The following is a 101,211-nucleotide window of genomic DNA, read 5'->3' on the forward strand; positions in this document are numbered from 1 at the left end:
TGTTCCATTGAACTGGGCTAAATCCGGCTTCTTTCGGTTCTTGGGCTGAACTGGGCACGGTTCGTCTGAACTCGGTCCTATTCGGTTCTTCGTCTCGACTCGGCTATTTTCGGCTAACCGCGGGGGGCTGCAGTGCCGCGCTCTGCCCACAAGGCGGCAAAAAAAGCAAAAAAAAAGTAAACAAAGAACGACCCAACCCTTTCTTCTCAACAATATTTAAATCTATTTTATTTTCAATTTTTTACCGTTTATATCCAAATTTCTATTTAAAATGCATATTGATGCACAAATCAGTGCTGTAACAGAGCCACCATTTACACTTCTGCTGCAGAGACAAATGGTGCCTCACCTGCTCGGGGGAGCCCCCTCACCCGGGATGGGGCGCTCTGGCACAGATTTAATCCATCTGAATCTGAGAAAAAAATTAGGACAATAGTCAAACAGTTGCAGGATAACTTAAGAGCTCCAGACATCTTGTGTCCATCTACAAATCCCATCTAGAGTCCAACTACATCCCACATTACAAACTTCAAGGCCCCGGGACTTCTCCTATTGAACCGGGCTATGCGGCAGGGCAGAGCGGCTCCGGCACAAATGCGTGCGGACACCCGTGACACAGGACAGACAGGACGTGACAAAGGGGACGCAACATGGACAGAAATCTCTTGGCAAGGAAAATGACTGTGAGGACCGAGAGAATGCAAAATGAGGTGACCGAGGTGAGACCGATGGAGAGCTGATGAGGCTCAGAGAATCCTGCAGGAAAAAGATGCTAACTGAATGATTTATTCCAAGAACTGTGCCTCATGTCCAATGCTTGCTTGCATTATCAATTATTTTAATTATTTTAAAAGGTGACAGAACCAGAGTTGTACAACACCTCAACATTTAGTTCAGTTATTTTTTTTTTTTTTGTGTTCCATTGGAACATTAAGTTTTGACCTCTCAAAGTGCAATTAAAATCAGTGAAATAAACCTGGGACATTATATACAGAATATAGTCTCAGGATTCTCAGGTGAGCTGCTAAAATTGATGGGAGACTATTTTGCATTGATCACTCTGAAAATGAGATTATATTTCATTTCACAAGTGCAATGTGAAGAGATGCCTTGTGCCTTAACACACATGCTTTAAGGCAAAAACTAATCCTTCATGTGTTTCGGTGGTATTTTGTAATTAGACAGAAAATTGAGGCGTTTGAGTGATTAGTTATTGAGTTAAAAATAAAAACAATTTAAGCGTAATTTCTTAATTAGATAGTTTAACCTTAAAAGACCTTGTAGAGAAAAAAAATTAGCTATTTTATAACTCATTAGTAGAATACTAGAGTACTCACTACTTGCAAGACTCTTACATAAATTAAAAAAAAAAAAAAATAAGCCTGAACAAAAAATACCATCTCAAGTACCTTCAATGCCTACCTCAACAGGATAAAAAAGGGACAGACCCCAACATTTAGCGGTTTCCTCGTTATTTAATTGTTGTCATTCCCTCCCCTAACGCCGCTCCGACCGCGACATGCGACCCCGCGTCACCGGCGCCGCGCGCCGTCTCCACAGCGACGGGGCCGTAAAGCGCGGCCGCGCGGGTGTCGCGGCTGTTCGGCGGGCAGTGCGGCGCGGCCCAGCGGGCCGGGAACCGGCGGCCATGGAGATGCCGCTGCCGCCCGACGGTGAGGGGCGATCGGGGGCTTCGGGGGGGACGGGGGCGACCGCGGGAATGGGGGGGAGAGCGGGGGATGACGGCGCTGCTTCCCCACAGACCAGGAGCTGCGGAATGTCATCGACAAGCTGGCGCAGTTTGTGGCGCGGAACGGGCCCGAGTTCGAGAAGATGACGATGGAGAAGCAGAAGGAGAACCCCAAATTCTCCTTCCTCTTCGGGGGAGACTTCTACGGCTACTACAAGTACAAGCTGGCCCTGGAGCAGCAGCAGCGTGAGTGGGGCCTGCGGCTCGGGCAGGGCCGGCTCGGGGCTCCCTCCCTCGCCGGCCGCGGGGTGTCGGGGTCGGCCGGCGGAGACACTTTTGTCTCTTCTGGTCTCGTCCTGCTCCGCCGGGACCGGTTTGCAGCCTCTTCATGCGCTCGGGGTTCCCGGTAGTTGGCTCAGCGCTGCCCGCGGCTCCTCACGGCCCCCGTTGTGGGTTTAGGGACGGGCAGCGTGGTGAGACGGAGCTCGGCACCTGGAGAGCCGGAACTCACTCGGCTTGTCCTGGAGTTGTCCCTCTGGAAGTGCACAGGGAGTTGCTGACTCTCCTCTTTGGCACCATCCACCTGTGATTTTGCGCTAACCGTAGAATCATAAAATACTGAATTGAAAGGGACCCATCAGGATCATCGAGTCCAACTTCTGGCCCTGCACAGGACACCCCAAGAATCCCACCAAGTGTCAGAGCATTGTCCAAGCAGCTCTGGAGACCCCTCTCACCCCCTCAGAGTGAGGGTCTATTTGGAACTGGTGCCATTTTCACCCCGTGGGCTGGTGGTAGCAGGTTTCTCTGGGAGGTTTACTTTCAAAGTTTACTTTGTCTGATAGTGTTGTGCAAGCAAAGCCAAGATATCGAGGCTTCCGCACAGCTCCAGCCCCTGCCACAGCCATCGCTCCCACCCGCTGCACCCATCCCAACCCCTCAGGGCACCCCGTCTGTGGAGGAGCTCATCCAGCAGAGTCAATGGAACCTGCAGCAGCAGGAGCAGCATCTCCTCGCTATGAGACAGGTTGGTTTGAGATGAGCACTCATCTGGTGTATCCTGGCCTGTCAGTGGCTGTAGGAATTAGGAGTGAAGGGGGAAAGGATGGTTTGCTGCTAAGCAGAGCTGGAGGTGAGGAGAAGGGATGTTGCTTTCCTTACTTTTGTTGTGTGGCAAATGCCATTGTTCCCCTAGAATGGATGTATCTGATTTGTAGGTTGGGTTATGATTGCATGTGGGTTATATTATTATGGGATGAGTGATCTATTATTAAAACCTTCTATTTGCTCTTTGAAAAATCTCGTTAGTTTTGGAGTGGAATAAATTGTGCCTGCTTTAACCTTGGTTTGATGCTGCAGATTGCTGGGAACTGCAAGATGTTCCAGTTTGTAGTATTCCAACTTAGATTGGAGGGGAACTGTGTGCTATCAACTAGCTGATTTTTGCAGGAGATGTTCAACTGTTAGAGCTGCTGAAAACCAAACTGAAGAGTTCCTCGTGCCTTGGTTATGTTCCTTACGTTTAAGAGCTTCTTGCAGTTATTTTTTATTACGTGATAGATTTTAGAAGTAGAAGTAAACTGGACTGCTCCAGAAAAATATGAAGAGTCTTTTTGTTTCTGAACCAAAGAATTGAAACATTTTCATGAAGTCACGGTGCTTGTAAAAGATTTTGGTCCTTGAGATTGCCACTTAGGTCCAAGAGGTTAAAGATACAGCAGCTTCATTCTTTAAAGGAATATTGGCTATAATGTAGTTCTTTCTCTTTTTTTTTTCCTTTTTTTTTTGGTTTTTTTTTTGTTTTGTTTTGTTTTTTTTAATCAGGAACAAGTCACATCAGCAGTAGCCCTTGCAATCGAGCAGCAAATGCAGAAAGTTTTGGAGGAAACCCAGTTAGATATGAATGAATTTGACAACTTGTTGCAGCCAATAATTGACACTTGCACAAAAGATGCAATTTCTGTAAGTGATCTGAATCTGCACAGGGATTTGGTGGCACTGTGGGTTCATTTGAATTTTGAGATTCTCTGTACGTTAACAATGGCTTTATATATATGTTGTGTGGCAGGTAAGATGAAAGCTGTTACCTGAAAACTCCCCTTCCTGCAGTTTTTTCAGAACTATAGAAAGCCAGTATCATGGGAACACATTAGACTGAGTAAAAATACTTTAAAATTTGCTTTCCTAAGGCTGGCAAGAACTGGATGTTTAGTAATGCCAAGTCTCCTGCGCACTGTGAGTTGATGGCCGGGCACCTGCGGAACCGGATAACTGCGGAAGGAGCTCACTTTGAGCTGCGCCTGCACCTCATCTACTTAATCAATGATGTTTTGCATCACTGGTAAGGATGCAGTTCTCGGTTTCAGTGTGCTGTTTTGGTTAATTGGATGACATTTCCCTCCTAGATACAGTGTTCGTTAGACTAGTCACTTCATACTTTAACGTATTGTTTTTAGCAGCTGTCCTTATATGTCCATAGATTTGATCTAGTGCTTTAGTAATCAAATTTAGGTAAAACCATTCTTCCTACTTCGTGTATTTTTCCTCTAGACAAGATTTTACAATAAAGTCATTAGGGACAGAACTCTCTGTTTCATGATTCCACTACTTTTAGTATAGCAGAAGTTGAGATTAATCGACTATTCCAGTGCACTTAGCGTTATAGTGGAAAAGATAACTCTTCCCATTCCTTTCTTGAAGCCAGAGGAAGCAAGCACGAGATCTTCTGGCTGCTTTACAGAAGGTGGTTGTGCCTATTTATTGTACCAGTTTTCTAGCAGTGGAGGAGGATAAGCAACAGAAAATTGCCAGAGTGAGTATCTGGTTTTGGTTTAACTGTGACTTTTGCTTTGTTGGTGCTATGGTGCTATGTAAATTCACAAAGAGGCAGGTGCAAGAACGTGACTGAGATTTTTCTAGTCTGATTGTCTTCATAAGGTCTATTGTAGGAGGTGCTTTAGTACACATTTAAAATACAACTTCAAAGTCCTTGGGCTTTATTTAAGAGCTATCACAATGATGAATGCATCTGAATCTTTAGTCATTCCAGGTCCTATGAAAAGGTAAAGACACAAAAATGCTGTGGCTCAGTTTTTCTTTGTTCATAATTTCTAAAATCCTTTCGCTCTTATTCCTGCAGCTTCTTCAGCTATGGGAGAAAAATGGGTACTTTGATGAGTCCATTATTCAGCAGTTACAAAGCCCAGCTCTTGGACTTGGCCAGTACCAGGTTAGCCACAAAAATGTCAGTTTTCTTATTTATGCAAATATTTTGAAAATTATTTTCCTTTTCAAACTATAATGTTAATTTTTGTCTCCCCTCCCCGCCCTTGAAGTTGCTTACAAGGGATTACAAAAAATAATGTAAAATATAACCTTGTTATTTCAAACATTCAATAATCCAACTGATTATAATGGTCCTGGATACAGGATACAGACTGATTCGGTCCTGTACATATTTGACAGTGTCCTGTATAGCAGGGAGTGTTTGGTTAAAAGGAAACAAGCAAACATGGCTTTAAATTGGATACATTGAATATAAAAATTGTAGTGGCAGCAAGAACTTTTCCTTTTCATTATTAATAATCAATGCTGTTGATTTGAGCTGTATTGGAAAGGCAGTACTAAAGATGGTGGTTTTCAGGCTGCGGAGAATATTTTGGAAGTTTCCACAAAGGTTCGTAATGACACTGGGTGGTTCTGCCACCACTATCCTGCATCCTCAGGCATTTTTTGGGAGAGAGGATGAAAGGCAATACAGGGACTTTGGAACAAGTGGATAAGGTAGGTATTATAGGTTCAGTGTTCACTTGTTCTTCTTCATTTCTTTTATCAGGCAAATTTGATCACTGAGTATGCAACGGTTGTCCAGCCTGTGCAAGTGGCTTTCCAACAGCAGATTCAGAACCTGAAAACTCAACATGAGGAGTTTGTGAACAGTTTAACACAGCAGCAGCAGCAGCAGCAGATCCAAATACCCCCACTAGAGAATGAGGTGAAATCAACACCCCCACCTCAAGCCCCCACAGCAGCCCCAGCCTCAGCACCACCATCTGTTCCGGTCACACAAGCAGGTACTGAGCTGACCTGAGACCTGTGCAAAAATCACTGGGTGACAATGTTATGACTTTTGTGTTTTTCTCCTTCTTTTTTAATAATGAGGCACAATGCATTGCTGGTTTGGTTCAGGCAAAAGCTTGAATCCATTCAGAACCTTGCGGCAGGTCTGGCTGGATGCTTGAGTATAAAAAGAACCAAAGAGATGAGTGTTAAATGGATCAGAAATCCTGTCTCCCAGTAATTAGATTTCTGCAGAAGGAATTAATCTGGAGCCTGGTGTGCTGATTAATTATTTATTAACTGCAAGTGACTTTGATGCTGACAGTAGTCTCTGAATTGTTACAGATGATGGTAAATCTCAGCTGCCTCTGGCTGGTTCTACAGAGTATGACACAACCGGGTCTGGAGTGCAGGATCCTGCCTCAGGTGGACCACGTGGGCCTGGATCTCATGATCAGATTCCCCCAAATAAACCACCCTGGTTTGACCAACCTCACCCTGTTGCGCCGTGGGGTCAGCAACAGGTAAGAAACAGTTCTAAAAACCGGTGTGGAGGTTTAGAATTGCTGTCTTGGTTGTGGAGGTTGGGAATGACCACCTTGGTTGTGGAAGTGCAGAGAAAAGCTAGAAAGTTAGAAGCTGTGAAAGTTAGAAATCCAGATTTCAGGATTTGTCAAGCTTTGTCATTCTGAGTGCAGTTAAAGGCAAAATGTTAATCCTATTTCAGTAGCCATCATGCTACTCCTATGAACAAGAGCTGTTTGGTTCAGTAACAGTTTGGTCTTTGCTCATCTTTTTTCTGAAGTTGCAGTCATTCAGACTCGTATTTGAAATGTTCTTTCAGCTGTGCATGGACAGTATTTCCTTAAGAAGGTATATTGTTGTGCTCTTCATTCTTGTAACCTAATGACCAGGCTTCTGTACTTCGCATCCAGGGACCACCTCACTGTCCTCCCTGGAATAACAACCACGAAGGAATGTGGAACGAACAGAGAGATCAAGGCTGGAACAATCAGCGAGAGACACCTTGGAACAACCAGCCTGATCCTTCATGGAACAACCAGTTTGAAGCACCGTGGAACAACCAGCATGAACAGCCTCCATGGGGTGGGGGTCAGAGGGAACCTCCATTTCGAATGCAGCGGCCACCTCACTTCAGAGGCCCATTTCCTCCACATCAGCAACATCCCCAATTCAACCAGCCCCCGCATCCGCATAATTTCAACCGCTTTCCACCTCGCTTCATGCAGGATGATTTTCCACCTCGCCATCCCTTTGAAAGGCCTCCTTATCCTCATCGTTTTGATTACCCCCAGGGGGATTTTCCTCAAGGTAAAGTGTGTACCAGGCCAGGTTTTCTTATGTTGTAATGCTGATTGCCATTACAAAATAATGTAGTGATTTGGGATGACAGTTTATCCTTGGTTATGATTTTCCTAAGAAATGCTTAGTTTGGGGGTTTGGGAAGCTACTGCTAAGAACTCAGTAGGAAACAGATACAGAGTTGGATGCTTCCTTCCTTTTTGAGTCTTCCCTAACAAATAAGAAATTATAGTCCAAATTCAAGTCAGCATCTCTACAGGCACCTCTTTTGCAACTACTTTGCTTTAAAAGTAGTAAGTTCAAAGGTGAAAAGCTGCATTTCCTTGTAAATTTAATCACCTGCACATCAGCCCATAGGTGAGGGCTGATGAGAGCTGTGACCTGTGTAGATGGAGGAAGTTAAGAGTTCCGGGCGTACGCTCATTTGTTCTTTCTTTTTATTTTGACTGCCAGGCTCTCTAGTTTTCTGCATTTAATGTTGTGTGGCTTGGTAGTGTGTGGTGAAACAATCCTTACCTCCGGTTCTTCCTCCCTCATTTGGTTTGTTCTCTTGTTGGAACATGGGAATGGGTGGGAGTGTAACCTGGTGCGGCTTGCCTGGCCAGAGGCAGTCAAGTTTCCATTTTACCTGCAGGAGTTACTGTTACTTGGAGTGATCCTTGTCAGTGTGAAGGCCTAAGATCATCCTGGTTCTGTGTGACAAGTCAATTAGGAAATAGATCATGTTTCTGTGTAGGAGTTGCTACGTTAATCCTAAAAGTTTCTCAATTTTCCAAGTCCAAAAATGGTTGAAACCCAATGGATTTGAGCACAGTATATCCCAAAGGAAGCAGTGGCTTGGGGCTGAACTATCCTGTTGTCTAGAGAGTGGTTGCTGTGGCCAGGGAGGTAAGTGCACTGCAGGGTGTTCCTGAGTGTCGACCTGTAGCCAGCTTCTGGTCCTTCAGTTCTGGTGCTTTGCTGGACCTGCTGAGGTTGGGTTTTAGGATAAATGCAGTAATTGAAGCACATCTCTGATTGCCTTCTTTCTTTGATAGCTAAATAAAACATTTTAATCCTCCCACTCTGCAGAAATTGGACCTCCTCATCATCATCCTGGTCACAGATTGCCTCATCCTGGTATCAGCGAGCATCCTCCTTGGGGAGGGCCACAGCATCCTGATTTTGGACCTCCCCCACATGGATTTAACGGGCAGCCCCCTCACATGCGGCGCCAAGGGCCCCCTCACATGAACCATGATGATCCCAGCCTGGTGCCAAATGTTCCGTACTTCGATCTTCCTGCTGGTCTGATGGCTCCACTTGTCAAAGTAAGTGCTTGCTATGGGACTGATTCAAACCAAGACTGGTGGGATTAAAAGATCCAAAACTTGTTGTTGTTATTAGGGACAGTTCAACATCAATGTGTATGATTTCAAATCCTTCCATCCCACAACCAGTTGTCTAGGGTATAAGAGCAGGAGTAGTTTGGGGGACTAGGTAGTGGAAATGGTGAGAATTTTCATGTTTTGTGGGCTAGAGGAAGCTGGTTGAACTCAGAGTGTGAAAGAGTAATTTATACTTGAAAGTCTGACCCCTCTTTGTAGGAAATGGAAATCCGCAGTGATTTCCAGATGGGCAGAGAAACCTCACATCTGATCTGATGGGGGCCACTGTGCTAGTTCTTCATAATCAGAATTCTCTTGAAGATGTTTTACAATATCAACGTTATGTGTATGAAGAAGGATAGAGAACAGGAAACGCACCTGTATCGGCATCTTCAGGGATATTTAGATTTATGTATTCTGCATTTGAGATGAACAAATAAGCCTCTTCCATCTCTTTGTGTTATTCTCGTACACCGCTTTGTGCCAGGCTTCCATCCAGACACATTAGCACAAAGGTGGATGAGATCTGCATTTCATCTACCTGGTGACCCACTTAATACTTCAACATGTGCAATGCAGGCTTTTCTCAGAGAAGTCACAGTAGTGATAGCACGAGGAAGCGTTGGTTCGTCTGCAGAATCCTTATTTCTTGATCATTTTTTATTCCGTATTGAAATTTGAGATTTTGACACAGCTAAATCTGTATTTAACTCTTGAGGTAGCTACCCCATGACACATGCCACAAATGTAATTTGTTTTGTTTCCGGCAGCTTGAAGATCATGAGTATAAACCTTTAGATCCTAAAGATATACGTCTTCCACCTCCAATGCCCCCCAGTGAGAGACTTCTGGCTGCAGTTGAGGCATTTTATAGTCCACCATCTCATGACAGGCCTAGAAACAGGTAAGAGTCGGTTTAGCCAATAAAATGGTACGGAAAACACTCTAGGAAGGTGCCTCAAATCACAAAGTGCCTCCCTCTCTTTTGCCTGTGTCTTGGTTCTCCTAATGCTCTTTGTTGTATTGCAGCTGCACTTGCTGTCTGATCTTATACTGAGATTTGTGAGACAGTTTTTCCCAGACCCTTTTTTCTGTACAAAATCCTGTGAAAATCCTTAAGGTCACAACTGAAGTGGAATTTACACCTGTGGGTTCTGTGTGGTTGATTTGTTGCAGTGAAGGGTGGGAGCAAAATGGACTGTACGAGTTCTTCAGAGCTAAAATGAGAGCAAGGCGGAGGAAAGGTCAAGAAAAGAGAAATAGGTGAGAGTTCCTGTGTGCCACTGTCTGCTCTGCGCTGTTTGTCTGGAAGGTGCTTGGGCTAAATGCAGAGGGAAAGACTGTTCAGCAATGTGCTGATGGAATAATGAGTTTCAGTGTGCTGGAATTTCTGTCTAATCTGCAGAAAATGGACCCGGCACAGGTTGCCCAGAGCAGCTGTGGGTGCCCCATCTCTGGAAGTGCCCCAAGGCCGGGTAAAACAGGGCTTGGAGCAACCTGGTTTTGAGGAGGGTGTCCCTGCCCAATGGCAGGGGTTGGAACTGGATGACCTTTAAGGTCTGTTCCAACCCAAACCTCTTTGTGATTCTGTGGAAGAGTTTTTCACACTCAAGCTTTCGCTTTCACTGCAGAAGTAATGCTTGTGTGTAATTTGAATTTGATCAGGAGTAGATTTGTGTTTCTGGTGCTTCTCCATGGAATCTCACTGGAGTTTCTCTGCTCATTTGTGCAGTGGGCCCTCTCGGTCTCGCAGTCGGTCTAAAAGCCGAGGTCGTTCATCTTCTCGGTCTCACTCACGATCTTCCAAATCATCTGGCTCCTACTCGAGATCACGCTCTCGCTCTTGCTCTCGATCGCGATCCTATTCTCGCTCACAGTCCAGGTAGGGCACAGGGGGCTGAACCTTGGGAACTGGGGAAGTGGGAAAACCCCGACCCTGGAGGCTGATAGAGGGATCCACGGGGGTTGCTCTGGTAACTTGTGTGCTCTCCCTTTCAGAAGCCGGAGCAGGTCCCGCTCCTCACACAGCCGATCGCGGTCTCGGTCACGGTCTCGTTCCAAATCGTACTCCCCAGGGAGGCGGCGCCGGTCGCGCTCTCGCAGCCCCACTCCTCCGTAAGCTCTGCTTTGGTCCTGTCTCCTTTTACCTGGGCTGTTTGAACAGAGCACCTGCAGGGGCACTGCCTCGTAACCAGGGGATAATTAGCATTTCATCAAAGAGCAGAAAAGATGATGGAGAGCAGATCTAGAAACAATTTATCTGCTATGTGGGCTTGTAGAGAGAATATTACTCTATTGTGGTGGCTTTTTATTTTAACAAAACTGCATGTGGAAGTGAAAGCTGCGAAACTCTGAAGTCTATGTATGCCTTCCTTGGGAGCAGGAGTAATTCTCTGTGTGCTCCATTGGGAAGGGCACAGTGTTTGATTTCCCTTGTGCTGAGAAGCAGGTGATGTATTTCTGGCACCTCAATAACTGCATAATATGATGGCTGTAGTAAAGAATAGCTTAGTAGAGTGGATAGAATTGTGTTGGATGTTAATGCTTAACAGAATAGAAACAGAATAGAACTGACCATGTTTTGTGTCAGAATAGTATCACTGGTTCTAAATTTGTTGTTCGTATTTTCTTAGTTCTTCTGCTGGTTTGGGCTCCAGTTCTGGGCCTTCTATACCGGAATCGAGACTTGGAGAAGAAAATAAAGGCCATCAAATGCTAGTGAAAATGGGTAAGATGCTGTTCTAGAGTCTTAGACAAGCAAGGAAACAAAATTAGACACCAAAGTCTTAGATGTAATTAATTAATGCATGTTTGTAAGGAATTATTCCTTGGCATTCCAAGGTCAGCATAAGAATATTCAGAGATGCAAGTATATGGAGCAATGATAGTTGTCTTTCTGAGAAAGATACAGAAGACAAGGATGTGAGTTTGGCATCAGATAGAACTGACCCTACCTGAAGTATTTAGTCTCCCTGCAGTGCAGGTCAGCAGGGTTGACTGGTCAGATTGGACTTGCACTGCCTTTCTTCTTACCCTCCTAACAGTTTTTAGAGATACTGCTGCTGTCAGCTCCTAGAATCTCTGTATATTAATGCTTGTGAAATAAATGGAACAGTTCATGTGTTGTTTCAGGTTGTCTGTTCCCATCCTGCTTTATCAAATTGATGCTGTCTTTGGTTGTTTCCAAAACAACCGTGTTTGTCTTCACAATTGTAGTCATAAAACAGACAGTGAAAGGATTGCAATGTTGTGTGCTTGCTGCAGGATGGAGTGGATCTGGTGGATTGGGAGCCAAGGAGCAAGGAATTCAAGATCCAATTAAAGGAGGCGATATCCGAGACAAATGGGATCAGTACAAAGGAGTGGGAGTTGCATTGGACGACCCTTACGAAAACTACAGAAGAAATAAAAGTTACTCGTTTATCGCACGCATGAAGGCCAGGGATGAATGTAAGTGAAAGTTTCTCAGCAATTTAGAAACCTCTATGGACTTGAAAGTGATTTTTGTAAGCCCAAATCAAAATAGCAGTAGCTCCTAATTTTTTCTAATGTAACTGATACAGTAAAACAACAGGTAAGTGGATGTGTACTCTGATTAACCCAGCAAGTTTTCCTTTTTAGGCACTGTGTTGCGTTTTAATTTCTGAAATGTTAATTAATAAACGTGTTCTGTGTAAGTCACTTCCTGCCTGCAATATTGAGCACCTGCATCTTTGAATGTTGCCCCACAAAACCTTGGAGCGGTCTCAAAGTTAGCGGAGGGGGAGCTGTGCCACACGAGGGGCAACTGCCACAGCAGGGGGGTCGTTGTGGTTGGATCCAAGTTATGCCACGCTTACTGTTTACCCCTGCCCTTGTCAGAGTTTCCTGCCATTAGTATCACATTCTGCCAAAGCCAGAATTTGTAATAAATTCCCTGTAGTGCAGGAAGGGTTCAGAAAAAGACAATTACCCAAATGATGGATTTTTGCAGAGAGTCTGTGATACATTGAACATTGGCACTTGCCAACAGCTAAAAGAAAAAAGCTGGCATGCTCAATGAAATGTCACTTCTGCCTCTAGATTGGTGCAATTAAATGGGTTCAAATAAAGCCCATAAGGAAAAATTCCGTATTAATGGAACCCTCATTCCACCAAACACTTCAGACAGCTTAGGTAACTGCAGAATGTGTAAGAACTCTTCTCCCTATTGTTTCAGTGAAGCGTGAAACACAAGACCCTTCACCACCCGAGTAGGACTCTCTGAAGAAAGATGTCTTGCATCTTCTGCAAAACATTAGGCTTTTAGAAATTCTGTTTAAAGTCTGGACAAAGTGACAAATTAATTACTTTTAAAACTATGGTGAAAAATTGAAAGCTATGACATGTACTTCAATACTTGTCAATTAGTGCTTAAAAAAGGCCAGTTGTTACTATGACATGTCTAGCAAGTTTAAAAATTCCCATTTATCTTGCAAAACCTTCTAATTAGTTCCCCATTTTATAGTAGATTTAAATCCCACGCAAGCTGTTCCTGGTGCATGACTGTGCCTCATTAATTCCTGTGGAAAACAGGCACTATTTGATGTGGTTTTATGTTCTCTAGTTCCATAATGTATGTTTATTTCTCTCAAAAGGTTAATTCTGTTTGAAGTGGAGGGGTGCTGCCTTGGGATCAAGTCAGACTGATGCTGAGCAGTGTATCCTAATGTCTAAATGGGGAATGAAGCATCTAGTTCCAGTGCAGGTGACCTCTGAGCACTGTGCAAGCTTTTAGAACCTTCCACTCACCTCCAGGCCCGGCCCAGCAGCTGCTGCAGCCGCCACTCGGGGCAGGACACAAGGGTCAGTTCTCTGGTAGCTTTCCCAGCACGCTGAGGGATGGGCGATGCTTTGTAATGGAACACAATCTTTGAGCTTTTTATATTTTTGTATATACCCTTTAATAAAAGCTAATTAGTTCAATAGAAGAGAATCCATTTTCTCTGCTCTACATGTTTCTATGAATGAGATGTTCTTGGAAACTTGCTGTAATCCAAATGAAAAAAGAAACCTTTTGTAACTGTTTCCAGAGACCACCAGCTAGAGCTGTTAGGCCCTTACACTGCACTTCCACTCCCCAGGTCTGTGTGGCGGTTCCCTTTTCCAGTTGTTTGTTTGTAGAGCAAAAACCCTCTTAAAACCATTCAGTTAATATGGTGGAATATCAGTTTGTTCTAGATCTACTGTAGTTGTGGAACTGTACCTTTCAGTGAATCAGCATACAACACCTGTATGTTACCAACTTGTGAATGTTGTCGTTTTGCCTTCCAATAAACAATTTTTTTAAAATAAAAATGCAGCTGAGATTTCCTGAAGCTTGACTATAAGCCTTCCTTGTTTTGAATTTATCTTAATAAACACACCCAAGCGTGTGTTTGGGTTTGTTGTAATCTGACAAGGCTGATTATACAGAAATGCTGTTTGGATAATGGCACTGAAGTCAGGATATAGTAATTTTCTGCTGTGGTTGTATTTCTCAGGGGCTGTAGTATAGACTTTCACTTCTACCATCACCATCATAGATGAGATCACAGATCTCACAATTCACTGGATAAATGTATGCACTGTGATGACTTATCACAGTCCCATTAGACAGAAGTGTTATCTTGATCTCTTTTGCTGACACAGGTTGGCTGAAGGTTCCTGTGTATCCCTGTATTGTGTACACAAGTAAAACATTCAGGTATAGAAAAGTAAAATATATATAATTAGCAGCTTTTACTAACTAATTTATACTAACGTAGCAGTTTGTATGAATTCTTTCAATACAGTTTATAACCTTTCATCTGTGCAACTTGGAAGGTTTCTTGTTTCAGCCTTAAAGAATATAAATGTCACTTGAAGTTCAATAACTGTCCAAACAGTTAATTTCTCCTGGGCTCTCTCTGAACTTCTTCAAGCGCTTGCTGAATTGTTAGAGGTGGGGATTTGTGATTCTTGATGTACTGCAAAAAAAAAAAAAAAAAAGAAGTTAATAAGCTAATGTCTTAATTATGTAGATTATTATTTATTAAATACTAGAAAGCAACTAATCTTCATGAAAAGATACCTGCTTGTTTCTGTACTAGCAACAGAAAGTGACCCTTCTCTTGCATCATGTGAATGACCCCTGCTCATTTGAGGACAGCTAAATGCTACAGCAGAAACCTTAATCTTTAAAAACTATGGCCTCCAGCAGGACTTCAGTCTATTTTTTTTCCTTTTAAACTTTTTAATTATTTGTATGCAGAGAAACTAGGTTTGCTGTAAATACCACAAGCATTTGGAAAGGAATACATACTCGGACTCTGGTTTGTTATAAATACCTCTTTAGCCTCTTCCAGAGTATGATAATGGAACTTCTCATGCTCTAATGACTCCACCAGGGCTGTGTGAAGGTGGTGAACGTTCTTGACAAACTGCTGGGTTAGCATCAGGTGCTGCTTGCACATGGCGTGTAAGACAAGAACCGAGGGACTGTACGCAGTCAGGGCTGCGAGAAAGGGACAGGGTGCACTGCGGTGAGGCACAGCTGGCAGCAAGGGCTGAGCAAACCAAGCTGGGCTCAGGTGCAGAAAACAGTGAAAAAGAAGAATAAATGTGCTTTTGATACCTTCTACTGCATCCGTGCTGATCACGTGACTGGCAATTGGCACTGGATCAATGTAGGTGGTTCCGACAGGTGGGCCGAGCACTGCGGCGGGATTTGCTGTGCATAGGATAGCATCAGAATTACTGGGTGGGGAGAGGAGAAAGGTTTAGTGCTACTGCTTGGTTCTTCTGCAGTTTCTTGGGACAGCAGCTGCCCTAAAACCACAGTACAGCCTAACAGGAGAATTCTGTCAGCCAAAAATATGTTTACATAGTTATACAATTTCCACAGTTCCTTTACTCTTAGGCTCGCTACACCATTGCAGAAGGCACCTTTTCTAATCCTAGACAGAGTAAAAATAAAGACTTTTGTACTCAATGCTTCTGTTCTCAAGCATGCTCAAGTTTCTCCTTTCTCCTTGAGTGTGGCAAGGAATGGTGGCTCTTAGCACCTTTTCCTTTTAGTAAAGAGATGTAGGCAGGGAGCTGCCTCTCAGGATGTGAAAGCTCGTATCTGATCCTGTCGTGGGGCTATAATGCTTTCCCAAGAGAGAAGTACAATGCAAAAGAATTCTATGAATGAGCAATCACTTTAGTAACACTACTAATACCAACACTAATAATGCAATTATTTAAATAGTAAAGGTACCAGAATATTAAATTTCATTTGAGAGTACTACTTGTGCTATTGTAAGCTCTGTCGCTAACACTTGCTCATCCAGCCTCAGGTTCTATGGGGAGTATTTTTAAACAAAAAAACATTCCTTCTTATGATTTCAATCCCAGTCTTTTCTGTAGACAACAAGTAAGAGCCTTGGGCTTTAGAAAATTTTTTATTCAGCACCAGTAAGGGGAAGCTGTCACTGAAGTAAAGAAGTGTTACTGTTTAGTAAGAAACTATATAAAGTCCTCAAAAGGTTCAGTGGTATATAGTGCTCATTTATCTCAGACTGCTCCTTTTTATTCACTGTTCCAATACAGGTGGACTTGACTGGTTATTTAGTTCTGACTGGCTAATTAAGAAGATGCCCTTTCATAAACAATCTTTGAGAATAACAAGAAAACAGACAATAGGAAAAACACCACCTGTAGGTTGTTTTTAATAATTGGTTATCATTCTTTATTTCCAGCTCCCTAAAGTCTCCCAGGCTAATTCTGGGAAAACTTATCTAGCTTTCTCGCTCTCTGACCAGGCTGTCACATCTACAAAGAAGTCTCTCAAGGCTGACTGGGCTGGCATATATGAAAGTGTAAAACTTGCCTGAGTAGGGCAGTAAGTGCTGAACTCACCCTTTGCCCAGCAGTAGGAGAAGGGAGGCTCTGCTGTCTGCACTGCAGTTTCTGTGACGGCCACTTGGTGCCCCCGCCTGTGCTGCTCTGGGGTGACCAACGGGGATGACCCTGAAGATGGGTGTGCTCCAGAACACCTGCAGCTCTCAGAATGTCCCTCTACAGATTCCCTGTCTGTTGCAGACAGAGACCTTTCAAAGTCTTCAGAATATTCTGAATTAAGAGTACTCTCATTCTGATTAAGATAATCCTGTTTGTGTAGAGGGAAATCTGAGGAAACTCCACTTAAATGTTCAGAGATTTCAGCTTCAGAGACACATTTTTCAACTTCCTCTTCAGAAAAATCACTCACAGTTATTGCACTGGTCATTTTTAGAGCAGCCTGGTCCTCTTCCACCAGCAATGCATCTTTTTTCACATATTTGTTTGATTCTTGAGTAAACTGAATGTCTTTTCCCTGTAAAAGTATTTCTTTTAGAACCTCCACACTCCACCAAAGGCAGACTGGGAATATGTGCTAGTGGGGAATTTCTACTTACTTTCTGCTGTAATTCTGCTGCCTTACTGGTAGTATCTGGTGCCAAATCATCAAGGCTCATGATATTTAGTCCAAAGTCTGGAAACAAATGACACCTACGTATGAGAATTTGCATGAAAATTACAGTACACCTTTCCTGTAAGTGAGAAAAGTGGGGGGGGGGGGGGGAGAATCAGAGCTACCTTCCTAGTTCAGTACTAAAAAGTAATAGCAATCAGTCACTGATTCTTTAACTTCACAGAAACTCCTAAAATTTCCTCCTTTGATCAGCTGACATTCCTGAAGTTCAAGAGATTTTTGCTGCCCCTCATTTCCAGCTGTTCTCACTCTGAACCATTGTGCCACTGATACATGTTAATGTTAACAGGATAAATGTTCTAATTGTTTTGACATCATAATGTCACCCAAGGCAGCATCATTAATATGAACCCATTAAGTCAAAAGCTAAGAAAAATACAAACCTATTACACTGGAAAAAAATTAACAGATCAAGATAATTATTTTGATCAGGCCTTGGTTTGTGTAAAATTTCACCAGTGAATCCTTTCAAAGTGACTATTTGCCCATGTTTATTAAGATAATTTATCAGAAGGTTATCAGAACAATTGATACTGAGTCTACTGAGAAATTATTTTAGAAAACTTACATTTCAAACTGCTGCTAGATGGATCTTCTGCATCAGCTCCTTCAGAAAATAATTCATCTAAAGACTTTATTTCACTTCTGTCACTTTCAAGGGATTCTTGGATTTGCTTGGTGTAGCCTGCTTTAGGCAGAGTGCGCTTTACAGTGTTGTCTTTCGTGGAAGATGACAGCAGTCGAGAGCTTGTGGTATGTCCTGACAGGTTTCTGCTGGTGGGTGAAGGTGCTGGTGAATTAACTCTACTAAACACACTTTCCTCTGAGTCTTTGTTGTGAGAAGATGCTTTAGATAACTCTGCCGATGAAACTTCCTTACGAGGTGAAGGACCCTTTCCTGATGGAACTGGAGTCTTACTCTTTTTGAAGAACACGAAAAAGAGATGCATTTGTTACTTCACTGTTACGTGTAGATTGCTAAAGGGAGAACAAATCATTGTGCGTAAAATAGAGTAATTTTAAAATGTTAAGATGTGAACCTGAATCCTATCATGAGCAAGACACAAATGCAAATTTAAAATTTAGTTGCTAGTGTTATCTACATAAAAAACAACCAACCAATTTAAGCAATTATGAAAGCATTAATAAAAATACATAATCCAGCAAAGTTTGTATTTACCTTTCTACCTTACTGAACATCACTTACCAGAACCTTCTGATTCCCACTTCCACTGGAAAACGCCAAAGAGCTCTGCATCACTTCTCTCATTTCCTCTTCATCACTATCCAGATCAAGCTGTTGTTTAACCGTAATACTCCTTTTAGGGCTTTGCATGCTTTCCTCTTCCCCAGAACAGGCATCCCTGCAGGTCCCATTCTCACTGGTGGTGCCATAATTCTTCCAGTACCTCCTGCCCCTGGCACTACCTTCATGCCCAGAGGCAGATGAGGTGCACTCCTCAGCCAAAGGCTTCACGCCCGAGTCAGTGTTCTGCAATTCCAGGTGCTTTTTTTGACCCATGATTTTGCTTTCTAGTTGCGCCACTTTATTCAGGACTGAGCTTAGCCGCGTGTGGGCGGCGCTGCCCGGAGCGCTCACGGCTGCACGGCTGCTCCGTGCCCGCACGGTGCTTCCCGGCCTCGGGCACCGCTGCATCCCACCAGCGTCTCCATCGCACACCTTCAGGAACCTGCCGTGGTGGGACGGAGTTCTTCCAGCGTTCTCCAGCTCTGTGTCCACCATCGTTAGGTCACCACGGGTGCTGGTCCTGCGGGGTACATGGCTGTGGCCCTGCCAAGAATCACAGAGTTACTGACCTTAGGAAAGACCTGACAACAGCGAGTCCAACTTGTGACTGATCCTGATCCCCACGTTGTTAACCAGACCAAAGCACTAGGTGCTTTAGCCACCTAAAACACCCCTGTCACAGCTGAAGACTGTCCCCTCGTCCTGTCGCTGGTTCCCTGGAGCAGAGCTGGTGACTACCTGGCTGCATCCTCCTGTAGGGAGCTATAGGAAGGAGCTATAGCCCTCCCCACACAAGACGCAAACACCGGCCTTCGCCGAGGCTGCCTAGGTACAGACTGAGACAAGGCGCCGGTGCCTCACCTGCCCTCGGCCCGCGGGTGCCCGAAAGATCGCGGCCATCCGGGACGGGACTAGAGGGGAACGGCGCAGGACGGACGGCACGGGACGGAACAGCGTCGGAGAGAAGGCCGTCGGGTCCGCCCAGCGTGAGGCGACCGGGGCTTCTCTGGCCCGGGCCAGGGCGGGCGGCGCGCGGCCGGCTCCTGGAGTCCGCCACTCCCCAATATCCCGCCCACTCATTGGCTCCGCGCAGCGATTCGGCGCCGCCAGCTAATCACAAGCAGGTTTACAGCGGCCGGCAGCCTGCGCCCCGACTACAAGCCCCAGCATGCATCGGGGTCAATACATGGGAATTTTTACAAATCCGCGGTTTGCTAATTATTGGAGAGAGTTAGGAATTAATCCAGTTGTTCCGCAGGATTTGCGTTAAGACCCCTCACTGAAACAACATATTGCAGGTTATTACCTGCCCTTTGTACTTGCGTGTCATTTCCAAGGTCTTGGTGAAACTTTTGCTCTGCGTGTCATAGTGAAATTTGGCATAAGGTATCTAAAATCATTATATACTTGTAATACCAGTTTTTATTTTGCCAAGTTTTTTGTTTTTCTGGGTTAGTTTTATTGTACTTTCTAGTGATATCATTCTGCTGTAAGCTAGTTCCTAAGATTTGAGTTTAATGTTCTTAAAAACTTTCCATTGCTCTCTCTAAAACCCTGGCTGGCAGATATATACAGCTATATATACTACAATTATATATTTTGATTAACATTCCAGATCAGACTTATGAAATAAAAATAGATTTAAAAATGCATCTGGCAACGCACAAGATTATTTAGATTGTTTACCACTGAGGAAAATTAATGATCAAAGAAGCCCACAGACTGGGATGACTGAATACAAATTTATGATCTGAATGACCAAACTGATGATCTAAATTAGACCTGAGGTAAATTGCTCTCCTTATTCTGTGTTAGTGGATGATTTAATTTCTTTTTAATATTGTTGAACTGTGCACTGGTTTTGATTTCTTAATTTTCCTGTGTCTTTTAAAGGATTTGGATGAACCTGACCCCATGGCGGATCTAGTGCTGAGGATCTGAATTTTGGGATGAAGAATCATAAAAATGCAGAATGGTATTATATTGTAGTCGAGATTCCTCTATACAGTTTATAAATAATTTCCTTCTCCTAGCTAGGGGAACACCATGAGTCCCTTTCTTTGCCTGACTGGATTCCAAATATGTAGTTCATCCTAGGGGAAATGGAAACCAAATTGGAAGGGTAATCCAAGGGCTCTGAAGAAAACAGACTTCCTGGTTTGGTTTTTTTTCTGTTTTCCTTCCAAAGTGAAGGAGGAAGGCACAATTTTTTTTACAATTCCTCGACAACAGATGCTGAGGTTTATGCAAAAGATTTTGGAGATGGAACATGGGGAGAAATGAACGCGAAATTCCCATGGGTGTTTTCATTCTTTATTTCCATATTTTAAAGATTCCTTGTCTAATCTGATCGATAAACTATTGATGCATACAAATGAAATTAGAATCCCATGGTCCTGAAAAGGAAATGAATGTAAAGTAGGCTGAGGAATAGCAGGAGAGAGAAAGGACTGTGGAGGAAAAATACTTTGAGCAATAGCCGAAGAAAAAAAATTTAAAAGCAAAGACGACTCAGGAGGGGTCAGAGCAATGAGGAATGATACTTATATGTTATAGAGAGGAACCCTGTCTGTCAAGTGTCTGCAGGGAAAGGTCCGAGCATGGACCAGGGGGCCCAGCAATGGGACAAGAAGCGGCAGGCAGAAACTGATGACAAGAAGTTCCACCTGAATAGAGAAAAAGCCTTTGCTGTGCAGTGACGGAGCACTGGAACAGACTGCAATCCCTCACTGGAGATATTCCAGAACTGTGTGGACAAAATCCTGTGCCACGTGCTCTGGGATGGCCCTGCCGGAGCAGCGACGTGGGATTCGGCGGCCCACTGTGCTCCATTCAAACCTCGCTCGTTTTGGGGTTACGTGGCTGCCGAGGGAGCTGGGCAGGGTGGTGGTGAAGTCCCCGTCCCTGGAGGTATCTAAGGAGCGACAGGACGTGCTCTGATCTGTTTGACAAGGTGGTGATCTGTCAAAGGTTGGAGTCACTAACCTGAGAAGTCTCTTCCGAATGACTGGATGGCTCCGTGGAGCGCTGCGGACAGCGGTAACTGCCGCCGAGGAGCGCCTGCCGGGCCCCTGGCCGAGGCCGCTGGCCGGCGGGTCTCGAGCACCTCCTCAGCCACCGCCTCCTCGGGCCCGCCCGGCCGCCGCCTCCCGCCCCTCGCTCCGCCCCGGCCGCGGCCCGACCCAGCGGGAGGAAGATGGCGGCGCTCATCCCCCTCAGCCAGCAGGTACCGGGCTGCCGGGGACGCGCGGCCCTCCGCACCGGCGGCCGGGGCGGGCGCGGGGAGGGGCAGCGGGGCTGCATCGTAGCCGGGTGCAGCCGGGCTGGAATTGGCGCCGGGTCCAGGCCCTGTGCCGGGAGGGGCACGGCCCTCGGAGAATAAGGGTCGGGGCGCGGCGGGGAGCGGGACCCGGGCGGGGCAAGGGCGGCGAGCGGTCCCCGCTGTGCCCCGGAACCGCGGTGGGCGCTGCTGGGGGGCCACAAGCTGCGCCGGCGCCCTCCCCTTATGGAGGCCCTGGAGCTGTGTCCCTGGGGAGGGGCTGAGGGTCTCCTGGCGCTTCCCCACCCCGAGCCGCCGGGATTACCGCGGGCCAGGGCTTTGAAGGCGAGAGGGCTGGTGCTCCGCACGTCACCCCGTTTTCTTGTTGGTACCGGGGGGTGATGCCGCCTCGAACTGCTGAGCTGTTGTGACGGGGTGCCGTGACCGTGTGGGGTGTTCGGGAGGTGCGTGAGGAGCGGGGACACCGGGAGGGGGCTGAGGGATGAGCGAGAGGCGTTCGCCTATCAGGAGGAGGAGAAGCTTCTGTAGGGCAAGGGACAGGGCGCGTATCCCTGACCCCTGGGAGAGGCTGTTTCCAGCTCTAGTTGAATGCTTAAGATCCCTTGCTTGATTTCTGTTGTTACAAGTTTTTTTTATTTGATTTCTCATTTAAATATTTCAAGCCTAAGCAGTGTGATCACTGTTTATTATTTTCCATAGCCATGTGAAGAGAGTCCGTGTACTTATTTGCTTCAAAGCAAAAGAAAAGCACCACCACCCCACTACCTTCAATGTCTTAAAACCAAAACTATTTTCTATACTGTACCTAGGCCAGTCAGGCATTCTGAATGACTCCTATTAGTAGTTTAGATTATTTAAATATATCGATTTCCTTTTAAGAATTATCTTTGAGTTGTGATATTCTAAAAATTTGTCTCGCAGTGGAGTTATGTGGTGCTTGGATAACATAACTTGCTGTGTGTCTTACTAAGAACATGTACTACTGTTTAGTTTCTGTTTTGCAAGAGTCCTGATTAACGTTGGTTTGATTAAGTGAACATACTTGAAAACATCCATGTGAACACAAACTGTTATCAGAAAATTTCGAGTGATCAATGTGGTGCAAAATATGTAAGTCAAACTCTGGATGTGAAAGGGTTTATAGTGGTGAAATTCAATAATACATCGGTAAAAATCAAATCATTATCAAATTACTCTAGAAATTCAGTTTCTCTAGTTTAAATTCTCATTGATCTTTGAGTCTGGCATCAAGGGTATTTATTTTGCTACAAAATGTAAGACCACATTCTGTAAACGTATCAGTTATTTTTATATAGTATTTTCTAACGAATTCAGTGGAAGCATTGTAGTTCTAAAACTTGTTTTTGTATATTGGAACTGTCAAGACTAATCTAGCTCTAAACAGAATTTCCTTTAAAGTAATAAACTTCCTCTTCTAATGGCCTCAGTTTTGTGATTACTAAGGAGATATGTGTTAATTAGAGTAAATGCCAGAAATGGAATTAGACAGAATAGGAGAGGGTATGTGTGTTGTAACATTGAGGCGTATCCACTCAGAAAGCTATAAAATAAGATTATTGGTACCAATATATTAAGAGCTGCAAAGAGTATGGGTAATTCAAGCAGCTTAAAATATTTTATCATTATTCATTTATCATAATAATACTTTATTTAAAATAATTAATGCGATCCAGAGATCCTTGTGACTCCGAGATGACTTCAGGAAAGGGAATTAATTGTTCTGGTGGCAGGTGCTTACTTGTGCCTTTTTGCCAGACCTGCACTAAGGGACTTGGAGCGATATCCGTGCGTGTGCACTGCCTACCGCACAGTGTGCAGGCTGAAGACTTCGACTTCTGAACAGGAAGTCAACTTGGAGGTTAAACAACAAGGCACTAGGGCTCTAACAGGTTGTGCTTTGACATCGTCAACAGTGCACTCTTCAAAATTTTTGTCTCTGCCGATGTTGACAGTCTTGGGTTGGTCCTTCGTGAGCAGATGTCACCAAATTACAGAATCCTCTTGAATGATGGTGATGTCATCACATGTGGTGATGGGTAGATAGAGAGCTGTGCTATTTTTATCACTTGAACCCATTTTGTCTGGTCTGCTTCATCACAGAGATGCAGTCATTTAGGTAAATCGGTCAGAAAGACTGAATCTTTGAAAGATTCTGCAAGTAGAGAATTGATCTTGAGGTGCTTTTCAGCAGTGGTTGGGGGAATAATTTGCTGTAGAAGAAATTTCACAGCATTGAAGCACATCACCCTGGCTTCCTGCCACCTCTGCCAGGTAAGTCAGCTCTGTGTCATGGCTGACAATATCAAATGGGGGTGACGGGAATGTCTGGTGATGGGATGAGATCATTCAGTCCTGCTGCTGGAGCAGTTTGCTCTCTGTCTTGGTACGAATCCAGTCTCTGCATGCTCTAGGTCACTCACTGCATCAGTTTGAGGAGCTTGTGGTTGGTGGTTGACTCCCGTGTCTGAGCTTTCTGATAAACAAGAGGTGCATAGTTTGGTGATAGTTGGCTGAAAATATGGTTTTATTCAGAGTGGAACAGGCTATTTCCTACTTCCACCTTTTCTCAGAATGATGTGTTTCCTGCTTGGACAGGAACACAATGCTTATATGTGCTGATTGTTTACATGCCAGCACAAAGAATAGTGAGATTTATGAGTTATGTTTGGAACATCCTTCTGAAATCCTGTCTGCCATCAGGGAGAGCAAGAGCTTCCAGAGGGTGCTGATGTTGGAAAATGCAGCAGCTTATTTTGTTGATGGATGTAAGTCAAGTATGATCAAGATGCTTAGGAAACTGTTCTGAAAATGCTGGATTTTTCTATTCAAATAGACCTGTAATCTTTAGAGACTCAGTGTTTGCTTATGCTCGGTTCAGAGAAATTAGTTACTATGGATAGCTCCTTAAATGAAGATTTAGCATGTTTATTGTAAACTCATAAGAAGGTTCTCTTGGTGTAAAATAAAGTTTTCGTGTTCTTGATTGGTCTTTTCTTTCATCATGTTCCTGCCTTCCTTCCTCTCAGAGTAAGCAGAACATCTGGAAATCCATGAGGATAACAAGGAAGAAGGTGACATTGGGAGAGGACAGAGCAGTGATGGGACTTAGTGTGAAATACTCCAGGTGTCTGACTGCTGTCCTAGAGGTGGAGAGTGGTTATCCCAAGCAGGTTTTGTGGCATCTCTGTTGTTTTGCTCATTGACATCTTTATTGAGTTGTTTTGTTGGTTTCTTTTTAAGGCCTCTGAGCGGCCTAAGGACTGACCAGTTTTTGACCAGATTGCTTTTGTTGACATTGAGGCTGAGGAGAGCAATGTGTAGGGATAACCTGCACAGGGTTAGACCTCCCGTGGCAATTCTAGGAGGCCTGTAAGAAGATAGGTTTTGGGGCTTCTGCATCTTTTGGTATTCCAGCTGCCATTTGCTTGGAATGTCGGCAAGAGGAACTGGGATCTGCTTGTTTAGGACACTGAAAAGGCAGGGCTTTCCTTGGGTCTGCAGCTTTCGTGTAATGCAGTGGTTACACCAAGTTGAAATCCTCCAAAAGCGTTGTCAGGGAATTGTGAGAGTTGTTAATTTGCCATTCTTTTAATATATATGTGTTTGGGTTGGGTTAGGGTTTTTTTTTGTTTTTTTTTTTTGTTTGGTTGGTTTGGTGTTGTTTTTTTTTTGTTGTTCTTTTTTTGTTTGGTTTGGTTTTTTGTTTACTCTGTTTCAGTTTAAGATCCTAGTCTTGGAAATGTGTTAACACAGGCTGTGTGTGTGTGCGTATAATTGTCTGCTGAAAATATTCAATACGGATGTATATGGTGCAGTAGGTATTCAGGTCAGCATTTTGTTGAAAGCTGGGCCTTTGTTATCAGTCCTTCTCATACTGAGATCTGAAATACTTCGGCAAATAATTCAAAGCTGTTCTTCAAAATCTTATCCCTATGTAGTGTCACTAAGTAAAAGTGTGAGGAGAGGTAGGAATCCTGATGAATGAGAAGGTCTAAGAGATGACAGTAGTCTGTGGAATTGGTGGATCACTGTTATTCACGCTTGAAATTCAAGTGTCCAGTTTGTAACGCAGCAAATTAACACACTATTTTAGGTTCTCAATAGAAGTAATACGCAAAGTGCTATACATTTCTTTTCCTAAATTCTGATTGTTGTTTATTCTGTTTTCTTACTTGTGTTTCAGTTTTCTACTGGGAATCCAATTTATGAAACATATTACAAACAGGTATGTTCTTAAAAAGAAGTAAAAATAAAGTGCAATTTCTTCTTCGCCAAGGTTTCCTTCTCTTTCTTTCCCCATTGCGGTGCTAAAATTGTATGAATTCTGAGTGGTGATGCAATTTCTGTAACTCCTTTTGACCTAGAGGCAAGATTGCATTTCTTAAATCTGTTTTCACAACAGCCACGTTTCAATTAAATTTTAATTTTTCTCCTTCAGGTAGATCCAACATACACAGGGAGAGTTGGGGCAAGTGAAGCTGCTCTGTTTCTTAAAAAGTCTGGTCTCTCTGATATCATCCTTGGAAAAGTAAGTTGAAGGAATTGGATAATGCAGTAGTTGTCTTTACACTTAAGTGAAAGGAAAAATTTAAAAAGAAAATTTGGTTTTTCTGTAACATTTTCGTTGTTAACTCGACAATTCAGTAACATTGTTTGTCATTACTTGAAAGCTGAATGAACACTATGAGAAGACATACAGCAGGAGCTGTTGAGCTAAGTTTTCTTTGAAATTCACAGCAGCTTTTATTTTGTATCTCTACAGATATGGGATTTGGCTGACCCAGAGGGAAAAGGATACTTAGATAAACAGGTAAATGAAATGTTCATGTAGACTTCCTGTATTACCTTTCCCAGATTAGCCTTGTTTCGATCAAGCCCTGGTACCACTAGTAGTTATCTTTATCTTTTTCAGGGTTGAGTTTTGTTTACAAGATGAGTTTTTTCCCCAGCACTGCTCATATCCAAGTGAATTACTCAGTGAGGCTGCGGGAGAAGTTTGGTTCTAATTTTCTGTATCTCTTTTGTTTTGTAAATAATTGGTGTGTGTACTGTGTAGGTACACGGTTATTGAGCCACAAATGAAAACTATGATTTGATTTTAGAAGACTTTTGTGCATGAAAAAATTTAGCATTTTTACTAGAAGTGGCTTGGAATACCAAATAGCAAATTACTTGTAGATACAAATGAACTCTTTCAAAACATTACTCATTTTAAAGAAAAACTGTTGTATTTTACTTAGGAGAGAGTTCTTCATAATAACTAACTTGCAGTTTTCTCCTCTTTGTTTCCTGTTACTGTAAAATTTTTCTGGACTCATCCTTAAAAGCAAAGGGATGGTTGCCATTATGGGGCTGTACATGTGGGGTTTTCTTTTTACTGAGTTGCACGTATACAGTGTTAGTAAAAATGGTAGGTGGGTTACTTTTTGTGATTGAAACCGGTTTTTAATAGACAGCACAATTGTTTGTAGGGTTTCTACGTTGCGTTGCGCCTTGTAGCATGTGCGCAGAATGGCCATGATGTAAACCTGAGCAGTCTGAATTTGACTGTGCCACCTCCTAAATTTGTAAGTAGTATCCACCATTGTAAGTAGTATCCAAATGCAGGTATGTGTTGTATGAGAATTAAGGCTTCAGTTGGAACATTGGAATGATATTGTATTTCATAAATGTCATGGTTCTGGGGCTTCAGGCTGCTGTCAAACAGTTCCTTAGGGCACAGCAGCCAGGGCTGCCGCAGTCTTGTCATGCTGAGTGACAAGAAACCGGCCCCTTCCTGGACTGCAAAACCAGAGTGAGTTTAAGTCTGGTCAGCTTGGTCAGGAAGCTGATGTGGCTAAACTCTAAATTAATGAAAAAAAAGGAAACAAAAAAGATTATTTTGGGGCTGGCTCAACAGGAATGAGTAGTAAAAGGCATTGCTGCAGCATTGCCTTGCACTAGCTGCTGCAGAACCTCTTTGGTTTGTATTGGTTCTGTGTTTGGACACTGAATGCATCTGCTAGATGTCCTTACTCAAGTACTGTAATGCTATAAAATGAGTGTGACTTCTATTTAGGTACATGTGCAGCCTATTTTCCTCAATGTAGTTAAGCTTCATGTCTATAACCATCTCAAACTTAGTGCAATTAATAAGTACTAGAGACAGAAGTAAGTATTTTTATCTATTTTTATATATATAAAAATAAAAAAATTTCTCATTTTCAGCATGACACTAGCAGTCCTTTGCTGATCACACCACCCTCCACAGAGACTCACTGGGCTGTTAGGGTAAGTGTAAAAGAGCACATTCCATCCGTTTTTTAGAAGTAAATATTTTTCCTGTGTGTAATTTTTCCAGTGAGAGAAATTTGTATCAAATGTATTTCCCATTTCAGAAGTCCTCCCTTTCTGTGCAAACCTGTGCACAATAGAGAACACCAAAGTGTAGCTTTAGATATGGAATAAGTATTAAACAACCCTTTGACAGCCACTGGTGGGATGTTTTTAAGAAAATGAATTTTAATCTTTTGCCTGGATTTCTTCCAGAATCCTACAATTAGGCACTTTGTTTGTATAAAGGAACCCCACTGGGAACAGCAAAGCGTTTCACCGCATCCAGTCTGAACTGTTAATTAAAAGCTTGAGTTCCTAGTTTCAAATTAGTATTCAATGATACAAGCAATATATATAATTTGGAAAAAATAACTTTTGATTCATATGTAGGGATGTCTATATTTAGGTAATTTTCAACTCCAAACATTTCCAAAAGGTAGAAATTTAATAAAAATCTTGCAGTTATATGTACTTTAAAGTGGGAAGAATAAGTTTTAATTCTATAGAGTTTATCCAAGTTACTTTAAAAGAGAAGCACACCTTGTCTGCTGCATGGTAAAATCTCCCAGCTGTCATGACCTTTAGATTTAGGAACCTAATTTCAAAGCTTTCTCTGTGGGTTTACATTTAAATACAGTTCAGTGGCACTTGCAAGAAAGCTTGGAAATTTAAGATGAATACATGACTGACCAGTCTTAATTTCTTGCAAGATCTCATTTTCATTACTCACACAGACACACTTTTTTACTTATTCAGACTATTTCTTACCAACTAGGTGGAAGAAAAAGCAAAGTTTGATGGTATTTTTGAAAGCCTTTTGCCAGTAAATGGTTTACTTTCAGGAGACAAAGTAAAACCAGTACTCATGAATTCAAAGCTACCTCTTGATATCCTCGGAAGGGTAAGTAAGTTGTTTAGATATAGCTAGTCTCTATTTAGCTTCTTGTAATTGCAATGTTAAAAATGTAATTTATCAACAGAGATCAGGTTTTGGCTGAGATTTTGCATCATGTGCATGTTGTAAAGCAGGAACATTAAGACTCTGAAGTCTTCCACTTAGAAATAAGAGTAGTAATTTCAACCCTAGAGTAGATTGGCTTCATTGTCTCTCTGTTCATTTACAAGTGAAAATTTGATTTTGGTTGTTTAAGAACAAGGAAAAGCTTTCCTGAATCATAATAGCTATTAGGACATTAGATTCGGCTGTTTTGTCATTTTTACTAATATGAGTTATTAGATATACTGTTAAATCCATCCTCTGTTTGTACAGGAGAATACCTTAAAACATCTTCCTTTTTTCATAGTGCAAATTATCGAGTTGGTTTTTCTTTCATGTGTGTTTATGAATACTTCCAAGGTCTGAGTTTTGTCTATCCATTGTATACTTACAAGGGAAGCAAAACTTAAGTATTTTTCTGCCTCCATTAAAAACACGTTCTTTAATGCTTCGCATATTGATATTTTGAGTACATTCTGTGTCAGTGTTCCATCTGCGTTACATACTTTTATCTCTTCAGGAAGAAGTGCCTCTTGCTCTGTATTATCTACAAAATCTAAGTATGATTTGTTTTAATTCTGTACTTGAGTATTGTGAAGTCTTGAAAGGCTTCAGATTTTATCTTGTTATTGTCACAATAGAAATGCAGGAAGCTTTTGCCTCTTCCAGAAAAATTTGTGGATGAGATAAGGCACTGAAGAAATGGAGAAAAGTCTAATTAAGGAGCTTAAATTTGTCAAGGGTCCAGTGATAAAGCAGAGTTCTCACAACTGAGCCTCAAGTCTTGGCTTTTTGTGGACTCCACTATCCCCAGGTCATATTGATGATTAAACAGTGCTGTGTTGGAGTTCACAAAGTTTTGTATCTCTCTAAATCTCCTGCAAGTTTCATTGATGTGCCTCACCTAATAATGAACTAAATTAAGCATTGATAAATGCTTAAATTCTCTCCTACAGGAAATTCTGGGGGCCAGAGGGAGTTGCACATAGTTTTAGTTTTTAGTAGAAAACCCTAATCATCTAGGAATGAAATAGGAATGAGAGATGTATTGAATTTTCTGTTGAATTTTCTTGTGAGGAATTTGAATGGTCTGCTAGCCCGCACCCTCTGGGCAGTTCTGAAAGCCACCTCTAAATGCTTTTACTCAGCTTGATGGCTCTGCAATTGCATCATAGAAAGATGAAAAACCTGTCTGAGTGGCAGCTAGAATTTGTTAGAGCCAGTATTGATTAATGTGGCCTGTGCTCTAATGCAGTCTCTTTCATCAGAGAATTTTTAGATAGGTAGTATAACTAATATGATCTTCACCAAAATCTATGAGGAGTCTTTAGAGGGCATGTTAATACAATGAACACATAAAGTGTAACTTGGTCTGCAAATCATTTTTTCATCTTAATTGCTGTAGGTTTGGGATCTCAGTGATATTGATAAAGATGGTCACCTGGACAAGGATGAATTTGCTGTGGTAGGTTGCTTTAAATTCTCAATTCACTGTCTAGTCTGTCGAAGCAAATAGCTAGTTTCTTTCTCAAGAGCTTTGCGGCTTTCTGTGCTACAGTCAACTATTCTAATCTAAGTTGTTCACATGGAGCTATTTAATGACCTTCCTCAAGTCCACCTACTGACTCTTGCCTGTGTCAAGATTAAATTTGTTGGAATTACGTTCAAAATTAATTGCTCTGGTTTACCTTTCTAGTCTTACTTTCTTTGTTTTACTAATTTGTAAGTGACTGACACAGGACATTCTTGTTGCTTTTTCTAAATAATTGTGAATGTTGTCTGACCTTTTTGCCTTTGCAGGCAATGCATTTGGTTTATAGAGCTCTTGAGAAAGAGTCAGTTCCTTCACAATTGCCCCCTTCTCTCATACCACCTTCGAAAAGAAAGAAGACATCAGTCTTTCCTGGTGCAGTTCCTGTTCTCCCTGCAAGTCCTCCCCCAAAAGACAGCCTCCGTTCCACCCCATCCCATGGCAGTGGCACCAGTCTGAACAGCATAGGGAGCTTGTCTCCTAAGCACAGCATCAAACCAGCACAGGTACACGTCTTTCTTTTTTATTTTTGTAGATTTGTGTATTTGTAAGATGTAGGAAAAATAAATACGTTTTTTGATTTCTGCCTCATGTGTTCGGATGATTTGGGTGGAGAGGGTGAAATGAGAATGGTAGGACTTGGAAGAACATTGGGTGAATTTTAATCAGTGACCACGAGGTAGCAAATCATAGGGGGAATTTTCACTTTATAGAAAGTTTGTAGAAAGTGGAACCATGGAAAGGTTTTGTTTGTGTATCTGCTTTAACACCAAAGAAATCATTAATCTACTTCTAAATCTCCTGCTATTAGCGTGAGGACTTTATATACTTAATTGGGTCTGTATTTCCAAAGAATTAATGCTTTTCAACTGATGAATAGCTGTTTATCAGTGTTTTTATTCAGATAAAAAGTGTGAAGTTAAAACATGCAGTGAAAATACTTATTTACTAGTCAGACTGGAGTATGCAAGATGTTCAGCACATCCAGCTCTGGATAATGTCATATATACTTAGTGTGTTCATAAAGACTGTTTCTGTTCTTTTGAAATGCCAACCTTTGTTTTGCAGCCAGCTGTTAATTGGGTGGTACCAGTGTCTGAAAAAGTGCGATATGATGAAATTTTCTTAAAAACAGACACAGACATGGATGGGTTTGTGAGTGGCCAAGAAGTAAAGGACATTTTTATGCATTCAGGTCTATCTCAGAATCTCTTAGCACATATATGGTAAGAATTCTGTACTAGCTGTATTTTTGTAGCTTGCTGGTCTGGGAAGTCAGATTCAGAATGTGATCCTAACATTAAAAAGACACCAGAAACAAACAAAAAACCCCCAACTTCTTTTACTTGTCCACATACTACAATATGTGGACTATATGGAAAACTAAGGGAGAAATAAATACTCCCTTTGCTTTTCTGGGAGCAGGGCCAATAGGTCAGTCTGTGATTTGTGATTGTCTTTTGAAGTTCTAGTGCTCTAAATATTTTCACAGACTAACACTACTCTGTTCGGTCAAATATGTGTAATAAAATACTGCACTGTTTATGGAAATCTGACTAGACTAAGTAAGCTCTGATGAGGATGAACCAAAAAGAAATTACGTATATATATGTATTTCAGGCTTTTTAGTAGAGCAGAAATAAGATTTTTTTGTCTGTAAGTACGATATGTTTTTTAACAGGTCTTTGGCCGACACGAGACAGATGGGAAAGCTCAGCAAAGACCAGTTTGCACTCGCCATGTATCTCATTCAGCAGAAGGTCAGCAAAGGGATTGATCCTCCACAAGCGTTAACTCCAGATATGATCCCTCCCTCAGACAGAAACACACCCATCCAGGTAAGTCAGCAATTTGTTGTTGCTGAGCTTAGGTGCTTTAAAAGTAATGGGCTTTAAAAGTGCTTTAAAAGTAATGGGCTTTGAATGTGAATTTTGTGTGGGGTTTTGTTTTAGTATTACGATAAAGAATTGCCAATATTTTTTCTTATCTCCTCTTACAAAATCCTTATAACATTTGAAAATATAGCTAATTTTTTAACAACCAAGACAGCAGGTAAAGAAAAATGCAGTAAAATACTCCATAAACCAAGGAGTAATAATGCTGGAAAAAATCTACCATAAAGTATAATCCTTTGTCATACAGAAGGTTGAGTCAGGGAACTTGTAACAGCAAATATTAAAAGCTGGTTGATCAGCATGTCTCTGACTGTGATCAGCACCATATTCCTCCCATGGAAACGTAAAATTTTTTAATGGCTAAATGAGGAGTGATGACTTCCTAGTTTCTGAGATTCATCCTTTGTAGCAGTCCGCAGTCCTGTATCCATCACTGCTAATACCACTTTACTGGAGCATCTGATCCTTTGCTGACCCTGCTTTGTTTCTTTCCTTGACAGCATGTCAGTGAACTTCTGAAACTGAATTGAAGAGTTACTTCTGTCATGTCACTACATTCACCTTTTCTATAAATTATACTGTGTTTTTCTTTACTTTCATTGCTTTCCCTAACCAGAAACCTTTGGAACTCTATTTATTTTAATTATTGCTGTTGCTATGATCCTCCTAAGGTTTTTCCTATATCCTTTTCCTATAGACTCTATCAGGTTACTTGACCCCTGTAGGAACTGAGATCTCAGCACTAACAGAAATGCGGCGTGTGAGTAATTGCAGTGTCCAAAGGAATGCACATTTCTAATGTATGCTTTTTTTAACGTCAAAAAAATTTTTATTTCTACACCTTTGCCTGCCTTTGCTCTTGAGTTCTGTGCCACTTGCTCTTGACGTGGTGATAATGTCACAGCAATGTGAAGTGCCCAGCACTGGCTGCCAGCCTGATGATATTCCTTCCTTCAACAACTGGAGATGTATTGATCTGGCAGGAAGTTCCTGGAACAGGCAGCTCAGTGCTGTTGAAATTACTCCTGGACTAGTTCTCTGCAGCTTTGAGCAGTAAATACATCTTGGTGTGAGAGCTTTAATCTTCCTGCTATTTTCAGTTAATTGATTTTTTTTACCATATAGTATTTGTTTAGCTGAGCATAAAAGAAAATAAACTGTATGCTTCTATGAGCTTTAAGTGACTCTTATCCTAACCAGTGCAGCAGCTCATTTTAATTTATTTCGTAGTCGTATTGGGAGACACGTGGCTGTGATCCTGTCCAGCATTCAGTACAGGTCTCCCAGCAAATCTGTATCTGGCCTGACAATATAAAAGTGATTTTTGATTTGCTGGAAGAATTTGTAGTTGTCATTTGTGATTATTTAATGGCACATTACCAAAAAAATGATCCCCCAAAAGTAAGGACTTAATTAAATTATTTAAACTGCATATTCACCTATTGTTTCCACAAAAATGTCACATCTTACTCTGCTGGTCTTGGCTTGTTGGTTGGGTTCTTTTTTGTTTTTTAATGTTTAATAAAGCCAAGCTTTCTGTGGTTATCACAGCTGTCTCGAAGTGAGTGAAGCAGGCAAACTGCATTCTTCTCTTTGAAACGCTATATAAAAATTGTAGGTCTCCTGGTTTGTCAGACTAGCAGTGAGTTCAGTGCTGCAGTTTTTGCTCAGTTGTGGTGAGCTTTTTATGAAAGAGCAGTCCTTTTTATAATAACAATAACAACCAGTTTTGTATGTAACGCTGATATCCTTTCTTAACTTATCTAGAAGGCAGGGGTTGGCCTCTGTATCTTCCCTGATCTCTGCTTGAATGAATGTAGAAACAACCTACAGAAAATGGGGTATAGTTGCAAAAATTGCCTTTAATTTGTGACAGGGCTCTAGAAGACTGGAATTACAATCTTATTTCATTATGTCCTCTGTAAACTTTACTATTGACTAGAACAGAACTAAGTTTTAGGTTTTGAATTTTAATTCTACCATTTCTGCAATTTCATTGTTGGCATTGTGCCTGTCCTTTCATTGCTGTGCGTTCAGTTAAACAGGCATATTAAAAATTCTCCTGTCTCAGGGGTAGAATTGTGTGGCATGTTCTTTGCTTGTTACAGAATAATTTGATATCTCTTATGGAATTTTGCAAATGCAAATAATGAAGATTTTGTATCCCACCTTTGTCCTCAGCCTTTGTTAAAGGAAGAGCTTTGTTACTACTTGACATTTTAATAGATTGTTTCATTATTAACAGGATAGCGCAAGTTCTGTTGGATCAGGAGAATTTACAGGGGTGAAGGAGCTGGATGATATTAGTCAAGAAATTGCACAGCTGCAGAGGTAATAGTTGTGGACTGTCTTGGTGTAGAACACCTAAGTCTGTAGTACTGATGTGTCGGTTTATTTTCTCTTAGTCATTTTGTCATTATTTGTTGCTGTAATTGGTGATGAATTTCCTAGTGGTACCCTACAGGTCTATCAGGTGACTTGAGAAGATTGATGATGGGCACAGGTGGCATTTTTCAAGGAATAATTGATACCTATGCACCTCTTCTTCTTTAAAGAATACATGAGAATAGAGGCTGGCGTTTTTGTCTGCATAGTGTGTCCAGACTAATATTTAATTGATTTTTGCATGTGTGCTGTGTTATTTAACTAATCACAAATACATGTTCTTGTTTATCTGGTAGAGAAAAATATTCTCTGGAGCAGGACATTAGGGAAAAGGAAGAATCAATCAGACAGAAAACCAGTGAAGTTCAGGTAAAAACTGCTTATTATCAGTAGTTTTCATGTTAATTTAAGTAATATGTAGCAATATAGGATTTTTTTTTCTGTTGTTCTGTCATTCTTTCTTTCTTGGGATTTTCCTCTAACTGGCAGAAAGATATTTATTTTACTGTTCTCCATCAGAACATGTTTTCATCTGATGCTGGCTAATATAAGCATAGTATACGTGAACAGTTTGAATGTCTTTTTTGTTAGTGTTTAACTAACATGTAATTGAGGAAATCAGTGTTTGGAGAGTTTGGTTTTGATAATTAGGATAACTCAATGCAATGTGCTCTGTGTCACAGTCCCTTTTCCTTCTTGTGAGCAGTGATTTATTTCCTGATGTCTTACAGAAGTTCCTGCAGAAACAAAATAGGCAATGCAGAGTGTAGCCTATATGATATAGAAAATATTCTGATTTTTGTTAAGTTCTTTGTCTGTGGCTGATGCTTCCTTAAGACAACAGCTAAATATGAGTTACAAGTTGTGGAATTTTCTTCAGGAGCTGCAAAACGATTTGGACAGGGAAACAAGTAACTTGCAAGAGCTGGAGGCTCAAAAACAAGATGCCCAAGACCGCCTGGATGAGATGGACCAGCAGAAAGCCAAACTGAAAGATATGCTGAATGATGTAAGGCAGAAATGCCAGGAAGAAACACAGGTGGTAAGTGGATGTTAATTTTGGACTGGCTCAAGAGTAAAATGTTTTCTATTAAGGGAAATTCTGTTTATTTAATGAATAAACTTTCTTTTTACCATAAATAACAATTTTTAGACAACATTTAGACAAATGCAGTGGTCCAAGAAAGGATTTTGCCATCCTTAATATCTTCCGTAAAGGTCATAAAAGATTATCGGATTGAACTCTATGATCTCCAGGGGTCCCTTTCTACAGGAATTGTTGTTCTGAGGATATGTCAAACATTTATTCAGCCTAATAGGGCAGTTGAAAATCAGTGGTTTTAACCCATGAGACAGTCCATGGCAGTGGTGCTGGTTTTGATCACTCTGAATGTCATCAGGATTGAGTTTTCAGGTGGATGCAATTGCCAGTGGAAATAGGATGTTACCTTACGGTAGAAACTTCCTGTGTAAGGAAGTCGCAGAAAAAAGTGTATAAGGAAGGTTGTAAACAACTCTGTAATTTTAACTCTTAAAATCAACATTAAACTACTTGATAAATGTTTGAATGGGACCAAGTTCTGAAGATGAACATCTAGGAAACAGCTTTTGATTACCTTTATAAATAGTGGGGTATTTCTCTGATTTAAAATAGTATTTCTAGGTTTTATTGAATGTGCTTTTATCAAGGATTTTGTGCTACAGCAGAAGCAGCATGCATTTTCTTCATATTAAGTTCTAAAGATTTTCCTTAGCAGTTGATAGGTTGCTGTACCACTTTCTATTACTTATTGTAAATTCACCATTTAATAAGTCCCATTTATTCCAAATTTCACTCTGATTTTTCTACTGTTTCAGATTTCATCACTAAAAATGCAGATTCAGTCTCAGGAATCAGATTTAAAATTACAGGAAGATGACCTTAATAGAGCAAAAGCAGAGCTGAATCGCCTCCAACAAGAAGAGACTCAGCTAGAGCAGAGTATCCAGGCTGGAAAAGTGCAGCTTGAAACAATAATCAAATCTTTAAAATCAACCCAGGAAGAAATAAACCAGGTATTCACTGTACTTTATACAGTTTTTTGCTTCTTGAAAGTAGTTGGAAAATTATTTTTCAGAGGAGGAAAAAGTCCTGGTTCATGAAATAAGCCTTTTTGACTGGTGTTTAGTAGGTAATTTCCTGGTTTGAGTCAGGAAGCATTCAATTCTGTTGGGGATAAAATGCACCTGTCAGGCACCAGTGTTTAAGGAGACTGTAAGAATGACAGTGTTCTTAAGTGTGTAACATGCTAAAACATTTTTTCCCTCTCAGGCAAGAAGTAAACTCTCTCAGCTGCAAGAGAGCCATCAGGAAATGAATAAGAGCATTGAAGAATACAATGAAGCTCTCAATGGGATTCATGGTGGTAGTCTGACAAATTTAGCAGATATGAGTGAAGGCCTTGGGCAGACAGAAAGAAGCAATTATGGAGCTGTGGTAAAAAAAACAATGTCATTTAATATATTTTACACTAATTAAGCTTCTGACTTGCACCTTATCTGAAGTATTGTTTAGCTGGTATTTGGCACATGGTCTTGTGGATTTGTGATCTGTCACATGTTCAGTCTCAGGACAGAGATGGGGCTTTATTTCCAGTTTAGTGTTTCATTTTTTTTCTTCTTCAGTTTATCAAGGTGAAATCTTCTTTTGCTGTAAATTTTCCTTTATCATGTGTTTCCTTATTTCCAAAGGAAGCTTTACAAATTTCTGCTTTACTTTGAGCTATATTTATTACACATCTCATATTCCCTTTCTGAAAGGATGGTTCTCTTTTGCTTAAATAATTTCAGCATCATCTTTCTCATTTATTATGTTTTTATTTAATCAGCATTTTTTCCCCAAATCATAAAATCTTTCAAGTTCTTAAACATTTTTCAAGTCAATTTGTTTTGAGTATGTAATGTTGATTTGGGTATTAAATATTCCTCTAAACCACAAGAATTTTCTTCTTTTTTTTAACCCTATTTCTTGTCTTAAATATGACAAGATAAAAGTTGCATACTTGCTTGATTCTGCTTGCACATCTATGTGGCCCTTCCTCACTATGGAAACATGTTTACTGTTGTAAGCACAGTATTTGCTATGGGTTTAGTATGAAGTTGAATATATAATTATATAGTTAGTGTTAGTAAATATTTGCCAGGCATTGCTGCCTTTATGCAGTACTTTACACTTGCTCTGTAAAAACGAACTGCTCAAAAGAAGAACAGTGTAGATAAAAACAGTACATTGAGAAACATATACTAAAGGTCTTAAAACACTTTAGTGCTTAGTTTCTGTGCTTGCATGGCTTGCATAAATATATTTAATTTCCAGTCAAAACTTCCAGATGTTTTCTTGCAAAACCTAGGACCCACTTACTGGCAGAAAACACCAGTCTATGTTCATAGCAATTTTTTTAAACCATTGTGCCACTTTCCTGTTTCTCAATTCTTCCTTCCTCTTCCTTCTGTCCCCACCTCCCTCCTGCTGTTTTGAGAAGTATTAATTAGGATGTTTGCATTTGCATCTTGTAAAGGATGAAAGAAATCCTGTCTCTTTCTGGTGTTGGGGGCCGTGTAAGTGGGTAGTTATTTCTGGATATTCCTTATGCTGTGATGGCTCCCAATGTCCCTGGAATTCTGCTGTGCAGGTGCTGTCTGCACTCGGGGTTTCATCAGAGACCTCCAAATAAGACCCAAGCCAGGGGTATCATTCAGATGAATGTCATTAAGAGGTTTCATAACTTCATAACTTTGCTGCTTGTTCCTGCAAGCTATTTTCGGCAACTTGACAAATGTAGATTTGGCCTCTGCTGAGAAAGCTCTTGCCATCAAAATGTTGGGGTGACTCTTCCTGCATGAAGTGCTTTATCGTGGGAAATCAGTATTTGGAGCTTTAAGCTCAAAGATGAGTTAACAAGAAGCAATCTAGTATCTGACTACTCAATAGTAATTTGTAGTATTTGTAGTCCGCAGATTATTTTTGTATTCTTTCTTTTTAAATAAGTGTCTTACCTGAAGCTGAGCTATAATGGCAGAGAATTTTTTGATAGTGTGATGTTTGGGGTTGGTTTGCTTTTGTTATTAAAGTGTTTGAGAGTTGAATATATTAATATGGGCAACGGTTTAACATTTAATTGCTACTGTACTGTTATCTTTTGGTGTTCTGTGTAGCCTTGGGATACACATTTCCTTCTGCTGTGTAATTAGTTCTACTTAGAAGTCACATATTCAGAAAGTTCTTTAGGAAGTAATTTTAAAGACTATTAATCAAGGACCAAGATAGCATACAATTTCTGCTTTATGGGTAACTGGGTATTTTTATTTTTATCATGACAAGCTGTTGTGATGTTTCTCCTTTTAATTTTTAGGATGATCCATTTAAGAATAAAGCCTTGATGTTTACCAATAATACACAAGAATTGCATACAGACCCATTCCAGTCTGAAGATCCTTTCAAATCGGATCCATTTAAGGGAGCAGACCCCTTCAAAGGCAGTAAGTGACAAGTGCTTTTCTAGGACCTTGAAGATTAATTGTTGAGTAAATAATATTTTCACAAACTTATCTTGCCAAATAGTAGATAAAACAAATTGTTTTTCTCTTCTGCATAGGTGACCCATTCCAGCATGATCCTTTTGCAGAACAGCCACCTGCTCCAGCAGGTAATAGCCCATTTTAATGACAGGACAGGTGTGGTATAAACAATTTGTAGTCAAACACAAAGATTTACAATCACGAAGGAAGCATAAAGGTTTTCCCTGGCTTGAGATTTTTGGTTTGCATGTGGGAGCATAGAAACCCAACAGAGTGTGCATTCAGAATCATTATGTTAAATGAGAATTGTGTAACTCTCTAAGTCTGAAAGCTTCATATAACATGTTCAAACTTAGTAAATACCCTCTGCAGAGAGGTCTCTGGAAGTCTATCAGATTTATCAAAACATTGTGTTTGTGTAAGAAAAATTGTATCAGTGCATGTGAGGTCAAATATAGAATGTTCTTTATAGACACACTAGTGCTACATTGTATTTACCTTTTCATGCTCCTTCTAGATCCCTTTGGAGGAGATCCATTTAAGGAAAGCGACCCATTTCGTACTTCTGCCCCTGAGGATTTCTTCAAGAAACAGGTGAAGAGTGACCCATTTACCTCAGATCCATTCACAAAAACCCCCACTTTACCCTCAAAGGTCAGTAGTTTTTAAATCTACACTTAATAGATTTCTTTACTATCGAAAGGTTTATTGTCTCAGAGCTAAAAGGAGTGAAATAATACAAAATACTTTTTTCCTAACTGATGAAATATTATTAAATGTATTCTTAAAATGTAAGTGTGGATTGTTTAGGCAATCAGCAGTGTTCTCTCTGGTTCCATGATAATGAGGTGCATTCACCATGAGGATACATTTAGGTGGATATTTTTCCTCTCTGTTGGGAATTTCAAAGCAGCAGCATCTACTCATTCCCACCATTCCCTCCATCCCATAGATTTCTGCAGTCACATAGTGAATGAGATGGAGGAACTGCTCTGACTAAAGGATTCCTGGGCCCTCAGCAGACTCTGGAGCCAGCACAGTGGAGGGACTGCACAGAACACACTTGTTTTAGCCATAGTTGCAGTTCTAAACTGTCCTGATGTACATATGGGTGCTCGTTTGGGGAGGGAGTATGATTTTTTTTGTTTTGTTTTTATTAGTATTTTCATCATTTTTATGCAGTTCATTGAGTGTTGCTACCCAAGACCAGTTTCAGTCTGTGGGAAGTTAGTTACTCTTGCAGTATAGGATTGTACTTAAATAAAAGCTAACTTGTCAAACTAAAGAACAGCTGTAAAAACCATCTGTTTAAAAAGAAGCAGTATACAGACTCTCTGCATTATTAATTATATAAATGCATGACCTGAATATTCTATCTGTTGCTTAAAGACTAAACACTTGTGGGTGTATTTTCATGTTTTGCCCCGGTAACTAATGTTGCATATATTTCAGTGGAATATGCTTCTCACTTGTAGGTACCTGTTAGTGTCAATATTAGTCAATAGCCAAATGCACTAATGATATAATATAATGAGCTGATTTTATCCTACTCTGTCCACTGAATAGAGTGGTCTGAAACTGGAAACTATTTGTCTTAAAGCAAGAGATTTTGATAGGCATGAAATGGTAAGTGCACAGTCCAGAAGAAAAATAATTATGTGTGTATGTTCTTATTTAGCCTGACCCTTTTGAAAGCACTGATCCTTTTACATCTTCCAGTATCTCTTCAAAAGGTCCAGGTAAGATGTAAACATTTTATAATGAGGTATCTTTTTATGAATGAAGAATCAAATATAAGAGTTGAGCATAAAGAGTCTTGTGAACCATTGGCAAAAAGTACCATGGTCTTGTCACAGTTCGTGAAGGCTGTCTTTGTGGCACTATATATGTCACTGTTTTCTTTTCATATTTTCCCTACAAACAACTGGTAGAAAACCTATTGTTTTTTGGAATTAGCTTTGAACATCTCATGGCAGGTCAAAATGCAAGTGTGTTTTAATCACCTGCCTAGTTTTGTGCTTCATTGGCACCACTGAGCATTCCTTGTAATTCTTAAGTATTATTCAAAATAACTTCTTTCTGCATATCTGTTCCAGATCCATTTGGAACACTGGATCCATTTGGAAGTGGTGCTTTCAGTGGTGGTGAGGGATTTGCAGACTTCAGTCAGATGTCAAAGGTAAAGGTTAAAAGGAAAGCAACTGGCCTTTAAAAAATGTAGGTAAAGATGCTTTCTAAAAGAGTGTGATATGATTGTAACTTTTTAGCTGACAATCTGGTTTTGTTCATTTTTCTTCCAGTCAGCCTCACCGGCTATATAGCAACCATGTCAGATATGGCAAAGTCTTACTAAGACTGGTAGATTCAGTAGGGATAAATAAATTTTTCACAAATATTTTCAATTACCAGATCAAGAAAATAAGTTAACATCTAGTTTTAACTTGTAAGAAGAGGTAGTTGTTGCAGATAATAATATATTTTAGTGTCCAGCCTTCATCTAAGTCCTGGAATTTGCTTCTTGGTTACTTCATAGTAAGTATCCTGACTTGTTTCTAAGCTTACCATAAAATCATTGTTTGAATAAGGCCTCTAAGACTGAGTCCAACTTTTAACAAAATACTATGCTACTAAATAAATGTAACGTAACCTTACTCCACTCTTACCGTAGTCAGTCAGTCTCTCCCATGTTTTAAGTGTGCAATTTCTGGTCATTTTAAATAGCAGATGAAGAAAAAGTTTCAGGACACACATGAAAAATTGGATTGCTGGAAAGGTCTGCTTTCCTGAGGTGAAGTTTGGAATTTAGTTAACTCAGTGCCCAACTCCTTACATTAGTTCTACAGTCACACTTGAACACTGTGGAGTAAATGTTAAAAATGAAATAGGATATCATTTCACTTTACATTTCTAATTACATTTCTTGGGGTTTTTTTTTTTTTTCCTCTCCTAACTTTTACTATTTTGGGGAGGGTTTTAGCTCTCCACTAGATGGCAACAGCCTTTACCAGTAGACATGGCTGGCTTGAGGTAGATATTTTAGCAAAGGTTTGACTGCAATTTTTACCTTTTTCACAAAACTCCTCTTTCTTCATTTCACAATGATAAATTTCCCTGCATGGCACAATAGTTGTGTGCTTCTTAATCGGTAGGAGAGTCCTTTAGAAAAGCTGTCTGAATATAGGAAGATTTAAACACATGCTTTTGGATATTCCCTAAGGTTTTTATTAAAAAGTCAAATACCTCTGTGTAACTTCAGAAAAGTTTGGAATAAAGTTATCCCTTCTGCACTGTTTTTCCAGGTTCTGTCATGGTTCTGTTTATTAGAGTGAAGGTCAGGCTGTGGTATGAACCATGGCAATGGTTCATTGCCAAATAGTAAAGAGTAAAGTTTAACTCCCTTTTATTCCCTCATCAACTATTTTGCTAGGACTAAAAGTTCTAGAAGTACTTAAATGATTAAGAGCATAAGGTCTTTGAATGTTTGTGGAATCTTACCTCTGTCATTAGGCATTAGCCTCCTACACCACTTACAATTCTATACATCTGCCCTCAGGTTTTGAAGTTAATGCTTTTACTTGACTTAACCTGTAGCTTCATGAAACCACAGGTATTCTCCAGTGTGCTTACGTCCCTTTTCTTTTCTTTTTTTTCATGTAGTCAGTACCTTCAGACCCCTTTGCCTCCTCTTTTGGAGGGGCAGGATTCACAGATGACCCTTTCAAAAGCAAATCAGACACACCAGCATTACCACCCAAGAAAAATGTCCCTCCACGACCCAAGCCACCCAGTGGTAAGGAGGTTTTCTTCTTTTAAAAGCTGCTTCTTTCAATTTACAGTGTATTGCTGGATATAAGAGCAAGTTGACAGTCTACTATCTGTCTTATATTTCAACCATGGAAGAAGATGTGAAGTTATTGGTAAATTGACAAAATTATCAGTAAATCAGACTGAAACTCTTCAAAGTGGAAAACAGATGATGAGAATGCTATTACAGATCTATAAAATCACGTGGCAGGAAAAAACAGGGGAAAAACCCCCGTATTTTCTAAGTAGGCAACATATAAGATTAGTAAATGGCATCTTCAAAATAAAGAGGTTTGTTTTTATATGGTAATCTAAATTCAGGATTTATTTCTATATTTGCCAGAGAATATGGTGAATGCAAAAAAGTTTAAATAGTCTTAAAAAAGCCTTTAGATAATTCTCAGAAGAAACAGAGACAACAGGGTGTCCCAAAAGCCAAAATACTGGCTCCAGCTCCTTTGTAGCTGAGTAGCAAGGCAGTTTGACTATGGCTGCATCTTTATTTTGTTTTGTTGTTCTTCCAGAGGCATCTGCCACTAGGTACTAACAAGATCAGGGTACACAGTTAGGCCTGTCCTGATCTGTCTGTCCAGGGAGGATCATTCTTGCATTTGCACATTACTGTGTGAATTAAAAAGAAAACACTTTCTAAATATATATGGCTTTGTTCCTGCTTCTAGTCCATAATTTATGGAAATCTGGGAGATATATAAATCTCGTGAATTGAAAATAAGATCTCTCTCAGTGGACCTTCAATTTCTGTTCTCCCTGTAGTTGTTTTCAATATATTCAGCTACCAGTGAAACTGTTTAAAGAACTGAAGCCATGTAGTTTCAAGTCTCCTTTTAACAACAATGGTAGTGTTCAGTTGATATCAAGAGGGAACGTTCAGTTGGCTCAAAAAAGCAACAGAAGCTAGATGCTGCTTATGGATAGGCACAGCATTTTGCACTAAACACATTGATAATCATGTATTTATATATCCACAGACAGTATTAAGACAGTCTCTGCAGTGTGTGGGTTCTCTGCCTTTCTGCTGGTGCATTTTGGAGCAGAGCAGGCATCCACTTTGTGACAGGTATTGTTGATCTGGCTGGTTTCGCAAACCAGTTTTTCTAGAACAAACTCCTAGGATAATGTGAAAAGTGCATTAAGGATACCAAGGTATCCTTAATGTCATTACCTATCTCATAAATTGTTCTAAAACGTGAAAGATTCCAATTCTACATACTAGACTTACGAGCAGACCATTGCAGCAGTATTAGTTTGTTCCTGTTGCTGTGGTTTTATTGCTTAAGAGATTATGGTGCACCCAAAAACCCTGAAAGCAACAAATGAGAGGCTTTTTGTATGGATGGATGTAAGGTGTCAGGAAATCCTCTAGGATTGTGGAAACACCTTTGAAGCAGTTTGTTCTATGCTCACTTTGTGTATTTTCTACTACTCTACTAATGAGTTTTCAGTAATTAAAAAAACCCCCACGTAATGTGTCATGTTGACAAATATCAGTCACTAGGACACACATGAATAAAAGAAGAAATAGAAAAGCTGAAGGGAATCTTATTTCACATTGTGAATGATGTTATTTTTCTTTATTTGGTTTTCAAGGAAAGAATGCAAATGGCCATCTTTCAAAAAAATATCTACATAAAATATTTTTTAGTTAACAGGGCCTATGTAAAGATGGATTATTCCAATAAATACTAGATATAACCATAGAATCTCTTATATGTGGTTTCTTTCTATTTCTTGTTAGAAACATGATTACTCTTAGCAAATGCAGTGTAATAGTAGCAGGAAAGGTGAGTACTCACTCACCTACATGAGAGTTTTTGGGTTTCTGTGTCCTCATTCCCTCTTTTGTACATACTGAGGAATTTGGGGAATATTCAGCTGTATTAATTTCTTTTTATTTAGACATGTGCACTCAGCCTTTAATCAGTTGGTTAAAAATGGTTTAAGTGTGTCCCTTCCCCCCTTCTGGGGAGATACAGTATTTGTGAGGTTCCACACTACCAAAACCAAATGTTGTTATGATAAAATAGGCTAAGGAGGAAACAACAGGGTTTTTTTTAAAGCAAATGAGCCTTGTGTGTTTATGCAGATCTACTCCTCCCTTCCTTCCACAACTAGGCAATCTTCAGTGGTTACTTAAAGCATGAGAAATTATATAGTAATAAAGTGTGATTGTAGCAAGAGATAGAGGCATAAAATGTGTGTTAGAATGGCCTCAGCAAACAAACAACAGACAAGAAGCTTCCGTTGTTTCTTACCTTTCTTATTGGTCTCTTTAATTAAAAAACAAGTGATAAAGATCTTGCTGAAGGACAAATAAACGCTAATTATTACCAGACAAACCTGTAATTTGCCTTTCTACTGTACGCTTTTTAGTAAAACTGTTCTTTCTATTGGGGGGGGGTTAATATTGATAAACTTTTGTGGTTTGGTTGCATTTTGGTAGGCAGGTGCAAAAAGCTCTAAAAGAAAACTTTGCTTGTCCTCAAACCTCTGCACTCAAGTAGAAAATATAAATACTTTTGCAGAGCATTGGAAGCTGTCTGATTTCTCAGGCTTTTGTTAGTGGAAACTAAACAGGATCCACTAGGGGTTGTTCCTGATTAGCCCTGATTTGGTGCTTTTCTTTTTCTTTTCTTTGTGTAAAGCTTTTGCATGTGACATGCAAACATTCCCATTGAGGGATTGCGCTATGTCCTGGACCAAAGTGTGCCGCAGTTCTCACTTTGCCCATGGGTCTCTGTTTTGTCCAGATGAATGAGGAGTTTGACATTAAGTCTCATTCCTTCATGAAAACAAAGAGCAAACAGAGCAAACCCTTGCAGCTGAGCACAGGATCAGGAAAACACTTAAAATCATGGCATGTCCTGAGTTGGAAGGGACCCGTAAGGATTGTGGAGCCAAACTGGTGGCCCTGCACAGGATACCCCAACAATCTCACCCTCTGAAAGCATTGTCCAAGCACTTTTTGACCTCTGACAGCCTTTAGGCTGTGACCCCTGCTCTGGGGAGCCTGGGCACTGCCCAGCACCCTCGTAGGGAAGAACCTTTCCCTGAGCTCCATGCCAAGCCCTGGCCCAGCTCCAGCCCTTCCTGGCCTCCTGTCCCAGAGCTCAGCCCCTGTCCCTGTGCCTCCCCCAGGGAGGAGCTGCAGCCTCTGAGGAGCCTCCCCTCAGTCTCCTGTGCTCCAGCTGAAGGAGCCAAGTGCCCTCAGCTGCTCCTCAGCCCCTTCCCCAGCTCCGTGTCCTTCATTGGGGCACTCTCCACCAGCTTTGGATCCTTATGATCTTGTGGTGCCCAAAGTGTTCCCAGCACTCGAGGTGTGGCCACCACAGTGCAGAGCAGAATGGGAGAATCCCATCCCTTGTTGGGCTGGTGCTGCTAGGTCTGGTGCCTCCCAGAACATGGTGACACTTTGGGCTGCTGAGGCACACTGGTGACTCAGATCCAACTTACACCAACCAAGGACTCCCTGGTCCCTTTCCACATGGCTGGTCCACAGCCTCTAATTCCCCAGTCTGTCCCTGCATCCAGGGCTGCCCTGGCACAGGGACAGGATTTGGCATTTCACATGTTAAGCTGGGGATTGCCCAGCTCTTTCCTTTGTCAGGATCTCTGTGCAGCACATCTCTGCCTTCAAGGGAGTCAACAGCTCCTCCCAACTGCGTGTCATCACCAAACTTTCTTAAGTCTGCCTTCCAGTCACACATCCAAGTCCTTCAAGAGGAAGTTGTCGAGCACAGGTCCTGAAATGGAGTCTTTTGGACACAACCTGTGTTTACCATGTAGTGATAGTCAGAGCAAAAGGCCTTCAGGTGTACCTGGAAAAACCTCTAAAAGGAGTTTGTGGTTCAGGGGAGCTGTTCTCATATCCAGATTCTGGACACAGTCTTCACGCAGTGTGTAGAGAAAATTCTCTGCTACTTCAGGGGTTGTCAGTAACAGGATTGCAGTGGGTCATCAGGTCTGGTCCTACACATCCTGACATGTTCTGCTTGTAAAGTGAAAATGGGTTGATTGTTTTGGTTGGTTTGTTTGGTTTTAGTTGATATTTGGGGGTTTTTTTCCACAGCTAGAACAGTGAGGAGCAACTGTGATCTGAGTGTATTAGCAGGTAGTTCAGTTCACAGCTCTCTCTGTGAGAAGGAAAACCCTTATTGTGTGGCATGGATTAGGTACCCTGAGATCCATCTCTTTCCCTTCTTGAATACTGAGATTAAGAAGAGAGGGTATGACAATTACAAGATTATTTAATTAGATTTGAATCTTGGGTAGAATCTCAGCTTTATGCTAGTTTTGTTCATCGTAAATAATTTTCTTTCTTTCTTACTCTATTTTTAACCAGTCTGTCGAGATCTTTTAGGTGTTTCAGAGTCCTAATCTGATCCTTTCTTGGTCCAAGAGAAATCTCATGTTTGCTTTTATGGTAAAATACTCTTAGTATTTATTCAGCATAACTGTTTGGAGGTTAAGTGCAGAATCTTTAAAGAGAACTGAAGGAAGGTTAATAATTCAGTGAATCCCAGTAGAGAACAGCCAGGAGAAGGTATTCCAGGAGGAACAAACCTAGATACTAGTGTACCTAAAAGCTCCAACTTACTGTTTCATTAAAAGATTTGGAACATCGCTGTCCCATACATGGTTTAAGATTCTCTTTAGGTTGAGGAAGATCAGCCAAGAAAAAGTTCTTTAGCTCTTCTGACAAGACTCTTCAAATGAAAATCCCCAAGAGAACGTGTGCATGTTCTTCAGTAAAGTATAAATCTCCATGAAGGTCTTAATGGACATTAGGTTTCATAGGGCTCCCCTAGGACTTGGCTGGAGTAATTTGATGTTTACCAGGTGCTACTGGAGAACTTGCAGGTTTCTTTGGAGAGGAGTGGGACATTTTGTAAATTTATTTATTGATGTTATATCTTGAGTAATGCTCAGAAAGCACCAAAGAAATGCCAGTGCTTTGTGTAACGAGCTGTGATAAATAGAAAGGAAATAATAGTAAAGTATCTTAGCATTCTTAAACGAAGGTGCCCTGTGACAAGTATCTGCATTCCACTGCACATTTTTTTCTCAAACTCCCCTAAAACATTGCTGAGTTTTGTAGATTTATAAGGACATTTTATTTGCTGGCAGAGGACTGCGTGTGGTGTTCAGCACTACCAAACTTCTGGTTGCTTTATATTTCTTATGCAGGTTCTCAAGCTTTATGGGACTTTGGTGTAATTAAGGATAAAAAAATATGAAAGAACTGGTAGAGTGAAACCTGTCAGTTAAAATGGCTCTCGTGGGTTCTCACAGATTAAAAATTATGTTTTCTGCTGTGAGCTGCAGATTGAAATCAGTCAGAGTTCGCCGCTAACTAGTTTCTAGGTAAAAGTTGTTGATTACAGAAAGAGAGAAACAGATTTTTTTTTTCTTTTTTTTTTTTTTTTTTAAAGTACAGGAAGTTGCTGTGTGGGTGTCAGTGATTGGGTTATAAGTAAAGGCTTTGATCGTGAGACCTAGTGCTTATGCCCCACCCTTACCACTTCCTTTCAGTGCAGCCCCATGCATTCCACATTGCGGTTATAGCAGCGCTGTTAACCAGTGAGATTAACCACTACTGACAAGCATCTGACACATTACTCTCTATGCTCTGGACTCCTTGTCAGGCCCTTGAGTTCCTGAAGGAAGCCACTCTGTCCAGGGAGGATGAGCAACGCTTGACCTCTCCTGTTACAGCAGGTCATGCCCTGCCTTAGTGATGCTATACATTAAGGATGTGAGGAGAGGACACAGGCATTGAACTGTGTGGTGCTCTATCCTGCCTTTTGTGTGCCCTTTCAGACACAAGAGTTCCTTTCCCATCAAGTTAGCACCACAACAGGAGTGTGTGTGACCTGGCTTCCAAGGGGACAAGGTACACCAAGTTGTAGGATACAATCAGGTCCCACTGATACCCCTTGCATTGTCTTGGGTTTTAGCAGTGAGTATTCCTGTAGGCCTCAGGGATAGGAGAGGTAACACACACCCAAGTGCCATAGAAATAGTTTAGTGCCTTTAAGGCTGCTGGTGCATTCAGTGACCCATGCTCCATACCCACCACTCTGTATTCCTGCGTGGTACTAAAATGACAGGATATAGTCAGTGTCACCAGGTGCTAGTTGGCATTCTCCAAACAAGTGTTACTGCCCTGCTCAGCTAACGATGGTCCAGGTGCCCATGGTTGCTGGAGAAGCTCAGAGACAGCATTTTTTTGCCATCAAGAAGTTCGGATGAATGTGCCTTAATCCTGATTCCAGGAGTGATGGAGGAAGCACCCAGATTTCAGGATGCATGGAGAACCCTAAAACTGTCAGAAGGTTCAAAATGGCTTCTCATGCAAAAGTCACTCTGAAGCCTCCAAACTGGCACCATCAGTGTTTCCATGACTTGTACTGGCAGCATTCTTACCTTTAAGATCCTTCCCATTCAAACCATTCTGGGGTCCTGTGATATTAGTGGAAGAACCTTCACTGCAGAGCAGTGTGAAACCTTCAACCTTTCCTAAATTTTTATTGCTTGCTTATATTGGTTATCACCTTTTTAACTATGAAAGAATAAAAGTCCTAAAAACACAGGAAGAAAATATACTTTTCAATTTCAGTGTGCTGCTTTCTTGCAATGATTATTTAATAAACACAATTATTTAAGAATTTTTATTATTAAAATCATTTTAGCTTGTGTAAATGTTATAGTTTATATTATGTTGTTGTATTTTAGTGAATAATAGAGGTAGTGAATATTATATTAATAGTGAACTTTTAAAATGCTAATGCACTTAGCATTAGCATTTTAAAAGAAAAACTGAGTTTTTCTTTGGGGCATCAATATGTAAATAGCAGAAAACTACAATGTAACTTGGAATGTATAGAATCTCATATCATTAAAGAGACATTAAAGATCATCCAGTTCTAACCCCCCTGCCTTGGGCAGGAACACCTTCCACTAGACCAGGTTGTTCCAAGTCCTGTCCAGACTGGCCTTGAACAATTCCAGGGAGGAGTCCACAGCCACTCTGAGTAAATTTAAAGGAATAACCTATTGAATTCATCCTATATAAGAAATAAATTAGTGGAGTTACTTAGCTGCTGTTTGAAATACAGGTGTTAAATTCCATTGGTAAATTACTGTTCCACAGTGCACACGGGGAATTTGTCAAAAAACTTCAGCTTTGTTTAGTGATCCATTTATTTTTTGTAGCTCTGGTCTATGATGGCAACTGAATATGGGCTTTTCAGAGGTTAGTGGTTAACACCTCTAGATTAACCTTTTTGAGTTAAGGGCTTCAGTTTTGTTCCCACAGTGTTTTTATTACTTGTTACAGTTTTGAAATGTTAATATACTGAAAAAATATAGGGGACAGTAGCCTGCTTGGGTTTGGGAGCATGACTCTGATTCCTCAGAGAGACCTGGAGCTCCAAACCTCAGTGTAAACACAAAGGTTTGCAGAGTGTTAAATTATTACGAAATAGTAGTAATGCCGTTACTGATCATAAATTTAATCAATCAAGGTGTTAGGGTTCAGTATTTCACCAAATCACTAATTACAAGACTGCTAGATGTATTTTGCTGTCCTACCAAAAAAGACAGAAGAGGCTGATTTAAGCAAAATCTGGCTGATAAACTCCTGTTTTTTCATCTTGCCAGTTGGCTGATAAGTGATATCTGAACATGTTAGTAGCTTAAAAAAATGAAAAGGGGTCAGGGGTTTTAGATCTTAACAGGTCTTCAGGATCTTAATATCGTGTTTATTGAACCAATCTGCAAACTTATAGCTGTGCTGAATGTTGTAATCCATCACCTACAGAAACACTAATTCCCTAATTTGGGGTGGCCATCCTTTGCCTGTCCTTTGAAGTGTGGTTGCAGAAGGTTGTTGTCAGCCTCAGAGAAGCTAGAAGTGCAAGAAAAGGTACCAGCAGAACATCATTTTGTTCTGTTCCTGTGGTGCAGGGAGTTTGCAAGGGAAATTGCAGATGGATTTGCCCACTCAAGTGCACACAGTTACGGAGGGATCTAAAGAGCTGTTCTGATGGCACTTTGACCTCAAAGCTTTAGCAGTTAGATACCCAGATAATCGCACATATGCAGACGTGTTCCAGGTTTCCGTGGACCAGGGTTGTCCAAATGAAAGTTTTAGATTCACTCTTTGGGGGTGTCTTTTGTACCCCTGGGACCATTTCAGAAGCATCTTGCTCCTTCTGTGTGTAACCAGCTGCTGACCCAGCTCAGGGCAGTGCAGGCAGTGTTTGTGCAGCTTCTGTTGCTGCCTTCCTTTGTGTTTGATGCTTCCTCCTCCTTCATGCCAAAGATAAATATAGTTCTTTTTTGTATGTGTCACTTCTCTAAATTTAAGGCATTTTATGGTTTGACTGTTTTTGCAATTTTATACTTATTTCTCATCTTCAAGGCAGCCCAAAAGCACTGGCAGTGCACATTGACCTTGTGTTGACACTTGCAGTGAGGTAAAGAAGGCTTAGATCTTTGCTGCTTCTTGAGTTGGACATATAAATGGGTTTTAGTAGTTTCTTTGCCTAAGGTGTGTCTTCAGTGTCTCAACTAGATAAAAATTCACACTTTACAATTGGTTCAGTATCTTCCTTATAAATGCAGGCCAGAGTCTGAATGCTTTGTCTTGTGCAGTTACTGAGTTCAGTTCTTGAAAGAAAATGATGTCTTGATGTTGTGAATAGTTAGTGTTAAAACACATCATGTTTTTGTGGACTTTTTTTTTCTTTTTACTTGCACCATGTACAATGTTCCCATGTAGAAATTTGCTCTATGTATTTAGTCAGATAAATTTTAAGAGAAAGAAGCCATGTTAGGCATAATGGATATAATTAGGAGTTAGGAACAAAAGAAAGGATTGTGTTAATCAGAAAAAAATAATGTAATATAATTTCCTTGTTTTAATTTAGATTTAACTCTAAATTATGTGGATTTATTGAAGTTGTAGGTATCAGTCATTTGATCTAGAGCAGGGTGTATAGAGTTCTGTTCTTTACTCATTGTGAGATGACAGGAGTGCTGGGATGTTTATTTGTGCATGATGCCACACACCTGTTTCCTTAGAACTTTTTCAGCACCCAGAGTTATTCACAAGTACCCTGGTGCCTGTTTACCTTTATTTTTTTACCCTCATCTTTAGCCAGGAGTGAGAAAATCAGCCTCAAAGTTGTGACTGACAGGAAAAGTTTTTTTTTTGTTTTTCATGCCTTCTAGAAGACCTGACAGTTGCATTAGAGCACAGGCATCCCTTGTTGTGTAGGATAAATGACTCATGGGTGGAGCACCTGCCTGGCCACAAGCTAAAAATTCCATTCATGCTTTGATTCTCTTGTTTATGCTGGCCTCTCAGAGTAAAGATATTTCAGTAGTGATGGTTGAAGGAGGTTGTCCACAAGCTGTTTCAGAGCAGATTGTTGGGCTAAACATGTAACGATTTCTCACTTTTCAAGAAGTTTGTAGATTGTCAGAATGTTTCTCTTAAGCAGAAGTTTTCGGTGAACTCAAGGTGCAAACTTTGCAAACATTAAGCAAAAACAGTTCTGAGGGAGTTTTGCAAGGGAAAACTTCTCCCTTCTGTTACAAAAAATGTTGTGATTTTTTGCAAAGAACATTATCAAATAGTTGAGTTTGCAATAGCTCCTGTTGGAGACAAAGACCTCCAAGTATTCTGTAGAAAATTTAGTTTAATGTAACTAACCTTCAGGCAAAGTTTGAAACTAGTAATAATTTTTTCTGTGAGTTCAGTTTATGAAGATTTTACTCTGCGTCACTGGAGGAGCTGGATAATCTTAACAGGATGGTGGAAAACATGCTGAGTAAGTTGGGAATGAGATGTAAATTTGGTAAACTGCCAAGAGAAAGATGTGCTGGGAGGCACCTGAGGCTTCTTCTGCCATGTGAAAAAACAGGAGAGGTGGAAGTCCTGGGATTATATGCTTAGGTATAATCCCAGGTATGGATTTACCTTATCACTCCTTATCCTCTGCAACACAGCTCTTGACTTCTTAAAGGCTATTTTTCAGTTTAGAAAGTATCCTGGAAATGGGCCCTTGTTTAGGGAAAGTTTTAAGTTGTGTCATTTCCACTCCCTCCTGTTTGCCCATGAGCATTATACATCTAGGCTTCAAAGCCAGGAAAAATGCTGCTTCTCATCATTTAGCAAGATCCTCTTCTAAGCAGAAAGTCAGGCCCAGCGTTGAAACATAGAATATTGAGACAGTTCTAAATATTTCACTTCGTTGTCAATATCTTGTAATTCAATAAGATAAATTTTGTGTTTGCATCCTACCAGTGAGGTTATATTTGCTTTGAAATATAGGTATCAGTCCTCCAAACTCAAGTTTGCTATGGGGTTTGAAATTAGATAAGCCCTTTTTATGGGTGGAGTTCACTCTAAGTAACTGTGGTAAACCATTTTGTTCATCATCTCTTTTTGCTGAAGTGAGTCCTCGGTGTGGTTTGGGTGCACCACTTGGGTAACTGCTGAAACTGCTGTGGTTTCAGAATAGGACCTGTTTTGCTTTTTTCTGAACTTTTTTCCCCTGAAACTATTAGCAGAAAAATCAAATAAGGGTTACAACTGTTTGCCTGCCATACCTCAGAACAGTGAGCAGAGTCATGTACAAATGTAACATTTTCCAGCAAATGGAAGGTTAATGCAATCTCAGTAATGACTATATTTTGCAGTATTGCAATTTTACCAATGTCCATCAGTACAGCTGGTAACCTTCAACTGTGGTTTGGGTACTTTTGCTTTATGTTGTGGAAAGCCCATACCCACGTTCTTGACACACTAAACATGGGACTACAAAAATCTTTGTGTAGTTAAATACTTGCTGTAAGCAAGACATCAGAAAGATAATGCTGGTGTAGTTGTTACTAATTTGTGGCTAGTACATGAGTAAATTTAAACATCTAACTGAACCAAACAAACTTCTGCCAGGCCTCAAAACCATGTTTGCAGAGTGTGGCAGGATAATGCAAACTGTGAACAATATAGAAAGGGCACTAAAAGAGGGATTTGGACTTGGAGTTGGACTTGATGGTCCTTGTGGATCATCAACCTTGTCGTTGATGTATTCAGAATAGGTGCTGCCCTTAAAATTTCTCTGCAAAAATAAACCTGATTGCATAAGTGTTTCCCTCTCACTTTTTTTTTTTTTTCAAAATAGAAAAATTACCACCCTATTCTATTCTTTAACATCTATTCTATTCTTTAACATAAGAAAATGGCACTCAGTGTGTAAAATGAAAGCTTTCAATATCATTAGCAGTAACTCTCATTACATGGTGACATTTCCTCTACAAAGTGATTCTTTGTGATCTTTTGTGAAGATGAAGCACGAGAAACCCTGGTGCTCTGTGCAGGTTCAAAACCACCCAGGTCTTTGTGCAAAAACCTTAAACAGGCCACCCAGAAAAACCAGTCTTGCCGAACGAATACGTTGCAAACCCAGCATTTGTGTTAACAGTCACCAATTCCACAAAGTGGTTTTGCTAGCAGAAGATTTAACCTAAGAAAAAAGCAGCTTAAAATGGGTCAGTTTTACCTCCATCAATCCAAATTGGTTTTGGGTAATACAGGGTGAGGTATGAGGGGGAATTTCCTTGCTGGTAACTGGCAATAGAGGAAGGGGAAATAACCTAGAGGGCTCTTGTTCTGCCTTGACCAAAAGTTGGAAATGCAGATGCTTTAATTCTCTTTTTAATTCTCCGAGGCCAGTTTGGATGGAGCTTGGAGCAACCCAATCTAGTAGAAGGTGTCCCTGCCCATGGCAGGGGGCTAAAACTGGAGCTTTAAGGTACCTTCCAACTCAAACTATTCTGGAATTATATGACTCTAATTTAAAACAAGTTAAAAAAGTCTTTTCTGTGGAGCATTACATACAAAATGCTGAGTTGCTCATCTCTTGCCAGGCTTGCATGTCCCCTGGCATGGGATGGCTTGGCAGTGGTGAGATCTGGAGGCCACCAGGATGGACAGGATGGAAGTGCAACATGTCATTCCAGAGAGCAAAAGGTGCCCTATGGAAGGGCAGGTTGGGTGAGGGAGGGTCTGTGCTTGTGAGGAGAGCAATTTGCTGTGTAGTCTGTCACTTCCTTCCATGAAGGACAAAGCACTAGCCTGTTCTGTCTCTCTTTAGGAGTCACGCGGGTCATTGCTGCCATGCGGATCTGTATATCCATGTTGCAGATGTTATCCATGTACTGAACCTTGGAAAATTGTGCTGTGCTGAGCTTTAAGAGATCGCCTTTATCTTCCAGCTTCAAGGGAGCTGAACCAGTGCTATTTCTAGAAACTTTCTCAAACCTCGTGGATGTGTTGATAGAATGTCTCCCAGAGTAATGGTCATGGCCCCAAGGCTGCCAAGGCTCGGGAAGCATTTGGACAACACTCTCAGGCACAGGGTGGGATTGTTGTGGTGGCTGTGCAGGGCCAGGGGTTGGACTGGATGATCCCTGAGGGTCTCTTCCAACTCAGGATGTTCTCTGATTCTATGAATGTTATAAGTTCCCTGGGCAGTCTGGAGTAGCCTTAAGTTTTAAAAATGTTGTGGATTTTCTGATGTGTATCTCTTTTGGTCCAGTCTAAATCCATTCACCTTTTCCCTGATGGAAGACCTGCAGGACTATGATCAAGTTCCCCTCAAACACTGTCAGGACTAAGCAAATCCACTTCTATCTCCTACTGCACGTGCCTTGTTTTCCATGTCTCTCTCTGTCTGCTTGTTCAGCTGGGGGCTTGCTTGCTTCCCACTTTGCATGCAGCTCAGTGCCTGCCAGTGGTGCCAGTATTGCACCTGAGTCTGACGTTGACACTGCGCTAATGAGAGTCTGTGTGATTTCCTCAGCTCCATGTAAACCTGATTCCATCAGTTCCCTGGATACCCAGTTCCCTCAGCTCCATGTAAACCTGATTCCTTCAGTTCCCTGGATACCCAATTCCTTCAGCTTCCTGTCCACACATGCCTCTGACTTTGGGGAATAGAGGCCAGCTGAGTACAAGGGAGGATGGCTTTTGGCTGGCCCTGGGGCAGGAGAGGCTGAGCTGGGATTTACTGCAAGTTACTGGATAGGTCATTTATTCAGTGCAAGTTTGCTGATCTTTATTTCCCTTTGATAAAAGTATTTCCACGCATCTGAGCATATATGCTGAAGTGTGTGAGCACGTACCAAAGTACTTTCTGAAAAGCTCCCAGGCTATGACTTAGATGTGCCAAGAACAATCTGAAATTTGGGGTTTGAATCCATTTCTCTGTGCTTTTCTAGTATGTATATCATAATGGGAATGAATGATAAGATTCCTATTAAATTATAGTTCAAATAATTGGATATTTCAAAGCAGCTCTTTGCTACAAATAATATATGCAATTCAGGTTATTATGCAGAATGTTGTGAGTATTGGTTTATTTTAAGAGTGTTTCCAGATTTTCATTTATCAAGTACATTTTGCAATCAAGAATGTTCATCCAAGGAATATTTTCCCTGGAAGTTGGACAAATACTTCTCAGGAGCAATCTTTTTTTTGTTTTATTTTTTTTTTTTTAATGTGGGGCAGGAGAGGGAGAAATATATTTATCTGTTTAGTTACTTGACCTCACAAAATAGTCTTTTGGCAAAGGGAATTAAAAATCAATCCTTGATGCTTTAATTGCAACAAATTAAGTATACACATAATATTTATGAGTATACACAATAATTCCTATGATGTCATTTGTTGTTGGGGTTGAATGTAAGAACAGTCACCTACAAAAGGTGGGTTGTGGAGCAAACACCCCAGAGAGAGGTGATTTCTTAATCAGCCTTCTTTTCTTTGTGTACCTGGTGGTAGAAGGATGAACCAGTTCCAGGAAAAAAAGCAGGCATTCTATAAAGTGAAAGCTAAGTTACTCTTTAATCCTATATACTGTGACTTATCTTTAGTGATACATATTTTTTTTATTTTGTCTTCTATATAATATCAAGCTCAAACTTGAAATATCTCTAATTCTGGAAAATCAAAGTCATACTTGTCAATTTTTTTCTGAACAAATGGGTTTCATCATTTAAAATCTTGATGGTATTAATATTTTGGTATGTATAAATAGATTAATCCACTTAAATAAAACAACTGGTTTAGATTATTTGCACTGAGAAATGAATACCATTATACTGGGTTAAATTTTCACCCACCCCAGGAAGGATGGATGATGCTTAAGAATATCAGTACAGTTTCCTATTTCAGGGCTTTGCATTGTCCATGGTAAGTAACTTCTCTTTTTCTCCTTTTTTTTCTTTTCTTTTTTTTTTTTTTTTTTTTTTGTTTGTTTGTTTGTTGTTGTTTTGTTGTTTTGTTGTTTTTTTTTTTCCTAAACTTTCCAGGTAAAAGTACTCCTGTAAGCCACCTTGGGTCTGCAGATTTTCCCAAGCCCCATGATCCATTCCAGCCATTTGGGGCTGACAGCAGTGACCTGTTTCAAAGTAAAAAGGGGTTTGGGGACCCATTTAGTGGAAAAGATCCATTTGCTCCCTCCTCTTCAAGTAAAACTTCTAAAGACTCTTCCTTGGGGTTTGCAGACTTCAGCTCTGTAAGTTAAGTTCCTTGTCTCTGAGCAAACCACTTTCTGCTCTGCTTGCAGCAATCTCTGTTGGGTTTTTGTCTTACCTGCAAACCTACTGTTCCCTGGCTTCTGTCTCTCAGTACCTTCATGCTGTCCTCATTGTTTTTGTATTAATATTTCTGTAATAAAAAGGCGTTATTTCAATAAAAAAGAAGTTTCCTACTAAATTTTCAAGGGTTTACTTGCATTTAAATTATTTTAGTACAGAGTGCCTTTACTCTCAAATTCTTTGTAGCAGAATCTGTGTATTGCTTTTGTTGCATGGAGGCTATTTTGTAAATGGATTTTTTGGAGCAAATGATGTAAAGACTCAAAAACAATTGATAATGAACATTTCTCTAGCAATTTCACCCTATCCTGAGAAGCGAATCCATGAAGAGAAAGTTTCTAATAAGTACTTGTTACTGTTTGTGGAGAAAATTCTGACATTTGCTGTATATGATGGAATGTGGTCATAGAGAAACACAGAAATTGAGACAGAAATTGAAAATTTAGCTGTTGAATTTTGTTCCTGTTACTGATGATGTAGAAAAGACAGAGAAAACAAAATGGTTTTGTAGAACCAAGAGAGAAAGGTCCACACTGCACTCCAGAAGACAATCCCAGAATGTTTGAAAACAAAGCCAGGTCCCCATTCAATTAAAAATACTGGGATTTCCAAAGCCTGGCTTTGGTTTTAGTGCTGGAATTGGGAACCATTGTAACTGCAATGGTGGTGTGGTTCTTATTGCTTCCATAAGTGGATAGAATCTGTTCCATCCACAGCCTCAGGCTTCTTCCTCCTTTCACATGTTTTTGTTTTCTCATGTTGCCACGCAGTAAAATTGAACTTACTCTGTTCCTTAGCTCTGCTGGACACAGGACAGTGTTCAGCAAGGGGAGATATTTAAGCTGAATCTTTCAGGTTGTTTCTTTTTAATGTTTTGGGGGTTTTTTTTAATAGATATTATTTAATATTAAATGTGTATCACTTTCCTATTTGATATTGTTAGCTGAGGTCATCTGTGCAGACTTTAGTTGGCCTCAGGGCTTTAATTTATCACTTTTGAAATGTCCAAGTTCAAGATTTGTTGTATGTTTGACCACAGCTAGTTGGATTTGCACAGTTAAATTCTGATTGTATACAAACTGGTGACATTCTTAATAAAAATAAGACACAAAACCTGCTTTATCTGAAGTTTCTTCAACAACCTCTAATTTCTTCCTGCAATCAAAGGCAGTGGAATGGAATGACTGTTACCCAGTTGTAATCTTACTTTCCCGACTGTATTTCTTAAGTTAAATGTGGTTTACTCTGAGTGATTGTATAAAATGATTAACCAAAATCTCTGATCCCAGTCCTCGTGGGTGCTCCAGGGTCAAATTTGCTGTGCCATCAGGTTCTCAGCTCAGATGAACTCTAGAAGATAAGGAACAAGTAGGAAAAATGAGATAATGAGCAGTAGCCACTTAACAATTCCTTAACAATGTTAAATGACATTTCATCATGTGAATAAATTTTTAAATCAGTTTTCTGAATTAATTTCTCCTCCTGTAGGGAAAAAAAAAAGAGATGTTGACTGAATTTGACTGAAAAGACAGATTTGATCCCTTTTCTCCTCAGTTCATGGGGTTTTTTCCTTTTCTATGACACGATTATGCTGCTACACTTGACAATTTCTAATCCTTCTGTACGATGTTTTAAATGTGCCAGTTACCTTGAAATGATTGAGAATATTGTGCTTCTCTATGCCTCATGGTTGGGAAACTTTGTTCATAATGGAAATGAAAATCAGTTTTACTTACTGAAGGTTTTTGACATCTACTTTGAATCCTTGGAATCTGAGAACAGAATCATGTAGAACTGAATAATCAAACAACCTGATTTTTAATTGAAATCCTTGACTGTTCCAAGAAAGAACATGAGAACCTTCATTATATTTTAGTAGGAAAATCTGGTGCTTTTTTGACACACTGGAAAAATTCATGCACCTAGAGTTTATGCATATTTTCATTGCATCCTTAACTTTGTTGCTGTCATTAAATATGATTCATTGGAACAAAATAGTCTTTTGGTAGCTCAGGTTGCAGGTATTTCTGGGTTCCAGCTGCAGTTTACAGAACAACAAGAAAAGCCTTTTGTTTTTTTGCCAAGAAACAGAACTCTTAGCACTAAGCTTTTTGTCTCAGTACAAGCTGGAAATTCAGCACACACAAATCAGTGGAGTTTCTTGTGATTTGATTAGTCTTGCTGCAGTCTGCTGGTTTCATCTATGCCTTGGGTCTGACTGTACTTCTGAAAAAGGAAAGGAAGCATTTAATGCAATTCCACATGTGACACATATTTCTAGACTCGTTGAAACCTGGACATGTGCAAAAAGTTGTTATTGTGTAAAATTACCTGTAAATTACCTTTTTATAGACAATCTGTGCAAGAATCTGTAGGATTAATGAACTGTTCTGTATTTATTTCACTACTCAATGGTGAGAATTATCTCCTGAAAATGGTACTGTGTGCCAACCACGTGTATTACGGCACATCCAGATTTGTTTCCAATGAATCGCTTGGCTATTTTTCCTTTTTCTTTTTCCACGCAGCACTTTTAACTGCAAAACTATAACTTGTGTCCCATAATCAAGTTATAATTGGGACTCTTCATAAACTTTGGAAGCCTTATCCTAGAATAGAAGCCATAGAAGTAAAAATGGTTTCTCAACATTAAAAAAATATCCCAAGTAGTTTGACCAAAGTGTCTTATATTTCTGAAAATTTTAACCATTCATTTTCCATCCCAGTTGGATCTGCCTAAATTCCTGGACTAAGCAGAGAATTCCTGCTTCCATTTGTATCTGTCTTTACCATGAAAAAAATAATATATTTAAAATCTTAATGAGCTTTTCAGTCTTACCTACCAGCTGACATTATTTAAATGTGGAATGTAGTAGGATCTCTCCATTTTAAAAGTAAAATCTCAAAAGGTGTTACACTTCTATTGTATTTCAGTAACATCAAATGCAAAGATTCTCATCTAAATTTTTATAGCAATGAAAGCAGAGATATTGCATGAAGAAAAGTGGGTTTTTTTTCATCAAAGCATCTCTAAAGTCATACTTGGAAAAAAAAATGAGGAATGATGGGCATGCAGAGGCCTGATTAAATTATGAGTAAATTAGAATTGGGCTTGGGTTAAAAGAAATTCAGATAGGCTGATTTATTTCAAAATACATAAAAAATAGAAATTACAGATACACTGCAGAATGGAGGCGGAGGCTGGGGTGGGACCATCACAGTGTTAATGCAGCTAGGCAGGGTTTAGCACTGAAGCTTGCATTTTAACACTCAGTTCAATATTTCAGGTTGGTCTAGGCAGGTATAGCTGCAGCAGTGCTTAGATTCACTGTGTCCTGGGCCACAAGGAATTTTTGCAGTGTACAGAGAGAAAGTTTTCTCCTCAAAAACTGCTCAAATAATATGTTTTCCTGCATATACACAGAAAAAAAAAATCCCCAAAAAACCTTCAAAACAAAACGAAAACCAAAAAGCAGATTTTAGTAGTGGGCTTTAATGCAAACATTTACATGCAGCTGCTCCCATCCTCCTCCTCAGCAAATGCTAAAATTAGTGGGGAACAGATTATATTTGAGTTTGAAATTGCTATGATTTTAATTAAAAAATTTCAGATTTTTTTCAAAATGTTCAAACAAGCAAACTTTTGCATTCAATGGTAAATACTAGAATATAATTTTGTACAAGTTCTGCTGCATTGTACTTGTGTTTGGAGGAGCTGAATGTTATAAAGTGTGATATTTTCTTAGTGTTCTCTGCTGAAGTAAATTGGATTCTCTCGCATTATTTCTTACTGGTGAAACTCTGTGTATTTTATGAACAGCAGCAGAAGCACTTTGGGTAACTTGATTTGGTGATGAAACTTCCCACATGTCAGCAGTGTCCAAAATCACTTCTCAAACCCCTCCCCCTGGGAGGAACTACCACAATAAAACTCTCTGTTGTGCAGTTGCACAAGAATAAATAACTACTAGCTTTACCAGCTATTTATTCTTAAAAATGGTTGTAGTTACTGTGCTTCCAAACCATTCACTTCCTTTTTTTTGTGCTTGTGGAGGGTTTTTTTGGCAGTTTTCATACCCATCTGAGCCACAGATGCAGGGACTTGCATCCCATGTGGGTTAATTTCCAGGTGGGAGGAGGAAGTAACTAAGGAAATAAACTAAGTAAGGAAGTAAAGGAAGGAGGAATTAAGGAAATAAATCAAAGGAGGAAGTGAAGGAGGAAGAAATTAAGGAAATAAAGGATGAAGTGAGGAAACCAGTGAGTGAATTTCTACGTCAATCTAGAACTGCCCTAAGGTAGCCTGGTGTACTTGAGCTGTATATTTAATAAGTCTGATTCTTTGTATTTTTTGCATAATTTCTTTGAGCTGGTTGGTAACTTTATTAATTTATTTTCCATTTTCATTTTTTAGTTTGGAAATGAGGAACAGCAGCTGGCCTGGGCGAAGAGAGAGAGTGAAAAAGCAGAGCAGGAAAGACTGGCTCGGTTGAGGAGACAAGAACAAGAAGACCTTGAGTTGGCCATTGCACTCAGTAAGGCTGACATGCCAAACTCTTAAAAGGGTCTTGGCCTCCACCCTGTTCAAGAGAAACCTTGGAACAAAGCTTTTATAAAAATACTAAATCCTTGGTTTATATTTGTGAAAATAATTTAAGTCACCTTCAGATCTGAACAGGACTGGCTGGTTGTGTCTGACCAGGCTCTGTGTGGCTTCTCAAGTGTATAACCTGCAGGAATCACTGTATAAGGTGTATCATATGTTCTAGATAAAAATTTATTGCTTGTAAGAAAATTAATGTGTAATCCTAAGGTACTGAAAGTTTCTTTATCTGAAACACAAACGTTGCATAAAGTAAACTGCAGCTTGTGAATCTGGTTTTTTTTATAACCTGAATTCCACTGGGTCTTTGAGGCTGCAGTATGGATTTAAAATAAAATGTCACAAAAAGAGAATATTTATAGAATTAGCTTTCACTTGTTACATTTATTTAATAATTCATGGTAGGCTAATCAGTACTTCTTCTGCATCATCTATGTCAAAGCATAAATTCAGTAAATTTTTATCCAGAAGTTGTGGCTTTTACAAAAGAATCCGACAATTTATATATGATGGATACAGTGAACTCTATAAAACAGTACAAATTTGAAGACTCTAGAAATTAATAATTCTTCTAATTTAAACTTTTTTTTGCATTGAGTTTTAATAATTGTATACAACTAAAAGTGGGAATTAATTCAGTAAATGGGATAAATAATTTAGCAGTTAAAATATGAAGTAAAAGTTTGCTTTACTGTAGGCAAACAGGATTGCAAGGTGGTGATGCACATTTGGGCGCTGCTTTAATGTGACATCAAGAAATGAAGTGGTGGGAAAGTTGCCGTGTTTGAGGAGTGCTCCCCCCTAGCACTCATTGTACCCTCATTTACTCCAGCTCCTAGCACACAGAATAGGTTGTGTTAGCCAGGTGACTCTCTGGGACAGTCTCTACCTCTGCTTCTTCAGTTCCACCTCTTTGGAGTTACAGATCAAGCAGCTTTAGCTGAAGTGAAGCCAAGTTGAATCAGATTTCAGTTGCCAAATACACATTCACACATCAGTTCTGGCAGCACTGTCTGGGTTGGCTCTGAAATCCAGTTTGCAGGACTCAGACCAGGTAGGAACAGATTTTATATGCACTGAATGCTTCCACCTGGAAAACACAACACAGAATGTGTTTGACATGTCATAGAAAAAATAAGTCTGTGAATTTAATTTGCTTACTAGAAATGCCTTTTCTGATTACAGGAATTCTAAAACTTTGTTTGTGTTTGCCTTGGAATTTTCTGTCTCGTAGAGTAGGGATCTAGCACAGCATTTTTAAATGTCCTCAGTCTTCTTTCCTGCCCTTCAATACAAAATCTTTACATTCTGTGTTTTTACTGGTGTGGCCCTTGTCTTACAACATTTTCTCTTTTTTTTTAATGTGATATTCCTTCATCAATGTGTTTCTATTTTTCATGTCCTTGCTTCCTTACTTTTGTTTTCATACTACAATGATAGTGCCTGCTCAGTGAATGAAAACAATCTTTCCCTGTTCTGTTGGGATTGCCTTATCCTGGATGCTTTCCTTACACAGAGGAGTCAGATTGGATCTATTTTAGCATCTTGGTAGTTTTCAGCTCTGAAATGCAGCCAGGACGTGGCATTTGTAGTCTCAGGCCTTTGTGGGGAGGTAGGTGGATGGGTGGGTGTGCAGACACACACATCTATTCGTGTTTAGGATGTTATTTTTAGGAGTCACAACTCCCCTTTTGCTGTGTATCTCCTGTGCTAATGGTACTACAAATAATGCAAGCCTTTTATTCTCCTCAGAAGGAGAGAAAATTTATGTCTAATACCAAAACCAGACATATAATGGTCTTTAATACTGCCCTTTAATGAGCCCTTTGGGATGCAATAGAAGCTATTTCTAATTTTGAAGAACCTGATTTGAGATAGCTTCCCATTGCAATAATTCTTCTCTAATGTATGTTTGATTACATGATCAAACATACTAAAACACAAAAAATTCTCTCTCCTGTTGGTGTATAGAACTTGAAATCTCTGAGAGCTAACTTGTGTCTGTCTTTAGGTAACACAATAAAACTTTTGCATGAAAGAGCAATTTTCAAATGCAAGTGGCTACAAGATTCTCAGTGCAGTTATACAAAGTGTACTCATGTGTAAGATCCTCCTGTTCACTTGGATGTGAGTCCTTCTGGTGTCTCTTCTGCTACAAAAAAATTTAGAAAATAATACCAGTTCTGGATGGGATGATGTCACTCCAGTGGGACAGGTGGATGACTAAAGAGCTTAATGCGTTTTTGAAATTCTGTACCATAACAGGACTTTCTGCTGCTTTGTCAGGGCCCTAAAACACTGACTTTATAATGCTTCTAGGCCAATGAGATGATGTTTTCACGATGTCCAGCAAGGAGACGGAAATGTGAATCCAGCATTCTGTATAGTGTTAGGGCTCCGTTTTTTATTTCCTTATTGACTCTTCCTCATATTTACTTGGACAGTAACTGCAGATCAACCAATGAACAGGGACAGAACCCAATATATTGTCTATGCACAGTATTAGATTTAGGAACCTTAAATTTACTGAAACACTCTTGATTCAAAATGTTGTCACTGCAGTAGAAGAAAACCTAGCTGTGATTTCTTGCTTTGTATTTAATACAATTTTCCATATAAAAAGGAAGATTCCCCACATTCTTTCCCTATGCTGTAACTCAGTGTGTACAATACCTGCACTTGCTCTTTTTGAGGCAAAACTTTATTGCAAGACATTGCTTTTCTTCCTCCAGACAGTGAAATTTAAAGCACAAACAGGCCTGTTGCTATTTAGGCAGAGAAAATACATCCAATTTAAGACATGGAAAATGTGAATACCCCCAGTGCATATACAGTGTACAGTGAGATCCATATTATTTGTGTCTATGTGTATATATACATATATATATATATATATAGAGAGAGAGAGAGAGAGAGAGAGTATTGTATAATGTAATCATAGTGTGTGTATATACATGTCCACATGCTATGTCCAGTATATAGTTCCTTGTGCTGTACATAAAATATGTATATACAGTGAATATGTAGAATATGCATATATATTCTATATATTAAACCTTGTGTGTATGTATTAATTCTGTAACCACAGATGGATACAGAATTCAGTCTTTACAGAAATTCAGAGTAGCTCATGGCTCTGAGAGTTTCAAAGTCCTGGTTAAAGAAAAGAGGAGAAATTATTTCTAATCAATTTGTATCAAGATTTCTTTCATTGACATGAAAAACTGTGTTCATTAGCTGTGCCAGGTCTAAGAGAACCCTGGCAGAAAGTAGTAATTATCTGCACTGGATGTAATTTCACATTCTTTGTAGTTTTTAAAGTATCTGTTTGGAAAGTAGGTTCAACTGCTGATCTTGCATGTCATCTTTCTTCTCTGGGCAGAGGCAGTGAGTTTTCTTCTATGCTTTCTCATAGTTTCCCTCTTCCCTCTTTTCTTTCTTTTCCTTTTTAAAAAATTATTTGTGGGGAGCTGTTCCCATACACACACCCCCAACAGTCACAGGCAAAGGTGGAAAACATGTTTTTCCTGCTTCATTCCAGTTAGATTGGTTGCACATAATTGTCATCTGGATTCCAGTTCTGTGTTTCCTCCATTTCCACCTAAGCTTTTGCCACAGGAGGAACAAATATCCATTGCATATTTGGCTTAGAGGAAAGAGTGGCGGTGATTCTTCTTTCTACTCAGATAAATTATTAGCCTCTGCAGTACCTTGAGCTATCAGAGTTTAGCAGGGTTTTATGGTGGCTCACATGTTTTATATGGAATATATACTACTGGATGGACTCATGGAGAGCCCTGGATTGCACAGAGCACTGAGGCACAGCAGTTAAATAGGACAGACAAACAATTTTTCACATTGAACCTGCTCATGCAGACAGTGCACATAGGGCACAGATGTTGAATTACCACGTTGCCCCTCACAGAACTGTGTGCTCACATTTGCCTTCAGTGGTTTCCCTCAGTTACCTCCCAGTCACCCTGCAATAAAAACAGATGCTCATAAAAGTCATACTTCCACAATAATACTGTAAGAAGTATTTTTATATAGGCAACTTTTTCTTCATGGAACCTTTGCCCTGTGAGGGTCATCAGTCCTTCCTGTATCTGGTTCCATGTACTGTGCTCTCAAAGTGTAGGAAGTTCCAAGCTGTGTCTATGTAAGCCTTTTTATTTTTAATTCCTATCTGTGAAATCTGTTGCCACTATTGTAGAAATCTTTTTGTCATCTTATGCTCAAGGATAACACACTTTTCTTGAATTCTTCTTATAGTCCTTTTGGGGTTACTGTTTCTTCTTTAGTGTTTCTCCATTGAGAAGAATATTTGTTCCGTAAAACCATAGCCCAAGGAGTTTTGGTCCAAGTAGAATTGCTGCTTTCCCTTGTGTAAGAGTTTGATTTCTCCTTTCTTCTGTGTTTTTTTCCTCCCTCTCAGGAGTTTAATTTCTGCTTAATCCTCACTTAGAGCTGGAACTCTGTTAATGTGAATTGATCTCTGCTGTCAATGATCTAATTCAATTATCTTCCTATGCTAGTGGAACAACCAGGTTTTTGGTTATGTGTTTGGTTATACATTGCATCTATGCAGACTTCACAGCAACCATCTTTTCTTAGAAAGGAATTCTGCTTGGAGTATGATGGAATCGTAGAAGATTTATTTTAGAGTAAATATGTTAACTATAATTCATTGACACATCTGTTTGATCAGTTGATATACTGCTCTTTTTACTTTAAAGATTTATAAATAAAGGCTAATTTGTTATAAAATGGAATTTTCATTCTTCCAACTTCTGCCTCTCCCTTTAAATTTCAAAGGAAGACTAGTGACTGTGGTTCCTTCTGCTGTTGCAAGTGCAGAGTGCTCTTCTGGTGTCCCTTTTAATATATCATTCTTCAGTCTGACTTGAAAAGGTGGAAACACAAAGTGGAAACTGCAGTGTTGACCTAAAGCTGACTAATATCTCCAAATATGTACATTATTGTGGTTATGTTTATCTTTCAAATGTTATAACAAATTGTAAGGTATTTTAATTTTAACCTATCTCATGTGTTATATTGTTTAATATAATAAGAGAAATGTTATTGTTTAATATAATAAATGAAAGCTACTTTTTGGAGCTCTGAGATTTCAGCACTCTTTCTTTCTTTTTTTTTTTTTTCTTTTTTTTTGTCCACAGTTTCACAAGTTTTTCTGTTAAGTTTGTGAATCTTGCTCTGAAGAACATCTCTATTCTCTGCACTGAAATATTTTTCCTGTTTGCTGGTGCCCTCTGCACTGTTTTCCCTCCTGTCCTTCCCTTTCTTCCTTGTCCCAGTCAGATTTGGGCTGAGCAGACCAGTCCCAAATCCAGCACCACACCCTTCCCAAGCAGACTGTGTGCAGCAGTGCTGGATGTCCTGGCAATTGACACTGGGAGTGGCTGGGAAGATCACTAGGGACAACCTTCGGCTGGCCGGAAAAACACACCTCACTATTGGGCTATTTCATTTACTCACTTTGACTCATTCTTCTCCCAGCTGTTCTGCTCCTGCTTACCTGGTCAAAGTCAGCAGCAGGTTGACAAGGGAGGTTTCCCTCCAGTATTTTTAGTACATTCACATTTTGGAGGATTTGAGTGCAGTGTGTCACAGATGGGCACAATCCCTACCCAATTCTCATTGTGTCATGCTTCTTATCTCTCATAAAACCATGACCTAGCTCTCCATGTGTTGCTCCCACTCGAGTTTCTGGGGTCTGACATACACGACATTCTCATCCCTATGCTTTGCCAGATTCTTTCCTAATCTACCTTGTCTGGGCTTAATCTGAAAGGATGCCCCTGTACCCAGCATGGCCTAAGTGCCCCTTCACTGGGAAGGGAAAAAAAGCATCACCATTCTGTTCAGGATGTGGAAATTTAATCCTAAATGCTGCCCAAGGTCTGAGCCCAACTGTTAAACCTCACACACAACTGTAGCATTTATTGACTGAACCTAAATATGTCCCAGGCCCAGCTCTCCTCTTGGAATTCTGAGCTCCCACGCTGGAAGTGCTGTCAGGTTTATCTCTAAAATTGCTGAATCTCCCATCTGCTGTACGTAACTATCAGTGTAGTCACTCTGAGTACCTATTCCCTGCTCTCTGGTTGCTTTTTTTTTTTTTTTTTAATGTTATGACCACAATTAAATCTTTTTATTGGTGCTGATGCAGCATCTCGTAAAATTGTTGTAGCCTTCCTAATTGATGAAATCTCACAGGACTCTGTTAACAGCATACACAATATATTTCTGCTGTTTAACTTCCCATTGAGGTCCTTGATCACAGTTCTCGGAATGAAAAGCCCTGTGCTCTCTGCCTAACCCTTGCTTCCACAGAAAGGACATCCAGGCATTCTGTATCCCTTATTTTACAATATAATATAAAATCATTAAGATAATAAAACTCATGCTATCATTGCACACAGGCTGTAAATAAGTGGTTGTTGGGATCTGAGGATATTTTTGTGTGGTTTTTCTTTTGTGTTTAAGCCTTAGGCTCAGTAGTTATTCACCTAATATATTAAATGTCACAGGAGATCATATCCAAAATTATATTCCAGATATTTCTTTGTGACATAATGAGTCAGAACTCCTGGGCCATGGCAGAAGAGCTGCTGCAGTGCCAGAGTTCAAAACTCTGGCTGCTTCACCCACAGCATTTAGGACCTGTCTTGCACAGGGAGGACCTGGGACAGACCCAGCTGAGAGCAGCTGCTTTGAGGACACCCAGGAATTTTAAAGTTTGTAGATGCCACCAAGTAGGTTTTAGATGCTAGCAATGGGGATGACTTTCTTCCTGATAAATTACATAGGATTTGAGATGAATTTTCTGCTAGTTACCATAGTGATGGCTACATGACTTTGTTGTAGTTGTTTTTTCTAAATATAGCAAAAGAAATTGCTAGAGCTTGGGGTTTTGCCTTCAAAAATTCAATTTAAGTAAAGCCTAACAGCTACTCTGTGTTAGAGGTGCACAAAATAGCTCAAGAAACCACAGAGCTTCTACCACAGAAAACCACAGAACCACACAATCCTATAATTTGAAGAGTGGACAAACTTATTTTGGCATTCTTGTGGATGGAAGACCAAAGTTTAGAGCCAGTCAATGTTTTCAGGCAGTTTGTAAATGGCTGTGAGTAACCAAGGGCTCCCACAGGTTGAAATGCCCCAACCTCATGAGGTGAGCCATGCCCAGTACTAAAGCTTCAGCTCTTCCGGATGTGATTAGCTACAATACTGAATCTAAAATAAACTTCCAGAAAAGCCAGGGTGTTTCTAGTCCAGCCTTCCACTTTAGGGTTAAAAAAAAGAGATTTGAAAGTGTCCTGCCTGCTGGCTTGCTGGGTGCTGGTTGTAAACAGAGTGCTGGTGAGGTGCTGGGCTATTTCACAGGCACTGCTGCAGTGCCACGATGGTGCTGGTTGTGTGCAGCCTGATGTTGGCTGTGCACAGCTTGCTGGGGTGCTGCTGCTGGGCTGTTTCACAGGGTGCTGGGGTGCTGCTGGGTATGCACAGCCTGCTGGGCTGGTGGTGCTGGGTATGCACAGGGTGCTGGTGTGGTGCTAGGCTATTTCACCAGTGCTGGATTGGTTCTGGATTGGTGCTGGGATGGTGCTGGGTGAGCACAGGGTGCTGTGTCACCTTCGAGACCCAAAAGGGGACCGAGCCATACGGCCCTTCAGCAGCTGGACCTGGTCCTGCTCTGGGCTGTTTCAGAGTTACAGTGAGTTCTGACAGTGAGGTCCCATCTCGGAGGAGTTCAACTGACTCTTCTCAAGTCGGTGGGTGAGGAAAAACCAATTTTAGCAGAACGAAACAATGCTCTGAAACTCCACGTGGAATGATCCAACTTTGAGTGGTGACTGCTCTGGATGGTACCTGAGTTAGGCAATATTTACCTCCGTTTTCACTAGGATCATTGTTCAGGATTTTCCTATTTCTACACTTAACCTGCTCTAACTCACTTTACACTCTATCTTAAAACAATAGGGAGCCCATGGCTGTGATACCTTATATTAATGTGTGAAAATCTTGTTTTCAATGGACTCTACATTTCCTCCCATTAGGTTTAACTACAACTTCTGTAGTTTTTTCCTTTCCGTGATATGTTAAAATCAAATCCAGGATAGCTGCAGGTTGTAGTCACTGGATGCTCCCTGGGAAGCAGATGGTTAATTAGAACAAAATTACTGAAGAGATGACAACCTGATGGTCAGCTATGAGAAGATGTGGAACATTAGTGGTTTCTTGCTGACTAGGGGAGGCTGGGTAGATCACTGGAATTACAGCGTATCTTTGGATGCACTCATTTAAAACAATTAAAGAAAGGGGGGGAAAAAGAGAGTTGAAAATTACTCATAATAGAATGTGAGAAGAATGAGATCAGCATCTGGGGTTTTTTTTCTGCTACAAGATGATCTCAAGATTCAAGAACGAGCAGTTTCCTGTAAAGACCACACAGCTATTATCACAGATGCCCTCCCTTAAACAATGACAAGAAAGTTTCTTGTGAACTTTTGTTAGTGCTTTGTGCCCCCATCCCTTCCCACATTCAGAGGACTGACTTTATATATATTTTTATATGAGGTCTTTTATATTTATGTATGAGGATTCCTCTGCTCTATTTTCAGTTGAGTCACTAATCTGAAAACTCAGAGAGCACCACCTGTTCCTCTTTCCACATCTCCACTGCTCATCAGGGTCTGAGAACGATTTGGTAACACAAATATCTGCCTGATAGCAAATATCAACTGTCTTATCTGAAGACTTTTTAGTGAGCAGGAACAGAGGCAGCAGAGATGATAACCCTCACAGCCAGACTCTCACCTGGAGCAAAGTCAGATTTGGATGCTCCCATGCTGAGGCACTGCAGCATGGAGGAGGAGAAGCACCCAATGTGGTGGGTGTTGCAGAGTAGCCACATGAGGGTTTTTTAAGGATTGGTGACATTTATTTCTGCACAAAGGCCCTGAGCAGCACACAATGCCTTCATGCCACTCACAGGCTGTAGCTGCTCTGGAGTCACAGAATCCCAGAACAGTTTGGGTTGGAAGGCATCTCCAAGTCCATCCTGGGACTCCAAAAGGAACATAAAGTTCCACCCCTGCCATGGGCAGGGACACCTCCCACTAGATCAGGTTTCTCCAAGCCCCGTCCAAGCTGGCTTTGGACATTTCCAGGGATGAAGCAGTGACTATTTCTCTGGGAATTCTCTTCCAGTCCCTCACCACGTTCACAGGGAAGAATTTTTTCCCAATATCCTAACTAACTCTGCTCTCCAACCATGTGAAAACATTCCTTGTGTCCTGTCACTTAAGCCCTTGTCTAAAGTCCCTCTCCAGCTCTCCTGGAGACCCTTTAGGCACTGGAAGGGGCTCTGGGCTCCCCTTGGAGCCTTCTCTTCTGCAGGCTGAGGATTTGGAAGGGAAGAAAACTGGTCAGACCAGCCAGAGGTCAGGAGAGGGCTGGGGACAAGCCGAGCCAGGTAAGTGTGCTGTGATGTTGTGATGCTTCCAAGCTCCCCTCCACACTGGAAAGCTCTGGCTGGGGCCTTCCCAAGGCAGATATGGGGCTCTTTGTCTTTTAAATTGCATCACATAAAGGGATTGTTTAAGCTTGCACTGTGTTACTGAAACCTGGGTTATAACAAAAACTGGGAATGCTGAAAACTAGGAATGACTATAACCATTTCCAGTACTTCAGAAAGAGCAAGGGAAAGCCAGGTGAGTATAAAGAGATGAGGGTAAGAATTTTGATTTCCTTAAGTTATAAACACAAAGGACATGCTGAAATATGAAAATATTCAGCTATGGGGAAAGAGAAGGAAATACCTAGAACTGTTGCAACAATGAATGTGCCAAGTTTAGAACATCTTTAAGTCATCCTCACTTTCTGGAATTAGATTGTGCAATCATTTTTTTCTAGCAAATAAATGAGTTTTGTTTTTGATGAAGAAACACTCAAGCTCCCTTATATTTCACTTCGAAAGAACTACAAAAGTGAAACGTGGAACTCATTCTTCCATGCCAATGATTAGAAGCCCAAAATATATTTGTTCCACATGATTAGCTTCAGCCTTTGCTTTCACAGAAGAACAGCTATATTTGTAGTTAGTCTAAATTCATTCCTGTTGATTTCATTCTTGTGTATTCTAACACGTAAAGTCAGAAAAAAGGTCACGATCTTGACTAAAACCAAGCTGCAAGTATCCATATGTTAAGGGGAAAATGCAGCAATATTAAGCTGACCCTGCATATTTGATTAGCAGTGATAGACAAGTATCAAAACTCACCACAACACAGGAGCTGTAAAGACAGAGGATGCCCATCAGACTGTCAGAACAACCACTTGGATTCACTGCCTGGCCTTCTGAGCTCATTTACAGTTGCGAAGAATGTTTTAGGGGCCCAATTTGACTTTTGTAGCGGTCTTTACTGCTATAGCTGTTCCAAAATCCAGTTTAGTTGCAATTAGTTTTCAGAATCTCGATTCCTGGCTGATTTTCCCCCCAAATAGTTAACTGTCTTAACTCCTGAAATCTAGGTGGCACTACAAATTATTAAGTGAATTCCAGTTTTGGGGAATGAGTTATGAAGGTATTTTAACCTGTGTTGTGAATTCCACTACTGTTCTAGAGGAATTCTGCGCTGAGTTCTTGAGAACAAGGATAACTTATGTACAAGAATGCCTTAAAATAAGCCCCCATAATTACAAAAATGCAGTGTTTAAATTTATAGTAAAAACCCACACACTGCTGGCAAAACTATAACTGCATCTGGAAAACATTAAGAATGCTATTAAAATAGTCTAGCATAAACTAGAAATGAGACTGAAATTACAGTGTTGCTTACTTAACCATTTTTAGGAAGTATATTTTGAATATGATCTACTTTCCCATCTGATTTTTGGGTAGAGCACTGTACTATGTCTTATTTATCAGTGAGAATACCTTACTTACTCTGTTATCTATTTCAGACAAATCCATGGCTCAGATTTTTTCAAGTGTCTTGTTACAGTTGTCAATAATTTGAAACACAATCAGGTGGTTGCTAGTCCAGCTATCAGGAAAAAAGTAACAGGGATATCTCAAAGGAGAATAAAAATCACAGCAATTAAAAACTTATTTTATTAAAAAGATGAAACGTTTTCAAACATTGAAAAATTATGTTTTTATAAAAACAGAAATAGGCAAAATACCCATTTGTCTTCTATTTACATATACAATATTTCTCATTGTATAAAATTATTTACAATATATAAAAAATTACAGTAAATAGGTTATTTTCTTACAAGACATCAAGCCCTGTACTTCTAGTGTAGATCATGGCAAACAAGAATACTATTGCACCTGTGAACCAAACAGTCTAACGAGAGGAGTGTTCCCTTAGCCATGCCTTCAACTGAGATCTAAACTAACATCGTTAGCTACAGTAACATTCATTTTATCTCTTCTAGGGTCAACTTCAGGCAGTTTCCATACAAACATTGTCTTGTAAAGCTTAGGAATGGGCAGTTAAAATTGGGGAGAAAAAAAACCATATTTACAGCTTCTTCTATACAATCTGTATGGAGTCTTACAGAGTTTACCCTTCACAGAAGCTGCATAAATTAACCCCTGTTCTCCTGACCGGGACGGGCAGGGCACTGCCTCGGGCACGGCAGATTCCCCGCGGGGGATGCCTGGCTGAGCCCCCTCGTTTCGGATCCTCCGCGTTCGTCCTGGAGCGTCGGGCGGTGCCTCCCTGTGTAGTACCAGCTACAGATTTTTCACCCTTCTGCACCTGAGCAGTTAAACACGGTCCACTGGCGGCAGGGCAGGCTCCCTGGGGCTACATGTGCCGCTTCATGTGCAGAGCCAGGTGGTCTGACCGGGAGAAGGCCCTGTCGCACAGGTGGCACTGGAAGGGCCGGTGCCCCGTGTGCTTGCGGTAGTGCCGGGTGAGCTCGTCCGAGCGCGCGAACTTCCAGCCGCAGCCTTCCCAGTTGCAGTGGTAGGGCTTTTCACCTGTTTGGGGAAATCGGACAGCGTGACTCAGCATGGCATCATACATCGGGCAGCCTGCCGAGCTTTATTGTACGTATCCCTTTATTCGCTACCAAGCCCTTCCACAGCAAGATCCAAGCGCTTTTAAGCTCAATTACTTGAAATTCCTTTACCATAAAGCCCTTTCTATAAAACCCTTTCCAAAGCTCTTTCTCCAAAGATTTTCACCTATACCTGCAGTGAAAATCTTCGGAGAGAGGGCTTCAGAAGCCCTTAGAAAAGCTTTGACTACATTAGTAAACACCTAGATGTTACAGACCTGACCGCCAGCAGTGAATTTAAGAGACTCCAGGGTAAAAGCCCAGGCTGCGAACTGTTTTACACGGGGCTATCCCAGCCGGCACACAGCACATCTCCGCATCAAGGCCGTCAGCAATAATTACCTGTGTGCGTCCTGAGGTGAGCCTTCAGGTGTGAGCTCTTGGTGTAGGTCTTCCCACAGCCGGCATAGCTGCACGTGTGAGTGGCCGTTCTCTTCCTCGGCCAGGACCGGCGTCCCCGCTTTGGTTTGGAGTCCAGCAGCTCCAGAGGGGAGGAAGGCGGGGTGAGCATGCCCCGAGGAGCTGAGGGCTGTAAGGGCAGGCTGTCCTCGAAAAGGCCAAACTGGGAGGTGTTCTGGTATTGGAGGTGGGTCTGCGGGTGGTGGAAGCCGGAGGCCGGGTGGTAACTCTGCTGGTAGGACACGGACGAGGGGCACATCATCTGCGTGTGGCACTCATTCACCATGAGATCGTCGGGGCTCAGGGGAGGGGTCTCTGCCCCAGGGATCTGCGGGGAACTGGCCACCCGGGGCTGCTCGTAGGCCATCATGCAGGTCGCGTTCCCCTCCTGCTTGATCTTTGGGCAAGCCTGGGGCACCAGACCCAGGACCGGTCCATAATTGTCCATGTCGGGCTCGGGCTTAATGTTCTCAACGAACTGCGGACCCCCGAAGGTGGGTGTCACAAAGAAGCGGCCGTGGACGCTGCCAGAAGGGCAGTAGTTGGAGTCCATCTCAGAGCGCATCATCTCCGGCACGATGCCGGCGTTGTAGGGCGGGGGGCTGCCCTGCTCCAGGGCATTGTAGCATCCCGGCGACGGGTTTGTCTGGTAAAAGCCTCCGCTTTCGCCTTGGGCAGGGGGATAGTCCCCGCCGGCAGGGCCCTGGCCGTAGCCATCGCTGCCCATGGAAAGGATAAAATCCAGCACGTTGTTGAGATCCTCATCCTCTTTGCGTGGGGAGAGGCCGCCCCAGGTGCCGGCGGGGGTCTTGGCCTCCTGCTCACACTTCCACCTCTGGGGAGAGAGAAAAGGAACAGAGTTAGAGGTGCCGTTCGCCTGGGGGACGCGGGGGGGACGGGGTCGGGGCGCGGCAGGGCGCGGAGCCGTCGGTGCTGGGCGGGGGACACTCACTTCGTGCAGGGCTTTCTCGCGGCAGGGGCTGGCGAAGGTGGCGAAGGAGGGCAGGGCGGTGTCGCTCAGCGCCATGGTGCGGGACGAGCGCGGCCGGCCGCCCTCCGCACCTTATAACGCGGGCGCGGGCAGCCTCAGGCCAATTGCAGGAGCGGAGGAAACGCGTCCCGGACGGGGCGGGCGGGAGGCAGAGGCTCGGGCGCAGCCTAAATTTAGCCCCGGTATAAAAGGACGCGGCGGCGGCGGCGGTCCCAGCCCGAGCGGGGCGGAGCGGAGCGGAGCGGGGACGGGCCCCCTCCGCCGCCCTCCCCTCGGCGTGGGGCGAGGGCGGCCCGGGAGCCGCGACCCCTGGTCCGGCAGGGGGACACTGAGGGGTCTCTGCCACAAGTGAGCTCGGGGAACGCCAAGGGATCTCTGCGTCCCTGCTGCAAGGACACTGAGGCACCCTGTGCTGCGCTAAGAGACACCGTGAGGGACTTGGGTGGGATGAGGGGGCACAGGGGACCCTCCCCTGGAAACACTTCAGGATCCTTCCTGACACCTGACACGAGGGGACCCTGTGCCGTGGGGGCAGAGGGCAAAAAGGGCTCCCTACCCTGGAAACACCGAGGTAGCATCTGTGGCATGAGAGGACACTGATATAGCCAAGACTGTGCTGAGGGTAGGGAGCACTGAGGGGTCCTTGCCCTGGGGACACGAAGAAAGACACCATGAATTAGGGGTTTGATCCCCCCACTCCTCAGAGCAGCTGCCCCACAACCCAGCCTCATCCCTGGGGCATGTGGTGCAATCAGACTGAGAAAATGAAGGTGGAGGAAGAGTGGAAAGTGTCAGGAGCGCAGTGGCGGAATAGAGACATGCCCTGCTCCCATGGGTAAACTGCAGAGCTGATGATGGGGTCTCTTGGCACTGGTCACCCTAAAGGTGTCAGATGCATCTTGGTGCTGACAGAAAGGTGTTTGATGCCACTCTTGTACGGTCTTTGCTGGAGTTTTACATTTAATGGAAGTCCAGATCTGTAGCAGAATTTCCATTTGCTGCACAAAGATTGCCAAAATCAATGTTGCAATGTGACATTGTGAGAGAAAAAATGCACGTAGCTTCTGTAATCTCCACTGGTTGCAAGCAATCTATAGTCTTGGGCTTGATTTTTCAGAAGGGAAGATTGTTCTTCTCCCTTACCTTGGCCTCTAGCTCAGATGCTGACTCTGAAGGAGCAATTCTCCAGTAATTTCTGATAACGTGCTCCAGACTCCTGATTCTGAAGATCGTGGCCGCTTGGCCATCATCCAGGAGCAAAAGTGACGGATCTGAAGGGGGGAAAACTATGATCTGTGGTCAAGGGATAGACTGATTCTTTTAGAGCCTGTTCAAGGAAAGCTATGCTTTCTCCTTTCCTCCTCCATATTTCCTTTGCAATCACTTTTAGAGGAGTTTCTAGGTGAGCTGGAAATCAGGAGGGTGCAGGAGAACAGCTTTCACGATTAGGGGAAGGAACGATTCCCTTGATGGGCTCTGGTTCTCCCAAGCACTTCGAGCCTGTTCACCAGAGCCCATCCCAGGCTTGTGGCTGTGTTTAATCACCTCGGGAAAACTCAGTTGCTAGGGTGAGTAAATGATCGTTTCAATAGCTACACGTGTTTTAAAATCAGGAATATCTCTTGTTTAACTTTCTATAGTTTTCATTCTAAAAGTTCACAGATTGGCCAGAAGGAGCAGCCAAACTTCTGTGACTGGAGCAGAATCAATACACTGAATGCATGGTAACGCTGTACACAAAGATGTGTGACTCATGGCTCTGTAATGTCACACTTGTGTAATCTTTCAATGTAAACTCTTTTCCTCTAATAAAACGTCCTTAAGTGAATGATACGTATATATGGGGCTGTGAGTCAGCCAAGAAAATATACTCTGATGAATTCAGAATGAATGTGAATACTCCCTTGATAACACACCCTGAATGTCTGTGTCAGTTTATGTGCTTGTGATTTCAGCAACAGCTATAGCAAAATATTTTGTTTCTAGGGTATACAACTGGACGTGTAGGTTTCACTGAGAAGCTCCAATCGGATGCTGCCTTCCAGGAGACACTGCAAGGACTTTTGTTTATGGCTCCATCACCAAACTCTGCATTTTCTTTGTGTAAAGGAAAAGTTTAGTGGGCAGAGAGGATGAAAGCCAAGCGCACAAAATAATAAATTCACTGCCTTTAGTTTCTTTTTGGTTTCAAGAAAAGCAGTTAGGCTAATAATTGAGAGCTGCACTAAACCTGGGGAGACAAATGTGAGAATTTATTTACCTTGTGAGTCACCGGTTCTGCGCAAATTGAGAACAACTTTGCCATGACCTTCCACTCGGTCTGTGACAGTTGTGCTGACATTTTCTGGCTTTTTGCTGCTCGCAACTCTTATTTTAAATACCTAAACCCAAGATCCTGGCAGTGATCTCACCTAGCATAGATCAGGAGTGATGCCACTGGTGTATAAATGTGAAGAATGTGAGATTAGAAAGTATTTGTTAATCTTCTGTGGGCAGAGGAGAGCTAAATGATGTGTGATTTGTCTTCCAGCCAAAGTAAACACGGACTCAGCCATTTTTTATATGGCAAAGTTCATTTTCCTAGGTGTTGCTGCTGCTGTCTCTTGTTGCTTTTAGATCGAGGAGAAGATTTTTAAGGAATTGCAATCAAGATTTTGCACGTTAATAGAAGAACCCAAGCGAGGGCTGTGCCCACTGAAGCTCGACGCTGGATGGGTTGGTGCAATACCCACTCACCTGGCAGCCCCAGCTCAGTCATTACAGAATTCAAACAAACAAAAAGCTCCTTTCTCAGGGATTGTTCTCAGAAAGTCCTGATTGCACCTAGAGCAAGCTAACAATAAGAGTAATACCAGGGTAAACGACCTGAAAATGACACCTCTTAGCACCCAGAGTAGGCAGTACAGGTAACACCGCCACTAACCCCTTCATATTGAAATGAGACAGAGGATTTCCTTGCCTGCCTCTCAAATTGTCACAGTTCTGCTGACTAAATTTTTTTTTCTATTTTAAACTGCAGGTTCTGAGTAGGCACATTTTAGAATCTGCTGTCAAGGAAGTTGATAAAATGATGTAAACAACCACATAAAATGAAATATACAGGTATGAGTCAGAGACACACATCTTAATTTGGGGAGAGTGATTTAATCCTGTAGGTCTTTTGTCTGAATAAATTAACATCATGAATTAATTGGAGAAAGGAGCCTTTTTGACCAGGCCTTTCATGACTGGAGCTGATTCCCATGCAGGGACTGACCGATGAAGGTGATCCACCTCTTTGATGAGCTGAAGTGGCTCATTAAGTTTTTAGGAAAACGTATTTTCCCTTAATACATTTTTCTTAGTGATTCTCCTCTGAGCTATTTCCATAGTCTTTATTGAGGTTTGAGCACTGGAAAAGTGGAGTAGCAGACAAATATGAGTCACTTCTCTTTAAGGATTTGACTTGTGGCCTTTGTCATGGTCTTCTGTGAGTAGCTGCTTGGCAAAGCCTCCTCTCCCCAGTTCTGTGCCATGGAGTGCCAGGACACAGGGGATGGCTCCCACTGCCAGAGACAGGGTTAGATGGGATATTGGAAGGAATTCTTCCCTGGCAGGGTGGGCAGGCCCTGGCACAGGGTGCCCAGAGCAGCTGGGGCTGCCCCTGGATCCCTGGCAGTGCCCAAGGCCAGGTTGGACACTGGGGCTTGGAGCATCTGGGACAGTGGGAGGTGTCCCTGCCATGGCAGGGGGGCCACTGGGTGGGCTTTAATGTCCCTTCATCCCAAACCATCCTGGGATTCCACGATACTCCCTCAGCTCCCCAGTCCTGGCCAGCACCACCCTCTGCACGCAGTGTTGGCTCCCAGGCTTCCTGAGAAGGTTGAATTTATGACAGTGTGAAAGCAGAGCACCTGGGACATGGGGGAAGAGTGGAGGGTGGAGCAAAGCCCTGGGAGACCTGATGGGAGTGCTGGTGGAAGGGCTGGCAAGCATTAAGAGAGTATTGGAACCACTGGGGAAATCGAGCTGGTTTAGGGTTGCACAGGAAGGTAGAGGCTGTGAAAGATAGCATCAAACAAGATGTCTGAGAGCAGAGCAATTTTGGTGTCCCAGTTTTTCTGAACAATTCTCTGTTGGCCTATGTAGGAACCTATTTTTGTCCATGCCAAAAAGCAGGGCTGCTTGCATGTTCCATTCCTAGAACTGTGGCCTTCAGCTTCTCTGTATTGCCATGAGCGGGGTTTGTGTCTGCCTGGATAGTTTAAATAATCCTTTAACAATGACATGCTCTTCAAATTATGTTGCACTTCTGTGATCCTTGTCATCTAGGGCTTTACCAGAAACAATTTCTTTTTTCTTCCAGGTTATTGTTAACAACATTGAATGGTAAGTAATGATTAAAAAAAAAAAAAATCACGAACCAATAAAGCTGCTTGATTAAAATCTAAATTCCATTTCCAGATGGACTGGCCTGTGGTTGGACCAGTTTGCATGTGCACACCGTGTTAATTTGTCATGTGCTTATTTCTTACTGTGAAAATCACACTGCACCAAAGCACGTACTTATTCAAAACACCATCACAAACGTCATTAACCAAACCATCTTTATTTAGAATTCTTTTTATGTCTCAAGTCCTCCCTGTCTCTGCCCAGGTTTATGTAACACTGACAGGCATATCTAGGTCATTCTGTTTACCCTGCTGCAATATTGACATAATATTAACATTCTCCAAGTCACCTGGGGCTTCCCCACTGCTCTGAAATGAATTGATAATAAACATTAACCATCTGGAGATGTCCTTAGTTGGTTCTTTGGAAACACTCACTTCTAAATTACCCAGACCTGGCAACTTAATACTGTTTGAGATGAGTAGCAGTTGTTTTAACATCCTCCTTGGTTACTGTAATGGAAAGCATTTCAACATCATTATTGTCTGATCTCGATACAGCATCTGGCTTTTTCCCAAAGAGAGAACAGAAATATTTTTTAGCACTTCTGCTTCTTCAACATGATTATTGGCAGTTCTATCCCTTCCATTCCTTGTGATGGCAATCTTAGTGAAAGCCTTATTAACTTAGCTCCCAAAAGATTAGCAAAAGTCAAGCTCTGATGCTTCCAACCTGCTTTAGCAAGGCAGACTCCCATCAATGCAGCTTAAGAAACCAGCTTAAATTCCATTTCAATATGTAAGTCAAACGATATAAATAAAACCTTTCTCAGAATTATGCAAGAAAATATGTTCATGGTTGAATAAATCATGCAAAAATCCAGCTATTTAGTGAATATAATTGAGGTAATTATGTATTGCTACTTGAATTTGATGTGTAAAGAATGATAGCATTCAGCTGTAAAAGATTTTTTGTCATTTTTGATCTGGGGACTCTTCAAACCTAAATAACATATGCCACTTTTTAAATTATCGGCTTTGATTAGGTATGTAGCTGTTTCTGCCAGCTTTTACTAATGTGTGCTGAATGCCCATATGTTGTACTGCAGATGTCCCTTTCAGCTGTCAATAAAAGCATGTTTGAAAAAACTTTTTTTTTTTTTTTTTTTTTTTTTTTTTTTAACAGAACTGTGAACTGATACCACAGTTTCCAAAACTTGGCAAGCATGTTGAATCACATTAGCAAAACTGCTTGAAATGTCAGCCACTGATCATGACAAGTAGTTTTCAGTTGCTGCCAAATACTTCAGATTACAGAAGCAAATATTTAGTGAAGAAATGGGCAATTGGGGCATGGAATAACAGAAGCATAAGGCAGAAGTACCTATGTGATTTCATTCAGAAAAATTACTCTTATGGTTAAAAAATATTTAATGGGCTCTACCAGATCAGAAACCCAAGAGGATGAAACTCATTTAATTCTGGAATACACGAGTGTTCATACTGGTTGTGTTGTTCCTGGCCTCCATTTTTAATAGAAAATTTGTATAACTGCTTGGAGATGACAGGAGGAAAAGGGAAATGGTGTCTTGTCTGTCATGTCTGCTTAGGACAGCAAGTGTTGTCAGATGTGCCAAGCTGACTGGGTTTAGAAGTGAGACCTGTTTGGGTTTTAATAAAAGCAGGGGAAAAAAAATCTGTTTGAGGAAACATCAAAGCCCTAATCAGCTGCTTTTTTTCCTCTTTTTAGTTTGTGAGATCTGTTGCAGTCTGAGTCAGCACAAATGCAGGGGCCCTTCTTAGCAGAGTTTTTTGCCACTTTGAAGTTTACATGTTTTAACTGGGGGAGTGGGAGAGAAGACTGGGCAAAGCTTAAAAGAAGAGAATTACTGAGGAGTGAGGAAGGCTCTAGGGTTGTTTCCCTTGTTGGCATGTAAAACATGGTCATAGGTTATGGTGGGATCTGATAAGTGGAGCTTTATCACCAAATACATGAAGTAGGAGTTCATGTAGGGTGTAGGTTGCAAAGCCTTGTTTGACGTGATGAACATGTGGGGTTTAGTTCTCCTTTATAAAACACCATCTTTGTGCTGCACCTGTATGATTTATTAGTCATATGTCCCTGGGTAAAGTAATGGGAAATATTGGAGCAAGCATTTCATTAACCATGACGCTGTTAATTGGTATTGCTGGCTGCCTGGAATTACTTTCCCTGTTTGAATACATGGAAGTATGAATCAGAGGCATGAATTGGCCAGTGAGAGGAAGACAGGCACCTCTGCAGGACAGGCTGCATATACAGAGCGACTGATTTCATTTGTCTTCCTGGCCTCTCAAGTCCTTGCAGACTTACATCACTGAAATATTCAATATGGTATATAATTTTTTTTCCATTATCACAATTATTTATATAATTATGGTTAAGCTTGGAAGCTTCAGTGGGATATTTTGGGATAGACTGTTTTCCAGATGCTTGTGTCCTTTGTTGTGATAATTTTTTTTCTTGAACTATTAATGCCTACAATTTAGGATATTTATATATTGAAATGCCTGGCTATGTCTGAGCTTAGGAACAGTGCTTTTTGTTTCATAGAAAATGCTATTCAGAAAAAAAACTTCAGCTTGTTTTGTTCCACACACCTGAACTTTTACTCCAAATTGTTCAGCTGATGCCTGTGAGGAATGTCACACTTACTGCTGAGGGTGGAATCAAGTGCCAGTTGTCAGGGTCAACACTGATCAAAATTATTAATATTTGGTGCTGTAGTATATAAAGCATTTGTAGCTGAAGAGAGCAATGCTGTTGAAACCCCTTGAACGGTTACAGCTACTCTTGAGCAATAAAATGCTTTTTCAAGGGGCAGCCTGATACAATGCAACTTTGTAGAATGAGTTGTGAAATTCTCTTTTCATTTGCCACATAAAGCGCCAAATAAATGTTTGTAATAAAAACACAAGCCTGGGAAGAATGTGTTTTGCCAATTACAGCATAATGCGAGCTACAAAGAAGTGTTCAGCATGGACTGCATGGGGCTGTTAGTGTCAGGTTACAGCAGGGAAAAAGGTGCCTTAATTTACCAAGTAATCAGCGTGGGTTTCAGTCCACATTTGCAAGGAAAAACACTTCTTTGAGAGAAAAGATGGGCCTAACCCCATGCAAAATGAAAGTGGTGAGGAGCGGCAGGCTGAGACACTGAGGAGGGGGATGCAGAGCTCTGATTGATGGTGGGTGGCCAATCCTCCAGCCTGTGGTTGCCACATGCATCTCCTGCAGCTGGGCACAGGGTGGGACTGAACCTTCTCCAGCAGAAGTGGTCCAAGCCACGCTGGGCCTGATGGTAACAATTTAGGGGGGCCCTTTCACCTATTGCTCAAGAACCTTCCACGATTTGCCTTGTTCCCCTTTTCAGGTTTCATATCACAGAAAAAAACCGAGGTTTTTTTCAGCATAACTTTTACTTCAGCCTTAAGTTAGACACCGAAACACTCCGTGCCCATGGCTCAACTCAGCCTGACAACACTCTTGAAATAAAGCCGGGATCCTGCTTGCTAGAAACTCAATAAGAGCTGCCTTGTGCTCAGCTACTCCGTGGGCTGTTTTCTGTCTTTTTCTGCTCAAAAACCACCTGCTCCGAGGGGATGGCAAAGCATCTCATTCACAGGGAGTCAGCGGGAAGCGGCAGCCAAGAGGCAGCGGCGAGTGTGAGCGAGAGGGGATCCTTGCAGCCCTTATATACCAGAGTTATTTTTAACCACAGCCTCCATGCTTATTACAGTGTTTCCTCTCTCAGACGCTCAGGAAGCCCACTTGGCTCTGTTTCCTGCTAACATTCAGCCCTGGCTCACAAAATCTTTGAGAACAACAGGCCTGAGACTGCTCGGCTCCATTAAAAAAACTGGCAGCTTTTCAAGCCCTGACAGAAAACCTTTGAAAACTCTGGATTTCCTCCAGCTAACGTATGAGGCTCCTACATCAGTGACAAATTAGACTGAAACAGCACAAAACACTTCTATGTAAATAGCCTTTTTCTGCGTTCGCTCTTTTAATAGTTCAAACATTATTTATAGTTATTTCTCTGGATGGAAAAATATTTTTATATTTTTCCAAAGATGGGTTGTAGTGAAATGTTTTCTTTGTTTGTTTGGATTTTTACATTTTCTTTTTTCCTTCGAGAATTTCGTGACAGTTTTCTTAGGCTCCAGGAGTAACCTTTTCTTCCTGGAAACCAGGACAAAATGGCTGTTGTGAGTTCTTCACTGAAAGACCTCTGTCCACAAGTCTCTAAATGCTGCCATTCCCCAGCTATTAAATAATAGTTGTAACAGGCACGACTGAGTTCTGATTTCCTGAGAGACAACAGGAGAGGTCAGCTGCACTTTATCCTGACTTCCCACATGCCTTTTACACGTAACGTAAATTATATTGAATTTTTTTTTGCAGGGTTTTCACTTCAATTCCAAAGGGACTCCTACTTCCAAAATTGCTTTCAAGTACCAAAATAGATGTGATTTCATGGCTGAGAATGCTACTTTATTCCTGCCTTGCCATTGTACAGCATCCTAAGAAATCTTAATGTTAAGTGACTGCTTCTATATGTGAGTAAAAATGACCTGGAATAATACATGATAAATCCAGATCTTTGGGCTGGTGGGGTGTACTGATTTTCTAGGAGTATTTCCAGTATTTCACATCCTTTTCTGCATCAGCATCACCTTAAATGTTATTTATTGCCCTGGGCACGAGCAGGAGCCATCAGTAACTTCTCTATGTCCTTTGCAGTCCCAGTGTTTGTCTCAAAGGGGTCGGTGGGAGCAAGTTCACTGGAGCAGGAAGATTTCCCTGACTTGCCCATTTTCTGGGCAGTCAAAAACACCTCAGTGAGGTGGTTTTGTTCTCTCCTCCCAATTTTAATCATCCCCAGCTTGAGTGTATAGGCTCAGCAATGGCAAGGCTCTGTACTTGAAGGAGAATTCATCCCTCCCTGGGATGATAAGGCCAGCTCTTACCCAACTAAAGGCAACTGTAGCTAATTCTATTGCGGCCCTACAAATCCAAAGAATTCTCTTCTATTTTCTCCTTGAGGGATTGCCTTCACTCCCTCAGTTGTGCCCTGAACCACTGGATTATGCCGGTTCCTCTGTTTTTGAGGCTGACCACCTCTGTGGGCTTTGTATGACAGCAGCATTTTTGCCCTCTGCCTTTCCTTTGGAGCTTGGCTGTTATGTGAGAGCATCTCCAGTGGAAAGCTCATCTGTACCATGAGTATCTCAGTTACCCTGCTCAGACAGCTGTGCTCTGCTCTACCAGACACAAGGAAATACTCAACAGGGAGCTGAGAGTATCAGGCATGATCTTGAGCAAGTAACTCCCACCATCTCTCAGCCACCATCTCTACTATGACCCTTATTCTGATTGAAATCACTCTACTGCCTGATTTATCTGCATTTCACACAGATGTGGCTAACTTGTGCAGTTGAAACTTACTCTTATGAGAACAGAAAAGTGTAAACAGTTCCTACATGTGAAAGAATTGATTTCCACATTTTTTTAGCTTTTAGTAACTCGCTGTGCGTTTCAGTTGTTGCTTTTTGGGGCTTTTATCTCACATCATACCCAACAATGAGGTTTTTGGCTGTGCCAAGGCTGCTATTTTGAATGGATCTTGGCAAGTGAGGCTTTTAAATCCCGCGTATCATTTTGGCAAAGTGATCCTTATTTTGCAAATGTGAAATGGTTCCAGTCATAGCTCCCAGCATTTGCCCTTGTAGTTTATGGAACAAGTGGTATGGAATAGCAGGTTTACGTTTATTTTCAGGCAGGAAGCCAGTAGTGCAAAAATGCCTCATGAACTGAAGGGTCAGGGAGAAACCTTTTTAAAAAAGAATCAAGGTGGTTGGGCTGCATTTATCAGGCACAGCCCAGAGGTCTAAAAACGACTTGTTTTGATGCTATTTGGAGCTCACTACAATGAAAAAGTGACTTTGTGCAGATTGACTTTCTGCGTCACAGCCCATCTTGGGACAGTAATACCAACAAGGACAATCAGTTTAACTGTTGTTCACAATTGCTGTTTGTTTGTACTCAGTGGTTTCTGGTAGAAGCTGCAGGATGACCCTTCCATTCCCACTCCTGCCAGCAGCCTCAGTAATTGCCCACTAGTCACTGAAGGACAGACTCACCAAGGATTTTCAAAACTCACTTACCCTCCTTCAAATATAACTGAAATTTATAGCTAGCAGCTTCTAAAATAACTCACATCACTGCCACCTCCAAAAACAGCTCTGCAACCATGTGGCCTTGTGGTTATGGCTCTGGGGTTGTGGTGGTGAAGTCAGAGATTCAAATCCAGTTGTAGGGAGATAAAAAGCTTCAAAGAAAGTGAAACTGGTTTTGCCTTGATTAGGTGGCAGTAATAACACCTCATTTTGCTTACACCTGAAAACCTAAACTCATGGCCAAAAATCAGGTGCAATGCAGAATTCCATGTCACAGCAAGAGATGCACTGGGTGCCAAAGCATGTGGTTGCTATGAAGACAGCTCATGTCAATTGTCATGTCAGAGGGGGTTTGCTTCTCTTAGTGCATAATATTGAGGTGTGGGATGACAAAAGTCAAAGTCTGAAACCTTCAAAGCCAACACAGACAGAGACTAGTGAGGTCCGCTCTATTTTTCAATGTACCTTTTGGCTGAGTGGCTGTTTCAGATATTAAAGGATTCTGTTTCCTTACTACCTTAGAGCTGCCCAGAGCTCTCTCCCTCTGAGCATTTAGTCAACATTTGCAGTCCTGCAAGAATCCCATGGATGCTACACTGGAAATTGTTACTATTGTACAATGATTAGTAAATGCAAATACAATAATAGCTTCTGATTTTACATTGTACAGGAATTACAATTAGAAGGAGCCAAATAAAAACCAGACAGCTTTATAAGCAGATGGTCTTAGCCCTCAATACCAAAATTTCTAAACCTGAACTAAATGTAAATAGACTGCTGAGGTATTTGGCGCAAGAAACATCTGGAAAGCTCTGACTTCCCCCTTAATATGCAGAATTTTCACAAAGCCATTGCTGTCCTGCTGGGTTATTCCTATAGCCAGTCAATATGTTTCAAAAACTGGGCCAGTTCTAGCTTTAAGAGGGTCCTCCCTACCTGCCCCAAAATGCCCCACCCCAAACCCCACTGAAACTCCAGACTTGTGGTGTTAGCTTTCAGTTTTGCATCTCTCACTGACACTGGAATTAATTCCCACCCTTTACACAGGGTATGACAGGAATTTTAACTTGAGAGTGAAGGTCAGGTTTAAGCCTCACTTCATCGTACACAGGATATAAATGTGAAGGCATATTTCAGGCATAAATGTCTACAAACTCTCTGCTACAGATGATAACAAGAGGAGTCCACGGAGTTATTAATCCTAAGAATAGCTGTTATTCTGTTACAAGGATATCCAGAAGTAAGCATGTCACATTTTTTTATTTATTTAGTAGCATTCCAATGGGAAAACATAGAGATGATAATGTGCATCAATGGAAAATATTGGCTCTGCAGGAAAATCCAGACCTGATTCCTTGGTGACAAGCTTGGCAGATTATTTCTTGAACTGCATCAAGTCTGCAGCAGAGACAGGTCTAAAGCATTTACAGAAAGAGAACTGATGTTTCCATTGTTGGAATACAGTGGATATCAAAGATGTCTTTGAATTTCTACAATTAGAAAGAGCCAAATAAAAACCAAATAATTTTCCAAGCAGATGGCTTTAGCCCTCGATACCAAAATTATCAAGTTCCCTACATAGTGGTTTTAAGATAGATGTTAATGGATCTTTGAGCAAGAGGCATTAGTGATCTGGACTACAGGCACATTTTAATTAAAATGTTGTACAATAACAGACTCAAAATGTAAACTTCAAAACATTTAAAGCCTAAATTACCGTGGCTTCAGAACTGGCATTGAGTGTGTAATTTTTAACATTCCAGACTGCCTTCATTATAGTTCAAGAAGCCACAGAAATACACCGTTACGAGCCAGGAATAGTTCGTCCTTTTATTTGGAAAGAGAATTACAGAGGGAGCTATTGGGAACTGAAGTTTAGTTCCTAAAGCAGGAGCAGGCTGCAGTATTTTTATACACAACTGCAACCACAGACTCGCACTCACTCAAACATGCCGGACTAAACGGTGCCGGCTGTATAAATACTCAGCACTAAGTTAAAACACAGCTTCTTTTTTATTTCAGCTTTGAAGGTTTATCATGCTATTTCTACTTTTTCACTATCATTTAAAATCTAGATGACATATATAAAAATGTATATATATAGGTTTATCATGCTCTTTCTACTTTTTAAATATCATTTAAAGTCTAGATGACATATATATGTGAATACACACACACACACACACACACATATATATGGGTGCCAGTAAATTAAACCTACAAATTAAGCCCGTGGTTCTTCAGTAGGTTTGGAGAAAGGCTGATTCCTTTATGGACATTGTTGATGGGCACAAAGCTTTCTTTCATTTGGGAACATCCACTTAAAATTACAAAGTGAATCCTTCAGAATTTGTTGTGCTATTATTTTTTTCCAGTGAGTTACTCCACAACTGCACCATAATGCTCATAATCTTTTTTCAGGAATTGGACTCGCATAACTTGTTGGTATGCAAAATATGTAAGTCCCCAGTCTGTTCTGAATTACACCCATGCAAACCGTTTAAACTTAAAAGGGAGTTTAAAATATGCATGAGTAAGGAAAACAAATGAAGCCTCACTTTGCAGAGTGCCTTTAGATCTTCAGAAGGTTTTCTGGAGAGCTTTACAAGATCACTGCACACTTTGTTACCTGTACCTTCAAGACAGAGAAGGGTTCAATTCTTAAGCTACTGTAGGTTTTATCAATGCTTCTGGTAAATTAAAATGGTAGGAGAAGCAGATGCCCCACACTTAATGTTCTAAACTCACTATAATTAATTAAAAATCTCTAATGGAAAAACATCCTATATCTCATGGCTGGTCAGAAACCAACTCTGGTTTTGTTTTACCAAGAGCAGTAAATAAACCCAATATGAATAGACATGAAAGGACATTTTGGAAGTGGCTGGTTGTGATAACTCGGCCCAGGAAGCTGCTAAGGAGCACCACAGACTGGCTACCCTCTCTTTTGGTGTCTCTTCCTCCCTATGTTGTTATAAAATCAGGGGAATTGATTTTGCTTCGTGATGTTGGTTGACTTGGACCACAGAGCTGCACTTCTAAAGTCTGGATTCTGGGAGAGAACACTTTTAACATGCTTTACAAACTGTTTTGGCTATTTTCAGATTGACTATTGAACCACAGTGGAAGTCTATGTATTCAAGATATTTCGGGTGATTGTGTAACTGGAAAAAACTGTCCTGATTTTAAAGTATTTTTGGCCTACAAGTGGAAGTAAATAAGCAATTTTAGAGACTCACTGGAAAGTAATTGCTCCTGCAGGATGCAGGCTGTGCCAGGAACTCTGGCAGATGCACTGAACCCTCACTATTAAGCTTCAAAAAACCCTATTTTCTGATGCAAAGGATCAAAACAAAGGATATATAATCTAAAATGTAAGGAACTTGAAAAGAATGGATGTCTGTGAAGGGTGATGTCTAAACATATGAACTGCATTAGGAGGCAATACAAGGGAAAAATGCCTGGTGAAGTCTGGAGACCCCTCTGCTTGTCGTGGTGGGAAGCAGGAGCTGTAGTGGCACTCCCGGTCTGGGGATGGATCTGCTGGTGACACACAGAGCCCCAGGGCCATCAGATGTGAGCCTGAGCTGATCAAGGACTTGGGCAGAAAGAACTGCTGATGGCAATGGCACAAGGGCGAGTGGGAGCAAGAGAAGCACCTTGTTTTGGGTGACATTGAACCACTGGATTGCAACCCTTGGACTAAGAACAGTCTGTCCCTGCACTTCCGTCCAGTGACTCATCAGTGACTAGGAAAGAGTCATAAAAGCACCACTGTCAGCTAATGTGTCACTAAAGGAAGTGTTCTGCTGTTTTTTTTCCTAAACAAGAAATTACCAAAGTGCTATTTTCCCCTGCTCACGCCGTAAATTGGCATTTCAAAGGCTGGGGTGACTTGCCTTTGCTGTTGCTTTACTTGCACCTCAAGGTTGTAATTGAATTCACCCAGGCTGGTTTGCAGTCTGTTCTGTCAGCTTTCTGCATGGCTCCTCCATGGAAATCCCTGCTCTTACCTTCAGCAGGCCCAGAGTTGATCTGAAAACCTCAAGGGGCTGTGGACAGCCACATGCTCTGTACTGAGGGAGACGAGTAGCTTTGAAACTGAAAGAAAAGTTTTTTACCTGCAGAAAAATTCAAGATACATGTATGACCAACTCCAGTTAAACCTCCCCAAAGAGCCTGCCCAGAGCTCCAGCCTCAAAAAGGTGGAAGAAAAAAGTGCCAGGTTCATGTAGCTACCCCATGGACATAAATCTCATAAAGCTCATCTGGGTGGGTGTGCTTGACTGGTTTTTGCTTACAGCATCCCCCCTCCAGTGATGTCTGGCTCAGCTGTGCTCTGGGAAGGGTTGTTGTGATGGGATGTGGTGCCAATACTGCGCTTTTTCCATCTTGTCACTGCCTCTGGCTGTGTGGCAGCACTTGCTGAGTAAATGGGCTTGTGGCAGCAGAGGAGCAGCTTCACTTTTCATCCCGGAAGGCCCTGCAAGCAGATATCCTGCAGAACATGAGTGCACACCTTCCAGGAGCCACTGGCGCTGGGGTTTCGGTGGCAGGAGGGAAACTGGCAGCTTTGGGCGTGTAACAGCCTGTTCAGGGACAAGGCACAGGCCTTGCATGGCTTTTCATTTGTCTGTTTGGCATAGAGCTGAGTTTTCAACTCCTCCACAATTTCATATCAACTGAACAGGTCGTTGGAAACCACCGAAACTCAAACTCTACGAAAGCAATGGTGCCACAGCCCTGAGCTGCTGAGCACCTGAGCTGGGGCTTGGGCTGACAGGGTATCAATTACACTGGCTATTGGCAATGCTCCTTTTTGCCTTTGGAGCTGGCTGGGAGGGTGCTGCTCTGGCCAGGGAAGATGCTCCTGGAGGAGGTCAGGACAGCTCTGCATACCAGGCAGTGAGACTTGGAGTTGTCCCCTCCTCCTGTTGGTTTTCTGAGAGCTCAAACAGACTTTTGTGACAGAAAAGCAATGCTTCAAACTTACTGTCATCTTTGAAACTGCAGCCTGAGCACAAACAAAACTCATTGCATCTTAGCAGAGGCATTGCCTGTGTCCTTGAGCTCTCAGCCTGTGCTGTCACTGACAGTGGTGGGCAGGGTGGGGAGTGGAGCCCTGGCCCTACGGGAGAGAGACAAACCCAGCTGGATCCAAACGTCAATGACAAGTGAGCTCTTTAGGCAAGGGTGGTTGCAGGGGAGGTTTTTGTGCGCTTGGGACCTCCCAATACCACAGCAAGAGTTGGTGCCAGTGAAACGACAGGAATCAGGGCAGGTCAGTGCTAGGAGCAGGGGTGATGTAACAGCACCCAGAGCATCCCTGTGTCACTGAGGGCTGCAGCACTTCCAGCAGACCTGATGGATTCACTGCAGGAAACGAGGGAGAAACTCTCTGGCCCCTCTGATGCTAGTCAGATGGGGAATCACAGCCTTCTTCCAATTCTCTCTCCCCCTCCAAATGACTTTTGGCTCCTGCATCAGTGCAGCTGGTAGGAACATGCTGTGAGGCAACTCCTACAGGCTGATTCTGAAATGTGGATTCTGAAATGTGCTGCTCAGTGAAGCAAGTTAGCAGTTGTCATTCCCTCAAAAAGTCCAGAAATAATATCTCAGAGCCAAAGTGAAGCCTGCCAAGGAATGAATGCCCTTGGGTGGAGATTACTGATGCTGTATTTGTTATATTAGGCAGGAGAGATCAGACCATTCTTTAAAATAAGCTACAGTAAACAAGCTGGGTAGCTGAGCCCTTCAAACATTTCAGTACTGATGAGTTTAACGTTAAGAGCTTCTATCGCACAAATCTTGATCAAGGGGAAGATAAATGTGCTGTTTTTTAGCATTTCACTACAAACATGGTGTTTGTGCCAACTGACACAATGATTAAATATGATCATCTCTTCTGAGAAATGAGGAGAACTGTAACCGCACCGAGCTCTCCGCCGCCGATTTGAGATAAAAAGAGTCAGATCATGTGTGGTTTCCTTCAGACCAAACTTGTGGTGTAGAGTTTGTGAATGATGCTGTCCAAAGTCAAAATAATCTGTTTTGCCCAAAGGTATTTTTACAGAAGTCTGCAAGTGTATTTTTTCAACGGAATAATAGAAAAAGTTAATTTATCCTTTGCACCATGCCCAGTGATCGCTCTTTGTTAGGGCAGAGGTTCAATGCTACAGTGTGAGAATTATTATGTGCCAAATTGCTTTCATTCTAACAATGGCTAAAAAGGCAATAGCCTCCAAACAAACTGAATATGTGGTGTGGGTTTTTTTTAATGAAATCTAAAATTCAGTCCATTTTCCCACCACTCTTGGGAAAATGGACTGAGTGCCTGCTCTTGCTGAGTGGTGCCCCCAACACCCCTGAGACAGGGGCTCAGCCCAGCTTCATGTGGCATGGTGGGGCTGTTACAGCAGCCCTGGCACTGACAGGTGCTGTTTTACACAGAAAATGAAAAACAGCTGTTTCTCTCTTTTCAAGAGTATCAGAAAAACAAGAAGATGGTTCCCTCCCTATGTGGGCCAAAGGCTCTTTCAGCCCTTTCACTTTCAGCCACGCTGGTAGCACTAGTTCTCTGCCTTTCTCTGAGGAGGCTTTCCAATTTATTTCACTGTTGCTCTCTCAGGCCCGTGGGAATTAGCTACAACTGCCCTTCCCCTGTGGCAGACCAAGATAAAAGCAGTGGTGGAGCCACCCAAAAAACCCAGAGTAGCAAAAAGTCGCAGCCCCAGGCACCTCAGCAGCCTGAGGATGCTGCCCACACGATGCTGTGCAGCCTCTCCAAGCGCTGCAGAAGCTTGGTTTGCTCACTCTGGGGAGGATGCCTCACCCTCCTCACAGCCAAGGGCAGCTGTGCTCACGCCTCCTTTACCACCAGCTCCAAACTGATGCCTTGTGAAGGCTGAGCTAGAACAGAGGCTAAACAGAGTTAAAGAATAAAGCAGGGATTTATTGAAAGGCCTCAATGGATCCACCTTGGGCAGCACCAGAGCCCAGCCAGGGCTGCACCCCAGGTGAACCAAAATGGTCCCAAAATGCACGGCCAGGCATGGGGTCTCTCACTTTTATCAGCTCTGCTCCATTTGCACCTTGCAGTTAATTGTCCAATTCCAGCTTTAGCCCATCAAGTCCCATCCTGCTTGTTTTTCTCTCTTCAGCCCACGTTGTTTGTGCTCTTGGGCCTGAGATTTGGGTCATTTGTCCTTGGTCCCCAGCTAGAACAGGAATTGTTTTGTCTCCCTGCTCTGTGCAGAGAGCTCACCATCCCATAATATGAAGCCCAGACCCACCCACTAAAGCAGCACAGAATCTGAAAATATAAAAGCTAAACCTGAGGCATTAGATACATCACTGCTACCTCAGGAACCAGCAGTCCCTTTTGCCTGGCTCCAGCAAGGCACGAATCTTTGGCACAGCCCAGTTGTGGCCCATTCCCCAGGCTCCAGCAGGTGCATCCCGAGTCCTTTAAGCTCTGCTTTATGGGCTTCAGAGGACATGGGCTTGGGGCAGTGCCCTGCTGTTCAAATAACCTTCTAGGATATCTGGCCCCTGCCAGGAATAGGATCTTAGAGGAAATTCATTGTGAGTGACAATTGTGATACATCATGACTGACCTGTTAGTTCATCCTGTGCGCTGAGGTGGCCCTGAACCCACAATGTGGTATTTAAACTTTTCCTCTGTTGATGGAGCTGTTTAATGGCTCTGAACCAAAGGCTATTGCTGATGGGACCTGACGTGGGGCGCCATTAAATGCTGGGCCACAAACAGCAGGCTGAGAGCCTCCCTTCAGAACTGCACTGTGGACGCAGGGAAAAGCAGCTGTAACATTGATTTCTCTCTCACTCTGTGGCTGTGGGGAGAGGAGATGGTCAGAAGCCAGGACATGTGAGGCCAACATCCCCCACACAAGCACCAAGCCGGCAGCTTCTAACCCATAAGGCAAAGGATGGGGAAACCAACGGCCTGGAGGGGAAAGGGAAAAGTACCTGGGGCTCAAAATGAGGCAGCATCCACAGCTGTGGGTGTGGATGGAGGGAAGGCAGCAGAACACTTTTGGTCCCAGGCAGAATGGGACACACCATGTGCCACAATACTTTCCCACACTCTGGCTTTCCCCTGCCCTCACAGACAGCACTCTCACCCAGGATTAATGCAGGAAACGTGGGTGAGAGGTTCCCCGAGAGCAGAAATGATCCTGCCCCCAGCCCAGCCTCCCTCCGTGCTCTGCTGTGCCTTGACTCAGCGTGTGGGGAGTCACAGCTGGGGATGTCCCACGGCACCTGCAGGAAACTTGCACTGAGTGTGGAGGTGGTGGTGTTGTGAGGGCAGGAGCTTTGATGAGCTCAGCAGGGGGAGAAGCCTCCAGGAAGAATTACGCTGATGTTTTGGAGGTGAGGAACTCCCACAGTCCTTGAGAGCATCACCTGCAGAGTCCACGCCCACGGGCAGACCTGTGGCAGCAGTTCTGGGGCTGCATTTTTGGAAGAGGTGTGGTTTTTGGTGGAGGCTCCCTCCCATCTTCACACAGGACTCTGAGCTCTCCCCTGCATCAATTCTATCAGCAAATGCTTGCACACAAACAAATGCTCTCCTGGAAACATACTCCTCTAGCCTGACTTTGCCTTAACTTCCAGCAATTTGCAGCTGCTGTTTCTTTTCTCTGCTGAATTTACGTTCTCACCCCAATAAAAAAAAAAAATCTTGTATTTGCTACAAAAAAATGTCACTTCATTAATCTGAACCCCTCTGGCTTTGCTGTCACAAAATCCTGCTTGGAAAAGAGAAAGCTGCTCCAGTGCTGCTGCCTCAGAGAGTTTGGGCACTCCAACACCTCAGCCAGGAAGACCAAAACGTTCCCTCCTTCCCACCACCTCCACCAGCATGTTTCAAGAGTGAGCAAGAGGGAGGAAAAAAGCTCTTAGTTCCCCATCTCTGACTGTGTCACTCCCCCCAAAAGAATGCCTGTCATCATCAGCCCCTGATATTTTGGGTATTTGACACAAGATGTGGGACATAATTTTGCACTGCCACAGTGAGCTCCAAGTGCTGCAGCTCCTGGCTCTGGCTCTGCTGGGAGATATCAGGAAGTTTTGAGACAGTAATCAGTGAGGGCCAAGCGAAGCTTCTGTGACCAGTTAAGTGCTCACATGGGCCTGCAAACTTCCAGTTTGGGTTGGTATTTTTAGTGTGTACTATATAGAATAAAATGGAAAGAAAATCCTGACTTTTGTCATTGTAGAAGCCAGTTTTGTTACTGGTAACAAAATGATCCTTTTGTCCGCATTTACCAAAAAAATTTCTACATAAAAGATATCTTTAATTTCTGATGTCAAGAGACATTTAAGAAAAATTGTAATAAGAGTGGAAGTTAGAAAATCTGGCTGTGTGAGCTCTCAAAGGGCAACATGCAACACTGCCTTAAACATTGTGGTGTAGCACTGATTATTCTGAAGGATCAAAATGACCCTCAAGTTATTAGAATTTCTCATGATGCACTTCTTAGGAAAAATTTGGGCAATCCTCAGGCTGTGTGTTCGGTGTTGTAGTTTTTTCTTCTTGGTAGTTACAGTTACTTTGGATGAAAACAGTGACAACAGCTGCAGAAAAACCCACTCCAGCTTTATCCAATGGGCCAAGTGAGGCTTGCTATAATCAACAAGTGGTGTAATTCCATACAGAATATTAATTGCAATATTGGCCCCCTTCCAAAAGAGCTCTTTACAGCTCCATTGAAGCACTATTTGCTCTGATCTAACACTAGTTATAGATGTTACTGCACTTTTCTTGCCATTAACTGTGTGAGGCAGAAGGGCTGTTCTGTTCAACACATGGATCATGCAGAACGCTGCTCATTTCAGAGCCCAAATACAACATTTTATCATCCAGTGAATCTGGAATTTGCTTGGATAGAGCTCAGTCTTGCACCATAGAAGTCTATGAGTATTTAATGAAAGCTAAACATGGCCTGCATTGATATGATTTATGGATTTGTTGTTTATATGCTAAGGGCTTCTTTACAAGGCTTATATCACCATATTAATTCCTTTAAACATGTCCATCTGCACTCAAATAATAAAAATACACATATGGACTGTAATGAAATACCATCCTGAACCATGCAGGGCAAGAAAATTCATGCTGCAACTATAGCAACTACTAAAATAGCAAAGCACACTGATTTCTGCCATGAACCTGTTCCTAATGTCCAAGAGACACTGTGTGCTGCAAGCTTTATATACCAGTTCCCAAAATATCCGAGTCCTGATAGGATGAGAAAATACTGTCATGTTCTTGCACCAGGCCAATTACAAAGCTGTAGTTCCTGTGCTGGTAAAGATGTTTCCTGTTGATAACACAACGGGACAACACAGCACTTAGCTGCTAATGTTATCTGGCACCCTTGTGACCTCTTGGAAACTTTAACAATTGTAGAGTCCACCACACGCAGAAGCCTCTCTTCTTGTGCTTTTGTTTGAATAAATAAGCAAGCAAGAAAATAAACACTTGTTCTGCACCATGTGCTCGTTATTGGACAGGGAGTAATTAGAGGTGGCTGAAACAGAGGAGAGCTCAGCTCAAGGAGCAACAGGTTCCTACCTCTGATGCAGGGCAGTGTTTGACTGATAAGTCCTTTTCTAAACAAATACAGTGCAAAGGTGGAATTCTACACTAATAATATTTTTTGTCCATTTAAAACATGCTCCTTTTCAACTTTGTAGACTGCTTTTTTGTGTTTGAAGATGAAAAAGCAGATTTCATTTGTTTACAATGTCAGCATTTCTGAACAATCCTCCTTCATTATCCTTTCCCTCAAGCTTTTCCCCCTCAACTTTTATACTGAAATTTCTTCAAACCCTTCCTGTCTGTGCAGTTTTGTCCCATTTCCTTGGCCAGTCAGCAGCAGTGACAGGTACAGCTTGGAGCACCATTCCGGGAGTTTTAAGAAAATATAAAACCTCACCTGAATTTGGGTGTTGCATTGCCTCTCAATAACTGGCTGATTCGAACACACATTTGAGATCTACTACACCCACCATCCAACAGATATTTGCCACAGTTTATGTAAAACCCGCCTAAATCTTGATACTACAGGAAACCCAGTGCCCCATCTTGCTCGGAACTTGGTGGGATATTTGAATTCTTCATTCTCTGCTGGGGAGGAGCCAGCAGCTGCTGTGACCTCTTCAGCTACTTAAAGTGTAAAAACCCAGATCAAGATTTGCCCTTTTTCTGATTTGGAGCAGCACCCAGTTCTCATCAGTGCAATCCAGTGTGCCCATGAAGAATCACTCTGCAAAGCCTTCCCTGAAATCCTACAGGTACATCAGTGACCTGTAACCCAGTGGCTTGAAGATCCATAAATAACAAATGGATGGATTCATCCTATGTGCCTGATTTCCCGAGATATTCTTCTATCCCTCAAAATATGGGGTGCAACCACCATACTGCCTCAGATGGTCTAAGAAAGTCTCAGATGAAGTATAGGACATCCCTTGAGAAGGATGGAAAAGGGCTTTTCCTAACTTAATAGAAAAAAAAATTAAAGCCTTATAATAATATAATAAATATAGAAATATAAAATACATAAATATAAAAAGTTCAAATAAATAAATAAATAAAATATAAATAATTAAATATAAATATATTTTAAGCATAAAATTAAAATGAATGTAATAAATCTTCACTATAAAATCTACATATTAAATATTTGAGCTTCAGTTCAGGGTGAAGAGTGAGTCCTTTCAGTGGTCTTTTCAAAACACCACTGCTCTTCACCTACACCTGCCCAACTGGAATAGCAGATGTAAAGCTAGTCAGCATTCTTCCCAGCTCCATTGTTATTCCTGCTGGAAAGAGGCAGAACTCTTTGCAGTGCTTTCCTTTGAGTGGTGCTTATTCACAGCAAGTCACAGTGGGAGTGGGTGGGAGGCAGAGTTCATTCATTTTTGCAGCATAACATAGAGGAGATTGTGTTTGGATTTCACTAGATATTTGTTGTTTTATGTTTCTTTGCTTTATATTGGAGAAGGGCCTGCAACAAAACTTTGATCCAAGGTACAAATCCACAGCCAAGATTTGAACTAAGCCTACAAAACTTTCTCCAGAATGGGCTGGAGCCCAGCATGCTGACTCTTAGGAGCGCCTTGTTCCTCATGTTGCTGATCATTTGATTCAGGCCTGTTTCTGTTCATTTATTTGACCATCAACCCACAAACAGATTTGGAGGCTCCGTGATCTAGTCCACAATTTGTTGAGAGTAACTCAGAGTAATTCCACCTACAACAAAATGAAGTTTCATTGATGCAATGCTGCAGCAGTCAGGGCAGGACTTAAGAGCAGGTGGACATAAGGAGATGCAGTGTGGAGGAGGAATAAGGTGAGAAGAGAGAGGTCATAAGCTGGGCATAATTTCTGATGTTAAACTCAGAATTATCCAAATCCTTTGGTTTAATGAGTTTGTCAACAATTGTAGAGCAGCAGAACAGCTGGAGCGGGAAAAGTGGATTTAATCTTCAGTGTAATGCCTTGGATGCTGCAGGGCTGTGGAAGGTCTTCGTTTCAGATGGTTGTTTGCACCAATTCTTGGGAACTTAGTCTGGAATCCATCCTGATAAAACAGCACTCCTTCATTTTCAGGAGAACAAATACAAATCCGAGCTTAGCTGTAACTCCTATTTCTACAACAATCCCTACATCTTTCTCTTTGGGAGCTGGTGTGAAGGAACAGAGCCAGATGTGCTGCTGCCCAGAGCAGTGATGACACTGCTGATCCACACCTTGATCCCCACACAGCTCCCACACTGCCAAAGCCTGGGAGGTCACAGTCACAACACAGGAAATGTACAAGGGCCTTAAAGCCCATCTTGTTCTATCCCCTGCTGTGGGCAGGGACACCTTCTACTGGACCAAGTTGCTCCAAGCCCCATCAAACCTGGTCTTGAATATTCCCAGGGATAGGGCAGCCACAGATTCTCTGGGCAGCCTGTGCCAGGGCCTCGCCACCCTCAAAACCAAATTTTTTTCCTAATAGCCAATCTAAACCCTCTCTCTGTCAGTGTGATGCCATTCCCCCTTCTCCTGTCACTCCAGGCTCTTGTGAATAGTCTCTTTCCATCGTCCTTGTGGGCTCCTGTTGGATACTGGGAGGTCACAGTTAGGTCACCCCAAAGATTTGGAATTGGGATTCTCCCAGCCTTTCCTCATCCCTCTGATCATCTTGGTGGACTCCTCTGGCCTTGTTCCAACAGGTCTGGATCATTCCTGTGCTGGAGCTCCCAAAGACCCAAAGTTTTCACTAATTCCCTAGTGTGCAGTAGCTACACAAGGGAATCTCCTGCATCTGCCTGCAGTAACAGATACAGTAAGCTGTAACTGTGCTTCAACAAATGCTGAGTCAAGACAACGTGCTGGAACTACAGGAGAAACAAGTTTTATCCATGTGTAAGGAGGGCATGACTTAGAAAACACATTGAACTGCACAAAATTACATGAAAAAAAGTTTTACAATTGTTTGTTTAGATTTTGATTTCTCCTGTAGAGTAAATAACATAGTTGTATAGTTGATTACGGTGGCAATTAAGATAATTCATATTGTCCCTTAACTTTGCTTTCTCATGCTGTTTTCTGCAAGGCCATCAACCCTCACCATGCCAGGGCTGCTGAAATTACAAACAGCAGTGGGTGTCAACCACAGAGGGGAAAAAAAAGCACTGAACATATTGCAACACTGCCTTTGGCACAAGATAAAGACAGAGGTGCCAAGGTTTAGCCTTTTTATTTCCACAGAATAAAGTCAGAAATAAACAGGTGTAATCTCCTAACCAGAGGCAAATCCGCTCCAGATCAAGTCTCATGATCTCTCTTTATGTGTAAGGATGTTCCATAGACAAAACCAGCTCAGACTAGGGAAGCAAATGTAGGTAGTCCAAAGAGTATTCCAGCAGGAAGAGTTGCCAAGAGAGAAGGAAGAACAGGAAAACCTTAAAAACACATAACAAAAGACTCTTCAGCTGGAAGACCAAGGTGGAACAAAGCTTTTCTAAGGCACTCATTTTACTTGATTAGGAAGTAGGTTCTGGCTTAATTTATCAAGACAAAACCAGTTTTCACTAGTGCTAATCAAGTGTGTGGGGGTGAAAATGTCCTTCTTTTTTTTTTTTTTTTTTAATATTATAATCACATGGGAGCTTTCAGACCACCAGCTGAGGTTTAATTTGTGACCTGACAATGTCCAGCACCAGCGTACAACCCCGAGTAGCTGCTCCTGGGGCGCTGCACCAGGTCCTCCCTTCCCTTGGCATCTGCACTTCGCAGGAGTACCAGTATCAGCCGCACGAGAGAAAAAGCAAGAAATAAGAATGCTAAAACTATCCAGCTAAATTGCGAAGTTGCTCAACTCCAAAAAAATCACACTGCATAAGGCTAAAAAAATAATTTAATTACATGTTTTTGGGTGGTTGCTAATGTACTCAGAGCCACTAAAATAGCCGTGCCTTCCAAATTCAAGGCACGTTGGGTACATAGCGTTCGCTCGGCTCTTACTGGTCCGTACTGGGAGCAGCGGGCTCGGAATGCCATCTGCCGGCAGGCACAGAGCGGGACCGCAGCTCGCTCCTACAGCTACACACACGCAGCCACAGGGAATTGCTCGGACAGGGAGCGCTGCTGACGCACCCGGAGAGAAAATTATCTAAAAAGGAGCAATTAAATGGTGCATAACAAAGTGACAGGTCTGCGCCTGGGGAGGGACAGGGAATGTTTCTGCTGCGAGCATCTCCAGCCAGCTGCCAACACAACTATGAAACCACAGTGAGCTGAAAACACAGATTAGGCACTTCAAACATGCAAATTGTCTTTTAGAAGTCT

At 41.6% G+C, this 101,211-nt stretch overlaps 4 protein-coding genes across 12 annotated transcripts; 2 read left to right on the forward strand and 2 right to left on the reverse strand.

The window, feature by feature from the left end:
* Positions 1-1,566: 1,566 nt before the first annotated feature.
* On the forward strand, positions 1,567-13,781 carry CHERP (calcium homeostasis endoplasmic reticulum protein). 3 transcript variants are annotated; one of them, XM_009099339.4, is made up of 18 exons: positions 1,567-1,673; positions 1,763-1,936; positions 2,536-2,717; positions 3,515-3,652; positions 3,880-4,031; positions 4,391-4,502; positions 4,830-4,919; positions 5,526-5,763; positions 6,095-6,273; positions 6,685-7,081; positions 8,144-8,382; positions 9,210-9,343; positions 9,616-9,702; positions 10,172-10,321; positions 10,438-10,554; positions 11,073-11,167; positions 11,704-11,889; positions 13,056-13,781. In XM_009099339.4, exons 1-18 carry the CDS (start codon positions 1,649-1,651, stop codon positions 13,058-13,060), a joined length of 2,700 nt encoding a protein of 899 aa, XP_009097587.1. In that variant the 5' UTR covers positions 1,567-1,648; the 3' UTR covers positions 13,061-13,781. The 3 variants fall into 3 exon arrangements, with proteins under 3 accessions (XP_009097587.1, XP_030087464.2, XP_050841988.1); XM_030231604.2 differs by lacking the exon at positions 13,056-13,781 and adding an exon at positions 12,638-13,049; XM_050986031.1 differs by lacking the exon at positions 13,056-13,781 and adding an exon at positions 12,638-13,049 and having other exon boundaries at positions 10,441-10,554.
* A 378-nt stretch (positions 13,782-14,159) lies between these two features.
* Positions 14,160-21,306, reverse strand: C28H19orf44 (chromosome 28 C19orf44 homolog). Its single transcript, XM_050986032.1, has 8 exons — positions 21,171-21,306; positions 18,144-18,728; positions 17,505-17,856; positions 16,860-16,936; positions 16,321-16,777; positions 15,053-15,148; positions 14,766-14,932; positions 14,160-14,405 (listed from the first exon to the last, which is right to left on the reverse strand). Exons 2-8 carry the CDS (start codon positions 18,678-18,680, stop codon positions 14,325-14,327), a joined length of 1,767 nt encoding a protein of 588 aa, XP_050841989.1. The 5' UTR covers positions 18,681-18,728; positions 21,171-21,306; the 3' UTR covers positions 14,160-14,324.
* A 51-nt stretch (positions 21,307-21,357) lies between these two features.
* On the forward strand, positions 21,358-67,381 carry EPS15L1 (epidermal growth factor receptor pathway substrate 15 like 1). Of its 7 annotated transcripts, none has more exons than XM_030231691.2 (24): positions 21,358-21,411; positions 25,670-25,711; positions 25,925-26,014; positions 26,249-26,296; positions 26,958-27,053; positions 27,694-27,756; positions 28,577-28,702; positions 30,204-30,263; positions 30,599-30,835; positions 31,398-31,555; positions 32,011-32,167; positions 34,470-34,555; positions 34,906-34,978; positions 35,490-35,651; positions 36,467-36,664; positions 36,921-37,085; positions 39,001-39,127; positions 39,244-39,294; positions 39,684-39,820; positions 40,845-40,905; positions 41,263-41,345; positions 42,824-42,956; positions 57,374-57,579; positions 62,076-67,381. In XM_030231691.2, the coding sequence occupies exons 1-24, from the start codon at positions 21,382-21,384 to the stop codon at positions 62,220-62,222; spliced, it is 2,736 nt and encodes a 911-aa protein (XP_030087551.2). In that variant the 5' UTR covers positions 21,358-21,381; the 3' UTR covers positions 62,223-67,381. The 7 variants fall into 7 exon arrangements, with proteins under 7 accessions (XP_030087551.2, XP_050841978.1, XP_050841980.1 ...); XM_050986021.1 differs by having other exon boundaries at positions 21,362-21,411; positions 39,684-39,760; XM_050986023.1 differs by lacking the exon at positions 57,374-57,579 and having other exon boundaries at positions 21,362-21,411; positions 62,076-62,224.
* Positions 67,382-73,373: 5,992 nt separating this feature from the next.
* On the reverse strand, positions 73,374-75,891 carry KLF2 (KLF transcription factor 2). Its single transcript, XM_009099334.4, has 3 exons — positions 75,718-75,891; positions 74,709-75,600; positions 73,374-74,286 (listed from the first exon to the last, which is right to left on the reverse strand). The coding sequence occupies exons 1-3, from the start codon at positions 75,790-75,792 to the stop codon at positions 74,111-74,113; spliced, it is 1,143 nt and encodes a 380-aa protein (XP_009097582.1). The 5' UTR covers positions 75,793-75,891; the 3' UTR covers positions 73,374-74,110.
* Between the last annotated feature and the right edge of the window lie 25,320 nt (positions 75,892-101,211).

Source organism: Serinus canaria, chromosome 28 (assembly GCF_022539315.1).
Source record: "Serinus canaria isolate serCan28SL12 chromosome 28, serCan2020, whole genome shotgun sequence".
Classification (NCBI taxonomy): domain Eukaryota; kingdom Metazoa; phylum Chordata; class Aves; order Passeriformes; family Fringillidae; genus Serinus; species Serinus canaria.

Excerpts from the sequence above, each read along its gene's own strand:
- CHERP (XM_030231604.2), top strand. The coding sequence starts at position 1,649 with ATGGAGATGCCGCTGCCGCCCGACG. Across the intron at positions 9,703-10,171 it reads GGTCAAGAAAAGAGAAATAG|TGGGCCCTCTCGGTCTCGCA; the intron begins GTGAGAGTTCCT and ends TCATTTGTGCAG. Across the intron at positions 11,168-11,703 it reads TCAAATGCTAGTGAAAATGG|GATGGAGTGGATCTGGTGGA; the intron begins GTAAGATGCTGT and ends TGCTTGCTGCAG.
- C28H19orf44 (XM_050986032.1), bottom strand. The coding sequence starts at position 18,680 with ATGGTGGACACAGAGCTGGAGAACGCTGGAAGAACTCCGTCCCACCAC. Across the intron at positions 17,857-18,143 it reads GTGGGAATCAGAAGGTTCTG|AGTAAGACTCCAGTTCCATC; the intron begins GTAAGTGATGTT and ends TTCTTCAAAAAG. Across the intron at positions 16,937-17,504 it reads ATCTAGCAGCAGTTTGAAAT|ACTTTGGACTAAATATCATG; the intron begins GTAAGTTTTCTA and ends ATTTGTTTCCAG.
- EPS15L1 (XM_030231691.2), top strand. The coding sequence starts at position 21,382 with ATGGCGGCGCTCATCCCCCTCAGCCAGCAG. Across the intron at positions 39,128-39,243 it reads AGCAGACCCCTTCAAAGGCA|GTGACCCATTCCAGCATGAT; the intron begins GTAAGTGACAAG and ends TCTTCTGCATAG. Across the intron at positions 39,295-39,683 it reads ACAGCCACCTGCTCCAGCAG|ATCCCTTTGGAGGAGATCCA; the intron begins GTAATAGCCCAT and ends TGCTCCTTCTAG.
- KLF2 (XM_009099334.4), bottom strand. The coding sequence starts at position 75,792 with ATGGCGCTGAGCGACACCGCCCTGCCCTCCTTCGCCACCTTCGCCAGC. Across the intron at positions 75,601-75,717 it reads GCGAGAAAGCCCTGCACGAA|AGGTGGAAGTGTGAGCAGGA; the intron begins GTGAGTGTCCCC and ends CTCTCTCCCCAG. Across the intron at positions 74,287-74,708 it reads TCACCTCAGGACGCACACAG|GTGAAAAGCCCTACCACTGC; the intron begins GTAATTATTGCT and ends TTCCCCAAACAG.